Raw genomic sequence first — 123656 nt, forward strand, 5'->3', positions numbered from 1 at the left:
GTGTAAAATTTAAAAAGTTTTACATTGTGTAACATATCCTCTCTCTCTATATGCATGTATGTCAAGACACTAGATTATCTTTACACATTGCTCCTGTTTTTCACATTTGTTGATGGAGCGATGCTGTTTTATGTATTTAAAAAATAAAAATTATACTTTATCAGCTAATTATTCTTGAGCATTGATTTATTATTTTATAAAAAATAAAAATTATACTTTATCAGCTAATTATTCTTGAGCATTGATTGGGTGTGTAACGTAAGATAAAAACGTGGTTGATAGAGTGTTTCTTTATCTTACGTGACATGTTCAATTAACGAAAGGATGACAATTTAATAAGTAATTCATTAATTAAAAGGTTTACACCCTTTTTAGAATCGTTGGATGAGAAGAAATCAAAGGTTGAGATTAATTTATATTTTTTTTTCAGTTAATATATTATCATTTTTTATTGTTAATCTCAGTTTTTGATTTCTCATTATTCAACAATCTTAAAAAGTGAAAAACTTTTTAATTTTGCACGATATAATTAGATCCTAGTTCGCTAGCTCTCTCTATGTTACATATATATTGGTAAAACAAGCATTCATGTAGCGCTTCTTTCGTCCCCAATTCTAGTTAAAAAGGCCCTTAACATATGATATTATAGACAAAGTGCATTATCAAATCAAAAGTTAATTGTTGTCAAAATGAAAGTCTTTCTCATGTCAAATCATGGGTTGACCACTTCTTCCAAAATCAAGGACTCAGTGGGATTGTAGTGAATTCAACGAATATGCCTAAATTCCTACAAGGAAAATTATATAAAAACATGGAATTCCAGTTTGACTGTTCTTCTTCTTCAATAAAACCATTTAGTAATGAGGTAGTGAGGTCTGATGTAGATGATAAAGCACCTTATGTGACATTTAGACGATAAGGAGCAGACATCCACTTCGGTCCGGTTTTCCTATGAATTTTAAGAAGCACTAACTCCAAGTGCACAAAGACAAATTGACGGCAACTTAATATCTCTTCACTTTCCAGGACACAATCTCAATATTGGGGGGAAAAAAAGGTATTTTGTCCCCTTCTCCACCCAACCTCCTCTTATTTGCTATTTCCATCATGATTTTAATTTGAAATTATAATTTGAGCAGCTTAAATTGAATCCGATTTAATTTGCAAATTTTGATAATTTTTTTGGTTTCCCTTTAGTTTGTTTCGTCTTGATTAATCTGGATCGATTTGGGTCTCATACCTGGTTTTAATGGATGAGTCTCTCGGCAGGGTTTTTCTGCATACACAATGACTCGAACCTAAGACCTTGCGTAAACGATATCAAGCTACTTACCACTTGAACCAACCTGTTGGTAAAATTTTGACAAATTTTGATCGACAGATTCCATAATTATTTTTTATTAAGGTAATTATAAAGTAGTATCTATTCTAAATATTTTCAACCATTTGATAGTGAACGTTCAATTACCCTTGTTGTAGTTGTTGGTGCTTGAACCCGAGACTTCTAAAAATAACAATCATTCTTTTAATCATTGAGTTAGTTTCATTCATGTTCAATAATTAGTTTAAATATGATTTAAATATAGTTTAGTAATTTGAATGATCGTTTTAAGACAATAGAATAAATTTTAATGATATTTCGTAATAATTTTATAAACTTTTATGATTATTTTAGGCTTAATATAAAAATAAGTGCATAAACTATACTCAAAATTAATTGTCGCTAAAAATAGGTTCTTAAAGTTTTTTCCGTTACACTTTTAGGTGGCTACCGTTAAAAAATCGTTAAGTAACACATATCAGGTCTTGATTTTTTTTAAAATAAAATATTATTTAAAAATATTTTTTTGAAAAAAATCTGGACGTGACATGTGTCACTTGACAATTTTTTTAACGGTAAACACCTAAAAGTGTAACGAGAAAACTTTTATGCACCTATATTAACGAAAAAATCTTTAAGCACTAAAACATTTTTCGAGATAAAGTTTAAGTACTTATTTTTTTATTAAGAAATTATTTTATAAGTGAAATTATTAATGGGAAAAAATGATAGTAGGCAGAAGCAGCCCCAAGCACGCTCGCCTCCTTGCGTAGTCTCCACTCATGCATCACCAAGAAAATGCTATCACTAAGAGAACATCTCCACTCATGCATCACCAAGAAAATGCTATCACTAAGAGAACACTATATACATACATATATATATATATATATATATATATATATTAAACATAAGCTTACTCTAACACTATCCCTAAATTTTAAATAGGCCAAATAACATTCAAATAAGTATAGTTGTGAGTAGAGATGATAACGGATTAGATTAAATTAAATTTTAGATTGATCTAACTCGAGAAACATCCTAATCCATATCAAACTTCTCTTCCTAATCCATATCAAAAGTGTTTTTTTTTGGGTATGAAACAAAAATCGTTGTAGGAATATCAAGGAATGGTGATGTTGGATTATTAAACCATTGACTTGATGTTGGGATTACACGTATGTATGTACACATATGGAGAGAGGAAGGGTAGGTTTAACCTTTTGAAATAGTAGTAGCGATTGTGACTTGTAAGCCGCCCTTGCAGTAAACAATGAACAATGCCACAAGTCATTTTTTTTCTTTTTATTAATATTTTATAAATACAAGATAATATATGTTTAAAGATAACTTTCAACAATTTAATATTGAACGCTGATATCTATGATATTTATAATTCTCGAACCTGAGACTTTAGAGAATAACAACTCCTTTACATGGGATTGAAGTCATTTCTAAAAATATAAGATTTTGGTTAAACCCTTCTCTCCCTTCCCAATTCATTCCCAATTACAAGAAATTAGCATTTAGGCAATTTCCTTTGGTGCTCCAATATCCCTCCCATTTCACCAAATGTCCTCTTCAACTCCCTTTTATTAGTTGCCCATATGAAAGGATGAAAACCAACTATAGAGTATTTATATCCAACGAACTAACTTACCTCAATAGTTATAGGAATTGTTGTTATTCTTAGAGTGACTTCAAGCATCAGCGACTGCAACAGGGTGATTGAGCGTCCATTGTCCAATGATTGAGAGTATTTAGAACAGATACTATTTTGTAATCACCTTAGCTTAATAAAAAAATTAAGTGTTGTATATTTTATTGGTCTAATCCTTTGTAGGAACTATCATTATTATATTTATCTTATTTGTTATTTAAATAATTCAAAAATCATATAAGTATTTCTCTTCTATGTCTATAGATTTTTTAAAAATATATAGAGAAAGATAAAGGGATGAAATTTTTTTGAACAAATTTCACTATCCATTAATAAAAATCGAGAAAGATTTAATTAAAACTAATAAAAGTTTACTAATTAGTACCCACATGCTACTATAAAGATCATGTAAAAAATCAAATCCATCATCTCCATCAAGCATGCATGGAAGCTAGCTATGATGAGTAGCAAATGTTAATTGCACATAATGTGTTCCAAGTATGATCTCATTTTAAATCGACCTCTAAATTCTAAAATATTATATATTAATCCTTAAACTATTAGCACATTTTACTTAAATTAATCCCTAAACTACAAAATATTTTATATAAACCGATAAACTATCCATATCGTACTGTTTTGATCCTTCTATTAACGTGCCATTTACGCTACTGGTTAACAAATTAATTTATTTGTGAAGATCTTGAGAATTGGAAACGTGGCCTTCTAAATAATTTCAAGGACCTTTAAAGATGGATTAGTATTTTTAGAAGGTGATGGGTTCAATTCTCATGACCGTAAAAACAAATCAATATTTTTTGAGGTCACCCTGTCAAATTTCTAAGGCATTAAAAATCAGTAGAGTTTGAGGAAATGATCAATATTGAATGATAATGTTAGTTTGAGGAATATTATAGAATGTTTTAGAATTTAAGGACCAATTCAAAATGGGGTCATTAGTTGGGGACTAATATAAAATATTTTAAATTTTAGGGACCAAATTAAAATGTGAGTCATATTTTGAAGAAATCTTGTGCAATTATATCCCCGTATTATTATGAAGACCAATCGCAAAATCATATTCATCAACTCCAACAAGGCATGCATGGAAGCAAAATTACGCACAAGTGCTTGAAATAATTATGTGGGAACAGATCTAGAGATTTACCAAGAATCTTGTAATCAACCTTAACATAAAATATGAAGAGATCAAAATACTATTTTTTTCATTTATTTATTGGAATTTTCATACTTGTATAAGTTGCCACCTAGGGCTGTAAACAAGCCGAGTTGAGTTCGGGTATTACTGAGCTCGAATCAACTCAAAAACATTTAAAACAAAATTCGATTCAACTCGAAAACCAGTGAGCCTAAAATTTTTGAGTTCGAATCGAACTCAAAAAAGCCCGCAAAAGCTCAAAAAAAATCTTAAACTTAACTCGATTAAAGCTCAAACTCGAACTTGAACCTTAAGTACATGAAAACCTCCTACTACATTAAAAGAAAAAAAAAACACATAAATATTAATATTATTAATAATTTAATTTTTTAAAATAAAATTTTAACATATAATTTTTAAATTACTCGCGAACGTTTTGAGTTGAGTATCAAGTAGCTGGTCTCGACTCGTCAAGAACTCAAGCTCAAATCGAGTCTATTCGAATCGAATATTTATCAAACATTGATCAAATTAATCTCGAATACTTCACGATCTGTTTCGTCTCATTTACGAACTATCATGCCAACGTTTCCTTACGTTACAAGAAAATAATATCCATGAACATATCATATCACATAAGGGGAAAAAAATTGAGATGCATGTGGATGAAATCAATGGGTATATTTTGGTAGTCATAATTGATAATAAAAGCTAGCCACCAAGTAAAAGAGGGAATCACTAAAGCTTTGGATGAAGCTTTTTTTAGGTGGCATTCTGACACATATAAAAGAGATAAAAATTGAGTCGAGAGGGTCGTCGTCAGTTCTGTTATATCTGATTCGAATTAATCAATTAATATATTGAATATCGATGACTATATAAAAAAAATTAAAAATAACTTAAATTATACGAGAAATTTAAATTTTTAGAAAATAGGATCACATTTTTAATACATATAGATTAATAAATATTTTCAAACATGTAAGACTTAAGTTAAAGTTCAAAGCCAAAATTGATAGTTTAATTAATGAAAAGGTCTAATTAGAACATTTCAAAATTTAAGATCAATTAAAATTGGCTTATATATCACACAAGTCCCTCTGGTTGTACTAAAAAAATCGAGTTGGCTCCTACTTTTAATTATGAATTAAATGAACCCTTGTTTAAAAAACTATGATCAAATAAGTCCTTATATTGGGGGGAAAAACTAATAAAAATTATTATAATTTTTCAAACAATAACTCATTTGATCATGATTTTTCATATGACGATTCATTTTATCAAATAAGAGACTCACTTGATTTTTAAGCATAATAGAAGCTCTTTAGAATTTACCACAAAATTTAGGGACTTTATGTTGCAATTCACTCCAAAAAAGAATACCATTTGGTTTTTGTGGGTGGTGCCGGTAGGGATGATAACGGATCGGGTTAGGGTTGGGTTTCTAGCCAATCCGTCTCTACTCGAAAATATGTATTATCCATCCATACCTAACTCGATCCGAAAATTATATATCTTCTATCTAATCCGATCTAACCCGAAAAATATACATCCGTCACTCGATTATAATCCAATCGAAATTTTAGAGTACAAGTTCAACCCAACTCGGTATAAAATAAGGACTTAATTAAATTTTTTTAAAAGAAATTATATTATTATCTCTAAGTCGGGTCGGGTTAGAATTTTTTTACACTCTAACCGGAATCAATCCGATCGAACCTTACTCCTTAAAAAAACCGATCCAATCCGACTCAAACTTAATATTTGAAAAAAAACCAGACCTTATCAAATCGAATTAAGTCAGGATTCGTCGGATTTGGGTTACATCTCAACCCTAAGTGCTAGTGATATGGAAAAGGACAAAGGTTGGCTAAAGAGTGCATAAACTTTAATCCATAATTAAATATCTCACTTTACACTCTCCTAGTGGACCCTATCGCCCATCCTTCTCCCCTACCCCATTGCCACATGTACTTCACGACGTGTCGATCACAAGGCCCACCACGTGTATATTGTGGGATCCACATTAACCCACGCGGACATATATTCCCCTGTTTTTCTTCCTTTTAGCCACCAACTTATAGATAAACATCATATGCGCATGCTTCTTCCATAATTCTAGAATGACAGTCGATCTCTGGGAAATTTCACCCATATCCAACTTTAAGATGTCAACACATGGGTTTGGAAGCCCCAAAAATTGACGAAAAAATGGGTAAAAAAGTATTTAATTACCGTCAAAGACGATCGCAAGATTTTATGTCAGGTTTTTTAGTAGTGTGTTTTATAAAATTTTGAGATAAACAAATAGATTATCAATGGATACCATGTAATACCATATGAAAATATCCCATCAGCCTTTGTAGGTACATCCCTGATTACTGTCATGCCAGCTTAGAACATCACTGGGAAACAACTGATGGTGGGTGGTCACCATTTCCATGAACACCATGTAGTACCATATGAAAATGATAATTGGCGTGAAGAACCCTTTTTTGTGTGCACAGAAAATCCGGACTGTCTGTGAGAGCATCATTGCCCGTGTTAGACAAAACCCATGATGATTATCTAAAAATATTATTTATTTTTTCCCCTTAAAAATGTGCTATAAAAAGCACTACAACCGTGGTGATACCACCATCCGCACACACTTTGCCACCTTTTGCTCTCTTGTTCTGTTCCATCTTTGCTTTGTTTCAAGAAATTGTCTTTTTTGTTTTTTGCTTTTATAATGGGTGAGGCTGTTGAGATTTTTTATCCAAATGGTTTCTGCAATGGGACAACAAAGAATCCGACGGTTGATGAGACTCATCAGCAGTTTGATTCTTGGTATGAGGAGACCATTGATGAAGATCTCAAATGGTCCTTTGCTTTGAAAAGGTTTGAGCCTATTACTTTCTTATATTTATGTACGTATGTATGTATAGGTATATATGTACATGTACATGTCTTTAATTCTTTATGTATCTGTCTCAACAGCGTGCTGTATAAAGGTGCTAGTGAATATCAAGATATAGCACTTTTGGACACTAAACGTTTTGGCAAGGTACGTATAAGAAGCTTGTTTTCCTGTCTTCAATTTGTTTGAATAATTGCTTGTGTTAATATATGTATGTATGTATGTATGTATGTATGTTTGCATGTAGGTGTTGGTGATTGATGGGAAAATGCAAAGTGCTGAAGTTGATGAGTTTATCTACCATGAATGCTTGATTCATCCAGCTCTTTTTTTCCACTCCAAGTAAGTCCATTTTATCTACCATGAATGCCCTTTTTAAAGAGAGATTAGAGTCTGTCGAGATCGAGTTCAGGGTTCGAATCAAAACCTTTTTACGATGATGTTGTTGCAGGCCTAAAACTATGTTTATAATGGGAGGAGGAGAAGGTTCTGCTGCTAGGGAAGCACTCAGGCATAAGTCTATTGATGAAGTTGTAATGTGTGATATTGATGAGGTGACTTGCTTGGTTTCATTTTTCTACATATTGCCAGCAACTTTGATTTGAGCACCATCTGATGATGCATTCTTTGTTGTCAATGAAAATGGTCAATTTTCAGGAAGTGGTCAATTTTTGCCGTCGATATCTCACCGTGAATCGTGATGCCTTCTGCAACAAGAAGCTTAACCTTGTCATCAATGATGCCAAGTAAGTACATCGATCGAGCTTATTCGACAACCGATTCGTTACGAATTTGAAGCTAATTTACTTGGTGCTTGTGTATGAAACATGAAGGGCTGAGCTGGAGAAAAGGACCGAGAAATTTGATATCATAGTTGGAGATTTGGCAGATCCTGTTGAGGGAGGGCCTTGCTATCAACTTTACACTAAATCATTCTATGAGAAAATTCTTAAGCCTAAGCTCAATGAAGATGGCATTTTTGTCACTCAGGTTGGTCTTTGACTCTCATGTAGGGTCATGTTAATGCTATTATAATGAAATATAAAGATGGATGTGTATTCTATATAGGCTGGTCCAGCTGGAATTTTCACTCACAAGGAGGTATTTTCCTCTATATATAACACAATCAGGCAGGTTTTCAAGTGTAAGATCCTAAAACCAAACCTCAGATTTCTATACAATAGATTGAATTCTAAGATATGTGTGTTTATTGCAGATGTGTTGGCATACACAGCTCATGTGCCATCTTTTGCTGATACATGGGGATGGGTTATGGTATGGGACTTAATGTTCAAATTTGTATAGACAAGTGGACTAAAAGTACACATTTTTATATAGCTTTCGACATATATTTGCTTTAATATAGGCCTCTGATCAACCATTCTCCATTGGTGCCGAAGAAATCGAAAAGCGGATTGCCGAAAGAGTCGATGGTGAATTACTCTACTTGAATGGCTCTTCATTCCTTTCGTCTGCAACCATGAACAAGACGGTTTATCTATCGTAAGCCCCCCTATGGCACCATTTTCTCCCATCTTCAAAACTCGAACTCAAGATCTTTGTTTAGCTAACCGAGATTGCTGCGTTGGTTGTTTCGCAGGCTGTTGAATGAAACTCATGTTTACACCGAGGAAAATGCAAGATTTATACCTGGACATGGATTGGGAAACCACTTTTGAGATTGACAGAGCCTTAATATGAAGAGAAGTTGTAAATAAAAGACAGCATCAAAAAGAACTTTGCTTCAAAGAAATCAGTCATCAATTGTTAAGAAAATGTTGGTTTTTAATTTCAAGACAATTTATGTGTTTGGATTTGTGTTGTTTTCACAGATTTAGTTGCAATAAAACTAAATGCATGAAAGCTTCTTTTTATCTGCAAAATCTAACAGATTCCACAAGTCCATACATGTATAATACAAGCTTACATATCAAACATGAATCAACTATGCATATAGGTTTTCATTGCCACTCCTGGTCAAGCTCATAAAACTGTGAACAACACAAGATAAGGATCAGGCGGTCGCGTATGTCGCGTTCGGCCTGTCTTGGTTGACTTGGTTGAGATTCACATGTTGGGGGAGGAGATTGTATCTTATGCCCAGCTCCTCGAAAATTCTCTTCAGTTCGATGATCAAATCGGTTTTACGCTGGTTCTTCTCCCTAAAGTCCTGAAAGTTCATCGTATGATTGCAGTATAAAGCCATATTTAACTTATTAACGTTCTTGATCTCCTTCACCACCACAAGGTGGTTCGGATGCCATACGGTACCATTGGCCTCCAAATGCCTGCAGGTTCGCCATGTCAGAATGAATGCGTGAACCACTAGGTTCCATGAACATAATCTTGTGTGAACTAAAGAAGGGATGAAGCTATAGTCAACTTACTTCCTTATTTCTTCTTTCAGCCTGCCGATCGTCTTTGCCGGTGTCATAAAATCAATAGCGAACTCTATGGTATCACCCATATCAGGGCTTCTGTAATAGTTGCTGATGGGCTTTGTGGCCAAAACCGAGTTCGGGTAGTACACCTTTTCGTTATCGAGCTTCAAGAAGACGGTCGTTAAGATGTTCATCTCCTCTACCAACAACTGTGAGTTACCAAGTGATCAAGAGCATGGTTAGTAATATTCCTTTTTGCAGAAATGCAATAGGAGCATACGCTCTTTCAATAGTTTACCTGAACACCATCAACCACACATAGATCTCCGACATCAAACGGATGCATCACGAATACGAAAATGATGGCTTCAAATATAGTCTTGCAGGTGTTTCCAAACATAAAAGCTGCAACCACAAGCTGTGATGAAAGTAGCAAAAGCACTTTTTTGGTTGCGATTTCTGTCAGCAGAAGCCATATGACAACGGTAACGACGATCAGGATCGCTGTTACCAGTTTATTCAATTGCTTTACAGCCGTTTTGGTGTCACTCAAAGCACGTGCTAGTGTTTTCCGATCCTTGTAAACCTTTAACTGTATGGAATAACACAAAGCAAGCATGTTAAACAAGTGATCATATGCTTTGGAGTTTCATATAGAGCTCTTACCACCCAGTTTGTGAAACTTTTTCTGTCAATTTTTCCGGTGTTCGATCCATTGAACAACGGAAACACAAGCTCCACCTCTTCTTTAATCATGAATTTTAAAAGGTCATCTTCATCAATGTAACTGATCATAAAGAACATATAGTTAGTGTAAGGCAAAACAAAGGGAAAACGGAATCAAAAGAAGCATCATGAACAGCTAATTTTCGAACCTGCAATTGTTATTGCTATCGTGTCGAGCAACGTTGTAGAAGATCTGATGAGCAGAAAACTGTGCCTCCTCCTCATTAGTGATTTCTTTATCCGTTTGTTCACCGCCTTCCTCGTAAGTATTTTCGTCCAAGGAGTAGGAGATTGTGGAAAGACCTGAATTGGTGATAGCATCAACCAACACCTTCATGTGCCAAGATGAACCTTTTTCTTTCTTCAATTTATGTACCTTTCCCATGTCAATCAACTTCTTGGTTTTAGCTCCTTTACCCTTTTTGGCATTGCTAACAGTCAAATGGGTCATCATTTTTTCATTGGTCTCCAGTAGCGGTCGTCCCGAAAGGGTCTTAAGTATGTAGTGATGGAAGACAGAGTCTTGTATCCTGTCAAAGAATATGTTCATATGGAAGGTGGAGGCCAATATCTTTAGCAACAATGTCTTCAACAACCACAAGAAAGCTCCGATGAGAACACTTACAAGAGTATACGTTACGTAATCGAGAATCTTCTTGGCGGTCTTCGACCTCTCGACATCAAGAAACAGAAGAACCCAAGTAACAAGAACTAAGCTCAACCATATAAACACTTGCACACTGGTCTTCAAACCGTGAACGAAATACAGCACTTTCTTCCTTAGAAGAAAGTTGGTCTCGATCAAGAAGACGACGAGACGCATAAACCAACGGCTAACCAACATACCACAAAATATAACCATCACAAGCACACACCATTTCCAAGTTTCCAAGCCCCAAAAATGGTGACTCTTCTGTTTATCTACCGTTAAGCTAGCAATTAAGCATGCCAAGAGTAACAAAAATATGAACCACTCAATCACAACCTTAGGTTTCACTCCCTTAAGCTTCTCATTATGCAGCTTAACTTTCTTAATTATCTCTTCGTATTCGGTACTTTCTCCGTTCGCGCCTGTAGAGGCCATCGATAACGTTTTCGACACGCCGGAATCAGTAGGTGTAGTCCTCCCCAACTTGTTATTAGGGGAGGCCTTATGTTCTTGATTAGCGAAACCATTCTCCTCCATTTTATCAGTTTCAACAAGATAAGATTGTTCCCCGCATCTCGATTTCGGTTTCGGAAATGATCTTCTTCGAGTAAAAGGGGTCTCATTACCTGCAACTAGGACCTTTGGTGGCTTGTTTGCAGCTGGACCAAATGCTCCTGCTTTTTGCTTGGGCTCCAATGTCTCTGGTTCCTTTGGCCCTTCATCGGGAATATTAATCACCACTTCTCCTTCTTCACTGCTCGTCTTCTCCGCCATGAGCTTTCAATCGAAACCCTAAACAAGAAGCAAACCAAAACATTGATGATCAATCTCCATGGAGAACATACGATCAGACTTGACATTTAGCAATAAAAAAAATGAAACTTTACGTGGAAAAATGCAACCTTCCTTTTAAGATGATATTAAAGAAGCTTTGAAACTCCCATTAAATGATACACTTTATAGAAAACGAACAATCATCCAGTTTCGCCATTAAAATTGTGCAGCTATTAGTAACCCTAAGCTCTTTAGTTTAGTACAAAGGTATATAGAAAAGCAGGAGAAACAAACAAAAGGAAAAGGACGACGATAGATGTTTAGTTGAGAGGCAATGGTGGACAAACAACCACTTAGACCTGTCTCTCTCACGTTACAGGCCAAGAAAATAGGTTATGGAGTTTGAGTCATGAATGTGAAGAACCATGCCTGTTATTTTCACCATTGCAATTTGCTAATTGAACCATGTTACTTGTAGGATACGTTACTCTTACACAATATAAATTATTTTATACAAATTTAAAATACTTAAATTAACTTAAAATAAATTACTGAAATAGACTCTTTACGTGAATATATTCTCATATCTTATTGTCAATCTGAGTCATACTTTTTAATATATCCTAAATTTATAGAAAACTAAAAGAGTGAGTTTTACCTTGTATAACAGGTATATATATATATATTTCTAATTTTTTAGGATCATTGGATTGAGTAAAATCAAAGGTTGAGATTAACTCATTGTTTTCTTTAATATCTTCTCATTTTATCTCAACTTTTAATTTTCCTCGTCCAATGAAAAATGTATAAAATTAAAAGAGTTTTACACAGTATTTAAATCATGACCCATATATATATATATATATATATAAGATTCACTTACATATGGTATAAAAATTTTAGTTTTACACCATTTTTAACATCATTTGATGAGAGAAATTTTCTCTATTTGATATGACCTCCATTAAATTATTTGTACTACATTGGCCTACATAATAATTCATCTATCTCTTTCCTTTATTTTCCTTTTTTTCACAACACAACTTTAGAATTAATGGACCAAAATAATTAACTTTATCATCATACATTTTTCTTTTATTTAATGAATTATTATTCCGTGTAGAGCAAGTATTTTACAAGCGATGTTATAATATCATCACGTATCCTACTTGAGATTTAAATTTATGATTATATAATTTAAGGATTAGATTTAATCGACTATATATACACACTTTACATACATAATTATTCGAATTTAAAATTATTAAAAAATAACATTTTTGTTTACTATTAAAATAATTTAATAGATATGCGATGATTGTGGTAATTAGTACTAGAAAGTAACCTTTCTTGGTTCTCAACATGTGCATGCATGCACTCTAATTACTTGCGACGTCGCTTCTCTCAAATAAACAAGGTTTAATATAAAATTAAGTAGTTAAATTATATTTAAAATTAATTTTTAGTGTTTAAATATTTTTTTTGTTAAAATATATATCTAATATTTTATTTTTACACTGTTAGGTGTCTATTGTTAAAATAATCATTAAGTGAAACGTATCACGTTTATATATTTTGATTTTTTTAAAAAATAAAATATTATTTGAAAATATTTTTAAAAAACTGAACGTGACACGTGTCATTTAACGGAATTTTTAACGGTAAGTACCTAAAAATGTAACAAAAAAAATTATACATATGTTTTTAAAGAAGAATTCTCTAAATACCAAAAATTAATTTTGAGTATAATTCAATTATTTTTATTTTTATATTAAGTCAATAAACAAACGCTTGTATCGACAATCATTTGGTTTTGTGAGATGAGACACTATACCCCTTAAGTAAGTTTAGGAGTTATGAACCTGACATTTACGAATGAAGTAAATATGGGGTGTAGAGAGTTACTCTCGCATCTACAATACCTGATCTGAATTAACCTATGAATGAGTTATATACAAATGATTAATAAAAAAAATGCTTGTGGCTCGAAATTGTGTACTGTTACGTGCCTTGCTTTGTTTCTTTTGCATGGGTGCATTACCCATTTTGGCTTGAAAATAAAGGTTGATGTATATCCAAGGATGGTCCAAAGGAATCTTTTCAAAAACATTATATATTTAATTTGAATTAATTAATAAAATAAATATTAATAATTATACCAAAATTATATATAATCTACTAGCAATTATCCAATTTCTGTGTCAATTAAACATTAAATAGTATCAAAGTGTTTTTTATTAAAAATAAGATTTAATTAAAAAATAAGTGGTCAAATTATACTATTCTTTTAAATAGGTGTTTAAACTTTTTCGATTCATCCAAGTGTATAATGTTACAAACGCTATCCCTTTAAGTATTTCGACTATAACGACATTTAAAATATTTTGTTAAATGACATGAGTCATGTTCTTGTAATTTTAAAATTATTTAAAATAAAAAATAAAAATTATATGTTTTCTAAAATCTCTAAATTCACTTACTGTCCTCGGCTATTGACACATCACCATAATCAGTCAGTAGCCGTCACCACCATCACAGGTCATATACACTCATGCATCATTATAATCGTTGAACATAGGTGAAGGGCAGTGGCGGATGAATATGGAGCTCAGGGTGGGCACGTGCCCACCCTGAAATCCGAATTTCTTTATGTTAGTTGTTTATTTTACTGAAGATGCTCACTCTGAAATTTTATTTGTACTCATTCTGTACGATTTTTTATTAGTAATACACATGTGCCTAACCTAAATAATATTTATGAATCTGTCATTGATAGAGTGTTGAAGAAAATTGGCTCAGGAAGATAAACGAACAACAACCATGCTTGCAGAGAGAGCTTGAAGTGGGGGAAAGGTCATCATCAACATTTCTCATCGAAAGAAATCATGATTATAGCTTTAGTGATGGATCTCCTGTATATTTGAATGACAAATCATCTTTTTATCTTTCATAGTTGAAAATAAACACTGATGGAATCAAAAGACAAAGCATTGGGGAAGCTACGTGTGGCGTTGTTGCAAGAGATTGTAATGGTGAATGGCGCTGGGGTTTCGAGAAAAAAAATAGGAATATGTTCTATTTTGAAAGCAGAGCTATGGGGTATCCATGAAGGTTTAAGAATCGCTTGGTTAAGGGGAGAAAGAAACGTGATTCTAGAGTCGGATAATAGAGAAGCTATCAACCTAATTAAGAACAACTCGACCGAGCACAGAAAACTTACGATTCTGCAACATATCGAAAAATTATTGAGGAGAAATTAGGTAGTTGATCTGGTTACATACCTAGGGAGGCCAATCGTGTCGCTGATTTCATCGCCAAACAGATGGAGAAGCACCATGAAAATACCAATTTGTTCAAAGATTACCCTAAGGAAGCTGAGGAGCTGCTGATTGTAGACTAAACGGATAGATAGGCGAATTATTGTATCTTTCTCAACAAAAAAAAAGTGTATAATTCAAAATTTAGGAATAAACAATGAATTATTTAGCCGTGACTACAATTGCTATTAGACAAAATTTTGGAAGTAGAGGCCCCACTGAATTGTTCCATCTATGGATGCATTTGGCTACCCTAGAGGAGTTTTTAATCATGAAGAAGGTGTTTTTCAAGGACAAGGATAGTCTATTAACTTTTTGTTTTATTCCGTTTTGGTCATTCAATTTTTTAAAATTTTAACTTTTAAGGTTTAAGGTTCATTTTTATCCCTACAGTAGACGTAATTTATTATTTTTGCCCTATGATATTTTCTCATCAATTTAGCCCTCGAAGTTGTTCAATTGCATTAATATTAAAATATTCACCATTGTTTAGGGCTTTAAGTTAGGGTTTATGGTCTTAAGTTAGGGTATATAGTATAAGATGATGCAATTAAACAAATTTGAGGGCTTAATTAATGCGAAAATACCATAGGGGCGAAAATGATAAATTAGATCTACTACAAGAGTAAAAGTGACCCTTATGTCAATTTTTAACCACTTGCTATAATATTATTAAAATGTTATTTTGATATAACTGTTAGTATCTGATTTATCAACATACTAATATGGATCGGATACTGTGGAGGTCTAATGTTAGAGCGATCCTCCTAATTCAGTACATTCCATTCGCAAATACCATAATTTAATCATCTACCTTATTTAAAAGATCTAATATCTCATCTCACTAAACATTATTTAAATTAAAGAAACAAGTTTCATACATGGAATTGAAATTATTCGATTGACACTTGCAGATGTAATTTTACTAAAACAATAATTATAAATTATTGAATATATATACATTAAAATAAACATATAAATATAAAATATAATTTTAGTTTTTTATGTTTCTTTTTTAATATAAAGAGTCAAAAGTCATCTTCACCATCGCCTACTAAAACAATTGAAAGCGAAGAAAAATAGAGAAAACAATTATGAGTGTATTTATTTGTTGGATGTGATTTGTTCCTTCTTAGACCCTACAAAATTCATTCCACGTCATACTATAAATAGGAAACATGTGCTCATCGGATTAGGGTATAATACTTGTTCCTTCTTATATAAAAAGGGTAAACTTGTATTTAATACTTAAACTATCAGTTTTAGTTCATTCTAGTACCTGAACATTCATTTTTTTTTTCAAAATCATATCTAACATTTAGTTTTTGATTCATGTTAGTATCCTGTCGTAAAAAATTTAACACATTTAGTATCTAAACTATCAGTTTTGGATCGTTTTAGTACCTAAACTTTCAATTTTTTTTCTAAAACTTTCATTTCACATTTCCCCATTTGATAATACTCTCGTATATAATGTTGAAGAAAATCACATTGAAATTTTATTTTTAGGACCTTTCTCTATAGCCAAATCTCTTTTAGGGCCCTTAGTTACTAAAAGATCAATCATATCAGCCTTAAGATCATCCCAAATTCTAGGATCAAATATATCAGACAAATTTTTAGTATCAATATTATTTTCAACATTTAAAGCATCATTGTCGATATCCTAACTAGTGCAATTATCACTAATATGATTAGATTTGTCATTTTGAATTAACACATCACCATCACTTAAAGGTTTATCTTTGTCAACATGCATATTTTCATTCAAATCAACACAATTATTATCATTGTCATTCAAATTAATAGAATCGCCATTCAAAAATAATTTTATCATCAACATCAACAACATTATTAATTTCAGCAGAAGTATGTGATTTCTTCACAACGAACTTATCAAGAGTTCTTATTTGAGATTGAATTAATTGTTCTCATTTCTTCTTCTTTTTTATGTTTTTCACATCCGAAATCATGTTTTCTAATTACAGGACCCATGATCAAATTCTCAAAGAATGAGATCAAGTGATAAACTAAAAACCAAAAGGATAGAAAGAACCTGGAAATTTAGAAGAATAAAACTTTGAGACAATAGGATTGCAAGTCTTCAACGGGTCTATCAAATTGGAGACGAAACAACCTTCAAATTTTCAAAATCTTCAAATTCCTCAATTAAAAATTCAACCTTCAAAAGACTAATTAAAAGTAGTAGTAGGAATTTTCTTTTTCAGGTTTTAGATGATAAAGAAGATTAAAGAAGATTGAAATTAAGATAAATTATAAAAAGATTTTTTTTCTGTTTTTAGTGTAGTTTTTTTTATAAAAAAATGATTACAATTCATTTATTGAGATAATAAAGGAGAAAACTAAAAGATTTTTTATTTAAAATCTTATCATGAGAATTAATAAAGGAGTTATGGGGTGTTATCTGGGATTAAACAGGTAGATGGGTTATGGATTTTGCCAAACCGATCAATATTTGTTATGTGCTCGATGCGGAGTTATGGGGTATTCTTGAAGGTTTGAGATTGGCTTGGGATCTCAATGTTTCAGTTATCATTGTGGAGTCAGATAGTCGCGAGGTTCTCTCGGTGATTAACGTGGATGATCGTTCTTGGGGAAGTTCTTAAGTGATGTGGCACATTCAATCTTATTATGCGGCAGTGGAGGCTTACTTTTGCTCATGTTCCCCGAAAATACTATAATACCCCGAATCCCGAAAATACTATAATACCCCGAATCCAGGGTCAGTAGTTTGGGTCAACCTGAAACCCGTAAGTTGAGCCCATTAGATTTCTTAGACCAATTTATAAGAGTATTGGGCCTAAGTTTGTCCCAAGAGTTAGGGGAAGTGGTGGTTTTATGTTGGGATAAAAGGAGAGGGACCAAAAGTGTAGATTACCGATTTCTTAAAATTAAAGATAAAATCTCCTTATTTTAGGAAGATTTCACGTGAACCAATACTCAAAATACTCATACATTTTCCTCTTTTTTTTCTATCTTCCTTTTTTTCTTCCCAAGAGTAAGCTTAAAGGAAAAAGTTTTTCAAATTCCAAGCTTGGTTAGAAGAAACCAAGGTAAGAATCCAATTACTCACCCTCCAAGCTTTCATTTAAGCCCTTAATCTTGAGTTTTGAGTGTGAGTTTCAAAAATGGGTTTTTAAGAGATTAAAGGAAATTAAGAGATTTAAGTTTGTTCTAGTAAGTTTGAGTTATTTAGAGTGTCCTTAACCTTGTTTTAAGCCTTAGATAAGTTAGTAATTCATTTACTTATCTTTGATAAGCTAAGGAGGTGGGAGAAAATTCAAAGACTAGAGGTAAAGAGAAAATGAATCTTAGTTAATTTGAGAGGAGTTCTAACAGTCAAGAAAGTCAGGTAACACACTCACAGTTTCCTTATACCTGTTGTGGATCATTAGAAATGAGTTTTAGCTAGAAAGTTAAGATTTAAGCATGTTGAGTAGAATTTCATGGTAGATTCTTTAATAAAGTGTTTTAGTATGTTGTAAAAGTCTTATTTATGCCTCTTAATATCACATAAGACATTAATCACAATTGGAAACCACAAGGAAGTCAAAATGGGGAGTTTGAGTGGGAATTTCAAGCCCAAATAGGGTATTTTTGAGCAGGGGTATCAGTACCAATATTGTTCTTCAGCAGAAAAATAATATGTTTAAGTGTCAAGAGCAGTATCGATACTCATGTAGATAGTACCAATACTATAGGGTTGGCATCGATACCGGGATCATATTTTAGATTCTAGTACACCATTTTCGTACTGGTACTTAAGAGAGTATCGATACCCAAGGTAGAGTATCGGTACTCCCCATAAGAGTACTGATACTACTCTCATTTTTTTCCTTATTTTCAAGTTAGCAGTAGAGTACCGATACCCTAGTGGGAGTATCGATACTCAAAGGGCAATATCGATACCGAAGGCTTGGTATCGATACTAAAGGTTGTGTTTGGGCAAGAAATTCAGAAGACTTTAAATGGAGTTGAGGTTTCCAAAAGCTTATAATTACTTCCAAATAAGACTACAAGTGAGAACGATAAGAATGATTAATTAGACGAAGAAATGATATAAAGTAGGATCAAATAAGACTAGCCTTGTTTGAATGCTCCGGAAATGATCAGGACACCCGAGTTCCTTTAGAAAAAGTTAACAGTGTCGAAAGTATAGTTTCAATATGGATATATCCTTAGGGAGTGCGCGAGGCACATTAAGCTGACTAGCTTGGGCACAAAGTCCGACATTCAAGGAGTGAGCTAGTTGAGGGGGTTAACCGATGCAGAGATTTTGGGTAACTAGCCTCGATAGACTAGAGGGGTGTGTGAGCTCTGAGATGCAGAACCCTCAGCAGCACCATGATGTCTACCATAGAGAAGAGAGTGAGTATACTTGTACACTCACTAAAGCAGAGCAATAGACTTGATAGCTTGAGCCTTTCTGAGATGTACAATTAGTATGATTTAGTTGTTAGTGTAACACTGAGCTAGTTAACTCAGTGTTTGAAATTTGTTTCCTTACGTAGATTAGGTGGAGCAGTTGAGGAAAACTAAAGAGACCGAGGTCCAGACCAGAGCAGATCAGAGTACGTCTCAAGTTTTTAAAGAACATGTATGTTTATAAACCCTGATATAAATTTGAGTCGTCAATTTATTAAGAGTTGGTCGGTATCATTTTTTAATGTAAATATTTATTTTGGAAACTCCCTAGGGTAAAGGTTATTTTATATTTTATGTATGAATTTCTGTTTTATGGTTGGTTTTATTAAAATAGCTGAATTAAAGTCAGAGAAAGTAAGAAAAAAAAGAAATAAATTGGTCAATCACTTCGGTGGTTCCATATAGCATTCTAAACTGGTCAACTATGTGTCGTACTGGTTTAGAATGTTACAAATATAATGGGGTTGTAGATGGGATGGAAAAATTAGCTTGGTCGAATTCCTATGGAGTAAAGCTTTACCACAACCCACCGGTGGAGATTGTTAGCATCTACAATCGGGACGCTGCACTGCTTCTGCAGAGTGAAGAATAGCATGCTAGCTACTGTTTAATCTCTTTTCATTTATCCTTTAAAATTTTGGGGTCTTATAACATATCACATTCTATATATGTAAAATGATGAGCATGTCTTGCATATGCGGTGCTCAATTTCAAAACTTTAAGAGATAACAAATCTTCTAACCACTGAAATAACTTGGTTCACTTAAATTTACATAAATTATGTTTATTTACTACAAAACGTTAAAAAATAAGTCTTAAAACTCTAATTTATAGAGTCTAAATATAAATCATAAACCTTAAAAACATACGCTATACATTAGACAAATGACATTAAAAATTAAAAACAAATGTTAAAATCTGTTCACCACATATTAAAATCTAAAACTCTAAATTTTAATATCTAATATTTAAACACTAAATCTACACCATAAATCTTAAATTATACATTAAACAAATGTCATTAAAATAAACATAATTGTGTAAAATCAAACAATTCTTTTTTTTTTGATAAGTAAATTATATTCCGTCCAAAGAAAATGCAACAAAACTGCTACAAGAGAACTATCTCAATCTATATCGATTCCCAGTTTGTGTACAAGTCTCTATTACCATCAACTATAATGTGTAAACTAAGGCTATACAATTTAATTTTCACTGCTTCCTTAATTCTATTTACAGTATCCTCACTTGATCGAGAAAGGCCCCTGAATAACCTGAAATTACGTTCTTCCCACACGTAATACAGAAAACCAGTCCATGCCAACTTTAAAATACGTGTTCGAAGTGATTTACCCTTCAGGCTTACAACCAACCAATTGAGGCACTGATCCCAACTATCAGCAATGCTACGAATCCCACATAGCCCTAGGACATCATTCCAAACATTCCTAGCATATGAGCAATCTACAAATAAATGGTCACGCGATTTCATACCAGAACCACAAACAATGCAAGCATCATCATTAACCACACCAAAACAAATAAGCATGTCTCTAATTGGCAGCCTATCGAGAATGGTCATCCACGAAATTAAAGAAAATTTAAGAATGTGGGAAAGGAACCAAATGATCTTGTGCCAACTCACCTTCTCCCTGCTAATTCTGATGTTGTCCTAAATCCATTTGCTTTTTATCATGCTCAAATTAGCACCAAGGGAAAACAGTCTACTCGCATCATCCCGCAGCCTCAGTAATTTGTTTAAAATCCAGCTATAGTGAGGCTTACAACCAACCTCCCAATAACTTTCAGATTTAAAGTTTATAGTTTTAGAAAATTTAATACCCACAAAAAATATTTTAAAATGAATTAGTGACATATAATGCGAATTATCCCTAACTAATTTGCATGATTGACGAGAAAAGGAAGATACTTTTATAAAAGATTTAAAAAAACCGTCTCATTTTCCATAGAGCTGGCAGTTCACATAACTACAAGAATTGCCATGGTGAAAATATAAAGTCTCAGTTCTTCTTCCTGACAGCATTCTCCATTATTCTTTCGGTACTTAAGCATGGTGGTAATTTGAATGGTATTGCTGTGGTTTTTTAGTAGAAAAAAGGTTGACGATTGTTCGTTAATGGGAGTTTCAAAGCTACTTTAATATCTCGTAAAAGAAAGGTTGCATTTTGTAAGCTCAAAGTTTCCTCATTTTTTCCCTTAAAGGTGAATCTGATCATGTATTTTCCATGGGTTTATCATCCATGATTTACTGTACTTGTTTTCTAATCTAGGTTTTGGTTGAAGCTAAAGAGACATGGCAGAGAAGAGAAGCAGTGGAGGAGGAGAAGTGGTGATCAATGCTCAAAGTGAAGAAAATCCCAAACCGCTAAATGGGTCAGCTCCAATAGAAACAAAGGCATTGGACCCTCAGCAAAGTGTTAGTGTTTTACCCACCAAATCTAGTCCAATTCTAAATGAAATCTCAATTGAGAAAGGTAAATGGCGTAATAAGAAGCTTAAGGGAGTTGTGATTTAGTGGTTCATGTTTTTGTTACTCTTGGGATGCTTGATAGCTTGCTTAACCGTAGATAAACTGAAGAACGCCCATTTTTGGGGATTGAAAACTTGGAAATGGTGTGTATTTGTGATGGTTATGTTCCCTGGTATGTTGATCACTCGTTGGTTTGTGTGTCTTGTTGTTTTCTTGATTGAGATCAACTTCCTTCTGGGGAAGAAAGTGTTGTATTTTGCTTATGGTTTGCAGAAGAGTGTTCGAGTGTTCATATGGCTTGTTCAATTCTTGTTACTTGGGTTCTTTTGTTTCTCGATGTCAAGAGGTCAAAAACCGCTGCGAAAATCGTCGATAATGTAACATGGGTACTTGTAAGTGTTGTCATTGGAGCATTCTTGTGGTTGTTGAAGACTGTTGTTTATGATGTTGGCTTCCAATTTCTATAAGAACAAGTTCTTTGACAGAATACAAGAATCACTCTTCTATCAGTACATAATCCAGACCCTTTCGGGACCTCCGTTGATTGAGTCAGCTGAAGAAACAGCTGAAGAAACAACGGCTCATTTGACCGTTCACAATGCGAAAAAGGGTATAGGTCATAAAACCAAAAGGTTCATTGACATGGGAAAGATCCATAGATTGAAGCGAGAAAAAAGTTTCATCTTGGCGCATGAAGTTGTTGGTTGATGCTATCACCAATTCAGAGCTTTCCACATTCTCCTACTCCTTGTACGAAAATATTTATGAGGAAGACAGTGAACTAGCAGATAAAGAAGTAACTGACGAGGAGGAGGCGATTTATGTTGCTTTAGAAACTGGGTGGTAAGAGCACTATATGAAACTCAAGTTATTTATAAGGTTTAAGCTCAAAAAAAGCTTGTTTAACATGCTTGTTTCCTGTTATTCCATACAGGTAAAGGTTTACAGGGAGAGGAAAACAATAACAAACACTTTAAGTGACACCAACATAGTTGTAGATCAATTGAATAAACTTGTGAAAGCGATCTTGACTGTTGTCACTTTCATCATATGGCTTCTCTTGGTGGGAAGTGGGAACTGCAACCAAAAGAGTGCTTCTTGTAATCGCTGCCTTTCTGTTTGCAGAAACCTCCGAGACGATATTTCAAGTCGTCATATTCATATTTGTGATGCATCCGTTTGATCGTTGTGTGGTTGATGATGTTCAGGTAAAACTACTGAAATGGCATCATATGCATTTCTGTGACTCGGTGACTCACAGCTGGTGGTCAAGGAGATAAATATTTTTACGACCACCTTCCTGAAGCTCAATAATGAAAAAGTGTACTACCCGAACTCGGTTTTGTTTTCGAAGCCTATCAGCAACTACTACAGAAGCCCTGATATGGGTGAGGCTATAGAGTTCTGCATTGATTTCAGGACACGAGTAGAAACAATAGGCAGGCTGAAGATGAAATATGGAAGTAAGTCGAATGTAGATCAATCCTTGCTTTAGATCATATAGGATCATGTTTATGCAACTTATTGGTCTATGCATTTGTTCTGACATGTCCAACCAGGCACCTGGAAAATTCTGTCATATGTCATCCTAACCACCTCGTGGCCGTGACGGAGATCGAGAACGACAAGAAGTTAAAGATTGTTCTCCATTGTAATCATACAATGAACTTCCAGGACTTCAGGGAGAGGAACAGGCGTCGAACCGATTTGATCATCGAATTGAAGAGGATAACGGAAGATTTGGGCATAAGGTACGATCTCCTTCCCGAACAGGGGAATCCGAACCAAGACGCTCTAGACAATCCAGACGCAACAGCGTATGCAACACCTGATCTTTGATTATTGCCTGATCCTCCTTAATGCTCCCACGTTTGATATTTGCATTTAACAGAGGATTTTCTGAAATTATGTCCGATTCAAAGCCACGTAAAACTAGGGGTATTCATTTTATTAATTTGGTCTCCAATCGAATTGAATAAACATTAATCAAATTAATCAAAAAAAATTTAACTGTTAATTGAATTGAACATTTTAAAAATATTTTAACAGAACCGAATTAAGTTCGATTAATTTCGTTGGTTAACCAAATTAATCGAAATTTATAAATGATATAAGTTAATTTGGTTAATTCAATTAAAATCGAAGCTAAATAATATATATAATATATTAAATATTTAATAATTTCGGTTAGTTCGATTAATTTGGTTAATTAAATGATTTCGAACCTTGTTAACTGATAATTGAAGTTTAAAAGAATCATTAACTGTTAATCGAACGAATCCAAATTAACCGACCGATTAACCAAAATAATTCGGTTTAATCGGACAATTCAATTTTAATCGAATTATGAACACCCTACGTAAAACCACACAGCCATGCAAAGCTTGCACGTAATCAAACACTTGTACTCCAGAGAGCACGCTCAAGAAAGTAATCGGATTATGCTTAACCCCACTGCATCGCATTTTATTGGGAGACGACGACAGTGACGACTGCGTAAACGGAGAGCGACGATGTTGAGGAATGGATGTTGGGGACGATAGGGGTTTGGGAGAGAGATTTTGAGTTTTCATGTTATACCAATTTGATAGTATTTAAAAAAAATATTTAATTATTTTGAATTAGGATCAATTTGATAAATTAGGTAAGTTTTAAGGAATATAACTATTATCAAATCATATCACATCATATCACCATTTCTATTAAGTAATTAAGAGTCGAGCCACGAGTCAATTACCCGATTTAGGAGATTTGAAAATTTTGAGTTTGAATTTATTTAATTTACATTTCATTATGTTATTTTCAAAATTCAAAAAAAAGATTTTCTTTCTAGTTAATGCTTTCACTTGATTGAACATAAGTATGACTGTTGCATTACATACCAAAACTCTATACTCGAGCCTTGTCCCGTTTTTATGAAGTTGGGGAAACGTCACACCGCCGAGGAACATTGGTCTTCCTCGTGCATGTTTGATAAAGTACTTCTAGAAAGCATCCTAAGTGTTTGTCCAGATATCAATTTCGATGCACGCATTTAGTGGTTTGATCCCCAAGACTGAGTTCGATTTGCAAGTCTGTAATGGGTCATAATCGAAGTCTTTATTAACCTTAGCATATTGTAAAAATAGTTTGGAAACCTTATTAGAATCGAACCGTCATGTAGAGAATCTAGTAAACCTACCCCGCTAGAGTCATGAGAATAACCTAAGAGAATTAAAGCACATGTGGTTAAGGTTTAGGATCTTTGGCTGCTTTGTTTATTGTATTTACAATTTATTGAAATTTTGTTTTCTTGTAATTTTTTTTAGCTTTACTAACTTGGTTTTTTTCTTCTTCTTTACTTTGCATGTTTCATTTCCATTACATAAATCATGGCATTACATTAGAAGACATTGATCCCCGAATCATTCGATTGACTAGAAGGTTATGTCTTCCGATGGGTCCGACAGAGTTCCAGAAGTTCATACATGGTTCGAGTATAGAAAAGCCCATTTGGGGATAGCCTTGTCGCTGGTGGAGAGTCCAAGTTGTCCGATAAAGTATTACTAACTGTTAACCAAGCTCATTGGTTAGAACTTTTACTGATCTAGGAAGGCTTTGATGAAACCGAAAAGAGTCTATTCAGGGCATCATATGGGGATATAGTGGAGCTGTTGAAGATCCCGATTGACACTGCCATTGTTCGAGCTCTGTCAGAATGCTGGAATATTGCCTATCGATGTTTCACTTTTGGTAGAGTGGATATGACCCTACTATCGAAGAGTACACTGATCTGTTGAATGTACATAATGTTACTCGATTTATACTAAGACGACTCGATCCAAAGGCTTCATCACCAAGACCACATTACTCACTGAAAAACCAAAAGATTGGGTAGCTGAGCATATTAAGAACGATGAGATTTCTTGGGCGCATCTAAAAAGTATAATTCGTGAGCAAGCACTATCCAAAAGAAAGAGAGATTTGTTCACTTTGGCAATTTATGGGTTGGTGATATTTCCCAAAGAGCAAGAGCATATTGACATTGCAATAATAGATTTCTTCGAGGTTCTAAGGAGAAAGATAAATCCAGCTCCAACCATTTTGGTAGATACATTCAGGTCTTTAAATGAGTGTAGATGATCCGTTAGAGGGCGATTTAGTAGGTGCTTGTCGCTGTTGTTAGTCTGGTGGTAGAGTCACCCTTGGGTTGTGGGAAAAGGATGATCATGAAGTTGCATAAAGGGTTTCTCTCCTTTAGAAGATTTCCTCAAACATTGTGAGATTGCTGAACACCGCACTAGGAAATATTGGATTGATGCTTTAAGAAAGTTGAAAGATGGTGAAGTTGTTTGGAAAGCTTATTAACTATCTAAAGAAGACGGCATATATAAGTGTGGTAATGATGATTTCATCATGCTGCATGGTTTGTGGGGCGAAATTGGCTACACTCCTCTATTGGTCCTCATACAGTTCAGTACTCGACAGTTCATCTCGGCCACCCATGGATTGAACGACTCTGAAGTTGCATTTACCACTCCAAACTATAGGGAGCAGATTTCTAAAATATACCGTGTTTGTAAAAGTTGATGATCAAATTGTAAATATGGAAAAGTTGGGAACTTAAGTGAAAATTTTATGTGAAGTTTGGATAAATTTAGATAAAAAGGAACTTGATTGGTCAACTTGAAGTGTTAAGGTCAACATTTATGTTGTGATATGAAATTAGTATCGAATGAACATCGAAAGAATTTTTAAAAATTTATTTTCTATTGTGTGTCTATGATAGATTCTAACATGTGGTTTGAAATGTATATGTCTTATAATGATGTTCATTTAAATTATAATTGTAAACGAGATAAAAAAATATTAAAGCTAAGAAGAAACTTAAAGATGAAATGTGAATTTCTAAGGAAGGTTGCAAGCTAAGGGCACCAGGTGAGTACATATTTAATTTGTATTTATATTATCGAGCAAACATTGGCTTGCGATGAGCCAATGACATAGTTACTATGGTAAGAAGTGACTCCTAATGTTGTGTGACTTTGTGATTCATGCATATATGTGCATTTGGTGAGCTAATAAAATTAGTGAATAAGATGAAAATGTAAATTATTGAAATCTATCTAGATTTGTGATCTAATCAGTAAGTTTAGAAAATCGCCATAAATTATAAAAAAAAATTAATAGAGGATGATTTTTATACCGTTGGATTCGTATATCAGTATAGTTTTGTTTAAAACAAATGGCTACTCATTTTGAGGAGCATGTAAAAAGATATAAATTTTTAATCAATGGTCATAAAACAGGGCAACAGATTCTGCTCAAAACAACTTTTGTAAGTCAAGTTTGAAAATTCATTATAAATTGTAAAAGTTGAACTAGTGTAAGTGTCTTATGTGGTTAGATTTTTATTCGAGTACAGTTTTAATTGGTATAAACAGAATAATTTTTAAGTGTGTATATTAATACAGAATAATATTTCTTTGAAGGTAGTGCAAACTGTCAGAATATGAAATTGTGATAAATTTGGGATCGAACCAAATCAAAAGCAAAGGATCAAGTTAAAGCTTAGTGAGGCTTATATTTTGACTTGTATATAAAGTGTCAATATGAGTGCAATGCATGCATGAAAGTATACATGGATGTTTTATACATCATTAGGAAGACTTGCGAAGAGTCTATCTTGATTATATTGGCATGATATTTATGTCATTCATCATATATTTGACATGTTTTAAATACTTCAAAAGTTGAATGTAAAAGGCATTGATCACTAAGTGTATATATATGATGTAATGTCATGGATGGAATGAAAATAGACTATATGTCCAAGTAAGTCATTAAGGGACCGGGTATAGATGGCATGCCATAGAATCCAACAACAGACTGTATATCTGGTTTAGCACTAGTGTATAGCCAAGACACTTAGTGCAGTACTAGAGTGTATACCCAAGACACTTGGTGCAGGTAGTGGGCATAACCTTATGTGTCATATTCGGTTTAGCATTAAAGTGTATACCCAAGACACTTAGTGTATATGGTGGGCACGACCTTATGTGTATTCGCTGCATATATTTGACTAGTATACACATGGTCCTCATAGGTTTATATTGGGCTATGGTTTATTGGTTAATAATTTATATACTGGTGAATAAGCTTATGAGCTTATGGAATAAATGACAAGTATATTGGTAAGAAGTTTTATATGTGGTTCATATCATGTTAATAATAGTAGCATGATTGAAACTACAGGTAAAGTGATCATAATGCGTTGAATATTGTTACTCATCTACAAATTATGTGTCGTTTTGCCTTGAATATTTCTATGATTGTCTCACTAAATGTATACCTAACATGTGCTGATTTTCATGTGTAGGTAAAAGAAAATGAGAGGGGTAAGGAGCTGAGCTTGACATCAATCACCAATGATTGTTTACAGGTAACAATAATGGCATCCTATTATGTTCTAAATTTTCTAGCTGGCATTTATACGAGTAAGAAATGTCTGCAAATTATTAATATAGTTAGTATTAAATATAATTAATAGTATGAATAAAAATTATGATATTAAACTATATTTTAAATATTAATTAATTGGATTTTAAACCAGACAGTTTTATTTATTATATAAAACAGAGCATAACTGCATGTTACTGCTTGAAACCATATTTGAAATAGAAGTCGAAATATTATATTTTGATTTTCTCTGATTAATTATTTAATAATAAATGTTAAAATTTGGAAATTTGTGAAAGTAACAAATTTTTACCCGTTTTGGGTTAAGAGATGTTTTTAATAGTTAATGTGATATCTTTGACTTGTAATAGTACATGTATACGGGTTAAGGGTGTTACATGGATTCAAGACTTGAATGGTAGAGCTCAAGCTCGACCCATATTTTAAATAGACTTGATTTTTATTTAAATTTATTTTTTAGATTTAATATTAAAGTCCAATTTCTTTCAAATTTTAAATAGGTACTTTTGGACTTAAATAAATTACTCGACCCTTAAAAAAGTCAACATTTGGCCTATGTTCTACGAATAAATAGTTGTACTAGATATTACAAGGGTGATAAATTTTCATTATTAAATTACTGATAATCTTTAAAACATATATTATCTCATAATCACTTTATATTAATAAAAGAATAATATTTTTGGAGGGAATGAGTTGGGATTTCTATAAGAGTAAAGTGAGGGAAATTTTGACGTTTATGGCAATGCAAGATGTTGATGGTGAGGCAGGCTCACCTGAAAATAAAGCTCATTGGTATTGGAGAGTGGTGGATCCAATTTTGGACCACAATTATAATACATGCTCCACTCTCCAAATTTACCCAAATTATGATATACATTTAACTTATAACTCGATTTTATAAGCTTTTTTTGAAATTTCGAGTTTAGATTAAGTCCGATTGATTTTTCGAGAAATGAAATCAAGTCAGATCTGATTTATGATGAAAAATATTCGATTTGATACGAGATAATAGTATATTCATCCTTTATATATATAGAAATTGTTGTAATATTACCTAATAAAAATGAAAATTATATATATGTTTCAGGTCAAATTTTGAGAAAAAAAATCTCCCTAAATTTGGATAGGTCTAGTTACGAATAAAGAGGTGTAATACTCAAGTCAGATTCAATTAGACTATAAATCCGATTTGATTCATGTTGCGGAAGACGGCTATTGGATAGAGCAAAATCGCAACTGATAATTTGAGAAAATAAAAATAAAGATAAAGAAGACACAAAATTTACGTGGAAAACCCTTAAATAATATAGGGTAAAAACCACGGGCAACGGTAGAAGAATTTCACTATGAGAAAATAGGAATTACAACCTCTCTCGATCTACCAAGGAGAAAACAATGATAATTCTCTCTTGATAAAAAGGAGAAAATAACTCTCAATAAACTCTTTAGTGTTGGGAGAAAGCTAGAATGATTTGGGATGATTTTGAAGCTAAATGAGCTAGGGTATTTATAGTTGAAGCTTAAGGACTAATCTTATAAATACCCTAAAGTTTAGTGACTAAAGTTTATAATTTGACCATTTAATTTTCAACCATTGTTGCACCTAATTTTTGACTTTGTATATTCGATGCCTAACCCCTTTTTTTGACAAAATTAATGCACTTTCGGTGCATTTAAAAAATTCAACCTATGACCGTCTCTAACTAAAACTTTTAGTTTAAGGTATCCTTAAGTATAATAACTTTTTTTTATTAACATGTGATAGGTACGATGCAATATCTGTTTAAAGATAACTTTCAACCATTTGTCATTGAACATTCACACATTTTATATTTTTAGTACTCGAACTCGAGATTCAAAGAATAACGACATTCTATTTACCACCGAAATCGCTTGATTCGTGCTTAAGTTTAATATGTAATGCTTCACATTATATATATGTATATGGAATATATGATCACAAATTTTAAAACTGTTGTATATTTAGCTGAAGGTCAAAATATTTTAACGGAGAAAAAATAATTGATTAATGACATTACAAAATCAAAAAGATTATAAACTACTAAAATTATACTTTGAATTGATAAAAATGAATTCGTTAATATTATATATCGTAATTCATCATCTTTCACCTTCTCTTTAAATTTGTAATTTTCTTTTGGGTAAATTACGCATTTAGTACCTAAAATTCTAGTTTTGGCCCATTTTAATACCTAAAATTTTGATTTTTTTAAAACCATACTTAAAATTTAGTTTTTGTTTCATTTTAGTATCCCGTTCAAAATTTAACGTTAAATTTCGAAAAAAATTTGAAAGCTTAAGTTCTAAAATGGACAAAAATTGATATTTTAGGTACTAAACACCTTAAGTTTTTAACAGCGGGTACTAAAATGAAACAAAAACTAAACGTTAGATATGATTTTGAAAAAAATGAAATTTAAGTACTAAAATTGACCAAAACTAATAGTTTATGTACTAAATGTGTAGTTTACCCTTTCCTTTTGGAAATTATAGTTCCAAGAAAATGAAACAAAGGACAGCTAAACATGTCGTTGTTTATCTTTTAACATTTCCCCCACTTTCATGGTAAGATTGGATGTCTTTTGTGGATCAAACCTGGAAAGCACTCGGTACTCGGTACTCGGTACTCGGTACTCGGTCTTGAGTCACGGTATCTTTCGAGTCTCGAGTCACGGTATCTTCAACACTTTAGCTTTTGTAACTTAGAAGAGATGGGTAAAGCATGCAGGGATCTTGCGTGAACACACATATTGGATCGCCGATCACAAAGCTGTCATTTCTGGAGGACCATTTCGACATAACAATGGTGGATAGATAAATTAATAAATAATATCAAAAAAATATTGAAATTCGAGCCTTAGATATACAAAATATCACTTTTTAGCGAATATTTGTTGGATTGAGGCTTGGGTTTTTGTGTCTTGTTTTGCAGAATGGATTTGTTTTTATGAATGGCAACATTGTCTGGTCTGCATTTCATTTGAATTCTTTATCGGAATTGGCAAGTGACAAGAGATTTCTTGATGTTAAGTAAAGATGCAATAAATTAAAGCATCCATAACCCTCCAACCTTTAAATTAAACGAATTCGAACTTAAGTTTCATGTAGTGTTATAATATAATACCTTTTTTTGGGTTTATGGGGTTACTTTTTGCCTCAATAGTTTGACCCAATTTATTATTTTTGTCCATTGTTTTGGGCATCATCCTAGTAGCCCTCGAAGTCCGTTGATTGTTTTGACTAACAAAACCGTGAGTCTTCTGCCTCTTTGGATTAAGAGATTAGGTTAAAATATTAACTAAACACAACGATTAGAAAAAATATTCCAAAGTTTTATTATTTATTTCAGTGAAATTAAGAGATTATGTCAAATTTTTGGAGATTTTTTTTCTAATCATTTTATTTAGTAAATATTTTATTATTTATTTTTAATAAATATCACGTCATCGTCAAACCATGTCAGCAATATTGGTTGACGTGGAAATTGATGGCATCGATAACCATAGAAGATTAACGGTTTTTTTAGTGAAAATGGATTTCGAGGGATAGGATGATGCCCCTAAACAACTTCGATGGTTAAATTGGTACGAAAAACCATAGCTGTAACACCCTAATCCAGTTAGACCTGAAGTCCATGGATTACAATGTTACACAGGACTACCAAAATAGTGACCCATAATTTTCTTTTAAAACTGCTTGTAAATCTCTGAACTTTAAACATTCATAATGTAATATAAAAATATAATAATAAACTGGGTTTATAAATAATGGGGAGCTCCCAAAATATATCCGCAAAAGAATACAAAATACTGAGTTTCAAAAGAGTTACGACTGAATACATTACAAGGTCCATAATAGTATATGCCCTATAAAGATGACTCAAGGTGTACTATGAGAGGTCTCTGGAAATCTGCTCTGTTGCACTGGAATATCCGATTACAATAGCTCCCTACAATATGCCCCTAAGAACCTGCTCACAGAAACACATTCCAAACGCTAAGCTTATAAGCTCAGTGCCTCACTAAAAACTGTACTGTATTATATGCATTCATTACATGAAATGGCAAGTGGCACAAGTCTGAGTATACAACTAATGGACTGCTAATATGTGGCTGGCATCATGGTGAGGTTGAGGGATTATGCATCTCGGAGCTCACATACCCCTCTAGCACTGCTGAAGCACCATCGGGTACTCCTGGATGAGATCCGAAATTCTGTATCGGAACGTACACTCACCGACTTACTCCATTAAGACTTAGGGCATCTGTGCCCAGTCGGCTGATATAATGTCGTGGTACTGACTTGGATCCACTGACTGTCGTATTTCTACTAAAAGGAACTCGGGTGTCCTGATTGTTTCTCGAGCGTCAACCAAGGCTAGTTTAATGTAAACCTAGCTATTTCTGATTCTACTGTTATGATATTAGTTACTATTCTCGCTTGAAATCTTATTTGAGGATATACTAAGGGGGTGTTTGGATGGGGGAATGTGGGATTCCCATGGGAATGAAATTCACATTCCCCCGTTTGGTTAGCACGGGAATCACATTCCCGGTAATGTAAGATTACCAATAGTGGATTTTTAGGGTATATTACCGAGAATGTCATTACCTCCCTTTCCTTAGGTATTGTTGGATTACCGACGTTTTGGACTAAAATGACCTTAAATTTTTTTTCCCTCAAAAATATCATTCTTCTGTCATTGAATAATAAAAATCTACGAAGGTTAAATTACAAATTTATCCTTAAACTATTTTATATTTACAAAAAAAGTCTATAATTAAAATTTTATATGAAGTTCAGGGGTTAAAATAAAATTTTTACCCTTTCATTAAACCTTTTTACATTTTGTAAAAAAAGTATATAAATTTTATGAATTTAAATTTTTTAAAGAAAATATATAAATATTTTCCAACTTGTTAAAAAACAAATATATAATAAGGACAATTTGGTTAAACATACATTCCAATAATCTTTTATTCCTTTAACCAAACACGGTAATCTTACATTCCTGCTAAGCCAACCAAACACAAAATACAACATTCCCAGTAATCCTATTCCCTAGTAATCTTACATTCCCACTGGTAATCTTACATTCCGTGAACCAAACACACACCCTAAAGTGTTGGGGTACCTCGAGTCTAATTCCCTTAAAAAACTGGCATTTTTGTCCAAAACATACTGAAATGTCGATACTCTTCCAAGAGTATTAGTACTCCAGAAAAAGTTTCGATACTTTATATAAGTACAGATACTTTTAAACATTATGTTCTGCCTAGTTTCGAAATTTTCTGGGAGTTTCGAAACTATGACCCAAAGTATCGATACTCTTGAAAGAGTATCGATACTCTTGCCCAGAAGCTCACGAGTTTGCCCGAGAAAAAGAACAAGTTTTGATACTATCCCTATAGTATTGAAACTCAACCTACAGAGAGCATAAAATAGGTGCAAAAACTCTTATTTTACTATCCCAAAGACCTTAATAAGGTCCCCAAACATTAATAATGTTTTATGAAGATACAAATGAGCATAAATAAGGCTTTAACATGTTTATAACTCTAAAACATGAAATTTACAATGGGAATGCTTCAAGCTTATGCAACCTACTACATTTCATCTAAATGACTTACATATGGTATAGTTGAGTCAAGAGTGAGTTACTTCTGATGTTATACTGCTAGAAACGTCAAAGGCTCAACCTAAAGTAAGTTTTTCCTTCCCCTTAGCTTTGGAGCCTTCTCCAACCTCTTGCACTAAACAAAACCAAATGCAAGGGTTATTAACTTTTGCTAAGGATTAAATAGGGTTTTAAAACACTTCCTAAGGCTAGAAATATATGAGAAATAGGTTGGAACCATCTAGTTTCTTAAACCCTTCAAAAACCCTTTTTTACAACCATGGCCAAAACTTGATCTTAAGGTCTCAAATGAAAGCTCAAGAGGTGTTGATTTTGATTCTTACCTTGGTTTGATGAAATAGACTGAAACTAAACCAAAGCTTCCATATTTGCTCAAGAGAATGATGAAAAAGAGGAAGAAAACTTGGGAGAAGAAGACAAGGGAATTAAAGAAAAAGAAAAGCTGAAAATCAGACGTGAGATCACCAATCTTAATTGGTTTTCAGCCTTTACTTTGAATAATGGTATATTTGCTTTCTTGGTCCTTCTGATTTTAGTTGTAAACTAAAAATACTCTTTTTATCCACAATTAGGCTGAATCCAAGCCCAATTCTACTTATTCTTGGGTCAAGGCTTCATACAAGCTAGAGATTAAATCCAAGACCCATATCGGGTTAGCCCAAAACTTCTAACCCGGGATCCGGGACATTACAACTCTCCCCTCCTAAATAAAATTTCATCCTCGAAATTTACCTTGGTAGAAGAGATGAGGATACTGAATAAACTTTTAGGATGCTTACATTTTAATCACTAAACTTTTAAAATCTATATTAGAGTCATTGAACTTTTAATTCATTTTTAATCGGACCCCTCTATTAATAGATGTCATAATTTTGCATCTAGCGGCAATGACCAAATGAAACTGAATTAAAAGTTCAAAAATTCCAATGCGAGTTTTAAAAATCCGATGATCAAAATGTAAACGCCACAAAGTTTAGGGATTACTATTATAGTTCACTCTATTTTAAAAAATAAACAATTAAAAAGAAACTACAAGTAATTAAAATAAACTGTTATCCGCCTACTGTTCTTGAAAAGAAGTTAGGGATTCCACTAGTGAGGGTTTATTAGTTTGTAATCATATAATCAAGTTGGAATTTGACTTGCAGAGATTCTGCCTCCACTCAGTGGGGAATTTAGGGGTCCCATGTATTCCCTTTGGACATTACAAACCCTAATTGCATGCTTGTGGACAAATTGCTAATTAGGTCTGTTAAACTTAATTATTCTTGGGTAAATTACGAGTTTAGTATCTAAACTATCAATTTTGACTCGTTTTAATACTTAAACTTTTAATTTTTTTCAAAATCATACCTAATATTTAGTTTTTGTTTCATTTTAGTACCATCATTAAAAACTTAACATTAATTTTGATTTTTTTTTGAAAGTTTAAGTATCAAAACTGATAGTTTAGGTACTAAACGTGTTAAGTTTTAACAACGGATACTAATATGAAATAAAAACTAAACATTAGATATGATTTTGAAAAAAATCGAAAGTACAAGTATTAAAACATATCAAAACTGATAATGTACGTACTAAACACGTAGTTTACCCATTATTCTATTTAGATGGACACATGTGCTTGGTTAAAACATCATTATCTATGTTCTTTTATTACTGAGTTTTTTTTCTTTTAGGTTGTCTATAACCAAAATTGATACCTTTTGCCGTACTTTAGATCCATGTCTCCCTCTCTATTGTTTTTATGTTATGGTTGTCAAAATATGGTTTAGGGTTATTGAACAAGGATGAATGGATAAATTACACGTTTAATACCTAAATTATCAATTTTGGTCCATTTTAGTACCTTAACTTTCAATTTTTCAAAATTATACCTGAAGTTTAGTTTTTGTTTCATTTTGGAATCTCTCGTTAAAAAAACTAGTTTTTATTTCACTTTAGTACCCCGTTCAAAATTTAACGTTAAGTTTTGAAAAAATTGAAAACTTAGGTACTAAAATGGACCAAAATTGATAGTTTAGGTACTGAACGCGTTAAGTTTTTAACGGTAGTGTACTAAAATAAAACTAAAAATTAGGTACAATTTTAAAAAAATCAAAGCTTAGATACTAAAACGGGCCAAAACTAAATGTTTGTATACTAAATATGTAGTTTACCCTATTTTGTAGTCATAAATCTCTTAGAATGTTAGTATTATATTGAATTTCTCGATTCTATTCGTTTTTTCCTCTAATAAGATGTTTCATACAAATATATGTATTTTATTTTTATTGTGTGATTGTTTATTTATCGTTGTGCTTCGAAGTAACTCGTAATATGATAAATTATTATTAATCGTTAAATAGATCGAAATAAAAAGAAATCAATCGTTTAATAGATTGAATTCTAGCAGAAAATCACATGTAACACAAGTTCTGCAAGTAGAATGGTCCAATGGGACATAATTGAGCAAGCAGTCTAATCATAATAGACAAGCTTTAGAGAGCCATTCTTTCTCCAATCTTTTGGACAAAACCACCAGTTTTGTTTGTAGAAAGTCCAAACTAATTTATGAGCACACTTGTTGGTCCCTTCACAGGGATCCTCAGACTCACAAAACCCTACAAACCCTGTCTCTTTGTAGAACAACACTACTCCCATTGTATTAAGTTGATCGCACGAACCAAACGATTTCGGTAGTAAATGAATTGTGTGTTTCCTTGAGGTCCCCGTTTCGAGCACCAGGAATATCAGGGGAATGAGCGTTCAATGTCGAATGGTTGAGAATGTTCTTTAAACATATATTATCTTGTACTTACCCCATATTAATAAAAAAAATTAAAAATATTACGTGCACCATCGTCTTCTTCCTTGTCTAGGTCAAACAAACAACAGTGACAAACATAAATGCTGTAATAAACTTGAGTGGGAAATGGTGTATATAAACCCTACACTTTTTCATGTTCATAATAACAGTAATAATTACTGCAGTCTTAGTTGTTAGAAAAAAAAAAGGCGTCTCCGTTAACTATTTCCAGTGGTGTTTTTGGTCTACCCGTTGAAGCTTTCTTTGAAGTTGCATTACTTTATATGAGCCTGAATTGTTGATTTTAATCTTTTCATTGTGTTAAAATTTGGGTTTAGTCATTTTATTTTAATTAGACATAACGTTATTAGTTGATCCAATTTATTAACTCTTCTCATTAAAATGTAAATTATTTTTGGGTAAAGTACACTAATGGCCCCCGATTATAGAATATTACTTTATTAAGTCCATCGACTATTAAAAGTTATAAATAGTCTTTTGACTATGAAGTGTTTCTTTGTTCACCCGACTATTTTTATTATGTTCCAAAATCGTCTTTTTCCATTAAAAATAGGCGTTATTCTGATCTAAATGTTAATCTATTGACTGTGATATGATAAAATATGATCTTATAATCTTAAACGACTATCATATCTCAACCATTATGTTAACATTCAATTTAAACAACTGCCAATTTTTTAAAATAAAAGGATGAGTTACCATTTTGTAACTTTTAATAGTCGAAGGATTTAGTAATATTCTATAGTTAGAGGACCATTTTGTAACTTTTAATAGTCGAGGGATTTAATAAAATAGTGCCCTATAGTTGAGAGACCATTTGTGTACTTTACCCATTATTTTTTTCTAGATGATTTACAAGCTTAAGGATGCTTTCAATAAAATTCCATAACCAGTTACTCAAATTAATAAAAGAGTTTGCATGATATTTGAATGTTCAAGGGTAATTTCTGAAAAATCACATCATCCCTCTAAGGAGGGTAATATAACATGGTTAACAATTTAATAACTACAAAAGTAGGAGGACCGAATCGTTCTGAAATAAAACATAAAGACCAAATAATAATATTTAGTATAGTAAAAGGACTAAAACAATAATTTGACCTTTTTGTGAACCTAAAGAGTCCTGTATTGGATAGGAAGGATTTGTAACCCCCAAAGAGTGCCCTTTTCTCTCGGCAATAGGAAAGGTGGGGGAATGGGGATGCAAAATGCAATGTCTAGCGGTTCAAGTCATAAGACTCAACTTTTGAAAAACATTAACCAATATGAACACCGTATTATTTTTTTCTTTCAACGTGGTTCTTCAATTCAGTAAACAAACCTAATGTGTCACTATGACCAACGTTTCTTGTCGTTGACCGTTACGGTACTGATATGTCGATTCCATGATGTTGAAGTTGCAGTTTACCCATCATGTTTGAGTTACTGGTTTAGCTCATCTGTCATATCTTCTACCATATTATCAACCACTATGGACCGTCATGTCAGCACTAACACCGTGGACTGTCACATCAATACCGTGAACTGTCACGTCAGCATCGACACGGTCAATGACAGAAAACATTGGTGAAAGGACCACATTGAGTTTGTTTTCTTAGTTGGAGGGTCACATTAAAAGAAAAAAAGAATGCGAGGACGACATTGGTTTTCTTTTCAAAAGTATAGGGACTCATATGTCTTTTTTGTCTAATTTTAAAATTACCATTCTATGAGCTGGTGGGTGGGTTGGATCCAAAATACAAACGAAAACGGTAGGGAGAAAGGGAAAGAAAGCAAGAGGTTGCAGTCTCATACGACTTTCTCTATTCCCATGGGGGAGAAGATCTGCCTTTGCCTTTGCCTTTGCCTTTACCCTCACCTCATCTCTCATTTTGCTTCTGATTACGATCTCGAATCTTTTGCTTTTTCCTCTTTCCCTTTCTTCAATCCATCGGAAGCTGTCAGTTGATCAAAGAATTAACGCATCCCCACTTGTTTACTTTTCAGAAAATACCATGCTTACTTTTCCCCTCTTTTATTTCCCCCCCCCCCCCCTTCTATCTTCGTCTCCACATGCTAACTAGGCCCAAGCATTAGTATTTCATCTCACTTTAAACTTGGTTATTTACACGACTATAATACACTGTTTTGTTGAGTACATCGAACATCAAAAGTTACAAATTGTCCCCGACTATATGATATTGTTCTGTTGAGTCTCTCGACTATTACAAGTTACAAAATTGTTATCCGACTATTCATATGTTCCAAACTTGTATTTTTCCATTGAAAATTTGACGATCGTCTGAGTTGGACGTTAACATGCTAACTAAGATACGATAAAATCATAGTTTAATGATGTCTACTGACACCACTGTTGCTTTCAAGCACTGGCTCGACGGTGTAATGTTTTAAGCATTGCTCGGCGAATCGATCCATAAAATACAATTTAAACGGTTTTTAGATCGGATTTTATCATATCTCAGTCGATGGGTTAAAAGGTTATCACCAATTTTTTAATAGAAAGGATGAGTTTGGAAATTGTAATAATCGGTGACCATTTTGTAACTTTTAATAGTCGATGACCAACAAAGTAGTGTTCTATAGTCGGAGATCATTTTATAAACTTTTAATAGTCGGAGATTTAACAAAGCAGTGCTCTATAGTCGAAGGATCATTTGTATTCTTTATCCTTGATTTATAATATTATTAATAGGTTCAAACGGATAACATGTCAATTGTAGTTAATACAATAATTATGTGGATTTATCGATAGGGGTTGATTCAAGTGGTAAGTAACTTGGTATCGCTTAAAACAAGTTATGGAGTTCGAGTCATTGTGTATACAGAAAATCTCTGCTGGGAGAGTCATCTACCAATGCCAGGTGTGCGACGCGAGTCTGTCCAGATTAGTTAAGACAAAATCGTAGAACCGGGAGGGCAACAAAAAAATCCAATAATAAATTTACGTATAGTTAAATTATTAAGGTTGTTTGAGAAAAAAAGACCAAAATTGATCAAATAATTGAATTAATTCAATTTCTAAATTTAATGTATTAATTATCATTAATCAAAATCCAGCATGCCAAAGGGACCAAAATCAAAATTGAACAAATAAAAGAAGAAAAACTAAACTATCAAGCCATTAGCAATGGCTCGATTTGTTTTAACATGGGTAGTTTCATACACCGGCAGTTCTTCCTGGTACCTTTGATTATTACCTAAAAGAACATGGTGATCTAACTCGAATAGATCCGAACTCGAACAGCTACTCACTTCATCTTCGTCTTCATGGTTCAGTGCATAATTTCTGCGAGTATCCCTTGAAATAAATTCGTTTTTCTGTTGATTTAGTTTATACTCTTTCAGAAACTTTCTTGCCATCTCTTCAACTCGCCTTGCTCTCTCTCCATTGTCTGAAACTTTATCTCTTGGCCGTGCTTTCTCGACGGTGGTTTCCCTGTTTCTCTTTGTCCGCACGGCCTGCTGTCTTCGTCGACGATTACATTGACGGGACAGAACCGAACTGTTCTTTTAGCACCGTCGCGCAGCTTTTCACGCGCCGATGGCGAGTTCTTGCTCAGACACGACCTCGAAAACGATGAAGCCGAAGAACACGACGAGACATGATGCTTTTGGTCATGGCTTACTACGGACGCGGTCGAAGATAATGCCGGCGTTGACGATGAACTTCTGGATTTCTTCGTATTGCCTGTCGTGAACAAAGAATTAATGAAACTCGAGAGCCGACCACCTGGCGAAACGGGCGGTTGTCGTTGTTTCGCCTTCTTTGAATAGCAGTAGATTTTCTCGGCCGCCCTTTTTTCCGTCTTCAATATCTTGTCGGGCTGAGCCGCCGTTGCCGACACTCTGGTCTTGACTAGTTTCGGCCATGGTCGAACAAAACATGACGGAGCTTTGGTTTTCGTGCAATACATAGATTCGGTGTCCGATGATGAAAACGAAACCTCCCCGGAACTTGAATCAGAAGAGATCGAAGTAGAGCTAAAGAAAACACCATCATGATCATGTTCATGTTCGTGTTCGTGATGTGTTTTTCTTACAAGCTCAGAATCAGAGAAACCATGTTTCTTATCTACATTTGCCTTTTCACTAACCTTCCAGGTCTTCAGTTTTGGTTTCGCCGTCGTCGATTGAACGGTAGATTTTTTCGAGCAGAGTTGAAGAGAAAGATGGGTTGTCCCTCATCGACGCTTTCATGGCTTCTCGTTTAGGACAGAGAGAAACAGAGATATTATCAAAGAACAAAACAAGGGCTCAAAAGCTGCAAAATAAAGAGGAAAAAGAACAGGAATTTCTGAAACTGGGAAACGAATCACTGTTTGTGTTTTGCGTTTCGAATGTTGTAATTTGGAAACGAAAGAATGGAACACGAACAGGGAGATTTGATGCTTTGTCTGAAGAGAAAGAGAAGTTCCAGAGAAGAGAGTAAAGAAATTTTAATAATAATAAAAAAAACTGTGGAAGATGAAGGAAGAAACAGAAGCTTGTCACTATATAATAAAAAGGTGGGACAATTTATCCTACCAGTCCTTATACTATTCTCAATTTGAAATATAGTCTTACTATTGCCTAGGACGGTAAATAAGACGAGACAGATAATGAGCTATTCGAGATTTATTCAGCCACTAATAGATAAATAATTGAATCGAATTATTAATGAGCAGAAACAAACTACTTGATATTCAACTTGAAAAGTTCACAAGCAACTTGAAAAAATTATATATTAAAATTTTATTTTTTTAAAATAAATTATTAATAGTATTAACATTTATGTGTTTATTTAAAAAAAATGTGGTAGAATGTTTTCATGTATTTAAGGTTTAGATTCGAGTTTGAGTTTGAGCTTCAATAAAGTTAAGTTGAAGATTTTTTATTTTCGAGGTTTAGTAAGATTTTTTAACTTCAATTCATAATTTCGAGTTCGAGTCAAACTTGAAATTTTAGGCTCTCGAGTTTTCGAGCTGAGCCGTTACAACCCTACTATTCTCGATGTGATGCTAGAACTTTTAATTTTTACAAATTACTAATTGTTATCTGAAATTAAAATAAATTGCTGAAAATATATACATGAATGAGCGCAATTGAATTTGAATTGAAGTTTTATGTACACAATTTAATTAAAAACCAAACTTCACTATATATATAATTGTACTAAATTAAAGCTCGTACATCACATTATATATTGAACTCGTTCATCTGTAGATTTGAAATTATCCCATTTTGGTATCCATAATCTCAACTCCTTGCCGTACCCTTGATTTAAAAAATAGATTGAATTTTTATAGTACAAGGACTAAATTTATAATTCGACCTTTTGTAGCCGATGCCATATTGTTATTTGTCTACGTGGCACTCATTTTCTAGCTTTTTTTCAATCCCGAGAATTCCCTGCCCTTTGAATTTGGCCCTTTTATCTACTTTGAGAATTGAACTTATGGCCGTTTGATCATTGTGGGAAGAGAAGGGTCTGTCAGTCCTGGTGGGGCCAAATGTTTCTTTCATGTTTTTAAATGTGGCGATGAATAATATTTTTAGTAATTTATATTTTAGAAAATAATAATTTAAAATTTTGGAAATAAAAAATGTATATATTTTGATATGGGAGAAATTTTGGATATCAACACAATGAATTTAATCAACAATTTTGTAGGAATATCGTGATGCGAAATAATTTAATTAATAGAAAGAAAATATTATTTCCCTCTAAAAATAAAAGAAATATATAAATATTTAGTGTGTGAATTGAAAAAAAAATATTATTTTGAAACGATACATTTTCTAAAACCAAGTATCAAATATATATTTATTTTATAAGGTATAAAAAATATTATTTTAATAAACAATCTGAAATACAAAATATTTTGATAATTATTTTTTAAAATTATATGTGAATAGTTTAATCATAAAATACAAAGTAAAAAATCCAGATAGATTTAATATTTAGATTATTACCAAATAAATTTATAATCAAAGAACCAATCTATTTGTTGCAAATTATAATCTTTTTTTTAATTATTTAAAATTTAAAAGTCCCAATAATCTGCCACGTGGAGATTAATCAATAATCTAAAATCATTACATAATATGACCCCTACTTCACATTAGCTTGACATGATTTGATACTTAAGCCATTTCTGTCCGATTATGTACTAAGCCACATTATTGTTTTGATTAAGACATCATTGTGTTTTGGACCACTCTTTTTTCAAAGTTAGGAACAACAAATTAAAACACAGGATTAGACCTTCAAGTTATTTTAGTATTAGTAGAGGGATTAAAAACATAATTTAACCAACAATTGTATATGTATATAATGAGGTGATATGGGAGTGTAAGTGGATCATGACCCTATATTATACATAACATATTTAATATTTTCAATTGCTTTGATTAATTTAGTAAATTAAACGGTATCAAATTAAATTATCTGATAACTAGATTTCGAATTTGTTGATCAGGCTAACGTCTAATTACCAAATCGATTAACCACATTGAATTATGACCCGATCAATTAATTTCGTAAAATCCGAACAATAAACAACCCTAACTAAAAATGAACATCCATAGTGCTTTGAATATGATATAGTATATATTGAATAGCGACTTGAATATGCCCCCATAGTGCCTTTTAATTACTTGGTGAGAGTACATCTCAATGCTTCATAATACAACAACAACAAAACCCTATTCCCATATGCAATGAGGTAAGGGAATGTAGTGTAGTAGGCTGCCCCTAACGCCATGTAGAGAGCAGCTTCTGTGGAAGACCTCCGGTAATCAGAAAATTAAAAATAAAGATAAAATATAATGCATGTATAAATAAATAAATACATATGTGAACAGACTTCATATGTCGTCTTCATATGCGCATCTGTAATGGAAAGTAATCCATGCAAAATAAATCCCTGCGTAAACATCTCAATGCTTCCTAATCATAATGTTAATTACTAGCCTTTTAAAGTTACTTATAAAGGTGGTAGTACATCTCTATGCTTTGGCTTATGTACAAAATGGCATCTAATCTCATTCTTTGCTATTGAGATCCACACTTTATTTAGCTTTTATAGAAATAAATATATAAATTTTAGGGTAAATTACACAAAATGTCTCCCGATTATAGGATATTATTTTATTAAGTCCTCTGACTATTAAAATTTCCAAAATGATCCTTTAACTATAGGGAGTTGCTTTGTTGAGTCTCTTGACTATTAAAAGTTACAAAATAGTCACCCGACTATTCATTATGCTCCAAACTCGTCATTTTTTGGTTAAAATTTTGACGGCAGTATGTGCTATATTTTAACTTGCTAACTTATATTTGATAAAATCTGATCCCATAATTTCAAACAAATATCATATCACAGTTAACATGTTGAAGTCCAGCTCAGACGATCGTTAAGTTTTTAACGGAAAAAGACAAGATTGGAAAATGATGAATAGTCGAGTGACCATTTTGTAACTTTTAATAGTCGAGGGACTCGACAAAGAAACTTTCTATAATCGATGATCATTTTGTAACTTTTAATAGTCAATGGACTTAATAAAGTAGTATAATATTTACAAAAAAAAAATATGTATGAATGATTGGATGAACATAGATCAAACTTGGTGTTAGCAACTAGCAAAATAATAATTTAAACGGAACTCAAAAGAACTATAAACGTACAAAATTGATGATTTTAGATCATTTCTATCTATTTTTATTTCTTTCTTTTTGGTCACTAGGGGACTAGAAGAAGAATAATAATAATAAAAAATAATAAGAAACAAAATTTGAAGAAATAAAAAGCGTAATGAATAATATTTTCTTACTCTGATATTTTTAAAATATTTAAAAATATAATTTAAATATTTATTTTCAATTAAACCTTAATTTAAATAAAAACAAGACACATGCATGCATCGTCGGCTGATTAATTTCTTTCATTCTTAAAAATGGACAAAAACAATTAAGACCGTAATCTTTGCACGGACGCCAATAATATGGATGCCATCAAGCTTTGCTCCGCCGGTGGGACCCCAAATACGGTCATCTGTGGTGGCCGGAGTGGGGAGTGGGATCAGTCCATTTCGGTAGGCACGTGAACCGTTTCCTCATTGTTTTCGTTTAACCATATTTCAATCTTATAAATTTTAATTCAACAATTAGACTTTTACTCATTTATTACTATTTACATTTACCTTCTAAGGGTTTTGAATTAATCATCAGTATCCGATCTATTGATCTATTAATCCATATCGAGTTTTGCATATGCCCATTATGAGGGCAATTTCCCCAACCCAATTTGCTCCATACGTCAGGATTTGAACCCCCAACCATATTTAAAGAATCTAATATCTCGTCTCACTAGACCAACTGATTATCATTATATTTACCTAATTTACCAGTTTACTTAATGAGAACTCTAGGGGATTGGAGGAGAGTATTAGTCATGGGTCTATAACCCATGACTAAGAAAATATAAAGAAAATAAAGATGACCAATTTGATCAACCGATCAAATATGTTTTCTCATAATTTATATTCTTATTTATTCTCGAAATTATTCTTTTTATACATTATTTAAACTATCAATAATCTCTAAATTTTTAAAATAAAAAAAACTAATATATATTTAAGTTCATTGAAATTTACAATATCAAACACGTCATAACAATCCCACAACAACTGAGATTTCATATGCGAAGAGAACTTGGGTGATTGTGCGTAATGGATCGGGCCAGGTCCATATCAAATTTGAAAAAAATGAGATTGCAAGTGTACAAAATCTCAGTCCATTACCGTGGTCCATCTAGGGATAACAATTTAACCCGAAATCGATGAGTTTCATTCCAATCTAATTCGATAGGGTCAAACTTTTTAAAAAAAAATTCAAGTTTGGGTTGAATCGAGTCAGAATGGTCGGGTTCGAGCGAAAGGTGAAAAAACTATGACCCGACCGGACTTGGGGATAATAATGTAATTTCATTAGAAAATTTATTATTTTTTAATTAAGTCTTTATTTTATACCGGGTTGGATAGAAACTTATACTCTAAAAATTCAGGTCAGATCAAAGTCGAATGGAGAATATATATTTTTCAGGTCGAGTTGGATGAAGGAAATATTATTTTCAGGTCATCAATTCGGGTGAACAATACATATTTTTGGATTGGGTATGGTTTACCAAAAATCGACTCTAACCCAACCCGTTTCCATCTATAGATATATCACTTGGCAAATTATACTGTTATTTCGGGTAGGATCTTAGATTTTTTACTCTAACCTTAATTTCCTCAACAATGCATACTTTAATATTGAATAAAATAACTCAATTTAATTATGTTGGATGAGACAACTTTTAATATTGAAATTTGGTTCGTAAATCTTTTCTACGTTGATTTTAAACTTAAATTTCTATTAACCGAATTAACTGAATTTTTTCATTCAACTATTAATAAATTCGATTTTTTAAAAGACTAACTTAATGGGTTTTGGTGTTATTCAAGAACAATTAGGTTTTAATTCTTAACGAGTTTGAGCTTAAAATATATATTTAGTATATATAATATATTAAATATTTAATAATTTTGATTAATTCGGTTAATTAAACAATTCAAATCAATCTAACTGTTAATCAAATATAAAAAAGAATTAACCATTAACCGACCGGACTAATTCGATGACCGATCAGATTAACTAAACTATTTTGATTCAGTCGATTAATTTGATTAAAACCGATAAGTGAACGACCCTAGACTGCAAAATGTAGTACGATATTAAAATTCCACATCATTAATGAAAAAAAAATCTGAATTTGAGAATTATATTGAAAGAAACTGTTAAGTTAAAGGACAAAAACATAATTTATCCTATTGTTCTATAGTCATAGTCTCATAGACGCATGGGCAAGCTGAGATGAGAATCACGGACTCCTCGCCCCTTTATCAAATCCGCTTAATTAAGAAAAGCTCCAAATTTCTTTCAAATTTCCGTTCATACGCCCACATCTCTGTGTCTCTTTCCTTCCTTTGTTTTTTTTTTCCCTCCCTCCAGAGAGAAACTGGTCGGTCAAATGCTCTCTTGAACACTAAAAGAGAAGCTCCCATTTCCCCAAATCTTTCCTTCCTTTTCCTCTCAAAGAAAGAAAAAGAAAAGTTTGGGTTATGGACGGCGGTGCTTCCTACAACCCACGTACTGTTGAAGAAGTCTTTCGAGATTTAATGGGTCGTCGAGCTGCCATGATTAAAGCTCTCACTACCGGTATTGTTCAGCACCCTTCTTTTCATTTTTTTTTTTGAAATTTCCACTCTTTTGTCTTACTCCTTTGTCATCTTCTTAACAACCCTTTTTTGTTTTTCATCTCATAAAGTTTGTTTATCTACTTTTCTGGGTTTGCTGTTGCTTGCAGATGTGGAGGAGTTTTACAAGCAGTGCGATCCAGGTACTGGGTTTTTCTTTTTTGTGGAGAATTTCTTGTTCCCAGCTTCGTTTTGTTGAAATGATTTATCTGGAGAATTGAAGTATGATTTTTTTTTCAATGTATTTTCTTTGTTTTAAATTCAACTGAAGAATCCAGACTTTAATATAAAATGAAGTGAAATCTGTAGTGCATGCAATGATGTTAACGATTCTAGCTTTTATTGTCGTTTAATTCTTATGCCATGAAGACAAAATTATTAGTTTTTGAACAGTCATTTATGCTTAGTTTGAACTTTCCTTTCTGAATATAAGATTGGATTGCTTTGGACTGAGAGGGATCTATTTTACTACATTTCTTTTTCAGATGAGCTGGATTTGATTATTTCATCAGTTGTTATTTCTCAGGAGTTCTTTTCACAAATGTGGATTCCTTTTATAAACTACTATTCGATTTTCAAAAGTCGAAGCTGAAAAAAATTCTTTATAGAGTGTTTTCATTATTTGTGCTCATTATTAGTTGCTTATTGGCTTGTTTTGGATTAAAATGTATGTTCATCATATGATTGCTTAACTGGTGTTTAACCTCGTTCGGTTCCAGATGCACGAAACGGAAACGAGTTAATTAACATTTTGGATTTTGGTTACAGAGAAGGAGAATCTTTGCCTTTATGGATATCCCAGTGAGCAGTGGGAGGTGAATTTACCAACTGAAGAGGTGCCTCCGGAGCTTCCGGAGCCTGCGCTGGGTATTAACTTTGCTAGAGACGGGATGCAAGGAAAGGACTGGTTGTCTTTGGTTGCCGTACACAGTGACGCATGGTTACTTGCTGTGGCTTTCTATTTTGGTGCTAGGCTCGGATTCGATAAAGCTGATAGGTAGTTTCTCCCCGCCCCTAGTGCCGTATCCTGTTTTGGATTTAAATACCGTTATAGATGTAAACAATCTAAGTTACTCATAGGCATGCAACGGTCCATCCAAATTGATTCGAGTATCTTGAGGTTTTGGTGTTTTGTTAATCATTAGTATTTTATTATCTCTCTCTCTCTCTCTCTTTCTCTGTAAACGGATCTTCATTTTAAGGTAACTTTTAGTACATTATCTAAACCTGTTTAACTTGGCTAGAATTCGCTATTTGGTTCGGAAAGCCCCATTAACTAATTTTGTTAAGCACCTATACATAAGGCTTCCTTGAAAATTTATTGCAGTTGGTAGTTTAAAATCTTTGCAAAAATGCTAAAGCTAGGTGTTCTAGATCCAATGTACGACCGGCATGATCGTTAAATATAGGCCTCAGCATGAAGTGCTTCTAGTGTCCGTGTACACGGTATGTAGTTATGTACTAGGCACTGTGTGCATGTTCATCTGGGACACTGTGTATAGGATTTGCATTTGGTTGTAACAAGTATGTCATACTTTGTGCTACACTTTTTCTGCAATAATACCAGTCGATTTGATGCAGGAAGCACCTTTTCAATATGATAAATGATCTTCCGACGATATTCGAAGTTGTGAAAGGAGTAGCTAAGAAACAGAAAAAGGAAAAATCGGCGGTTTCAAATCACAGCAGCAACAAATCTAAATCAAACTCTAAGGTATGGAAAGAAAATTTCTTGCTTAGCTTTTCAGTTAACTGTTAATCTGTAAAAAATTTAGGGTTAAGGTTGTCGAGGTCTGAGCGAAAACATATCGAGTAAATTTTATCATTAGTGGCTGGCTTTTTCATCCCTATCAAAATCCCATTTAGGCACTAGAACTCAATTTAGTTATACCGACTCTAGTCACCTTGATGGATTTTCTTCAATAGTTTCGCAATGTTCATTCGCCACTTGCCGATAGCAGACCCGAAAGGGAGAAATAACCTTACGATATCAAGGGAAGTGGACCTTATAAATCAGATTTCTTTCCTCTCTTTTTTGTTTGATAATACGCAGCGAGGATCCGAATCTCAACCCAAGTATTCGAAGGCGGTGGCGGCAAAGGATGAGGTTGAAGACGGTATCGAAGAGGAAGACGACGAGGAGCACGGAGAGACATTATGTGGGGCCTGTGGAGAGAGTTACGCAGCTGATGAATTCTGGATTTGCTGCGACATCTGCGAGAAATGGTTCCATGGGAAGTGCGTTAAGATTACGCCGGCAAGGGCAGAGCATATTAAGCAGTACAAATGCCCATCGTGCAGCAACAAGAGAGCACGACCTTGACGACGGTCGTGCTCGGTGGTTCTTTTTATGTGAATTTGGGTTGAGAATTCGGATGTCGTGGACTTTCTAACTGTCTAGTAGGTGATGTAGTAGTCAGTTGTCAATGTGTCGCGTTTAATGTAGGAGACCTGGGTTTACTTGGAATGTATGGAGGTCGTGAACTTGCTGTTTAATTTGATTATAAAATTGGCTATTTACAACCCTTTCTTTCTTCAATATGATTGTATCTTGGGTAAAGTACACAAATGGTCCATAGACTATATGATATTACTTTATTAAGTCATTCGATTTTTAAAAGTTATAAAATTATCCACGGTCTATAGAGTGTTGTTTTGTTAAGTCCCTCAACTATTAAAAGTTACAAAATGGTCAACTGACTATTCATTATGTTCTAAACTCGTCCTTTTATGTTAAAAAATTGATGGTACTTTGAGCTAAAAGTTAATTTGTTGATTGCGATATGATAAAATCTAATAACAGAATCTCAAACGACTATCATATTTCAGTCATCATGTTAATATCCAGCATAGACAACAGTCAATTTTTTATCGAAAAAGTACGAGTTTGAAACATAATGAATAACCATGTGATCATTTTGTAACTTTTAATAATAGAGAGATTTAATAAAATAATATCTTATAGTCGGAGACCATTTATGTATTTTACCTTTGAATCTTTTACTATGCCAAACTTTGACATTTAACCCCTATACCGTAGAAAGTACCAAATTCTTAATAACTCCCATTTTGTTCATTTTATTTTTCAAGTGCAATGTTCGTTTATTTAACCCATTAGTTGTAACTAATTAAGTTCTAAATTTATTATTAATTTAATAAGATTAATTAGATTGTCACGTGATCTTTACTCATGTGATTGATTATACCACTGTCTTAAAATCAACAACTAAATTTGTTAAATTAAAGTAATGAGGATTAAAACCAAAATTATACCAAATAATAATATATATGTTTTTCTCGAATGTGACGCCTCATCCATCATGAAAGTCATCCTATCAAATGATTACGAGTTATCTTTAAACATATATTATATTATATTTATCCCGGATTAATAAAATAATTTTTTTAAATTCTTTTATATTTTATTTTTTATATACTTTTTATCAATAATCTGTTTTTGCTTGTTTTGAATATTTTTTATTAAATTAAGGTGATTATAAAGTAGTATCTGTTTTAATTTGTCTCAATTATTTGACATCAAACGTTCAATCATCCTATTGCAGTCACTGGTGCTCGAACTCATGACCTCTGAAACGATTCCTTTAACCAGTGAGATAAATTAATTCGTGCGATTGTTTTGAAATTTAAAAAAGTTAATTTCCCTCTCAAATTTTATAAATTCACTTATTCTAATATAAAATTTTACCTACATTCTCTAGGTGTGTGTTTGTTGTTCATGCTTATATGGTCCATTCATGGTGTTAATATGGTGGCAGATTTTGGGTGGCCCATAGAAAATCCAACGTTATCAGCCCCTGGTTTTCAATCCCTATGATTAATATATGTTGGTTTCAAGTTAATCCAACGACTGATAATAGTAGATCACGATCCGGGTCGTACATTTAATTTTGGTGGTGAATCTCCGACGAGTATTTTACGCATATACAATATCTCGAACCTAAGAGATTGCTTAAGCGGTATCAAGTTGGTTACTACTTGAACCAGCTCGTTAATTTTATGAACTATATTTAGATTGAGAACGTGAAAGATACATTATTACATAGTGATCCAGACGAAAAAAAGAAAGAACAAACTGCTAGATATACTTTTTACATTAACATGCAGGTCATCATTAACAAGCCAAAGGAAGAAAAAAATTTACAGTTAGTAATCCCTTACATAGCAAACTGGTTAAAACCCTCGGCCTCTGTTTTTCATGTTGTCATGGGCTCTCGGGTCTTAGTGATAGCCGCTTCAAGAACTCGTACGTCGTGATCATCGTCGTGGCGGACATAGCCATCGATGCCCATCGTGGTCCCAATCCCCTGTAACAAGCAACCAACCCTCCTTCTTGCACGAGATTCCGCACCGTTTGCGGCACGCTCGACGGTTTTCTTACCCCATTCTCTTCACTGTCCAGCACCTGTAACCTGGTCTTGATGGTGTCGAGTGGCATGGTGATCAAGGCCGAAATGCCACTAGCCATGGCAGCACTTAGTCCTTGGACAGCCACCAAGGCCTTCGAATCAGGCCTAAAACCACTCTCGCCTTTCTTATACACCGAGCAACCGATACCACTCCAAATGAGCTTGTGTGCAACGGAGTAAGACGCCCACCAAACGGCGTTCGACGGGGCGTACGTCAAGATCGAGATCCCGAATCCCCTGTATAGTCCTTTAGGACCATCTGCATACACAATTTTCCTAAACGCATCAAGACCATTCCTGTATCTACAAAAACTCACATTGGGGTTCACGTTTTTGACATCATTGTACCCTTGAACCATAAGCCTCTGGCTCACAACGTCGATCGGGGTCCAAACCAGTTGAGCAGCCATGGCTGAACTCAAACCAGCAGCTGCATTAGCTATAGCAGTCGCTGAAGTATCTGAAAACCCTAAACTAACAGTTGCAGTGCCAACACTGCTCTTGGTAACCTCGAGGGCTCCCATGTAGAGTGCTCTAGCTGGGATTGTGCCCATCAAAGAGGTACCAAAACCCCTATAGAACCCCCTAAATCCTTCATATTTCATGATGGAGAAACACATTTTAAAGCAAGAAACTTGTGCAGATGAGACTTGTAGCCTAGTTTTCAACACCACTACAGGGTAAAGAGCAGCTGATACACCTGAAAACAAAGCGGCACCAAGGAAAAAGAACTTGGATTTATTAAGCATATGCCACTCTATATCTCCCGGTATGTGAATCTCTGACCCCGAATCATCCTCAGCTGCACTTAAGCTCATTTTCAGCACCTTTTTGTAATCTGTTTAGCTCAAGTAAGTAAAATCTGATTCCTTTTTTTATTACCCTTTCACCAAAATTAATCGCAAATCAACTCAGCTCAACTACTTCTAGCATTTGGACAAAAAAGTTTGGAACATTAAGCAGATAGTAAAAGGAAAAAACAATGACTTTCTAGCTTCTTTTAGCTGTAAAACCAGAAAACCAAAAAGGGTTTCCGTTGGTTCTTCTTCCTTTTCCTTTTGCGCAGCCAAATTTGAGATCGAAAATGGATCAGGAGAAATAAGTCAAGCATTTAACCCTATACAAAAACCCCAGATTTTATATTTGATTCTTACCAGAAAAAGACCATGTCTTTGCAACATCTTCAAGGCTTCATCTTTATTATCAATAGGGCAACTGGGAAATAACCAGAACAGGCCTTCACCTCAAAGAAACTAAGAGAAGGTAAGATACAAAAGGGAAATGGATAGCGTTAATAAGAAGGATATGCAAAAGAGAGAGGTGGGAGAGAGTGAAAGAGGAAAGCTTTAACGGTAGCAGAGGAGAGAAAAACAACAAGGGTTATGGAATTTAGCAAGGGTTTCTGCGGATCGAGGAACGTGGACACGTGTCGGTGTTCATCTGGGGAGGGAGAGCTTTATTAGCCTACTTTTAGGCTCACTTGGTTCAAGCAGCTCGGCTCAACTCACCGAATTCCATAAACAGAATCACACCTTAATCTAGTCGGTGATTGGTTTGTTGTTCATTACCATCTCGGTTACATACGATTCTTCCTAGTACGATTAAAGGCTCTTAACGGCGATTTGCTATGTAATATAGCTTGATTTTCTGCCCAACAATATGATACACAAGGTTGATTCAAGTCGAATTTTTGATCCACCTAAATTTGATTTGAAAATTTACCTTTTAATCCGACTTGGATCTAAGAAGATTTTATTCTATCAAACTCGAAATTAATATGAGTTTTTAGGTTAAAATTCGTATCCGATTCGACTTAATATAAATAATTTATTTTTATTAAATTCAGAACCCTGTGCCTCTGGAGAAACAAGACAGAAGTGATGTCAAAAAGGATGTCTTTCAATTATCTTCACACCATTTTCATCAAGCTTTGATTTAGACATTTCATGTTTTTTTGGGTACAATCGATAAAATTTGTCCACTTGTTCTTTAAAATATATATAAAAAAAGTAGTGTCACAATGACCTAATATTTAACCTTGTGAGCGTGGAAATTGCCAACTGGTGTAATATCATAGATAATCTCGCATGTTTAATGGTCAACTTAAGCTTCTTCTATATACGGGTAAATTACGTGATTAGTATTTAAATTATTAATTTTGATTCGTTTTAGACTTTCGGTAGGAATGTTTAGTATTCAGTTAAAATCGAGTTAATCGACCGAACCAAAAATTTCAGTCGGTTAATTTTGGGTTAACGATTAATGGTTTTTCTTTCAAATTTTGAATTCAATTAATTTGATTTGAAATCGGTTAATTAACCTAATTAATCGAATTAACCGAAATTATTAAATATTTAATACATTATATATATATATATATATATATATATATATTTAATACAATATATATATTATTTAGCTTTAGGGGTGTTTAAACTCGGTTTTAACCGAATTAACCGATCGAATTAATCAAATAAACAAAAAATATTAAATATTTAACATATAATATATTATTTATAAATTTCGGTTAATGTCGTTAACCGATCAATTAACCGAACTTAGTTTGGTCCGGCTAATTTTTTTTATAGAAAATTTCAGTTCGGTTAACAGTTAATGAAATTTGGGTAATTCGGTTTGGTCTGTTCATCGAATTACCCGTTTGAACACTCCTACCAGTTTCAGCATTTAAACTTTTAGTTTTTCAAAATCATACTTGAAGTTTAGTTTTCGTTTCATTTTAGTACCCTGCCATTAAAAGTTATAATTTTCGTTTCGTTTTGGTATATCCGTTCAAAATTTAATTCTAAGTTTTGAAAATTTGAAATTTTAGGAACTAAAATAGACCAAAACTGATAATTTATGTACTAAACACGTTAAGTTTTTAATGACAGTGTACAAAAATGAAATGAAAACTAAACATGAGGTATGATTTTGAAAAAATTACAAATTTAGGTACTAAAATAGACTAAAATTAATAATTTAGATATTAAATACCAATCTACCCTTTATATAATTATAAACCCATTCCACGGTTTTGTAGACATCACAATTCCCTTTAAAATTCTTATATATTTTAGATATTTTCATTAAACTTTTTTTTTGAAATTTTGTTTTCGTTATTTTAAAATTTTATAAATTCGTCAATTTAATATAAAATTATACGTTCGTCTCTAGAGACAGAGGACTTCGATAACGGCATATAGAAACCATAGCTATTATAATCGGTACCGACGATGATGAGCATGATGTTGTTGGTGATTACAGGTTGCCTTTTCCGGTCAATGTTGTTCATGTGGATTCTAATTATGATGGTTGCTAAGGGTAAAGATATTGAGATTTTTTAAGGATAAACTACACTGGTAGTCACTGAATTTTTAAGGTGCTTTTTATTTTGGTCATCTAACTTTTAAAAACTATATTACAATCATTAAACTTTTATTTCTCTTTCATAAAAAATGCTGGCTTTAGTCTTATTCCCAAAAAATATCATAAGATTCAAAATGTACAGAACAATCACAAGTCAATCCCAACAGATGAAATGGTTTGTTTGGTTAAAGTATTAACATAATTTGATTTCAAGTTGATCATACGGTTAATAGTGATGAACTAGAAACATTTAGCGTTTTAGTTTCAATCCTGACAATCTTAAATCGAATGAAAGAAAGAAAGAAGAAAAAAAGAGAAAAATTGGGTTATGTTTTCGATTGAAGGAAATACTGAATGGTAACATAAACAATAATGAAATGAGACAATAATATAATAGAAACTAAAATTTTAAACTTTCTTATACATAATCGTTACCGTAGTATCAACTTTAAACCAAAATATGTTAATCTTTTTACCAGATGAAGCCGTTGTATTCATCAAACAATTGGGCTGTCAATTTGGAAAGAAAAAAAAATTAGAGAAGGCTTTAGAAAATCAGAGGCTTTTTTAGAAGTTACATTAATATTTCTTAACGACAACCAACACAATAATCATAATGAAAGTGAATTAACACTTTAGTGGTTGTAATGTAATTTTTAAACATCCAAAGACCAAAGTGAAAAGTCCTTAAAAGTTTAATGAATATTGGTGCAATTTACCCTTTCTATAAACATATATATATTTATTTTATTGGTTGATTAATCTAAATTTGAACAAATATATGTTATTCAACTAGAATTTCATAAGCTTAATTCTATTTTTTAAAATGAAATTTAAATTATAAGATAATACTTATTAACTCGGTTAATTTAAATTTTTTATTGAATTTAATTCAACTCGATCTAATACTCATTTTAAATTAAACTTAACACATAGTTAAAAGTTTGAGAAAATCACCCAAATTAAGCAACTGTTAAAAGATTACCAATCCAATATAGGGTGCAAGTAGGGATGGTAATTTAACTCAAATTTGATTGGTTTCAACTCAACCTCATCTGATAGGATCATATTTAAAAAAATCGGATTCAAGTCAGATTAAATCGAGTCGAGTTCGGGTGGAGGGTAAAAACTTTAACTAAACTTGATTAGGGGATAATAATGTAATTAACTAGGGTGACCACATCTTAATAAAATAAAAACGAAAGTGACAATATCTTATATTTTTTTACAAGTGTTAGATTTTTGTGAATTTGATAAATATTTTGACAAAATTAAATTTGTAAACGATAAATATTTAGATAAATATGTTGAAGTGACCAGCTTTTTCGAGGAATTTTGGTGATGTTTATTGGAGCATAAGACACAAAAACTAATGCGGGTGTCGTTGGCGAAGTTTGGGAAGATGAAAAAGACAAGCAAAAGAACTAACACAAGACGACATCATATCTTTAGGGCGTCTTCCAAAAACGTCAAATATTACAGACGACATTCGATTGATACTGTAACATTCATCGTATTTAAAAATAATAATTTCTCTAACACTCAATATTATCAAATTCATTTTCCCATAAAATTTACCAGTATGCATTCAAATACATTTTATATTCAGATATTAAACTTAAAATATTTGGACCAGAAAAAATAATCAAACAAATACTGACATTAACGACCTATTTAGTGTTTTGGCCATCAATTAATGATCTATGGAATTTTCTTCTGGTATTCTTGTATGGCCAAGTTTATCTGATAATCTTCTTGGTGTAAATAGGAGAGAGAGCAAGCATCAAAACCCAGACCAAAGCAACACATAGCTTTCAATGGCAACTAAATTTTCTCATCAGCTTTTTCGAGCAATCCTTGTGTTCTTGGTGCTGCATCCTTTTGGAGCAAATTCTGAAAATAGGGTTCTTGAATCCCTTCAAAATGATCTTAAACATGCCCAGAAAGGAGATGTGGTGAATGGAGTTCATCAAGTGAAGAAATTCCTCAGAACTTTTGGGTATTATCCTGGTGAGATCAATCTGCTCGATGATCGGTTTGATGATGCTTTGGTGGCTGGTCTCAGTGTGTTTCGGGAGCTTTATCATCTGAATGTGACTGGTAGGGTTGATTCTAATACGATCGAAGCCATGAAAACTCCTCGTTGTGGTGTTCCTGATGTTAACATCAGCAAAACTTCTAATGGCGCCCATAATCATGGTGTGTTTCGCTTTGTTGCCGACTATTCCTTCTTCCTTGGGAGACCGAGATGGAGCAAGTATTCATTTTCGACTCGTGTTTATCCAGCTCAGTTGGTAGAGCACAAGGTTCTTAACCTTGAGGTCGTGGGATCGAGTCCTACGGAGGACATTTCATAATTCAGATGTCTTCTACAGAAGTTGTTCTCAACCTAGTGTTGGGGCAACATACTATCTTACCTCCCCTTACCCCATTACATATGAGAATAAGGGACATCCATTTTTTTTGTGTTTGTTTGTATATTTTTTAACGTGTTTGTGTTTCATTCATTTATCGTACGTGAATATGTTCGTTTAGCTTTTGCAAACATGTTTACTTATACGTTCGTAACATGATGGCTTTGCTTTTTCTCAAATATATTCGTTTATATTTTCAGAAAAATGATGAAATTATGCAACTGGTTTTAAAGTTCCTTAAGCTTCACAATTTGAACTCTAAAATCATTAGTCTCTACTTTCACTTATATTTAAAATGTAAAAAAATAAGGGTTAATTACTTGATTTATCATTTATGTTTGTGTTTTGTCCACTTTTCCTCACTGGTTTCAAAAAACATAATATATGGTCACTTTCGTTTTTATTTAATTAAGACATTGTCACCACGAGTTAACTGCCGTTAAATATTTTGGTATAATCACACACTTAGTCATTGTTATTTACGTATTCTCTCAATTTAGTCATACTTTTAATAAATTAAAATAAATTTAATCATCCAATTGAATAAAATATTTTTAATAATTTAAATATATATCTTACGTTAAAATATTTTGAAGTTAATATAAGAATAAAATATATTTAATAATTTAAAGTACTAATATAATATATTTAGTAAATTAAGATAAAATATATACTTTGAAATTTTAAAATAATAATAAAATATAATTTTGAGAATTTAAATTAAGTTAAAATATATTTTATTCGATTAGAGAATTAAATTTATTTCATAAGTATGATTAAATTGAGAGAATATGTAAATAATAGGAACTAAATATGTAATTATACCAAAATAACACGTCACCTAATCTGTTAACTGTTAATGTTAATTAACTCGCAGTGGTCACATCTTAATTAAATAAAATGAAAATAATCATATCTTAATTAAATAAAATGAAAGTGACCATAAATTATGTTTTTTGAAATCAATAAGGAAAAGTGGACAAAACACAAACATAAGCGATCAATCATGTAATTAACCCAAAAAATAAAAGGAAAGGGAGAATCAAATAAACGAGCTGAGTTCATTCGTGAACGTAAACGAACCGAAAACATCTTTGTTCATGTTCATTCATTTATTAAGTAAACATAAAAATTGTGTTCATACTCGTTTACTTAATTTAATGAATATACATAAACGAAAATTATACAAACGGATCGAAAGTTGTGTTCATTTACACCGTTAATGTTAACCTCCGTAAAACTTCTAATGGGGCAGGTACCAACTCACCTACGGTTTCCTGACTGATTCAGTCCCATCATTGCTCGAGCGTTCCAAAGATGGGCAAGTGTTTCTCCTTTCAGGTTTCGAGAGGTGGCGCAAGGAACTTGACCCAATATCTGGATTGGGTTTTACCGACGCAGTCACGGCGACGGCGCACCGTTCGATGGCTCCGGAGGTGTTCTGGCTCATGCTTTTGCGCCACAGGATGGGAGGTTTCAGTATGATGCAGAAGAGAATTGGAGCAGGAACCCTACAAGATCGCAGGTGGTCTTGGAATCAGTGGCCGTGCACGAAATAGGCCACGTCCTCGGCCTCGGTCACAGCCAGGACGGGAATGCGATCATGTTCCCGTCGTTTCAAGTCGGAAATACCAAAAAGAACCTCGGCCAAGACGACATTAATGGCTTGCATGCTTTGTATGGCTACTAGCAAGGCCTTGTTCATATACTACTTTTCATGACTTGAGAAGCTTGTGTATATAATATTAAATAAGTGATTAACACAGTTGAATAAGAAGTTACGTTAAGCCTTTATTTCCCATGCACTATATTGTTACAGAACCATATATATATATATATATATATTTATATAATTACTTAGAAGTGGTACTACCAGGCAGGGATGGACCGGGTGGGACGTGTAAGGGCGGTCGCCCCTGAAAATTTCAACGTCATGTATATATACACCGTACTTCATCAATAAACAAACAGATGACATGAAAAGAGAAAGGATTACCCGAAATCGAATCGGATTATGAGATGGAATGATTTGATACAAGAAAGTTTGATGATGAAGTTAATGTTGAATCAGTTGGTTTAAAACTTGGAAAGTTGAATAAGTTTTACAGTGACAATGGAAGTTTCATGTGAAGTTCTGGGGGCAGGGATGGTCAAGGTCAATGTGTCTTTTATTAGGTAAAATTAGTGGTGGACTAAGACAGCTACAGTGTGTCCCCTTATTATGAAGGTGGACTTGTCTTCATTTAAACTTCATTAGCTGCTTTAATATAGTCATGAAGAAGCATGTTACAGTCCTCCCAGAGACGGAACTTATCGGCGAACACGTTTCGAAACTCGTAAAGACGTTCCTAAACGACATATAGTCATGCTTGAGAGCATGTAGCACACTATCAATATGTATGTATGTATATATAACCATCTTTAAAGAATGTTTTGGTCAGCTTATTGTTCATAGTTGGGGGTCTTAATCACTTTTGACTTGTCTTCATTGTTGTGAAAGGGTTGGTCTAAGCACGAGACTGAACAAATCAAAAAGCTAACTTCACACCAAAGCAAGCAAAATTACAAGAAGTCATCGTTTTCCTTTTAGCTTCTTAATAGTGAGCAGCTAGATGGGACCCAAAGATCAAATCACTTAGGCATGTTATTTCAACATCAACCATTGAAGCTTCCTGTAAATGTAATAGGAAGGTCATGGCGAAACCACATTGCAGATACTCGAGCAGAATATACTATATGTATCGCTCTATACTGCTACCATCAGACATCAGTCTTTTAACTTTACCTAAATGTCTAACAACGACGATTTTAAGCAGCTGGACTCGCCGGAAAGCACCGATCAGTCCAATTTCGAGTTCCCTGACGAGTGGACTTTCGACGGTTGGCTGGAGGATTTTCCTGAAGCCATCATCTCAGGGCCAATTCAGTTTCCTTTTAATGACTCTGCTGGCACTAGCAGCCTCCTTCGAGTACCTGGCAATGAAGTTCATGAAACTGTGAGCGAGAGGAAGGAAGTCAAAGAAAGATATGCATTCAAGACCAAGTCCGAGGTTGAGATACTGGATGATGGATACCGGTGGAGGAAATACGGGAAGAAAATGGTGAAGAACAGCCCGAATCCGAGGTATTTTAGCCAATTCTTGAATGGTTTGAATCATCCTTTAAACTCTCGGTTGTATCCATTTCTTATTGTTTGATTGATAGGAACTACTATAGATGCTCTGTCGAAGGATGCCCCGTGAAGAAAAGGGTCGAAAGAGATAAAGACGATCCGAGTTACGTAATCACAACTTACGACGGGATTCATAATCACCGAAGTGCTTCTTGAATCAGTCGACAAGTCACCGTTACAATCTCAGAGCCATCTCCTGCAGAAGGTCAACATCAATCTGCAACTATCGCATCGTCTGCATAGACTATTGAAAAGTCTTCGTGCATTTCTATCCTTGTAAATATCTGTAAGAAAATCTAAGGACCAGACTACAAGAACCCTGAGTTCCAATTATAACTTGATCCTATTTAGTGTTAGCGACACTAAGTTGAGAGAATCGTCTCGGATCTGTTCTTTGAACACTTGATGTAATATCTATTAATAATCCGAAATCGTCAATAAATTTATAGACTTCTTGGTGAGCCAAGTGATTGCAGCATTAAGAAACCATTGCAAGAGAATAAAAAGGAACACAGGAAGGCAGAGAACTTTAGCTATGTCCTTCATTTATCAAATGGAGATGAAATGATTAAATTTTGAATGAATATTCAACTGTATATTGATTCTTATTGGACTATACAATCTTTGACAACTTTAGCTGCAGAAAAGTAGGCTGATACATGCATACATAGTAAACGGTCAAAATCCGCAATCTACACCCAAATTCGACAACTTAATTTAGGAAGATGACATTAGGGTTTCGATAATGTTGACCCGAATCTGCCAATCCTTTCGAACATGCACTTATTCCATCGACGTTCGAGGTTAGACTCCACAGCACGCTCCCGGCATGCGATTTTCTCATCACAGATGGGTAGAATTTTACAATTGCCTTTGACTTTGAAAATGTTTTCTTTTTGGAGTTAGCTGTGCCACTAGCAAGCATCCAGCGTGTCCCGGACTGTTGCTGTGCTTTGCTACCCCAAAGATGCTGCTTATCAGGCTCAGTATTTAACCCTGCAAGATGAACTTCGGTGATATCGAAAAATGGAGTACCTTCTTTTTTCCCTGCAGCTTCGGATTCAGGGTTCTCTTCTCGATCTCTTTGTGGCTCTAGAGCGACATGAGCTCGCTGTACTTGAATTAAAGCCATCATTGAAGTGCCAACCGGTTCATAGTTTCGAAAGGGATCTCTAAGCAACACCTTGACGGCTAGTGTCAAGTTATTCCCCAACAACCCGTGCTTTCTCCCAGATTCTTTACCCAAGTCGACATGTTTTATCGAATTTCCACTAACTGAATCAAGGCACTTGGCTTGATAAGCCTCAAGGATCTGGATCGTATGGTCACTAATATGGTCTCCGTCATCTATAACTCCACCGTCCAGCCGTAACCACTCATCCAATGTTATAACAAGGCTCATTAATCTATTGACAACATCTCTGAAATCAAGTGACTGTGAACTAGCAGCTCCCTTGAAACTGAGCAAATTACTCGATTTTGAATCCTTACCAACAGTAAACAGCACGTCGCTGGGGGACGAAGGACCGACACTTGAGGGTGCATCCTCGTCAGACATGCCACATTGAATTCTCAAACCCTCTAATGCGAGGGCTTCAATCCTATTCATGACTGATGGAACAAGGTTTTCCATAGATACACAACCTATAAGGCCTGAGCACGTTCTGTCACGATGAGTCCAGCAAAATTGAAACCCTTCGACTTCGTTTCCCTGATCGAGTGAATCCTGTTCACATAATAATTCTTGTTTCAACTTGCCCCACCTGTCAAATAAAGATTTTGAGTTGATCAAACAGGATAAAAAGAACAGTGAAAAAAAGAAAGAAATCGAGAAACTGAAAACAAGATTAACGCATACCGCTCTAGAACTACAGTTGTAGGTGCAGCTTCCAGTGCAACTTTTTGCAATGTTTTCCCAGTAATATCATCCAAAGGCATTAAATTGTTTACCTTCATGGATAGATTCTCAATTCCGAGTGAAGCCAAGTTTCGTAATATCTCCATAACATCGATGCCCAATCTTGCGGGAAATACAGCAGCTCTAGATACTTGCATGACCAGGTACCCAACATTTTTACAGTTTATGAAATGAGAAGGATTCATAGACCGCAGGACACCTCCATCCTTTGTCAGAATGAAATGTCCCAAGCCTTCTCCTAATGGAGGTAATTCGAGTCGTTCTGGTGAAAGTTCTATCGGGCTTCCAAATCCATCGCTTTGAACACATGGAGACCTTTGAAATGCATTCTCATCTAAGCCCCACTCACGCATCAAAGCTTCAGTCTCCAAGTACTCGAGCATTTTGACCGATCTTCTGTTTGCCAGCGACGGACTTTCCTTCTCCTCCTTCCTGGGTGGACTAACTGAAGAGAAAGCAAAATCATCATAACTAACCCCATGAAAAGGTCCAGGAGTTCCATCTTCTTCATCTTCTCCCCCAGCACCAAAATCTAAGATGAAATCACCAGAAGCTAGGGCTTCGGTCTCAAATTCTCTCAACAGACGCTCCCTAGGAGATTCAAGAGTATCGTCAGAATTCAAGCTAAATGGACCATGTTCAATTTCCAGCATCTTTAAGAAATCACTAGCCACAGTGTCAGCAATTTCATCCAAACTTCGTGATTTCTTTGTCGATTTGCTAGCCTTATCCATAAACTTTTCATTATCGATAAACTCGTCAAAAGCAGATGAAGATTCCGATACTGATGATTCTCTAATCAACAGGTCATGAAAATCTGACTCCAGCTCCATCAAACTCATTGGTTTAGAACATACACTCTTTTCTTGCATGCATCCATCGACACCAACCTCCTTCGTGCAAACTTCAGTGCAGTAGACATTTAAAACATGTTCTGCCTCCTCATCAATGTCAGTGTCACAATCTCTTAGGATCTCCTCCACATTGATAGTTTCAATGGCCGGACCATCAATACTCTGGATCTGATTAGCAGTTTGTTCAAGCTTAGACTGATCATTCTGACACATTTCTACACCCTTTTCAATTACAGAAAACTCGATGTTTTCATACTCATCTATAAATTCATCAAACTCGGAATCGGATATCGGTGGCTCCACATGCTCGGACAATTTATCCAAGCCTGAAACCCTGTGTAAGTTCCCTTCATTAAGTTTCTGATACAAAAAACTTATTGATTTGGAAAGTTCCAGTCCTAAATTCGGCAACAATTCAGAACCGAACTTTATATCAACAGATAGAGGCGACATGTAAGACACACGGTTCACATTAATTGGGAGAGTCCCCAAATTTTGAAGCATCCCATTCCCCTCTCTTGCTCTGTGTCCCATTGCACTTGAACCCTTCTCTGTTAGATTCATAAAACTCGATGTTTTTCCGCTCGATTCAACTAAATCATCCGCGGTTACCAAGAAACTGAAACTGACATTTAGAGTAGCACCTCTAGCCTTGCCAGAAAGTTCAAAGCTAGTAGTCCATTTACCTGCACGTTTCTCCCCAACTAAATCCTCAAAAGTAAGCGGTAACAGTCTCGTGAGATCAATCCAATCCTCTCCCATATTGTGCCCTGAAGCGCCAGCGACCGATGCATAGATTACGAAAAGCTCAACCTCGTACTTTGCTGAATTACGAGGACCACTTCTACTGCCAAGCACACAGCATCGAACCATTAACGTCTCTTCGAATTCAGCAATTCCATCGACAACACTCACTGCACGAGTGGACAATACTTCATCCTTCCCCTTCCAATGCACACACAAGCTCGAGTCGTTGAAATAGGCAGGCAAGCCTTCAATAGAGTGCACATGGAGAAAGAAACAAATATCGAACCGATGTCGCCTAATATGAGCTAATGTCTTAAAGGGATTCTTCCAATTCCACAACGAGGACGATGAAGATGAATTCTGCTTTGATTTTGATTCTGAAAGATGGGTTTTTCCAGCAGACTGAGATCTAACATTGGATGTGATGATCAAAGCATTCGATGAAGGTTTCTGCAAGTAAAGTGCTTTACTTATTTCCTCGATTTCGCGCAATAACCGAGTATTATTACAATCAGAAACCCCATCGTTCATCATTTTCTCCATTTTCAGATACACTTTCACAATCTCAATTTTCTACGGATATCTTCAACAACCCCACTTGAATCATTAAAACCCCGAATTAACCAAAAGAAAATTGTTTAAAAAAAGTTACTTACTTGAAATCTGATTCCCTTGTTCTCTGTCAGATCAAACAGTAAAACCAAAGCCTAGAACGATATCAGTAGCTCAGCTTTTTGACAAAAAACAAAGTAAAAAATTAATAAGACTTTTCTTTGAGGGCGATTGGAACTTGATAAAGGAAGCTGCTAGTTTTGCTGGGATTTTCTAGGGATCGTCAAAATTTTCTTTTATACAAATATTTTTCTCTGCATTTTCTAGGAAAAATAGAGGGGACAAACAAAAAAGAAGTCGATGCTTTTTGTCTTTGTTACAAACAGGTCATACTGTAGTTGGTGGTGGAGTTAAGATGTTCGGTTTAAACCTAAAAAGCCGGCTAAATCGACCGGTTCGGTTTAATTAGTTAAAACCGATTAAATTGACCTATTCGGTTTAATCAGTTTTAGTTTGTACGGTTTCAAAAGAAAAATCGACTTGTAGAAAATGTTTGACAATCCTGCATGGTTTCTGTTAAAGTTGAAACTATGGTGACCCTTGAATCGGCACACCAATGTTCCGGTAATCATACGACCAAGAACGCTCGTCGGATTATCGCCTGAATTCGCTAACTTTATATAAGCACCATGGACTGAAAGTCTGAAAAATGATACAGAACAAATGCCTCTCGGGGTGAATTTTTATTTTCTTTTTTGACCAGGAGGCACAATGAATACAATGTTCCATAATATCGAACTCGAAAAGCATGGCCTATTTCCTACGACACGGCCAATGAATTACGATACCCAGAACTCGAAACAACGGAGCTGTACCGGAAATACAATGGTGCGTGTTGCATGTTCTATAATGTACATACAAATGGGGAAAAGCTGGAGAAACTTAATCATGGCTTACTCTTGAATTTCCTTTGAGCTTTCAGGTCCAACACGAGTACCGTGATGTTGTCCTTGCTTCCTTTCTGGAGGGCTCGGTTCGAAAGGTATTCGGCTGCTGCTTGAGCCGCAGGGTCGATGGTTTCGCCCCTTTCTGAAGTCAGGGTTGCACCGTTCTTCTTGTGCCATTGAAGTATTCGTCTACGAGCCAGGTCACATGCTTCTTCGTTTGTCATAACATCCCATAGACCGTCACTGGCCAGAATGAGACATTCGTCTTCTTTCACTCTAGGGACAAACGTTACTTCTGGTTCTGGAATGATCCATGGCTTCAAATATCTATCACCTGTAACACCGAGAACGGTGATTCTCGTTTTTTTAATTATTCGAATCGTTTAATATGCATAAACACAGTGCACTTATGCCCCTAGAACACGTGCAACATTATCACCTTTTTCCCGACCCGACAAAAGGAGCTTATATTACCGAGCAAATAACCTTAATGCATGAAAAGAACGACACAGAGCACATGCATGGATGTTTATAATCTATTGCTCCCTTTAACATTCACCGATCGTCATTCGTTCATTCGAGGGATATAGAATAGCTGCATATTTTGAACAACTTATGCATATAGAAGTAATGAAAAAAGTTCGATTCAAATCAGGCTTAAAAAGTTCAGAAGACATACCAATGGACCTTGACATTGCAAGAACTCCAAAAACCCGATGTCCATTCCATTGAATAACCTTGCCTCCAGCTGCTTCGATCCTTTCATATTCGTCTTCTCGATTTGGCTACGAAATACGAACAGAATAAAAACAGAAGGGTATAAGTTCCCAACAGTTGATGAACAAATACAACAAGATACGAGGGTGAAATTCAAAATCTCTTACTTTATGATCGACGGACAAAGCCATGGGCTCTTTCCCACGACATAGAACTGCCCTCGAATCTCCACAGTTTGCTACAACGATATGAGAAGAACAAATGAGGGAAACAACAGCGGTAGAGCCAACTGTTTCTGGGGCAACAGGTTCATGACCATCTCGTCCTTCCACTTCGGCATCGACTTTAACAAAACAATTAGTGAATGCCTTTTTCCATAGCTCTTGGCAACTATCTGTTACATTTCCATTACTCCAACATTCTTTAGCAAACTCCATTTGCTCGGACAAAGCAGAGTGAAGACGATCTCGACAGTAGTTTGCTACCTGTATAACAGTAAACAACAATAAAGACATTCACTTCTAAACATCCCATACACTATTTTAATGGAAAGAAAACTTAACAGGAAAGGTATTAAAGGAAATCGTATAACAGACCTGTGAACCTCCATGACCGTCATAGACGCCAAAGAAATGAGCAGTCTGATGAGCAAAGCCCTTGCTCATGCCATTGAGTACCCTATCACCAATTAGCATTTCAATTGGAACCTTTACGAACCGAGGCACAGCAGCCACTGCATCTTCCATCTCGGGTCTCCTTCCACATATAGAAGTAAATCCCCAAAGAGGTACATATTCCACCTCAAACACGCTGCGTGGAACCGGAACTGCCATTTTAGTTTCTTCCTTTTGTAGAGTCAACTGAATAACACCTTCAGATAGTTTCTCTTCAGACTCATCTCCAGTCTGTTCCTTGAGGCTTACCGCCACAGCAATGGGATCACTTGCAACATCTGTAACAACACTCGACTCCACAAACTTAGTGGCTTTTGCAATAATGTCCAAACTGCAAATATTTTTCTCGATGCCTACACCAGAAGCGGCATCGAAACACAGAAAATCCTCTCTGCAAAAGCTACTAGTCTCACCTGCCACAGAATATGAACACGAGCTATCAAGGTGGCAAGTGCGATCGCCTTCCAATGACAAAGAATCTTCTTCCTCACTTTCTTGGGCTATATTATCATTACTAGCAATGTAACTATCTTTACAACTAGACACCATTACCACTTCTGATAGTGGCAACTCCATGCTACTTACTTTAGTCTCCATATCATCGCAATAGCAACCGACATCTTCATCGGTTAAAACGCCATTGGGATTTTCCATAAAAGCTTAAGTCTTGTGAATTGAGATGTCCATAGAATTATCAAAGCTTGAGTTTCCACAGAGTAAATTACCTAATCTAGATGGAAACTCCTCCATCAAAATTCCCTTCAACCCCCTTCACATATCACACTACTAATCAGTATTTAGCTAAACTGATGACAATGTCTTAATCAACTCAAAAGTGTCCAAAGAGGATTCAAGTTCAAGTTTAGTGAAAAGAAATGGGTTTTAGTCAGATCTGGTCAACTACAACTGGATCCAAACGTCCATTTGTGGAAATTACTACCCAAAAAAGTCTCTTTTCACCTTTGATTATGCTGGACGCCTGGACTCTTCTTTATTTGCATCCATGAACTAAAGTACATACATCAAGAAACAGAAAAAAAAACATAAACACACCCACACTACCAAGGATAGATCAAATTCAAAGCCAACCTTTTATCCCAAAACGCAAAAAGGAAAAGACTTGGAGAGAAAAAAGGGGTTCATGAGAAAGAACTCAAAGAAAAGTGATGTCCCAAGAATCACAAGAAAACCCTAAAAAGGAGAGTACCCTTCTTCACAAAGAGTTCCCAGGATCTGAGGCAACCCTTCTCAGCCTCTTGTAAATTTGTTTTCAGCTCGAATAATCGGGTAAAAATCATAATCAATAAGTGAAAACAAAAAGGAAGGAAAATGTAGAAACTTTAATAACAAAGGAATGACTACTACCTAGCTTTGCCAACTGTAGTAGAGTTCCTCTTTGCCAATCACTTTATGGTTGTTTTCAAGCAAGAAAGAAGCCTTTTTTAACATCCTTGATGAGACATGAAAAGATAGGGATCAAAGGTGTGGACTTCGCTTTGCTTAAGAAAAGGGCTCAAAATGATCAAACAATGAAGGGTTAAAAAGATTTTTTGTCCTCTTATTTATCAAAATAAGATCTTGATTTGTTCACATTCTTTTATACTTTATCTGCAATTCAATAATAGATAATATATGGATATTTTGAGACCAGAAAAATTTAAGGAAAAAAGAAAATTCATAGGAAAAGACAGACAGGGAGTGTGTCTGATGTGTGTAAAGAAAGGGTAAAAGAGGACAGTCTTGACATATGTCAAATCTTCTCCACCTTTCTCTTTACTTTAATGATGTTGATGATCATATTCGAAAATCGCATAAAATTTAATTATATAAATAATTATTTTATCACTCCATTGAAAGGCATGGATATTTTTATTTTATTTTATTTTATAATATTTTTTACCATCCCATGTCTAATGTTAAAAAGAGTCTCTGTCTAAATTATATAGTGTTTGCTTTCATGTGAAGAATGGAAGACATTTCAACTCTTTCCCTCACATGCAGAATAGATTTTTGAAGAAAAATATCGAAATTTAATTTATTAATTAATTAATTTAAATTAAATATTATAAAATTTAGCATTTAATTTTAATTTTATTTTATCTATCCCATCCAAACTCAAATTTCAACAAAAAAATATACATCTTATAAAATTAAGTCATGTCTAAACTTGTTAAATTTGGGTAATTTAATCATCTCTCACAACAACAACAATAAAATTCTATTCTCATATGTAATGAGGTAAAGGGAGGTAGGGTAGTAGGCTGCCCCAACTCCAGGTTGAGAGCAGCTTCCGTGGAAGACCTTCGACAATTAGAAAATTAAAAATAAAGATAAAATACAATACATGTATAAATAAATAAATACATAGTTGAACAGTCTTCTTATGCAGTCTTCTTATGTGAGAGTGTAATGGGAAGTATTCCTTGCAAATAAATCCATGCGGAAAAAAAAATCTCTGCATATAGACAAAAAACGTAAGACTCGACTAAATTTAAAAAGAGGAAACATGAAGAGAATGATACACAAAAGTCATCGATAGCAAACTACGAGAATGAATAAAAATCAAATTCATTTTAACCTAAATTAAGACAACACTAAATCGTTACCTTAGTTCTAAACCTTCATAGATTCCAAAGACAGAAACGTATAAATAAAAATCATAGAAATTACTAGAAAGACATTAGAAAGAAGACAGAGATGTTACATCATATGGTTGTGACCCACAATACTCGACTATTCTGGTCTTAAGTCTCCATAATTTCCTATCAGAGGTCATGTCATCGGTAAGGGCTAAATCCTTCAAATCAGATTTCAAGCAGTCTACCCACTTCTTCCTCGGTCGTCCTCTCCTTCTGACACCGTCAGCTATAATCGACTCTACCCTTCTGACTACATCCGACGGTTGTCGCCTAAGGACATGCCCAAATCACCGAAGTCTTCCCTCCCTCAATTTATCGGATACAAACACCAACCCCAAGGACATCCTAATTGCAGAGTTTGGTATCATATCCCACAGAGTCCGACCACATGTCCATCGAAGAGAACTGTGCTACCAATTAAAAATTTAGACCAGAAACTGCCACTAGTGAAGGCAAATTTTAACACAAGCCAACCTGGGCAGCCGGTGCATCCACAAACTCTCATCTAAACTTCTAAAACAACCTTTTTGGCTGAAAAAGGAGTTTCCCTTGTCCTGCCACTCGACCCGGAAACTGGTTTTCGAGACCTTTCTTAGATATTAATGTACATTTCGTTAAGTGGTTCCGGTAATCGGATGCCAGCCACTCCACAAGAACCGCAGGTCATGGAAGGTTACTTTATGGCAACATGGGATCACCTGCAGCATGCATCTGCATATCCGTTTCCTCGGCTGACCGCTTAGTAGGATAACCTACCTCTGAATCAATGGCAGGTCGTCCATTACTGTATATAGAATCGACGGATGGCTGCTCTGTTGATGGATTGTTGAAGTCTGCACATAGTTTAGAAATGTGGTGTCAAATTTTCTCTTTTCAAGTGGAGCAGAAAGTACCTTGACAACTATGAGACAAATTGCGTACCAACGAAATGGCGTATCCCTTTGACGGCATCGAAGTTCTTGTATGTATAGCCAACAAAACCTAAATCTTTGGGAGTTGAAAACATCTGCATAAAGGAATAAAGTTCCATGAGTGAACATTCGTAGCGTTTTCTGAGCAGAAAATAGAACACAAACTTCCTATTTTTTATGTTGCCGGAGTTTGACCCTTGGTCGCTAGAACAAAGAGTCTAGTCTCTTTACCAACAGACCGTATGTCTGTTGACGAATATAACACAAGCTCATCGCATACTAAAGAAATGTGCAAACAAAATAAGTTCACAGATAGCATCATTTGTTACAGACCTTCCGTGAGGATCCCGAGCTAGTTCTTGCTGATGGTGGAGGATCCAACTGCTGATAGTTCAACAAATAGTCAGATTATAGAAGTTAAAAGTACTATGAAGAAAGCGATTAGTATTCGGAATAAGAAAATATAAAGGTAATACAAGAAGGGGAGTTTTGAGTTATATATACTTCATCAAACTTTATAAAATTCTGAGTATCTAACTCCCCATTCACTTCAGGTTTAAATGAAGCCTCCATCTCATAGAGCTTATCCCACTCGATGTCTTTGAACCAAGGATGAGCCTGATAAAATTACATGTCAAACACCACAAGGAAGCAGAAATAGTCGGTAAGAAATAAGGTTTCAATGTATCGTAAACTTACTTTAATTTGATTTTCCCCTGCAGTAGCCAACCTGTGCTCAACATCGCAAAGCAATCGACATATAAGGTCCTTTGCGTCGTGACTTATCTTCGAATCTTCAGGAAATCTTAGGTGATTCCTCCAATGCACAATCTGACAGTAATTGGTGACCAAAATATCAGGAAAATGAACAACATCTCCATGATTACTGGAGGGAAATGTTCCTCTAAAACTTATGGAAGGAGAAGGGAGCAAGGAACAACAATAGTGCTAGTAGGACACCAAAGAACTTAATTACACTATACAAGCAAGCATTTGGCACAAATGGAGTAACAATAACATTGGTGCATATCAACGTGATATCGTATACGAAAAAGGTACATTACACATCTGGGACTTTTTCTGCATCGGAGCTAATTAGAAATAACAGTATAAATCACTAAAACGAAAGATTTTGTTTTATAACAGCCCAAACTAGAAAGCAGAAGTTAAAGATCAACTGGAGCAGAGAAAAATAAAGCAGGCAGAAGCATGTACCTTCCTGCATGTTGTAAGAGGATCATCAGAATAGAATGGTGGGTATCCAATTAGCATTTCGTACATTATTGCTCCTAGTGACCACCTAAAACAAGTCAACAGAAAAGGCTGCATTATTCATGTTATGGTAAGATAACTTCACAGAGAAACTGCAGTTAGTTTTCGGAATTAGTTAGCTCTCACTTTTGTTGTAGCAAGAAAATGATATGTTGTGAAGCTAGAAAAGTAGAACAGGTATGCATCATGCATGAAGGTGAAGCAAAAAAAAAAGGAGAATAAGTAGTAGATCTAATTGCAACCACGAGAGAGAGAGATGTCTGCAAATAAATTTAACTAACCAGTCGCATTCCATGCCATATCCTTTCTTCAGTAACACTTCGGGAGCTATGTAGTCAGGTGTTCCCACAGTTGAAAACGCCTTCAAAGTAAAACAAGAAAGATGGCAAAAATTGCTGGAAAACTTTGCAACTGAACCATGTCTTTCATGCCTTCATCTGATTTCATTACTACTTATGCAACTACTCAATTGTAAACATACCGGAAACTTTTCTAATCGAATAACAGTGTGGGTGTTTGTAAATCCTTTGCAAGGGAAAGAAACTTTAAAAATGCTTACAGTAATGATTTGTGACATTAGTTGCAGTTCACAAAGTCCAATATGTAATATTGAGGCATCAATTAAGAGCCAAAACTGAAACTTGGCACTGGAAACTTGAGAAAGGTTAATATAATATCTTAAAGGAACATCTCTAGGAGTTATGTCATTTAATTAATTAATACACTGGAATGTACTTTAAGAATGTTGCGTTAAAACAGTACAACTGTGAAGTAAATTGCATACATACCAACTTTCTTCTGTTCATTTGCCAATGCTGAAGCTGCTCACGAGGGCTTCTCCAATTGCTTTTATTGTCAGCATCGGGAATACATCCATCAACATCCATAGGTTCTGTTATATTTTCATCATCCATCTGCTTATTCTCATGGATTGCTGGTAAATTTGTGCAATCAATAGGCTTACAAAGGCCAAAATCTGATAACTTCACGTGTCCATTTTTATCCAGAAGAAGATTGTCAGGATTTATGTCTCTGAAAAGAAAATGAAAGTAAAGAAATAAGATGGGCGGTAAACCATAACTTGAACAACTATGAACAGAAATTGCCACATCTCCTTGCTTCAAAATGAATTAAGTAGACAACATAGTAGGGCAAGCTTAAATGTTAACCTGTGAATGTAATTATGTTTGTGAATAGACTCGATGGCCAAGATACTTTGAGCAATGTAAAATTTAGCCACATTTTCAGTTAAGGTATCCTTCCTCATCAGCAGAGTCATCATATCGCCACCGGGAAGATATTCCATGATCAAATACAAGTATTCAGCATCCTGAAATGAATAATAAAGTTTTACTATGCAGTGGCTTGCAACTTCTGCCAGCAAGTTCCTCTCCGCTCTAACATGTTCCACCTAAGGAGCCAAAGACACTAAATTAGATTAGCAGCACAACAAATATTTCCAATTTCAATAGAAAATTAAATGCTAGAAGCAAGGAACTAAATAACAGCTTCAAGTGTCCTTAATTACCTGCCCTTTCATAAGCATGTCCGATTTCTTTAACTTCTTCATTGCATAAATATTTCCAGATTTCTTCTCCCGGTACAGTCGAACCTGCAGAAAAAAGTGATCAATTAAAAAAAACCTCCAAACAGAAAATACATAAAAGGCAATATAAATCAGAAGCAGAAAACAACAATTTCAAATAAAAGAAACTATGAAGGCACTTGTATTGTTTGACTTTATAACAAGCATTTGCATTCTAAGTTCTAACCTCTCCATAGGCTCCCCTTCCAATAATAGTCAACGGATCAAAATCATCGACACAAATCTTGTGCCTTTTAAGTCTCATAAACTCTGTCTCTTTTCTCTCTAAATCCTTTATCAGATTGATATGTTCCTCCTCGGGCACACCTGAAGCAGCTAACTTTCTCTCCAAGACCCATCGTCTGCAACGATGAACTTAATTTATGTTATTAACTTGAAATCTGACCTATCAATTCCAAGCACAGAAATGCTGACAACATTTTGGATACATCAAGTTGAAGAAAAACAAAGTCGTTAGTAGGTTTTGATGTTGATATGCTAAAGATAACAATTCAATTACGAAAGCATATATTTTAACCTGCATGCTGCACAAAAAATGCATATCCTAAAACATTAATGAAGCATGAAATACACATACATCTATATTAGTCTCAGATTTTCCAAGATTCTAACTTTAATCGTTATGTTTTCTTCTATCCGAAGCACATGAGTAATACAAATGCCTTCGTTGTCGATGTGGGAGAGTGGTGGGGGTTGTTGAGAGTTGGGGCTTCCACAGAGAAAAGTAACAAGAGATAAAGAAAGCCATGCACTTACTAGTGTGTCAACTTTGCAAAGATAATTAAATCATGCACCAGATCATATATAATTAACCCTATAGTTTGTGAAAAAAATCAATAAAAATACACAAAAAATCTTTCTGTAGATACTTTGAAATCCCAATTTCCTAAAAATCCACCCCTGATTTGGGGAAAGCAGTTTCAATTACTCCAATTAAATGCTTCACTTCCTTGCAAAGAAACATGATTTAACACTTACACTCCCTACTAAGATACATACAAGACAAGAACCAAGCTCATCAGCTCAAAATTTAAATAGATAAATAAAGATTTTTTTTGAAGAAGTTATTGAAGTTAGGTTCAGCACTTCAGTTGACTAGAAATTTCATTGATTTCCACCAAAAAACAATTAACTAATCTATCATTCAAAGCTCCTATCTTTATTTTTTAGACTTTCTGAGCAACCAAACAAAGATCACAGATACTGCAAAAAAATTAAATAACTATCTAGAGGAGGAGCAAAAACGTTACCTTTCTTTGCGTTCTTGAATATTCTTCATATGAGCTCTATAATGATTCTCGATGAACTGTTTCGCCGCCGCCACCTTCTCCAGCGTCAAGCTTGATCCTAACACCTCCTCTCCACTACTCCCTTCTTCATCTATGCCCTCCATTTCCTCCCTATCTCTCTCTATATATATATATATATCCTATTCTAAGAGCTCTCACTTGAAAGGAAAAATTGAATTTTTTTTCATTTACTGTGCAGCCAACAAAGAGAGACGACTGAATAGAAAAACAGAGCTCCCTTTCAGTGATCTTCCTCTTTATCCTCCTCTACTTCCAATATCACGTAACTTCCAATACTTATGCCCAATCAAATTCATCCACGTGGCTGTCTTTTTGATGCTTCATTGAAGGTGTGTTCAGGGTGGTAATACTGAGACTGGGAGCAGCGAGAGTTTGGGTTTTCTAGTATTATATATATATAGGGTTAAATATGATAAAAATCCCTGTACTCTTTGTACATTTAAAATTTAATCATTTTACTTTTTTAAATTTAAAATTTTAAGTCTTCTTATTAATACTATTAAATTTGTTGATGTAACATTTTGAAATTTTTACCTCTCATTTTTTATCAGTTTTTTTAAATCAAATTCATTTTTTTTATTTTTGTGACATGTTTATATTCGAAATTGTTGAACGTTATGTAATAATACATGTACATTAGAACCTAAAGTTTCATTTCAAGAAGGACCAAAACCACAATTTTATACATCACATCAAATAAAATTTATAATAAACCCTTCTGTAGTATGATAAAGTATAAAAATAAAGTATATTAGAAGTTATTAGGTTGTGTTCAAATTAAACTCTCAAAAATGACACAATAACCATTACATGTATTAAATTTTTATAATTTTTATAATATTTATATGATTATTGTATTATAATTGGATAAATTATGCGTTTAATGCTTAAACTATCAACTTTAGTCCGTTTTAGTACCTAAACTTTCAATTTTTTAAAATCATACCTAAAGTTTACTTTTTGTTTCATTTTAATACTCCACCGTTAAAAACTTTAGTTTTTATTTCATTTTAATACCCTGTTCAATTAACGTTAAGTTTTGAAAAGATTGAAATTTAGGTACTAAAACGGGCAAAAACTGATAGTTTAGGTACTAAATGAGTTAAGTTTTAACAATTGAGTACTAAAATGAAAACTAAAAATTAGGTATGATTTTAAATAAATAAAAATTTAGATACTAAAACGAAACAAAACGATAATCTGAACGTTTTTGACATTAACCTAATACTTACCTTTATAATAAACATTAATCTAATACTAATAGCATGCATGGTGTAAAAGATTATGAGCAATGGCATCTCTAGCTTCCATGGAACTCACCGATCTCATATCATTTTCACCCGCCATTTCTTCTTCTTATTCTTCTTCATCTTCTTCATCTTCTTCATCATCCTCATCAACTAGCTCAAATCCCCATTGATCAGGCTCAAACCCATCACCTCTCATTTCACAAATATTATGCAGAACACAACAAGCTCCAACAACAACACTCAAATCCTGCAACTCGAAATCGCTATTATTTTCCTGCAAACAACGCCATCTCCCTTTCAATTTCATGAACGCTTCTTTAGCAACTCTCTGGATCTCACCGATCAGGGATTTAAATAGCATTCGGGACTGCGTTTTCGGTCGCGTCGCGTTTATCGCGGTTGCGGACATAACGGATGTCATCGTGGTCATTGTGGGTGTCGCGGTCGTAAATTTTTTTAAAATTCGCACAACTTATCCTAAAATATAATAATTATAATTATAATTTTAAAGAGTCGTCATTATTTAAAGAAATAAGACTAATAGCATAGAAAAAAACTCTAAAAAATGGTTGTTGAGTCTTTTATGCTATTCATTCAAAGTAGATTTTAAATGAAATCAACTTAATATTTTTTTAATTTTGGATAAAGCATACTAAAGAGTCTCTAAATTAGCACGAACCAACTTACCTACCTGATTAAAGGAATTTAGAGGTCATAGGTTCAAGCACCAACGGTATCACGAACCAACTTACCCCAATGGTTAAAGGAATCATTGTTGTTCCTAGAAGTCACGGGTTTAAACACCAACGATTGTGGCAGGATGATTGAGTATTTATTGTCAAATATTTGAGAGTATTTAAAATATATACTACTTTATAATCACATTAACTTTATTAAAAGATTCTCTAAATTATTCTCCGATAATTTTTTATCATTAACTTCTTAAAACTATAAAATAATTTTTTAATCTATCAAACTCTGAAAAAATAATCACTATTATACTAATATTACAAAATAATTATTAATTTTTAAAAGTTTATAAAATGATAATTAAATTTATCACATTTTATAATCATGGAAACACAACAAACACTTTATAATAATTTGATAATTTAATGAACGTTTTGTATCTTTTGAAAGTTTTATGACCAAAAAGATCATCTGCATATAGTTTAGGGACCCCTGGTGTATTTTACCCTTAAATTTGTCATAATGTTTCATAGCCTAATTAAAATAAATAAACACAAATGCATGAAAGTTTATACAACATATTATTACAATCTATGAGACACTGAAATGAGCAAAATTGTATCGACATATTAGCACAAATTGGGGTCTAGATCAGTGTTTTGAAAATCAGACCGAAACGGTCGGTTCAACCGGGAACCGCTACCTAATCCGATTCAATCTACACTGGTTGAATCGCTATTAGTGAATCGGCCAGAACCGTTGAACCGTTCGAATAGGACCGGCTGAAAACCGAAAAAACAACCAATTTTGTTTTTTTTTTAAATTAAATCAAACGACGTCGTTTGTTAAACGAGCCAAGTCGAACTCGAGTATTACTGAGCTCGACTAGAACTTGAAAACTTTAAAAGTAAGCTCAACTCAACTTAAATTCACGAGCTAAAAACTATCAAGTTCAACTCGAACTCGAAATATAATATTGAAACTTGAACTCTAAAAGGCTTGAACTCAAAAAAAAATTAGAAGCTCGATTGAAGTCTAAAATTCGAACTTGATTGAAGTGAAAGAATAGTTCACTCAATACTCACCAAAAGGCTCCATGATTTTGAATGTCAAATTACCTCTATTATTTATATAAGTTAGTTGGGATGCTCTTATATGTTTCTTAGTCATATGAGATTGTTTTGTTCTTATATTTTCACTCTTTAGACTTTTGGGATGCTCTTCTATGTTTCTTAACCATGTAAGATTGTTTTTTAAAAAAAAATCAAACCAAACAATATCATTTTGTTATGATTTTTCTAGCCTCAAATTTAATTTTTAATTATATTTATATAATTATATTTATTATTTAATATGTTTTACCTTAAATATTATGTTGTAGTTAATTTAAATAATTTTGTTTCACTTGATTTTATGGTTTTTAACTTATATATGTTATGATTTGCTTTGAATATGACTTGTAATATAAAAAATTATTTTTTATTAAATATTTTTGGTATTTTTATTTAATTTTCTAAATAATTATGACGTCGTCCGGTTCTTTCGACCGATCGAATCGATTCGACCGGTTAAATAGTGAACCGATAACATGACCGATTCGCTAACCGGTCCGATTCTGAAAACCATGGTCTAGATCAATACCAAATTCCTCCGAAGAAAATCAGAGGCGGGCAGAGTCTGATTTTGGGGACTTTGGCTGCATAGTGGTATAAATCCATATCCCCGCAGCAGCCGAGCCGTCGAAGCGAAAAAACGATGGCGGTCATGTGAACCAACAAATCATTTTTATCAGCCATGGGACGGATGAGGTAAGAGATTTGCCAGCCCATTCGCGTTCCCTTCGCTTCTGCTTGGCTTGCATCCGGTTGAATTTTTCCTTCCCCTTCTCCAAAAGAGGGTCGACCACCACGTAGTCATTTGGATCATCCTTGCGAGACATACCATCCTGCATCATGATTCAAACACAACTCTTGATCAACACCATAAAGCCTAAGACAAAAAAAGGAGGGGATTTTGCAAAGTTTCTACAGAGTTTCTCTTCTTTTCGCTTTTGGCATGACTAATTTGGTGCTGCCCAGAATATACGAGTACAAGAAATCAAATGGCTTACATGCAAATGAAAGAAAACCAACCTTGGTGTCAGGAGCAAACTGCAACCGAACTGCTTTCCAGTCGGACAAATCCTCATTATCATCACCTCCAGGCTCACCGCTAGAAGCAATGGGTTTTGTAAGAACAGATTGCTTAAACTTCTCAAGTTTTGCTAAAACCTAGGTTACAAACAACAGCGGTAGAGTTGGTTCCAACATGTGTGGAGAATATGATTTCAAATTTTAAAAGGAAGAAACAAATTTCAGCCTAGATCTATCACCATTCTTTACCTCTAATATCAATAAATGGGTTTCATAAGCACATAGAAGGTGCATAATGACTTTTTCCATGCTAAAAATCAAGTTGAATGGGAGATTCTAATATGTGAGAGTTTGCATTGCAAAGACCGAAAGAAGAAAATTAAGGCAGTAAGGGAAAAAAACAACATTGAACCAGAAATATCATAACATACTTCATCTTCGAGTCCTTGAATTCTACGCTTCTTCTGTTTTTGCAATAATCTTCCTCGTTCAGCCTCGCTGAACAACTGTAAATCTCCATCAGCTTTAGCCATGCGTTCAGCTCTGGCTTCTGATCCCACACCCTTTTTCTTCAAGGACAGCTTTTCAACCCTTGGTTGGTCATCATCACTACTTTCATCATTGGGTCTGGTGTAGATTTACAGTATCAAAAAAGCCGTATATAAGCAAAAAGGAAAAGGAAACAATAGACTGTCTTGAATAATCAGGGGACGGGTCAGAAAGAGGTGGTGATAATGTTTGAAAGAAACAAAAACAAAACTAGGATAGAAATATTGATCAAGTCAAGTCATTGCCATAGTAAAATCAACACAACAAAGTAAAAACCACTCAAACAACAAAGGAAGCATAGCTATTCAGTTGACGAACTTCAGTAATTTTGAAACTTTCTGACAGGCACATAAATGCTAAATATATGTATGGTAGTTACTACACATGTGGATTCTACAAGAAACCTTTTGAGAGATTGATTAAGGTTCTATTTGGTTTTTGCTTTTGCTTTCAATAGAAAATGAAAAGAAAAAAAAACAAAACAAAAACCTCAGATGTTTACCTTCGGGCAGAGATTTATTGTCATTTGCTTTAGAGCTCCCTGCACATATGTTCCAAAAGTCAAGACCAATTGTAAGGAAATCACCAACTAATAAATAAACCAGAGAGAATGAAGGATGTGTACTAGAAAAAAAAATACCTTCTCTGATAACAGGCCAATTTCCATATATTTAATATTGACAACTTGATGAAAACCTTTGGGTAAATTCTAACTTCTAAACCTTAAACCATGTGCACTATATCACTAAATAAACACCAATTGAAATTTCAAGGTCTAGACTAATAATTCTCTTTCCTTACTAGATGATACATATAGCTCTAATTGCTATGGAACTGTAGTGAATAAGTGATTCACTTTAATGATCTAAGCGAGATCTAAATATTACTAAGCCAAAAGCTCTTGTTATTGTAGGAATATCCTTTTCCAGACATTACTTCTCCAACAACATCAATACCAAATTAACCAAATGCAAAAACCTAGAAATTTTACTTTGCATTCACATCTTGTTTCATGCAAAACCAAAATACTTGCCTCTTTCACATTTTCCATGATGGTGACAAGTTTAAATACTTCTCCACTTGTCTCTTAATAATATCTAAAATTGTTTCAACATTTCATTAAACTCAGAAGATACCATGCCTAATCACATGTGCTCATGCACAAGTGACAAATATGCGTGGAATAAACTACATATATAACAGTCTACCTTACCGTCAAGATTTCCAATGACCATTACAAAACTGGAAATGCAGTGCAAGGAATAGTCATAAATGGCTGTCCCTTTTTCCCATATGTATGGGGTAAGGGGGAGGTAAGATAGTAGGCTACCCCCAACACCAGGTTGAGAGCAGCTTCCGTTAGAGACCTCCGAATTATGAAATGCCCTCCGTGGGACTCGATCCCATATTTATGTTTTTCTCTTTAGGAGAGATTTTAAGACTGAGCCATAGCCTAGTTTAATGAGAATAAGAACTGTAATTAATAGTTTTCGGGACTTCAAACTTCTGTTTAAATCCAAAAGAAAAAAGAGCCCCAAAATAAAGAGTTACCATTTTGCATCTTTTGCTTAGATGAGAGATCTCCAATCTCCTTCCATCTGCTTCGTATTTGACGACGCATTCGAGCGTCAAAACTGGCCTTATCGTCGTCGCTATGATCAAGGGAATCAGACAATTCAGCTTCTGCATCTTTTTTATCTCCTTCTCTTTTTGATCTTAGAGCTTCCCTCACAGACAATTGCAACTCCTTAGCAGCTTTGGCAGCAGCTAAATCCTGCATCAAATAATTATAGACACAAGATTCATTGACTGCTCATTATACGGCAAAAAAACTCTGCAACTCAGAATAAATACATCACTGACTATGTTTACCAGCAAGTGATTGGGACACCAATTTTGAAGTTCTTCAACGGATAACCATAGATGGGTTTTTTTTGGGCTGGGGTAGGATGAAGTTAATAGGGTTATAAGTCATAATGAATGATGACGTATTAAGACCCCTTGTATTGATGTGTTTCCATCAAACTGAGGAAAATGGTGGTAAAGAGAATGATTGGAAGAAGAATTTTGTAAACAAGAAAACCGTGCTTCAATTTAATTGGCTTTATCGTGGTTTCACAATCTATTCAAATATTAGAATAAGGTGAGGGAAAACGCACATCGAGATAGATATGGATCTTGCCTGTTCTTTATCAGGAACTTCTTGCTTTAGGAGACGGGGATCGTCTAATACATCATGACTACTTTTGATCTTTAACTTCACCGCTGCCAATTCTTTCTCTTCTTCTTCTGCTTCTTCCCCCAAACGATAGCAAGTTCAGCTTTCTGCATTCTCCAAGTAAAACATACAACTTAAGCGATAAGAATGCATTCAGCATGCTCAAAAGAGAGTGGTCAGTTATGGAATAAGGAGGCTTACTTAACAGATTTCTTCTTTGAATCTTTGTTCTCAGCTTCAGCTGTAGGAAGGGTCAAAGTTACTCTCGGAACAATATCTTCAAACGGATTCCACAGCACCTAAAAGCAGCAGCTCAAAGTATAAAAAAAACTGCCTGACATAATCCTCTTCAAATATAATAAAAACGAAGGACAATAAGCTGTTTACATCACACCATAGCAATCTTGTTAATAACTTACTAAAACGAAAGCATAACAAGGAAAATTTACCTCAACAGATTTTATTTTAGGGGGAGGATCCAAAGGCAGATCATTCTGATCAGTGTCAACTTCGCTCGCCTATAGGATGATCATTCTGGAGTTTAACTTTGGGTAAAGTATACAAAATGGTACATTGGCTATAGGATGATGCTTAGTTGAGTCTCCTTACTATTAAAAGTTATAAAATAATCCTTCAACTATATAGTGTTGCTTTGTTGAGTCCGTTGACTATTAAAACTTACAAAATTATCATCTAACTATTCATATATTCCAAACTCATCATTTTTGTTAAAAAATTGACAACAATCTGGGTTGTGTGTGGTTGTTGATTGTGATATGATAAAATGTGATCCCGGAATCTCAAACGACTATCATATCTCAATCATCATGTTAACGTCTAACTCAAGCGATTGTTATTTTTTTAACGAAAAAAAGGACGAGTTCGAAACATAATGAATAATTGGGTGACCATTTTGTAACATTTAATAATTGAAGGACTCAACAAAACAACACTTTATAGTAGGTGAATTATTTATAATTTTTAATTGTCAAAGGATTTAATAAAATAGTATCCTAAAGTCGGAGGACCATTTGTGTACTTTGCCCTTTAACTTAATTCTATATGTAAATTTGAACAATGATAACTCAATTATTAATAAGTTCACATTTTGATATTTAATTATAAAATGTAGAAGCTTTCCACTTAATTAATTTTGTACATTCTATCTTTTTTCATAAAAATTGTACATTTTCAATTTTAAAATAGATATATAAGGCATATGGATGGGCATGGGTCGAGTTCTTGTCAATTCAATTTGATCTAAAAATATATAATCTCCACTCGAAATCCGATTTGACTTGAGTTTAGAAGTGATTTTATCCGACTCTAACTCGACCTGATTTTTTGAATAAAACTCGAACCCTTCCGACCTGATTTTTTGATATAAAACTCGAACTCGACCCGACTTGAAATAAATAAATACTTTTATTTTTATTCAATAAAAATAGATATTTAATTAAAAAAATAATATATATAGGATTATTATTGTAATTATCCTCAAATATATAAGGTAAATTTAAATTATTTTTTGGGTCTGATCGAGTATTTTTCAACCTAAATACGAACCCAACATGACTCGAACCCGAATTTTTTTTAAAATTCAACCCGATCGGGTTAGAACCCATTGGCTTCGAGTCTTGTTCTCATCCTTAGATTCACCCTTAACTAAAGGTGGATATTTGAATAGTCATATATATATATTTTTTTGTATAACCACATGTATTCGATCTATTGATCGACTAATTCGGATAAAGTACTGCAGACACAAGAGCGATCTTATGAATTCGAACCTCTAACCTTACTTAAGGGATCTAGTGCTTCATCTCAATAATAAATGAAAAATATTATTTTTAAAAATGAATTATGTTGAAGCAATAATATCTATAAAATATTTAGGTTCACGTGATAACGTCAGCTCTTTCGTAAAAAAACTAACTACATATAAATTTAATTAAATCATTTAGATTTCTATATTTTTATCTTACAAATTAGAGACTTTACAAGCATGGACCTGGTCAAATTGTCTAAAACAAGCCATGGCGGAAATGGAGGATCCATTGTAGTTTCACGCAAATTAGCAGGTGAACAAGCCTAAAACTAGGCCTATATTTTCTTTCCTTCCTCGATCATTCCCGTTTAATTTTTGTTAACAAACGCCATCGCAGGTGGTGGGGGTGGCATTGCTCCCTGGTGGTTGCAACGTCGGTGCTTGTGGTGGTGGTGGTGGTTGCAGAAACTTGATTCGGTCATCAACCGGGAAAGATTCTGCAGCAAACACCACCGTCGCAGTGAGCGCCTCTACCGGAGACAACGTCGTTTTTTTATATATATGGCTCCTCGCTTCTCACCGGAAGACAGTGTACCATCCAACACCACTGCGGTGGCCATCGACAAAGACAAGAACAGTTCCCACGCCGTTCGTTGGGCTATCGATCATCTCGCCATCTCCAATCCGCTCATCGTATTGATCCACGTTAGGAATAGAAACCGTAGGTACCCTTTCTCTCGTTTTCTCATATTATATCATCTCCCTTGCCCCTCAAGTGTTCAAAGAAAAGTGTAAATGACAATGAAAAGTAAAAAAAAAAAAAAAATCGCCCCATGCATTCCCTTTTTGTGTGGATAAACTACGTATTTAATACCTAAACTATCAATTTTGATTCATTTTAATACCTAAACTTTTGATTTTTTAAAACCATAGCCGAAGTTTAGATTGTTTCATTTTAATATCCGTTCAACATTTAATGTTAGGTTTTGATTTTTTGAAAGTTTAGGTATTAATACAGACCAAAATTGATATTTTAGATATTAAATACGTTAAATTTTTAACGGCATGATACTAAAATGAAACAAAAACTAAATATTAGGTGTAGTTTTAAAAAATTGAAAGTTTAGGCACTAAACTGATAAAAAGTGATAATTTAGGTACTAAAAGCATATTTTACCCTTTTTTGTTTCTATTTTTTCTGTCATTTCCATGAAGAAGGTGAATGCGATTCTGATAGCGACGTAAACCAGCTTTTCGTCCCTTTTCGAGGCTACTGCGCTCGCAGAGGGGTAAGCAAGCATTTCTCAAGAACAAATAACAATGGTCTAAGAATTAGTCTAATGCTATAGGAAGTCCCTCTACTATATGCTTTTTAATTTAGTCCCTCTAAATGCATACATCTTGTACGGTTGTTCAAACTTCTAGCATAACAAAAAAGCCAAAAAAAATATATATATATACTTTCTTTGTCCCAGTAATTGTTTCTTTTGATTTTTAAATTTGTTTCATTTAAAGTGTCTCGTTAGGAAAATCAACAAACAACAACACTTATATTTTTTTATCCTTATATCTCACTATTTTATACCTATCAAAACAAATCTGTCAAATCTATTAATCATCTTTTAGGGATAATTTTATTATTTCTCTTTATCAAATATATCTCCTAAAATTACGTGCATAGTCAATATCAGACACAAATAATGAGACGGAGGGAGTATAATATTTGTTCATGTATATAAAAAATGGAGTATCCAAGTTGTTTTAAGGATTGAAATGCATACATATATTGGAGATAATTTCACCATAAAGCGCATAGTACGGGGACCCTGACCTTAAGAACTTTTGTTCACCAAATTGAAGCTAATTATCATCTAATTTCTCTGTGAAATTCAGATTCAAATAAAGGAGGTTGTCCTTGAGGATGCTGATACCTCTAAAGCACTTTTGGATTACATAAGTAGAAACTTGATCAACACCATAGTCCTTGGTGCAGCAACCAGGAGTGCAATATCAAGGTTAATATATCTTAGGTTTTAGAATTTCTGGGTTTTCTATATATATGATGTTCTAACTATCAAAGTTCAGTTCAGGGTGTTTCTTTATATTATGTTCTAACACATCAAAGTTCAGTTACTTGTCTTATAGGAAATCCAAATGTGACATCCCGACTGCAATGATCAAAGCTGCACCGGAGTTTTGTTCCGTGTATGTGATCTCCAAAGGTAAGATATCTAACGTGAGAACAGCACAACGACCTGTGTCGAATACCGTTGCCCCACCAAAGGTACCTCTAGAAATGCCACCACAGATTCCATTGGATCAAAGTGAAGATGATGGATACAGGTAGGGAGAAAGTCGGTTACATTGTTGGTGTTTGATTAAAAGTTAAAATGGTGACATTGTATGTTTTACTTGTAACAGAGGATATAATATGAAGGGAGTACCTGGAAGTGTAGGATCCGAGAGACAATCCCTTGATAATTCTTCAAGAGTACTTATACGAGACAGACCCAGAAGCTCTCCAGGAAATATTTCATTGGACATCGATGCAGCCCGAGGATCGTCAGCATCTAGACAAGATTCTTTGTATAATGACATTAAATTTCCGGGAAAACTTCCCCTCGGACCTGTTCATATATCTGACCAAGATCTAGAATTCGATACGGGTTCAAGCATCCATTCTGATCCATTTCAACAAAGTTCGGTAAGCATGTTCCTTCAGTATTTAGCCTCTGTAATGTGTTTGTACAATAAAGGACTACTGGCTGAATGACAGAACTGCTAACCATAATATGATATGACCATGAATTGCAGCAAGACAGAGAAGATGAAATGAGAAGGTTAAAGCTTGAACTTAAACAAACCATGGATATGTACAGCTCGGCTTGCAAAGAAGCTCTTACAGCCAAGAGAACGGTGATCGACTACTGTCATATTCTCTATTTTTCGGTTTCTATGAATTAAATCAACAATTATCTCCCAAGAAAATTATGAAATCCCAAGTCTTAAATATAACAAATCTTTGACTTTGTTCATGAGTCTAAAAGTTGAAATTTCTATACATATTGGTATGCATAAGATGGTTTTGATGAATAAATGATAAACAAAGTAAAAATTAGCGGATGATAAAGTCATTGAAGATAAAAGGTACATAATGGTTCTTCTTCTTGTATCAAGTGGTGCAATAACGGAAGAATCTGAAAACGGAGCTTAAGGTTACCAATTTTTCTCTAATGTCTAAAAGGTGTCAAGAACATCATTTTTGAGAACATAATCAACCTTTTTTCTGAGTGCAGGCTAATGAGCTTCATCAATGGAAGATGCAGGAGGCTCGCAGGTTTGAGGAAGCCAGGCAAGCTGAAGAAGCAGCTCTTGCCATGGCAGAGAAGGAGAAGGCTAAATGCAGAGCTGCCCTTGAAGAAGCTGAGGCAGCACAGAAACTAGCAGAAATGGAAGCATATAGAAGAAAACAAGCAGTATAAAGCTAAGCAAGAGGCGGATGAGAAAAATCGGGCGTTGCATGCGTTGGCGACTAATGATGTCCGGTACAGAAAATATATCATAGAAGAAATTGAAGAAGCTACCGAAAATTTCGCAGCAGAAAACAAGATTGGAGAAGGAGGTTATGGACCTGTGTATAAAGGCAAACTTGATCACACTCCAGTTGCCATCAAAATTCTGAGACCAGATGCTGCTCAAGGGAAGAGACAATTCCAGCAAGAGGTTGAGGTTCTTTGCACCATTAGACACCCTCACATGGTCCTCCTACTTGGTGCCTGCCCTGAGTATGGATGCTTGGTATATGAATACATGCACAATGGCAGCTTAGAGGATAGACTATTTAGAAAAGGAAATACTCGTCCACTTTCATGGAGGAGACGATTTAAAATAGCGGCTGAAATTGCAACAGCACTTCTGTTCCTTCACCAATCAAAGCCAGAACCACTAGTGCACCGAGACCTTAAGCCTGCAAACATTCTCCTTGACCGCAATTTTGTGAGCAAAATTAGTGATGTTGGCCTAGCACGGCTAGTTCCCCCTTCTGTAGCTGACAGTGTAACGCAATATCACATGACTTCAGCAGCAGGGACCTTCTGCTACATAGATCCTGAATATCAGCAAACAGGCATGCTAACGACTAAATCAGACATATATTCTCTAGGAATAATGTTGCTCCAGATTATTACAGCCAAGCCCGCGATGGGTATTGCTCATCATGTTGGAAGGGCCATTGAGAAAGGAACTTTAGCCGATTTACTTGATCCGGCTGTGCCAAATTGGCCACTTGAAGAGGCTTTATCATATGCTCGGTTGGCAATGCAATGTGTAGAGCTGAGGAAGAGGGACAGACCAGATCTTGCAACCGTTATAGTGCCAGAACTTAACCGATTAAGGGACATTGGATACAGCAATAGTGGTTCTAACGGTTATGGTTATTACCAAGGACAGGGCAGCAGTGATCATAGCCAAGGATTCTACACATGTGGCGGTGGCCATGCACTCAGTAGTACTGATGCTTTTTGCACTGCATTCTCAAGTTCGAGGTTGTCACCACCGAGTCAGGTTTGAGACTTATCTATCAACGATATTAATTAGACCTGTAGCCACATAATAAGAGGAAACAGTAAGAGTTACTTGCTACACAATCTCCAAATGGATGCAAAAAGTACATATGATTCTCGAAAGCTGGTTTTCTAACATAGTACTATTTCTTATTGAATGACCAGGAATTAGCAACCAAGTCTGCAAACTCGGAATAAGATGGCGCTGCAACGAAGTTCCGGATGAGATTGGACCAACATTGCTTGTGAACAATGGAACGGAAACGATTCTGGATTATGCAAATTCGACACCGGGAACACTTACATGGCACTTGCGAGAAGAGCTGCTTTCGGAAAGCAAGCCATAAGTTGCTCGACCTTTTGGTCTTGCAGAGGTGATCACAGCAAAGAAAGATCCAATGAAGGGGCATGAAGGGCTTAACTAATCAAATTTAATTTTAAAAATTCTCGAACTCTGTTTGGCACGATACTTCAACAAACAATCGTGTCGTAACATATGTCACTTAATGATATCGACATTGTGGCAGCGTCAACAACACGACCGGTTGTTGAAGTGACGCGTCAGCGCTGTTGGTGACCTTGCTAAGGTTGATCTTTGCACATATTTTTTATCTACTAGTGGCCAGCTTTCTTGAGGAGCCACGTGTTGGTCGGAAGTTTTGTATTGCTGCAAAATTAAGTGCAAATTTAGATGTGTAATCCCAAGGCCTAACCAAATAACCGTAACGAACATGCCTCGTACGGTTGGTTCATGTAATAGCACAAGGAAACATGATTTACATATTCAAGTACCCCTATGTGTTTCTCGGAAAGTTCATACCTCCTTCTCCATAAGTTCTTTGGCTTTTGGAGCAGAGACAATTATATGCCTAGCACCTGGCTTGATGAAACCTTCTTTAACACCGTTGTCGAATAATGTGAGCAAATTATTGTAGTAACTGTCGACGTTTAACAAACCAACATGCATTGAGATTAATTTACACGTTGATGTACTAATAAATATCAACTTAGCGAGCTTAATTCTTCAATGTTGAAGAATGGTTCCTTACAGTTTTCTTATGTATTCCAAGTTGGGACCATGTTATCATCTCCAGCAATTCTTCCATTGTTCCATATCCACCTAAAACTCCAAACTTTAATGTCAGAACTAATTACATTAAACAAGACTCTTTCACAAAGGTCGAGGAACTTTTTACCAGGAAGAGCAACAAAGGCATCGGCTTCTCGGGCCATTGCCGCTTTGCGTTCGTGCATGTCCGAAACCGTTCTCACTTCTCCAAATGTTTCTCCTGATATCTGTCTATATTTTCTATGCATTAACAGTCAATCTATCTCAGCCTAGAGATAAATGCTTAATATCAAGGAAAACAACAATTGACATCAAAGATATTCCAGCAAATTCTTGCACCAATTAGCAACTCCAAACATTAAACATGAACAGATACCTCTAGAGGCATGAGAGATTTCGGAATTATCCTGCATGTGAAGAACAGATTATTTTACATATCGCAATTCTTCCATTGTTCCATATCCACCTAAAACACCAAACTTTAATGTCAGAACAATGGAAGAACAGATACCTCGTGTGAAAGGAGGTAGCTGTCTGCAACTTGTAACAGGTTTTGCATAGAGAAAAAAAAGCATTAAACATAGGCTTATCTAATGCAAGTTTCTTACGTACCCAAGAACATGACAGCCTCCATCATTTACTGTCTTGGATATCAAACCCATCAAGCCAACACTTCCTCCACCATATACCAAGTCTATCTTCCTCTTCACCTATGATCAAAACAATACCTATAAGCAAAGTCCACATAAAGTTGAAAAAAGAGGTAAACAATTGCAGCACATAAGGACGAACACATGATTTTATTATAAGGGTGCCGAATACAAAGTAGGCTAGGTTGAGGAAAGTAGCATAGACGTCTAGGTAGAGAAACTAGAAAAATATCACATTTTTACAAGCAACTCTCTTGCATCAAAAGAACAATCTTTGATGGTTAACTCAGCAAAGAGCGCAACCCCAACTCAGTACATGAAACACCAAATGTACAAACTCCATCGTTATAGGATCAAAACAATCCAGTAAGAATCTCATCTTTCTCACTAGAAACTAACACCCAATGCTCTCAAACATAAAAGACGTATGCTAAAACTTTGAAAAGTTCCATCTTTTGAAATCAAAAACACAAACTTTGTTTCTGAAATTGAAACTAATGTGTAATAGATAGAATGTTGAAGTAGAAAAAGCAAAGCAGTTCATTTCCCAATTCAAGAGAAGTCTCGCTGAAGATTTTCCTATGTCCAGAGTTGCTTCCACAGAGAACACACACCCTTCTGAACTTGCTTCTTCCTTTCTCTTCTTCCATTAACAAACATGTATCAGTTTTTGGTTTTATTACAATCTTAAATCATTGAATTTTGCTAAAGAAAACAAAAGGCAATAGCCTTTTCCTTTGAAGAGATAGCAAATGTCCTCCAGACAATGAAAACTTTATGAGAAGAAAGCTATTAGAGAGATCAAACTCATAAAATACAATTTAACCTTGTTAACTTAAAGAAAATTTAGATTTTTTATGGAAATAAAGCATGTGATAATATTTTAATGGTCAAATTATAGCTTTAGTCCTTTCATTACACTAATCTTTTAGATTTAATCCTCCTGTTTTAATTAGCATGATTTGATCTTCTACTTTTTATAATGTTATTAGAATTATAATACATATTTAAAAAAAAATTAACCAATTGTTAATGTAAATATATCCTAACACACAAATCCGTTTCTGAGAATTTGGTGGCCCTCAGACGAATCAAAAAATTAGGCCCCCTAATCAGGGATTTAAACTATTGTTTGCATTTGTGTCTTCACTCATGTTGTGTTTATCGCTATTGATGACATAACTGATGATATTGTGGTCACTGCAAGTATCATGAATGTGAAATTTTAATAACATATGTTATTGTGAACATAACGGTTGTGGATATCGTGGTTTCAGAAAATGTCGCTATCACTACATAACGATAGTTGTTTTGGTTACATATTGTTATTTAAGTGATTGTTCCTAATAACAAGTGTTGAAAAAATAAATTTTAAAAGTAGCTCTATTATAACAAGTATTGGAAAAAAATGAGTCCCCAATAACAAATATTAAAAGAAAAATCAAATTTTAAGAGTATCCTCATAATAACAAATATTAAAAAATTATACTTTTAAAAAGTACTAAAAAATTGGATTCAAAATAACAAATAAATATTAAAAAAGAAATTGAATTTCAAAAGTACGACGCTAATAATAATTATTGAAAAATTATGCCACATATAATAAGTATTGGAAAAATTAGGCCCTTAATAACAAATGTTAAAAAAAATATAAGCAAAAACTTGACTCTTATACATATATTAGAAAAAATAAATTATAAGAGTAAGCCCCTAAAATAAATATTAAAAAAATAGAGCCTATAATAATAATAAATATTTGAGAAAAAAAAACATTTAATAACAAATATTAAAAATAATTGGATCTTATAACTAATATAAAACTATTTTTTAACAAGTATAATGTATTATAAAATTTCTAGACCCTGGGCTGGTGCCCTCATGCCTAGGTCCAGATACATCTCTGCTAACACAATTGTTTAATCTAATTAATTCTATTTTTTTCCAAATATATATTACCTTATAAACGCTCTATATTATCATAAAAAAATTATCACTCGAATTGAAAATTAAATCCAACATTTAAAAGGACATTCAATTCAACTTATCCCATGATTGAGACATCTTCGTCCAAGCAAATCACGACAGCCATAATATACGGCTAAGTAAAGGTGTTATCAAAAATATTATTATTTTTTAACATTTTCGGTAAAGTTCTATCTAAAATATTATTTTTTCTACAAAAAATGTTAATATAAGGCGCTACCTAAAATGTTTAACATTTTCGGTAAAACGTTATATAACACATTATTTTTCTACCGAAAATATTAATATTAGATTCTATCGGTAATTAATTAGTAAAAATAACATTTTTAATAAAAATAATATTTTAAGTAACATTTTATAAAAAATATTAAAAAAATAATAATATTTCCGACAAAAAAAAATTTAACTACATATTAAAACTATCGTACATCAACAAATCATTTAGTTGATCAGTTTCATGTATCCCTAATTCCTAATATATTGAGCCGTAAATTAAGCCAGCTTACCCTACAACAGTGTTTATCCACCGCGGTTTAGGACTTCACGTTCGAAGGTCCGCCGACCTTAAACTTGCACTGCAATATTTATAGTCAAACACAAGTACTTCCCCCTTTTAAATTCAAAGAAAAGTCCCTTTGAAGCTTAAAACCCCAACGAAAATTCGAGATTTTGAAGGTAAAAGGGGAAGAACAGAAAAAATCCAATAAGAAATCTCTATATTTTAGGATTCTTGATTTTACCCAGTACTTACGTGTTCCTCCTTCTCTGGTTTATTACCTCAGATTGCTTTTCCGGTACGTTTTCTAATCCCCTTGGATGAATCTCAAATTGGGTTTGTTTAAGCTTTGAAATTGGTGGGTTTGGATACTTTAAAGGATACTTCTTTTATATATCTATATTGAATTTGAAGGTAATCGAAGTTCTTTTATCACATCGATCCCATGGAGCAGTTTTATAACTGAAAAAAACTGTTCTTTTTATTGGATGTATCTTGGGTTTATCGAAGAAAAAGATCGGCTTGTGAATCTGTCTGGCTTTCACCTGGATGTTCTCAGGCCATTGAAATTACCCTTTGAAAAGAAATCGTTTTGCTTTTGTATTCCAAGAGATAGATGGGATAGAGAATTCTTCAAGCTTCAAGGTGGGTGATTATAATTTGACGGATTCATTGATTTCGGTAATATAATCGGTTTGGGTTTGGGTGTTTTTGAGATGGGTTCTCCTCAAGGCTCCACATTGAGGACGAATATGGCTGACTTTGTCGACGGTTCCACCGCTCACGGTGATGTTTCCTTCATTGATTGTTTGCCTGCTTATGTCAAAGAGCTAATAGCTGGTGGTGCTGCTGGTGCCATTGCTAAAACTACCATTGCACCTTTAGAACGGATCAAAATACTCTTGCAGGTGGGTGTATATGTACATGTACATGTACATGTATATGTACATGTACATGTACATGTATGTATATGTATATGTATATGTATATGTATATGTACATGTACATGTACATGTATATGTATATGTATATGTATATGTATATGTATATGTATATGTATATGTATATGTATATGTATATGTATATGTATATGTATATGTATATGTATATGTATATGTATATGTATATGTATATGTATAAGTATATGTACATGTACATGTACATGTACATGTACATGTACATGACATGTACATGTACATGTACATACATGTACATGTATATGTATATGTATATGTATATGTATATGTATATGTATATGTATATGTATATGTATATGTATATGTATATGTATATGTATATGTATATGTATATGTATATGTATATGTATATGTATATGTATATGTATATGTATATGTATATGTATATGTGGTGCTTGCTTCTTGTTTGTCAAGTTATGTATTTGTTGTTGCTTACAATCGAGTGATGATGATTCTTTATTGTACAGACAAGGACTGATGGTTTCCAATCTCTTGGGGTGTATCAATCCTTGAGGAAGGTACTAAAGCATGAAGGTGTTATGGGGTTTTATAAGTAAGTTTACAGATTATTTCACCATTTCCCCTCTCTCTCTCTGCCTTGCCTTAGACTTATTGCCTACTCGAACCTGCAGAGGAAACGGAGCCAGTGTTATTCGGATCATTCCTTATGCAGCCATACATTTCATGACTTACGAGCAGTATCGAGGTTGGATGTTAGATAACTGTACTTTCTTCGGATCAGGACCTGTTGTAGACCTTTTAGCAGGTTCTGCTTCTGGTGGAACAGCGGTGTTGTGCACTTATCCGTTGGACTTGGCTCGCACTAAACTTGCCTATCAGGTTATAGTTTTTCCATGAGAATACCATAGTTATTATTTCATGTAATTGCTGATTCTGGTTGTGGATTTGAATTACTAAATCATCCGTGCCTTTAGTCCCTTACAGAATTTTTTCTTTCTCATTTAACTTTTACCGTGTAACAGGTTGTTGACAATAGGACAAAACTCGGTTCTGGTATGAGAAGTTTATACCCTCGACCTGCATATAGCGGTATAAGAGATGTACTGACAAGTGTTTACAGGGAAGGGGGAATACGTGGACTATATCGAGGTGTAGGTATGTAGTTCAGCTTCAGCATGTAATCTTGAAATTCTTTTTCATGTAACTGCTTTGATTTACCCTTACTTTCATTTCGTAATATGCTTGGACATGATACTTTTTGCTGGTGTAGGTCCAACACTGGCAAGGATCCTCCCTTATGCCGGTTTAAAGTTCTACATTTACGAGGTAATAAAGGCACGTCTTCCCGAAGAACAACAAAAGTCCATCGTGACGAATCTTTCTTGTGGAGCAATGGCTGGATTACTTGGGCAGAGCTTACATTAACTGTTTTTGAATCAGTCTGATTCACCCTGCTATATTTGCTCCTGATAATGTCAACACGATCGAAACATTCGGGAAGTAATTTTCGAAATGATACCCTACAGGTTGGAAGTCTTCAATCTTCAACAACTCAAGGTGACGCAAGATTTAGAAACACATACGATGGACTTGCTACTATTGTCCGTAATCAAGGATGGAGACAATTGTTTGCAGGGTTGAGCATTAATTATATCAAGGTATTTTATTTACTCGGCAATAATATCAAACATATCTTCTAGTTTTCATTCTAACAGTGCGTTCCCATTTGGTTGTCAGATCGTTCCTTCGGTGGCGGTCGGATTTGCGGCATACGACATGATGAAGGTTTGGCTTCGGATTCCACCCCGACAGAAATCGCAGGCAGCATCGTCTGGATAAACAGAGATGGATTCATAATGGGCTGCAACTGAAATTCCAAAAAGAAAAAAAAACTTAGGCAACAAGAAAACTAGTTCCTCAATTCATTATGGTTATATACTTTTGATTTTGGAATGCCATATAGAATACTCACTTTTTCCACAAATTAAATACATGCATGTTTTTTCAATGATTAATATGATTGGCCATAGTATTGTTCTTGCATCACAATCACAGTTATACACGTGTTTACGAGGCATTGAGAGTCAAAAAACACTGTTTAAGGCCCCCCGGTTAGATGTGAAGGGACCATTGTCTTGAATTGAAGATGTGTTGTGGTTATGGCGGCTTGGAATCTCTGCACTGAATATTTTGAAATCAATGAGAACTGGACCCACAAACCATCAGGCATTCCGCTCCCGGAGATGGTCTAAACCCCCCTGCGTCCACTTTCAAGATCAATGTTGATGGGGCATTCTGCACCTCCAGACACGTTGCAGCCATTGGAGTTGTGGCAATGGATTCTTATGACTTGGTAGTGGGAGGGATGTGTAAACAAATCTCATTCCCGTTCACTGCTGAGTCAGCGGAAGTTGAGGCGTTTACATTCGCCCTCAAAAACGGCTGGAACAATGCAATTATCGAAGGTGATGCGGTGTCCATTATCAATAGGCTCACCAATCATAGCGAAGATGTTTCAACTATTGGATTGCTCGTCAACAAAGCTTGAGGTCTCCTAGCCTCAAACAATGGAATCAAAGTTCTCTATGTCAACGAGAGGCATCAGGGTGGGGCGCATAACCTTGCCCAATGGGCTTTGTCTAATCCCAATCCGCATTTATTATGATGAGCTGGACTGTATAAGAACAGATGTAATCTCTTATGTGTGTGTGAGAGAGTGAGAGGGGGGGTTCTTTCCCTTTCCTTGGTGTTATTGGTCATATTCTGAAAGAGAGGGGGGTCTTTCCCTTTCATTGCTGTTATTGATCGTACGGCGACGCCGTAGAAAATGTTATTTTATGGTCCATAAGGCTTGGAAGAGATGACCGAAAGCAGAGAGGTTGAAGAAAGGGAATAGCATTGTGATACCAATAAAACCCACCATAAAGCTCCCTGAAGTTGAACCGGTGGTTATGTTTTGTCCCAGGCCAATAACTGAGCTTCAAAAAGGTTATAGGACGAGGAGAAGAACCTGGCAGGTTGTGTCCATGAATGTGGTTTACTATGAAACTTCGCCTGGACCCTGAAGGGTGGAACCCTGAATTTGCACTGGTTGGGGAAGGGGTTATCTTATGCTATTAAATTATCACATCGGCAGCAGCATTGATATATGTCTGTTACACACGAGAGCCACAGATGATGACTTCAACGAGCCGCACCATCTGACTTGTCATCATCAGGTGCGTCACCTTTCAATCAATTAAACAACTCTTCTATTTCATTAAGAACAAAAATTACATATATAGTGTATAATAATTATATCGTTTGAATATTCTCTCGGGTAGCGTTTGGTTGGATGAAATTCTTTGGAATTGGTGGGAATTGAAATTAATTTACCACTTTCTCATGTTTGGTTCAAGTTTTTCAAGGGAATTGGAATCCCTGATGGAATTCAATTCCATCACATGAGGGAAAGTGAATTCCATCCAAAAATGGATAGAATTTAATTCCCTTGTTGGAGGAAATTGAAATTTGACCATACTACCCTCATCAATCATTTGGTAACTTATTCATATATTGAATAAAAATATTTTATTATTATTTTGGGTCGGGTCGGGTCGGGTGAAACTTTATTTTGGTCGGGTCGGATTCGGGTTTAGGGTGAAATTTAGGTCGGGTCGGATTAAGTCACTGTTTTTATTAAATAAAAATAATTTTTTATTATTTCGGGTCGGGTCGGTTGGATTTCTAATTCATATATTCGGGTCAGGTCGGATGAAACTTTATTTTGTTCGAGTTTTTTAAGTGTGATATTCGGGTCAATTCGGGTTGGGTTTTTTTAAGTGTGATATTCGGGTCGGGTCGGGTTCGGGTTTAGGGTAAAAAAACCGGACCGATCCGAAAATATATATAATTCGGGTCGGATTAAGTCACTGTTTTTATTAAATAAAAATAATTTTTTATCATTTCGGGTCGGGTCGGGTCGGATGAAACTTTATTTTGTTCGGGCCGGGTCGGGATTTTTAATTGTGATATTCGGGTCGAGTCAAGTCGGGTCAGGTTTTTTTAATGTGATATTCGGGTCGGATCGGTTTGGGTTTAGGGTGAAAAAAACAGGACCGACCCGAAAATATATATAATTCGGTTGGGTCGGATTAAGTCACTGTTTTTATTAAATAAAAATAATTTTTTATTATTTCGGGTTGGATTTCTAATTCATATATTCGAGTTGGGTCGAATGAAACTTTATTTTGTTCGGGTTGGGTTTTTTAAGTGTGATATTCGGGTCATGTTTTTAAGTGTGATATTCGGGTCATATCGGGTCGGGTTCGGGGTTAGGGTGAAAAAAATCATACCGACCCGAAAAAAATATATAATTTTACCTTATATATTTAGGAATAATTACAATAATACCACTCTATATATAATTTTTTTCAATTAAGTCAATGTTTTTATTAAATAATTTTTTTTTTTATTTTGAGTCGTGTCAGTCGAGTTTATAATTCATATATTAAATAAAAATAGTTTTTGGTATATTTTTTTGTAACTAATTAACATACTCTGATTGGAATGTATCGAAATATTACTCTATCTTTTGGTAACTTTTTAACATATTTTGATTGCGATATTTTAACTTATAATGTTTATTAACATGATTTTTATAATTTATTGAAATAAATAATAATCAATAAAATAAAATTTTAATATTTTTTAATTTTTTATAATATATTACTACATGTAAGTTGTAAAATAAACTAAAATAAAGCAAAAAAATAAGAGGGCAATTCTGTCATTTTATATTACTGAAATCAAATTATCTAATATGTCTGCGAACCAAATAGAATATGAAATTGGATTCAATTTCATTTCCTGCCAACCAAACAGAATATGAAATTGGATTTCAATTCCTACAGATTACAATTCCTTCACAGATTTCAATTATCTCGTAAACATTCTAACAAACCAAACGCCACATCTTGTTCTTGCTAGCTTAGACTAGCTAGCCAGGGTATTGCTAAACTTTTGGTTCCTATAGCAAGGAAGTGGCAGCCTTTAAGGATTTCCCGTCCACTTCTAAGTTTCATATACACAAATTCATTAATTAATCTTATAAATTATGGTAAATTACATATTTAGTATTTAAACTATTAATTTAAGTTCATTCGAGTATCTAATCTTTTAATTTTTTTAAAATCATATCTAACTTTTAGTTTTCGTTTCATTTTAATATCATTCGTTAAAAACTTAACACGTTTGGTATTTAAACTATAAACTTTGGTCTATTTTATATTTAAACTTTTAATTTTTTTAAACTTTATATTAAATTTTGAACGAGTACTAAAATGAAACAAAACTAGAGTTTTTAAATATGGGTATTAAACAGTATGACGTTCATCTTTACCAGTAATTTGAATCAACTATGACTCTAATTGTAATTTGGCATTTACCGGTAAGACGTTCATCTTTACCGACCACCATCAATGGTGCATCTCTTTTAACGGGGACTACCAACTTCCACGTTGGGTAATAGGCGGGAGCGGGACCCGATTAAACAGCTGAAATCCACGTGGGTTACTTCGATGGGCTCCACGTAAGAAGCCAAAACGGTTGGTGGCCCCACATTTTGTCCACCCCAAAGTAAGGCCCGCCACAATCTCCATGCCCGTAGGAAGGAGAAACGGAGCCTCCACGTGGCGATAAAGGCATCTGTTCTCCACGTCAGAAGGAGAAACTGGGCCCCCACCTTCGACTCCCATTAGCGATCCTCCACGTCAGCTTTAAAGACAAATATAACTAGTCAAGCTTCTTTGATTATTAAAATCAGACCATAAATGAACCGAACGACATAAGTATGTTCATATTCGTTCGTTAAACTTTAACCGAACAAATGAATGAACGTGAATATAAATGAACAAAAAATTTATTGTTCGTGTTCATTCGTTAAGGAATGTAGCTTGTTCATGTTCGTTCATTTAAATGATAAACGAACACAAATAAACGAATATAAAAAATATAAATGAACAGATGTAAACGAACATAAACAAACACAAACGAACGTAAACAAACACAAACGAACACAATAAACGAATGTAAACAAACATATTATCGAACATACTATTGAAAGTTCACGAGCGTAAATGAACAAACGAGCTCTCTTCATTTAATTAAACGAATACAAAATCTTGCTCATGTTCATTCGTTTATTAAATAAACGAGCTTCCTACCGAACGATTCAGGAAATGTTCGTTGAACGTTCGGTTCGTTTACAAGACTAATTAAAATGAGAGTGAAATTATAGATGAATGAGAAAACAATATAAATCAAATCTAAATTATAAGAGATTATATATATATAGACAATTTGATTCTAATCGAATAAAACTATATTATATTAATTGAGTATTAGTTTTCATTTCTGATCTTATTTTATTTATTTATCAAATAAGTCAAAAATAGGTCAAGTTATGATTTTCATCCCTATTCCCCATCTTGGATCTAGTTACGTTGGTGCAGCTTTGAGCCACCATGAGTAGCCCCACCACCGGCGGTGGCAGCCTTTCGATAGATGAGGAGGAGACGGCGGAGACACGGATCAGGAGGCTGATATCCGAGCGCCCACTAATAATCTTCATCCGATCATCTTGTTGCATGTCATGTCATGAAGAAACTCTTGGCCACGGTGTTCACCCTACTGTCATCGAACTCGATGACCACGAGTTCACTTCCTCCCTCGACCGTCTTCTCACGGCAGCTTCTCCTCTCGGAATCTCGCCCCCGCCGTCTTCATTGGCGGAACCTGTGTCGGCGGTCTCGAATCCCTCGTTGCTCTCCACCTTAGTGGCCGACTCGTCCCGAAGTTCATCGAAGTTGGTGTTCTCTGTGTATGATATATACACACGTATATATAATCATAATCAGCATAAAAAATTATATAAATCAATATTCTGCCATTTTACTGCTTTTTGGTTTTCAATCTGTTTCTTTCCCTATTAGCTTTAATGGTCAAAGTTGTGGTAATCAAGTGTGTCGCCGATGATTCGGGATGAAATGCGGTAAAAGAGTCGTCATCTCATCTAGTACATGGCATGGATCTCATTCTACTCTAATCGTTTCTGTTCAACAAGAAGACTGTCAAAAGTATTGCTTCCAATTCTACAATCCACCCCAATCCATGAACCTCTTCACCTCATCATGCAGAACCGAGATGGCTGCAGCACCAGTGCTCCTAAAAATGTTAGAAAGTGTCCCGCGGTAAAAAGACACCACCCCTTCTGTTCTATAAATCGTCCTCCAGCAATCCAAAGTGCTACGCAGCTACGGTACATCGGTTGTTCTAAACCGGATTGCATCATATCCGCCTCCAAACTGTATCCAGTGGATACGACAACAATCCAGCAGACGTTGTCACAGCCAGCGCAGCCGCCCAACGTTTCCATAATGCCAATTTGGTTTTGGATTGTTCCAAAAAGGTTTCCTTTATTGTATCGAATCCTCCAAAATACAGACCCTGATGAACAATCATCCCATGTAGGGAAGCAGGAAGACCCCTGTAAATCCCTCGGAATCCGTCTTTTTCACGTGTGATGCTCAGGAAATGGTAGATGCCTCTGAATTGACGAACATCGGTTCTTCCGATATCTGCAGCAAGACGGGTGTGAGAAATGTCAAGAGGGTAGATCAAGACAAATGTTGTGCAACCAGCTGCAGCTCCGGCGATGAAGTTGGCAGATGCTCCAGAGAAAACATGACCATCTCCATTATTTCTTAATATGTTTTTATACAGGTCCTGCATCAATGCATGGAGATGTCGAAAGTTTACTCGGATTCCGACAACTTCAATCGGTAAAAAACCGCATTAATCACTCGGATTCATGGACAAGAAGATCAGCATGACCGGCATTAATTACCATTCAAACATCACAGGAATGAAAAGAACACCGCATGATCTCAAAGAAACATTTTATCATTCGATTCATGTCCATGTATAATATTTGTGCTCTAACGATATTTAAGTTTAGAAGGAAAATAAATTTTCCGTTTGATTCTCGATAAAATGGCATAGAAAGTTGTAAAGGAAGATTTTGACAATATCTTTAATATTTATTATAAAATATTTTAGGTATCTTATTTTTTAAAATAATATAGGGATCCCCACATTATTTAGGACGACACAACTATATCCCACTATGACAAGGGGAGATTCACAAGAAGCACTAGAATGGCTGGAAATCAATTTCCAATGTGGATTTGAAACAAGCATTGAAAAAAGGCAGGAAAAACCAATTCATATTCACCATAAAAGCTCATATATGTCTTATACACCAAAGAACAGTATCCATCAAGTGCTATGATATTTCTCTATCTACTCTTTTCTTTCTGTAATACCAATCATTCACACGAAAATTATCCAACAATGGATGGATGGATGGTTAGATAGATGGTGATGTCGAGTTGAAGGGGAACTGGCTCGTTGATGTGCTTTTCGAAATCCCAGTCCCGAGTTTCGGCTCCAAGCTCTCTAGCATCAAGCAGCTGGGACCTTTTTTCCGTCCTCGATGAAGAAGATTGCAGTTTCAGGCACCTGAAAGGGAATATCACATATACAAGATTAAGTTCAGAGAGGGAGGAGCAAACGTAAAAACATATGGGTGAATATCCAAAGAACGGTAATGGCGTCTTCTCTAGCAAGGAGGCATGCGATAAACGTTATCTGAACAAATGGTTGACAACATGAAACACAACAAATATAATCAAATTTCATCAAAGCTTTCAGCACTAGCAATGAACAACATAACTCGGAATTTGGATATTTTCAGTTGAAATTTATTTCCAAGAGAAAAATAGGAGGACAAGTCATTTTTAATTACTACAAACAAAGAAAATAAACAAGTCATTTTTCATAGCTTGAAATGAAGATAAGATGATCAAAGACATTACAGCAGGCCAGGTCTCTGTAATATACTCCACAATATCATATGATATGTCCCCTTGAACATCAATCTGCTCCTTTTCGGTTGGGCCCTAGAGGAAACCAATCATTGAAAAGTTTGTAAGAAACCAATCATTGAAAAGTTTGTAAGAAGCAAAGGAACTAATAACGGAATGCTAAACTAAAAGTGAAGATGATGACTTTTATACACCTTAACAACCGACGCTCCGGTGGCAAATTTCTTCCCAAGCTTCTTGGAAGCATCACTAAGCTTAATTCCTGAAAAAACAGCTCATTGAAATTAACATGTTTTGAAAAGAAACTAATAAATAGATGGAAAGGATAAAATGTGAAAAATGAAACTCACCAAATAGATCCAGTCCTTTCACAATGGTGATACATTTGCGCCTGTTACGTACAACCTTTTCAATGACAACTTCTTGTTTCTCCTTTTATATGAACCCCGAAAAAAGGGAACAATTAGGATGGTTTATATATGTTATTCTCACATCCTAATAAACAATCTCATAGGTAAAGGTCCACAAGCAACGACTTCGAATAAGAATTACGAAAATATTTTTAACATGATTTAGAACATGAAAGCAACATCATAAAGAAAAGCATAGAACAGAAAAACTGGTTCCATGAAATATTGGAATATTCAATCCTGGTCCTTGCAGATTACTTAAGCTAATTCATAAAATGATTATTTAAACATTGGGATTGAGAATAAAAAACTTCAAAACACCCCTTAAATGTTTCATGCATATATCTATTGGCCATTGTAAGGAGAGGGGAGGGGTTGTCTAAGATTTAACCTCCCGGACCTAGTGTCAACCAAGACGTACCACTACCGTAATGACTTGGTTGACAATTTCATGTGCACATAACACCAAAGAAGAAGAGGGAAAAAAATAAAGGAGCCATACTTTCTTCTTTATTTTTCCACCGGGAAGACGTTTTACGTCTTCTTGCTTAGACGACGATGCACCCCCTGAAAATAAAAAACATTGGATAAGTGAATGAAAATGCTTCTTCAAGGAAAAAAGAAGAATGATTTTTTTTAAGATATTATCTGTGATAAAATATTCTCCATATGAATGAAGGTCATTTAAACCTGGTTGAGCTGAAGAGCCGCCCCATCGGCAGACGAGGAAATACCAGCTGATTGGAGCTGTTCAGAAACCTTCTCAGCCTCCTTTTCATTAGCTTCTGAAACACCAAAAACCACACCAAATAGAAATCATTAAATAACTATAAGAATTTCACCTTAGAAAACAAAACTAAGTAAAAGGGGTGTTAAAATCATAGTTAAACAATTGATTGTTAAGATAACATACACACACACACACACATATGTAAAATAGAAAAAAATCAAAGAAATTTCAGAACATTTCATCAATTCATATCAGAAAACTATCTGTCTATCTCAAAAAAAATTCAAAACCCAGAAATAAAACCAAAAATCCCACGCAAAAAGATCGTCTTCTTCATATCTTTTTTCATCGGTAAACAAACAGAGTTGCATGGAATTTTAAAAAAAAACATGAACACTAATTAATAATTTCATATAGAAAAAAGGGTTAAAAAACCTTTAAGGAGATGTGGGTAAAGCTCGGGAGCGTTCTTGATCAACCAAGGCTTACACTTTTCGAAATCGGGACCGAATTCACAGTACTCTGCTGGAAGAGAGCATATGGGACAATATAATACTTTCACCGGTTGAGGTTTCTCGGCCATATTTAATAGATGTCAATGATCAAAACCCAGATTTCATAAATCAAAAATGCATAAAAACGTTTCGTATTTGCCGGTTAAGGTGCGATGCAACCGCGATTATGCAATGATGCAAGTAAAACTGAATTGTGAAGAAGAATCCGATTCTCTTTCTTGTTAGGAAACAGGCCTAATTAATTGGGCTAACTCGGGCTAGGAAATGAATTATTCTGGATCGAGTTATGGCTTGATTATTCGACCCGGTTTAGGCCGTTTTCCGACCATAATTCTCGTTTGGCAAACAGGCCTAATTAATTGGGCTAACATCGCAGTCCATGGTACTGACGTGATAGTCCACGATGATTGATAACGTATATCGGATGACATGACATATTAATTAAATTAATAACTCAAAAATGGCAGATGAACTGTCATGTCAGCACCGTGGATCACCATGTCAACATCGTGAACTATCACATCAGCACCGTAACGTCAACGATGAAAAATGTTGGTCAGATGACCACATTGTGTTTTATTTTCTGAGTTGAAAGGGTCGCATTAAAAGAAAAATAATTCGAGTGTTGCATTGGGTTTTTAAAAAATACAAGGCCCTCTTATGCTTTTTTACCTTATCTTTTAAGTTTTTTAACATGACAAATGAGCTAAATTGGAAACTCAAAATGACAGATAGGTTGTCACGTCAGCGCCGTAGACCACCATGTTAGCACTGTAACGATCAACAATGAAAAACATTGTCAAATTGCCACATTGATTTGTTTCCTGAGTTGGAGGGTGCATTAAAAGAAAAAATAATACAAGTGTCAAATTGATTTTTTTTAAATACATGGACCTCGTATGTATTTTTGCCTTCTATTTTAAGCTTTTTAAAGGAATCACAAGTGGAATAATAGTAAAAGGAGCCCTCAATATTTAACTATTTTTCAATTATGCCGTTGATTGATTTGGCAATATAAACCATAGTGATTTTATTGACATCTAATAGTATTCATAATCGGAGATAAAATTAAGGTCAAACAGTATGAGGAAAAATATTCAACTTCAAAATAATAATATTATATAAGTATTTAATTTAAAAAACTTGAAGAGAAAATTTTATTTTAATCAATCTAAATTAATAAAAACTTAAAATACTATTAATACACCTTTGCCCTTCTTCAGCTCCGGCCTCGAGTCATTCACTGATTTGTATCACTGCCTCCGCATACAAATCCATCGACGCCGCCACGGCAACCCCTCTGAAAGTCAACTCGTCTTTGCTGTCACTGACAAACGCCGGCTATGTTCCCTATCAAAACATCATTGTTGCTTGTCACGCACGAAACAACAAAAGGGTCATAGGAGAAAGATAGATGGGAGTTTGGATTTTTGGAGGATAGGGTCAAGTTGAGAAGGGATGAAAGATGGGAGGAGCCGTCAGCGGCGGTCTTGAGTTTCAGTTGGTTGATACGGAGGGAATCGAGGGTGAACGAAGGGCGATGAGGGCGGTAAAAGATGTAAAGGACAGTGCCGGTGATGGCTACTAAAAGGGCGAGTACGAGGATTATGAGGATGATCCAAAAACAGCAGCAGCAACAATAGTTCTGACGTGGACGGTACTGGCGCCGCTTGTTATGAGGATGTTGACCGTACGGTAGGCGAGCCGTGGGGTTAATGAGGTCGGATTTGTTGGCTCCACCGTTGGCTGTGGTTGTTGTGGCAGCGGCTGCTCCACCAGTGCTGCCATTGGCTGTGAACTGGGAGGAAGGGAATACTTTGAACTTTGAAGTGAAACGACTGGTACGTTCCACCTTTGGATGCTACCACCTCACATATTTGAATACTTTTAATATTATTCTGTGTGTAAAACGTTGGTAAAATTTTCTCTTGGTCCCTCTACTATACTTAATTTAATCTTTATACTTTAATTTAAAATAATATAATATTTATTTTTATAATACCGTTTTTTAATATTGTTTACTACTATTAAAATATTGAGCTAGATTTTCCCCTTAAAAATTACTAATTATTCTGATTGTAAATATAGGGAACAGATACTAAAATTCAACTTTAGGGTAAATCACAAGGTTAATCACTAAACTTTAGGTTATGTATTAATTTTGTTATTAAATTTTAAAATGATTTAATTTAAGCATTGAATTTTAGATTGAGATTCAACTATGGCACTACATGGTTAAATCATTACCAATATAATGACATTATCGTTTCTTCCCAGTTTTTCTACAGAAAAAAAATCAACTCTTGTTGTCATTGTTAATCAATCGTATGTCGTCGATCACCATTAGGGTGCGTTTAGATGGGGGAATGTGAGATTCCCCCGGGAATGAAATCCACATTTTTCCGTTTGGTTGGCCGGGAATGTAATTCTCTAGAATGTTTTATTACCAATAGTGAATTTTTTGGGGTATATTATCGGAAATGTCATTACCTCCTTTCTCTTAGGTATTGTAACATTATCGGTGTTTTGGACTAAAATACCCTTAAATATTTATTTATTTTCAAAAAATATTCTTCTTCTGTCATTAAATAATAAAAATTCTACGAATGTTAAATTATAAATTTATCCTTAAACTATTTTAGATTTACAAAAAAAATCTATAATTAAAATTTTATATGAAGTTCAGGGGTTAAAATAAAATTTTACCCTTTCATTAAACTTTTTTTATATTTTTAATTTTGTAAAAAAATTATATAAATTTTATGAATTTAAATTTTTTAAAGAAAATATATAAATATTTTCCGACTTGTAATATTATACAAATATATAATAAGGACAATTTGGTCAAATGTACATTTCAATAATCTTTTATTTCTTTAACCAAACACGGTAATCTTACATTCCTGCTAAACCAACCAAACACAAAATACAACATTCATAGTAATCCTATTCTCTGGTAATCTTTTATTCCCACTGGTAATCTTACATTCCGTGAACCAAACACACCCTTAATGGTAAGACCATTACGAAAAGCACACATATTTTACTCATATTTTTTTCATTGGATTGATTTTCTACGAAACTCACTCAAAAATGATGAAAATATATCTAAATGTTTCGCGTTCTAATACTTTTATCTTCTCCGACAATCGCTCAATCGATGAGACTACTTTCGAGGTATATTATTTATCTTTTCAAAATAACATTTCTTTTTTAACAAACACCCCAAACCCTAATAAATACCCTCAAAATAATAATTACAAGAACCAAAATCTATTATAAAAAAATAAAAATGTAACTTAAATATCCCTAATAATAATTGATTTTTGGCAGTTGAAAAATAGGTAACCATGATTATCATGTCCAATAGCTACAATGTCATCCATCGTTCATTTTTGTGTGATTCGATATGAATAGGTGATTAAACGTGTAATTTATCTTATAATTTAAATATATATATATATATATATATATATATATATATATCTTCTAATTTTAACTTAATGTTGAGGACAACCTACTTTCATATTTTTTCTTATCCCATTGTATACGGGAATTGTGGCTCATGAAAGTACAAAAATGTTGCTTAAAATAAATAGCTTGTAGTTGGCATAAATAATTAGGGTTGAAAATAAAATTGTATGCTTTGGTAGATTTCACGTCATTTCATTGTTAGGGTGACATAAAATAATCAACAATCATAGCTATTTGATTAATGTGGGAATTATGGACCCACTTCCGTTTCAAAGTAAAACACATGATGATAGTGCTGTGAAGGAAGAGTGATCGATTCACTTTGTATTATTGAATCAATCCCACTCCCACCGACGGTAACAGAAGGGTAAACCACGTGTTTAGTGCATAAACTATCATTTTTTATCCATTTTAATATTTAAATTTTTAATTTTTTTCAAAAACATATCTATCGTTTTGTTTTGTTTAATTTTAGTAACCGTTAAATTTTTAAAAAAAAACTTGAAAATTTAGGTACTAAAACGAACAAAAAACATATCTATAGTATTATTGAAACTTTTGTTTTGTTTGAGCTCTTAAACTTTCATTTTTACAAAAAAAAATACCTAACGTTTACTTTTTATTTTATTTTGTGAAACAAAAAGTTAACAGATGATGTATTAAAATGAAACAAAAAAGTTAATTATGGGTACTAAAATGAAACAAAAAGTAAATGTCAGGCATGGTTTTAAAAAATTGAAAGTCTATATACTAAAATTAAACAAAAGTGATAGTTTAGGTATTAAATGTGCCTTTTACCCTAAAAAAATCCCATCATTTCACTAGTCAACTCTTTAAGAAGAGGGCGTTAAACTTGGGTGTCAATGCACAGAACCCAAACAATATCTCCCACGTGCATCACAGCCAAGAACCTGACAGTGCACAGATGGGGATCAGCGTTTTATGTGGAAAAAACTAATTTAAAAAACTCAAATAAAACTCCTTTGATTTTAATATTTTATTTTTGGGTAAACTACGTTTTTAGTACATAAACTATCAGTTTTAGTCCGTTTTAATATCTAAACTTTTCGTTTTTCCAAAATAATACCTAACGTTTAGTTTTTATTTCATTTTAATAACTCACCGTTAAAAACTTAACGAACGGGTTGACGTGGCATATCTCTGATGGACGGAAGACCAATCCGAACGACGGATCACGAGAGAATGACGAGTTAATCAACATAATCCAGTTTCAAGCCTTTCAAAAGGTGTATCATGGAGATCGGAGATGAAGAAATCGAAGAATCTATAGACGATTCGAGGAGATTGATTCATTATCTAGTGAAACAAAGGTCGAAATTACGTTATAGGGTCGAAAAAGTACATACTATAAAAATTTAACTTCATCGACGGACGGATACTATAGCCAACGGCTATAGATACAACGGTTGGCGGGTGACGAGCCTGTATGTTAAGTATAATTTTAAAAAATTAAACTTTAAGTATGATATTTATATTTTATAAAATAATAATATAGGGGAAGATAGATTCTTTTATTAATCTTCGTGCGTAAGTATAAGATTTAAAAATATCTCTCAAACATTTGATACAACATACGATTATAATAAATCTATAATAAATCATAACCTTAAAGAATAACAAATCTTTACTACCAAAAACTCTTGATTCCTACTAAAAGAGATGAATATTCCAAATAGGTATAAAATCGGGAAATATGAGAAAATAAAATAATTTATATAATTGTAAGATCACAGTTTAATGCTTACATTGAAATGCTTTAAAAGTTTTACTAAGATTGATACAAAACATAAAAGTTCAATGAGTGATAATGTAATTTAACCCAGAAAACAGCATAATTAGCAGAGAACAGCTGGGAAAAGCTTGATGCCATGAATGGCAATGGTGAACATCATATGAGAAGGGCATAGAGAATGACCGAACAACATTTACCCTCATCAAGTATCATAAATCCATAATTAGAAAGATTTTTAAATTCTAATCCATTTATAGATTTGATCTAACTCGACTCTAATGGAATGAAGGTGCCATGGTTTTTTCTGGTAACACGAAGTTCTGGAGAAACAATACCAGTACCGGATCTACACCCCTAAAAAGGACATTTGAGAATCAAAAGCCATTTTTTTTTATCATTTTTGGTTTTACTTTTTCATCTTCCGCTTGCTCTATTAATCGAGTCTTTGTACCTAATGATGGAATCGAGCTTTTGTAGCTTCAGCTGTTGCTTGAACCTGCTGATGAAATCATCCGCTCTGGCATCGACTTCGTCGTCTTCCGCAATGGCTTTATCTTTCCCTTCCCTCACGGTGGCAGGCCGTCGGGCTTCGATGATATCGTCTTCCTCGAAATGCCGGAAACCAGACTTCACGCTGGCGGATTTCTTCATCTTCGTCGGAAGCTTAGCCGGGACCTCCCCGGATGCCGGTTTGGTATCGGATTTAGTCCTCGAAACATGATGGTTTTCAAGCTTCAGCTGACTGTAGACTTCGTCGAGCGTCCGTCCTTCACCTTGCGCCGCCTCCGGTTCCTCCGCTTTTGCGTCGGACACCTCTTCCGGTGCATAATGGGAGGAACTCTCATGGGTTTTCTCCTGCGAGAAGTAACTCTTGAAGTTAATGGTCTTAACCCTTTGCAGCAGCGAAGGAGATCGATCTAGTGGCTGCTGTTGTCGCTGTTGAGAGATTTGGTGTTGAAAAGAGAACTGGAAATCACTTAAATCCGGCGATCTTTCGTATGAAACAACGGGCTCTTGAGATCTATAGGCATAAAAGTCGATGGATTTCAACCTCTGCAACAGCGACGGGGATCTAACGAGCTTCGGGTTCGTTTCATTGTCTTGTGGATCATGTCTTCCGCCCTCGCCGCCGTTGTTGTTGGAGCTCAAAGTGGAAGTGAAGTAAATGGTGCCGATCGTGAGGTTGAGGAAGACGAAGAACACGGTCGGGGTGAACCAGCTGAGCAGCGATGTCCAAATGGAAGATGGAACCGCGGGGGTTGGTTCTTCCAACATGGCTTTTAGTTTCTGGTTTTTTCAAAGATAAGGGAAGACGAATGGTGAAGTTGTGACGGGTTGAGTTTTTGAGTTTGATATTTTCTCAAGAGCTCAACTTAAAAGAAAATGTGTTTTTTTTTGGTAATGTTTATTTTGTGTGTGTGGGATTTGGAAAAGGGACACGTGCTGGGGGAGTTGAATGAATCAGTGGGATTCAGACAAAAGAGAAGGGAATATAATTATGTTACATAATATAAAATTAAAGTTTAAATTTAAAAAGTTAAATAAAGTAAAAAAAAATTGTTAAAATTAAAAGTAACATATATGAGGATATTCATTAAAAGAATAATAAGTCGATCTCAGTTATCTATTTTACTCATTCATTGGTAATAAATTTGTATAAAATTAAAAAAATTTATATTATATAAGTGAATTTTAACCATATATATATAATTTTAGGTCTAAAATCTGATTGCACAATGTAAAATTAAAAGGTTTATTTTTATATATTTTAAGGATCTTTGGATGTAAAAAAATCAAAGACTAAAATTAATATTAAGAAATGATAATATATCCTCTGGAAAAAAAAGAACTAATATAAACCTCTAATTTTCCCTCATACTAAAAAAAGGTGTAAAACTAAAATTTTTACATTAACCTTAATTGGATCATAACTCTAACTTTATTATTATTATCTATTTGTGATGTAATCGAGCTCTGTATAATTTAAATATTTGAGAGATTTAAAAAATGATAAATTATATTTATTTTTGATTCATTTTAGTATTTAAATTTTTAATTTTTTCAGAATCATACCTAACGTTTAGTTTCCATTTTATTTCAGTACCCTATTATTAAAAACTTAATGCGTTTAGTACGTAAACTATCATTTTTGGTATGTTTTATTACTTACACTTTCAATTTTTTCAAAACTTAACGTTAAATTTTGAACATAATACTAAGATTAAACAAAAACTAAAGATTTTAACGGTTGAATACTAAAATGAAATAAAAACTAAAACTTTAGGTATAGCTTTAAAAAAAATAAAAGTTTATATATTAAAATGAATCAAAACATATAATTTAGATACTAAATACATAATTTATCTTTAGAAAATTATGTCGTGAGATGAGACTTATTGACAATTGATGGACTTACATGCATTCTTGAGAAAAATATAAAAAGGAATAAGAGTGAAATAAGAAGTAAAGGTGAATTGTCGTATGAGGATAATCTAAAATAGTAGAGAATAAATGTAATCGAAAATGTTATAAAATATATAATATTTTTGGTTAAGCATAATCATAAATATTAATATTTTCTTAATATTTTTATTGTTATCAAAAGATATTACATTATTCGTGACAGTTTCGATTGACAATCGAAATTATTGTTGAAAAAAAATTGATAATTTTGGAGCTTTGAATGAGAAATTAATCCAAATGTTGTTGAGAAAAATGTGGAACCAATTATTGGTTCGTAAATGTGCAGACATGCACGATGTGAGTAACGTGAATGTCCGAACAGGTCTCACTCTTAGTGGGCTTGCAGATATTTTAACCCATTGTGAGGGATTTTCCTCAAATATATAATATATTTTCAAAATATGCTTTAGAATTAAAAGGATAAATTGTTAAAAAAATCCTTTAATCAAAACAGTAATTTTGAAAATTTCTTAATTGCTTGATTCTCATTAATACTTCATTATGTCAAAAGTTTCCATTTGTTCACAATGTGATATCCGTATAAATACTGTGTTAACCTAATAGGTTAAACACAATTGAAAAAACTCGAAAACTATTCAAAAAAGTTTTATTCTCTATTTTTTTATGATTGACGAAGTTAAGGAATAATATGTGATCTTGATAGTTGTGCAATTGTGCGTTGATCATCTCGTTGTTGTATAATGGGGGACAAACGACCAAAGATCTCAAGCACCGAAGAGTGACCGAAAATCTGTCTTAAGGAAACTGCGAAGTTGCAAGCCTCAACTCGGTTCCAATCGTTGATTTTATACTCGTTCTGATTATTAAATAGAATAAATTTTCTATGTTATTAATCATTTTGTTTTTCTTATTTCATGTACACGAATTTTGCGACAAGATTCTACCGAGGTGTTGCTCGTCTTTTGTCGCAATTTATTGTATCATCATGGAAAAAATGTACGAATATGTTTATTGGTTGTATTTGGTTTTTGTCGCTACATACCAATTATTTGGTATTGCATGCATTGAATGTGTAATGACACGATGATACAAATTAATGTACCTTATTCATTTTGTTTTCATTATTATTTCGTTGTATCATCTCATATTGTTATACATCTAACAAACTTAAGACAAATTCTATTTTCTACCTATATGGAAAAAAATCCGAGATGATTCGGAAAAATTGGAAAAATTGAGATGAGCAAATAAATTCATTTTCGGGATTTATCCTGTCGTTTTAACAAGTTTGCTTAATTTCAAATTGGACAAATCTATGTAATAGAAATTGTCATTAAAGTAACGTTAGTTACTATGTTTAAAATGTTGTTTCTGTTCGATAATAAAAATTAAAAATAAGCGAGATTGGTTTGAATCTGCACAATGGTACATGAGCTTTTTTGAAATCTATTTGGCAAGTTCACGTAGGAATCAACTTTTGTAAATACACAAATGCATGGTGATTAGTGCATGGTTACTATCACATAGTGATTTGCCTTTTTTACAAAAAAAAATAATAAATGTGATTATTTGGTTATGGAAAAAATTCAATACGTGATTATTTCTTATAAATGTAGAGCAATTAAAGAATTAATGTAATTCTTTCTATGTTATGATACTATTGGAGAATATCATTATGGTAAGATTTCGCCCATAAAAGTGCACGTGATCATTAATCATTATATTGTTCATGACATTATTGTTATGATATTATTAACATATAAACTTTGGCATATTAATATGAAATATTAAATATGACATGAATAAAGAATATCTTTAGTATTTATAATTATTATTAAATGTTATAATATTATTGTTTCTGTTTTTGGAAACATTAATTGTACTAAAAATTTCTTTTGAGAAATTTTGTAGATACAAACAGATTTAAAGTTTAATCCAAGATTTTTTATTAGTGGTTGTCAAAAGTAAAATCAAATTATTAGTTCATTTTAATTATTGTGTTGCAAAAAGTAAAATCAAAGGATTAGTTCTTTGTGATTAATAGGTTGGTAAAATTAAATGATCAATTCCTTTTGATTTATGTTTGTTAAACAGAATCAAGTCATTGTGATATATCTATTTCGACTTTTAGTGTTACAAATCTCGTCGGTTAACAGAATACAAATAAATAAATCACTAGATTTATTTTATCGTAGAATCTTACTTTGATTCTAACTTTGTAAGGGATATAAATTGTTAAATTTATTTCCTTGAGAATCTTAAATGATTCTTTGTAAGAAAAATAAATTGTTGAATTTCTTTCCTCGAGAATCTTGAATGATTCTAACTTTGTAAGGAAAATAAACCGTTGAATTTATTTCCTTTAGAATATTAAATGATTCTAACTTTGTAAGAGAAATATATTGTTGAATTTATTTTATTGGAAATTTTGAATGATTTTAACTTTGTAAGAAAAATAAATTATCGAATTTATTTTCTTGAGAGTCGTGGACGATTCTATCCTTTAAAAAGAAATAAATTGTTAAATTTATTTCCTTAAGAATCTTAAATGATTATATTTTGTTAAAGGAAATAAATTGTCAAATTTATTATCTCAAGAATCTTGAATAAAGAAATAAATTGTTAAAATTATTTTCTTATATGATTCTATTTTTTAATAGAAAATAAATCGTCATATTTATTTTCTTATTTTGGAAAATAAAAAAAGGGTTAAACTTAGTTTCCTGTTTTGTATAAAAAAATATCGTTTGATTTATTTTTCTGTTTTGTAAAAATAAATAAATCATATAATTTATTTTCCTGTTTTGAAAAAGTAAATAAATCGGTAAATTTATTTTTCTAAGAATCTTGTATGATTATAAAATGTAAAAGGAAATATACCGTATACTTTATTTTAATGTTTTAAAAAAGGAAATATATAGATAAATTTAATTTCTTAAGAATCTTGTATGATTCTGATATGTAAAAAGAAATAAATCATTGGATTTATTTTTCTATTTTGAAAAATAAAATAAATCATAGAATTTTGTTTCTTAGTTTATGAAAGGAAATAAATCGTTGAATTTGGTTTCTTATATTGTAAAAAGGAAATAAATCGTTGGATTTAGTTTCTTATTTTGTAAAAATAAGTAAATCGAAACAAATCAATTGATTTATTTTTATGGTTTGTAAAAGAAAATAAATTATTGAATTTATTTTACTATATTGTAAAAAGGAAATAAGTCATTGGATTTAGTTTTTTATTTTGTAAGGAAATAAATCGAAATAAATTGTTTGATTTATTTTCCTGTTTTGTAAAAAGAAATAAATCGTTGGATTTATTTTCCTATATTGTAAAAAGAAAATAAATCGTTGGATCTAGTTTCCTATTTTGTAAAAGAAAATAAATCGAAACAAATCGTTTGATTTTTTTTTTTGAGAATCTCGAATAATTATTGTTTATGAAAGAAAATAAATCGCTGAATTTATTTTCATGAATTAAAAAAAATCGGTGGATCGAATCTATTTTCTTGGGAATCAAATATGATTATATTTTGAAATAAATAAAGAAATCGTTAAATTTATTTCTTTAAAATCTCGATATGTTTGTAAGATGAGATCTTGAAAGTAAATTTATTTTGGAAATTGAATTCTTGTCATAATAATGGATTTACCTTATGTAATTTTAAAAATAAGAAGGAATATATATTTTATTACCTTCATTGGTGATAGAAAAAATATTTTTATATATTTGCAGAAGAGCAAAATTGAAGCTATAGAGAAATCTATTCTCTATAAATTCAAATTTGAAAACCAATTTAATAAAATCATTAAGATGGTAAGAAGTGATAATGGTGGTCAATAAATTGAACCATTAAATAGATAATATTGTGCACAACATGATATTATTCATAAAATAACACCATTATAAGGTAACAAAGCGGAGTAATTAATGAACGCAATGCTAAGAATTTATGAGTTATCACATAACATGTAGGGAAAGTTGTTTTTCAACTAATTACCTTTTAAATAAGGTTCTCTGAAAAAAAATTGAAAGACACCATATGATTTGTGAAAAATGCATAAAATCTTTTTACAATTACTTAAAAATGTGGGGGTGTCTTGTAAAGATAATGATCTCATTATCAAATGAAACAAAATCCCAAATCGGTAGATTATATTGACTATTATATTATAGCAAGACATATTAACATCTTGTGCATGAATCAAAGAATCCTGAGATTCACAAGAACACAATAACGAAATCAAAGAATCTTGAGATTCACAAGAACACAATAACGAAATCAAAGAACATCTCATTCTTTGAAAAATATAATCCCTTATATAACTAAGTAAGGTGATCGAAGATTATCAATAAAGATAAGTCTAGATGTTCAACGAAAGGTTGAAACAAATATATTGTCATTATGACAAACCTATGAAAAGCAATTATGAGAGAACTGGGATATCTTATATATACTCAAGAGTATGAATTGTATTATCCCAAGATATGCTTTCTTAGAAGGATACTGTTGAACTATGTTTTGATATAACAATTTAAGGAAAAATGTTTTTGGACTTGAATTGAATTTGCAAAATGTTTTTGGATTTGAATTGAATTTAATCAAAGTTTTCAAAAGGTTTCAAAAATAATTCAAAGTCCATTAAATTCGGATTTGAACAAAAATGCTAAAGGGTGTCAAAGTGCATCCATGCATCCCTGCAGTGCATCCATGCATCCCTGCAATGCATCCATGCATCTGCACTAATGCATCGATGCATCATGCAATGCATCCATGCATCCAAACATCGAATGCAATTAGTGCATCGATGCATCTTGCTATGCATCCATGCATCAAGGCTGCAACAGCTAGTAACAGCTAGTTTATTTGAATTTAATGAAGGGGTATTGATGCACCTTGATCATGCATCGATGCATCATGTTATGGGAAGCCTTTTGAGTAGAAAAATAATCCCCAAACGACTCCAAAACATCCCCAACGAATATATACAACATCAAACACATTCCAAGCTATAAATACAAGCTAAGGACACTTGAAGAAGCAAGAGAACAACTATCCAAGCAATCAATCATAAGAGAAGAAGTTTTTCATTCTTATTTTCATTCTCTCTTGTAAATATTGTTCTTGTGAGCTACATTCTTGTAAACACATACCTTTGAGAGGTTTATTTGTTTACTTATTTTATCCTTTTGTAAAGGGGAAACGTTCTAGCTTATCCCTTGTAAAAGCTAAGGAAAAGTTCTAGTTTAGCCCGGAAAAACTAGGGAGATTGTAAGGTTACTCTTTATCCTCAAAAGAAAGAACAAATTAGTGAATTTGTTGAAAAATCCTTGGTGAGGAGCTAAGGTAGTGGACGTAGACTTTGATTGAGAAAGTCGAACCACTATAAATCGCTGTGCAATTCTCTATCTTTCAATCTCCTTACTCCCTAAACATAAAACCGTTCCGGTTGTCGATTCGAGCTTCCGAAAATCCTAACAATTGGCATCAGAGCCTAACTCGTTAAGAAGGTTTAACCACCTTGAGACGATCCTCGAAGAAGCTCTACCAATTTCCGACGCAACCGACAAAGAAATGACTTTTTCCTCCAGTGCTTATTATCTTGAAGAATATCCTATTATGGATTCACAACCGGTCAACAAGCCACCTTTCTTCAATAGAGCAAATTATGCACATTGGAAGAATAAGATGATGTACTTTATTCAATCCTACAATCTAGGAGCTTGGAACTCAATCATGGACGGTTACTCCTCTCCACCCGACAAGTACAACGATTGGAGTAGAGAAGAGCAGAAAAATTTCCAGCTTAATTCTAAGGCTATACATATTATATTATGTGCTTTAGGGCCAAATGAATATGGAAGAATATCATCTTGTTCCAGTGCCAAAGAAATTTGGGATAAGCTCCAAGTCACTCATGAAGGAACCAACGAAGTGAGGGAATCAAAGAAAAGTCTTCTCAACCATAGCTACGAGAACTTCAAGATGAAACCCAATGAAGACATCAAAGCTATGACGGATAGATTTTCCGTGATTGTCAACGATCTCAAGGGATATGGAGAAGTAATCCCTAATGAGAAGCTTGTGAGGAAGGTGATCTACTCTCTTCCAAAGGAGTGGCAATCAAAGAAGACGGCTATTATCGAAGCTAAAAACCTAGAGTCTCTCACCCTCGAAGAGCTAATTGGTTTCCTTCTCACTCATGAGATGATGGTAAAGGAAGATGAAGAAAGAGAAGATAAGAAAGAGGTAGGCATTACCTTCAAATCCACCAATGAAAACTATCAAGAATCAAGTGATGAGGTGGATGAAGAAGATGATGAACAAGAAGAAGAGATGGTCAAGCTCTTGAAGGAACTCAAGAGATTCATGATTTCCAAGGAAGTGAAACATGAATCAACCAAGAAGAAGAGTCCTCCGGTGTGCTTCAATTGTCAAAGAAAAGGGCATGTCAAATATGAATGTCCTCTTCTAAAGAAAAAGGGGAAGAAGGCATTTGTTGAATCTTGGAGTGATGAAGATGATTCCAATGATGAAGATGAAGTAGTCAACCTATGCCTCATGGCCACTCATGAAGAAGTTGAGGTATCTTCTAACTCAAATGAATTTAATTCATTTACTTTTGATGAGTTACAAGATGCTTATAATAGGTTGTATTTGGGATTTGAGACCATGAATTCCAAATATAAAAAATTAATTTCAAAACTCAAAACTAAAGATAATTTGATTTTGAAAGCAAAAGTTGATTTTGAAAATCAAAATGAAATTTTGAAAAATGATTTAGAACTTTCAAAAATCAAAATAAATGATTTAGAAAAGAAAAATTTTGAGTTAGAAGTTAAGCTTGAAGGCTTAACAAAAGAAAAAGAATTAATTTCTAAAAACAACCTATTATGTTTAAATATGGCAAAATACTCACATTGCCATTTTCATGGTCATTTGGAACATACTTGTCCTTTGAGGAAATGAAAACGTTTTAAAATTAGACAAGTATGTGTTCCGAAAGGAACAAGGGGCATTGAAACTAACGTTCAAGGATCCAAAGCAATTTGGATACCAAAATCAAAATAAATGTCTCTTGTAGGTGTGTTGGAGCAATGGTGATAAAAATGATGATATTCAAGATGCTCTAGCCACACTTGAAAAAGGAATGGGTAACCTCTAAGCTTAATGCTTTTAATTTTGGTTATATGGTTGCTCATTTGATTTTAAGCATGCATGAGTTTTTATATTGAATGATTATGTTTTGTTTTAATCTCATGTATGTTAAAAAGGTTTTATGATGAACATTTTAAAGTTTTAATGATTTTTCATAATTTTTAGTTCATCATAATGAATTTTGGTCAAAATTGGTTTTAATGCAAATGATATCTCTCTAACAATTGATATCAAATTTTAAAGGCTTTGATTTTATAAATTTTAATTTTTGGCCTAAATTTGAATGTTTATGCATGTGGTCTAAATGAAAATGATATCTCTCTAGCAATTGATATCAAATTTTTCAAAATGCATAACATTTTTGGAAAACTTTATGCAAATGCACTTAATTTTAACAATTGGTATTAATATCAAATTTCAACAATTGGTATTGCATAAAGTATTTAAGACTTGGATATATTGAATTTCATGTGCCTCTAACATGTTTGTTATTCTTTGTAGAAATTCAATATTTTGTTTAAGTGTCAAGAACTTAAAAGCTTAATTTTGTTTGGAATGCTATTATTAAGGGGGAGCTTTAATTTTTCAAATGATTTTTAAATGTCAATTTTATCACTTATTCTCCAATGTTATTTTAGAACTTCAAAGATTGAATTATTTTTTATATAACAAAAAGGGGGAGAAGTTTAGTTTGAAAAATTCAATTTCTTAATGAAAAAGGGGGAGCTTAACATTTTCATATATTTTCGAACAATTAGTATCTTTTTCATTAAACATTTTATTAAGGGGGAGTTTTGCCAAAAACAATTTTTCAAATGTTTTGTTATATCAAAAAGGGGGAGATTGTTGAACTATGTTTTGATATAACAATTTAAGGCAAAATGTTTTTGGACTTGAATTGAATTTGCAAAATGTTTTTGGATTTGAATTGAATTTATTCAAAGTTTTCAAAAGGTTTCAAAAATAATTCAAAGTCAATTAAATTCGGATTTGAACAAAAATGCTAAAGGGTGTCAAAGTGCATCCATGCATCCATGCATCCCTGCAGTGCATCCATGCATCCCTGCAATGCATCCATGCATCTGCACTAATGCATCGATGCATCATGCAATGCATCCATGCATCCAAACATCGAATGCAATTAGTGCATCGATGCATCTTGCTATGCATCCATGCATCAAGGCTGCAACGGCTAGTAACAGCTAGTTTATTTGAATTTAATGAAGGGGTATCGATGCACCTTGATCATCCATCGATGCATCATGTTATGGGCAGCCTTTTGAGTAGAAAAATAATCCCCAAACGACTCCAAAACATCCCCAACGGATATATACAACATCAAACACATTCCAAGCTATAAATACAAGCTAAGGACACTTGAAGAAGCAAGAGAACAACTATCCAAGCAATCAATCATAAGAGAAGAAGTTTTTCATTCTTATTTTCATTCTCTCTTGTAAATATTGTTCTTGTGAGCTAAATTCTAGTAAACACCTACCTTTGAGAGGTTTATTTGTTTACTTCTTTTATCCTTTTGTAAAGGGGAAAGGTTCTAGCTTATCCCTTGTAAAAGCTAAGGAAAGGTTCTAGTTTAGCCCGGAAAAACTAGGGAGATTGTAAGGTTACTCTTTATCCTCAAAAGAAAGAACAAATTAGTGAATTTGTTGAAAAACCCTTGGTGAGGAGCTAAGGTAGTGGACGTAGACTTTGATTGAGAAAGTCGAACCACTATAAATCGCTGTGCAATTCTCTATCTTTCAATCTCCTTACTCCCTAAACATAAAACCGTTCCGGTTGTCGATTCGAGCTTCCGAAAATCCTAACAGATACTCTAACACCAATAGAATATATGATGTTTAAGATATCAAAGTTGTTTCACATTGGGAAGAGGAGTCATGTCATAAAATTCCTCGAGAAAATAGTTATAACTAAGTCCAAAATAGAAAAAGCATTTGTAGCTCTAGACAAGTCTAGAGAATAAGTTGAATGACTTTAGAATTTCTTGAGGATATTCTTGAATGGCCAAATTTTGTGCCCACAATATTCTTATATTGGTAAAGCACAAAACTTTATGTATAATAGTAGGTTGAGATATATACATCATCAGGACAGTACCATTAGACTACTGATCTCAAATGGAGTTATCACTGTTGACTTTGTAAAATAAAAGGACGGCATCGCATATTCACTGATAGAAGGGTTAAATTGAGTTCAAGTTGAGAAAACATCGAAAGGAATGACATCAAAGCCCATGAAATGAAAGACTTTATATGAAGGAAAACCCTACCTTGTTGACTGGAGATCCCAATATATAGGTTCAAATAGACAACCTAATTGTATAAACCGTATGCGTTCATTTTGGGGGTTTATTATCCCAAGTCCATTCCTATGATGTAAACATTTATCAAATTGGTATAGGCTAAACAAAGCTTTTAATGATCATTGTGTACATCGAAGAGTTGAGCAACATAAGTCACTTATGTGAGAGTGAAGTGGGGCCGCTTTAAGGAGACTGTTGGGTATAGTTTTTTCAAACTCCTATAAAACCAGACGATGTCCAGGGCTTTAAAGACATACCCATGAGAGCTAAAATTCTTGTCAGATGGGAAGTTGTGTGAAGTATATCATCATTTACAGAAACAGTAGAACAATTCAAGGACATCACGTCTACTGGTCAACTAGGAAAGTAAATATGATGTCGCAAGGGAAGGGTCAAAAGACATATCCTATACAACTATCGATCGTAGAGTCTATCATGACATCGAGGTAAAATGATTTTAATAAATGATCAATTTCATTCATGTGGGGGATTGTTGGGAAAAATTATAATTTTGGAGCTTTGAATGATAAATTGATCCAAACGTTGTTGAGGAAAATATGGAACCAATTGTTGGTTCGTAAATGTGCAGATGTATACGATGTAGGTAATGTGAATGTCCGAACCGGTCTAACTCTTTGTGGGCTTGTGGATATTTTAACCCAAATGTGAGATATTTTCCTCAAATAGAGAATATCTTTTCAAAATCTATTTTGAAATTAAAAAGATAAATTATTAAAAAGGTTCTTTTAATCAAAACAGTTATTTTGGAAATTGCTTAATTGTTTGATTCTCATGAATGCTTCATTAGGTCAAAAGTTCATAATTATTCACAATGTGAGCCTATAAATATCGTGTTAACCTACTAGGTTAAACACGATTGAAAACAACTCAAAAATTATTCAAAAAAGTTTTTTCCTCTATTTTTTTGTGATAGACGAAGACAAGGAATAGTTCGTGATCTCGTCAGTTGTGCTACTATGCGCTGATCATCTCGTAGTTGTATCCTTGGAGACAGAAGACCAAAGATCTCAAGCACCAATGAATGTCTGAAAATCTGTCTTAAAGAAACTGCGTAGTTTCAAGCCTCAACTCGGTTCCAATCATTGATTCTATACTCATTCTGATTATTAAATAGAATAATTTTTCTATGTTATTAATCGTTTTGTTTTATTCTTGTTTCATGTACACGAATTTTGCGACGATATCCTACCGAGGTGTTGTTCGTCTTTTGCCTCAATTTGTTGAATCACCATGGAAATAATTTACGAATATGTTTATTGGTTGTATTTGGTTTTGTCGTTACATACCAATTATTTGGTATTGCATACGTTGAAGGTGGCATGACACCATGATACAAATTAATGTACTTTATTCATATTGTTTTCATTATTATTTCGTTGTATCGCCTCATATTATTATACATCTAACAATTATTAGAAAAAAAATAATTTACGAAGTTTAAGAGGATTGAAGAAGAGAATAATTTGAAATCTTATTGTGAACGATAAAATATATTTTATTTATTAGGAATAAAAAAAATGAAAGATCAATTTATTAAGCGATTTAAATAATTTAAAAATATTTAAAAATATATATATTTAATATCTTTTTTGAGAGTCTGGATTAATTAAGAAGAACTCGTGAAATTGGGAGGGCAAAAAAACAATTATTTTTTTTAAAGATATTAAATTTAAACAATTACGTTTGTCTGATTTTGTGTTGCCAATAAATAATTTTTCTAAATATATACCATCATATAATTATTTATTTTATTATTTTACCACTAAAAATATAGACCTAAGTTTATAAGTATAGTAATATGCAGACAATACTTGTTTATTTTCCAAAAAGTATAGTTCTGATGGCAATTAATACGCATATGTGCGAGTATAAGTAATAATTTTATGTTCTTGGTGTTTCAAAAAAAAAATTATATTCTTGGAAACACCTATAACTAGCAAGACAAGGATAAATTTTGAGTTTAGTATCTAAATTTTTAATTTTGGTCCGTTTTAATATATAAACTTTTACTTTTTTCAAAATTCCACCAAAATTTTAATTTTAATTTCATTTTAGTACCCACTTTTAAAAATGTTAGTTTTTTTATTTCATTTTAGTATCCTACTAAAAATTCAATGTTAAATTCCGAAAAGATTTAAAGTTTAGGAACTAAAATGGATCGAAACTGATGGTTTAGGTGTTAAACGCGTTAAGTTTTTAATGATGGGTACTAAAATGAAATGAAAACTAAACATTATGTATGATTTTAAAAAATTAAAAATTTATATATTAAAATGAATCAAAATTAATAGTTTATGTACTAATTACATAGTGTACCCAATATAAATTCATGTTCTTCCCATTTGATGCAACAGGCCAATGGAGTCAAGAGGCCCAAATCGATGAAACTAAAATATGCTGATTGTGCCTTGGGATTTGGATCCCTTATTTCCATATTCAGTGCCCCAACTGCCACACCCAAAATTGGCAACATTTTCTCTAAAGAAATTATTATATAAATCTACTAGTTTCGTATTCATGCGATAAATTACACGTTTAATACTTAAATTATCAGTTTTGATTTATTTTAATATCTAAATTTTTATTTTTTACAAAATTTAACGTTCAATTTTGAATGATGTACTAAAATGAAACAAAACCTAAACTTTATGTATATTTAAAAAAAAGTTTATATATTAAAATGAGCAAAAACGGATAGTTTATGTACTAAACACTTGATATACCCAACATTCTAATTAGGAGTGTTAAAAAAATACCTGACCCGAACCGATAAAAAAATATGAGTATTTAAAAAAAAAGTTCGTGGTCGGGTATCCTGCCCGACATTTCCCAGGTGGGGATCGGGTCACAAAATTAAATTTTTTCGAGTGTCCAATTACCCGAGTACATGATTACATTTTTTTATATATAATAATATTACATATTTAATTATTAACAATTTTATATATTAAATTAAAATAAAAAAATTCCACCCACCAGAGCACCTGAGTATGTATTTCGAACATTTAAATTTGTGTATGTTTTTTTAAATGAATAATTTAAAAATGATAAAAAACTAGATAT

General features: G+C 33.8%; 10 protein-coding genes and 8 pseudogenes across 10 annotated transcripts; 7 read left to right on the forward strand and 11 right to left on the reverse strand.

The window, feature by feature from the left end:
* The first annotated feature begins 6792 nt into the window (after positions 1-6792).
* LOC120183596 (thermospermine synthase ACAULIS5-like) lies at positions 6793-8927 on the forward strand. Its single transcript, XM_039188273.1, has 10 exons — positions 6793-7020; positions 7120-7186; positions 7287-7381; positions 7491-7593; positions 7697-7785; positions 7873-8029; positions 8108-8183; positions 8256-8314; positions 8406-8542; positions 8640-8927. Exons 1-10 carry the CDS (start codon positions 6872-6874, stop codon positions 8716-8718), a joined length of 1011 nt encoding a protein of 336 aa, XP_039044204.1. The 5' UTR covers positions 6793-6871; the 3' UTR covers positions 8719-8927.
* LOC120183595 (mechanosensitive ion channel protein 10-like) lies at positions 8384-11810 on the reverse strand. The gene is made up of 6 exons (XM_039188272.1): positions 10296-11810; positions 10087-10207; positions 9719-10012; positions 9427-9629; positions 8967-9327; positions 8384-8689 (listed from the first exon to the last, which is right to left on the reverse strand). Exons 1-5 carry the CDS (start codon positions 11567-11569, stop codon positions 9054-9056), a joined length of 2166 nt encoding a protein of 721 aa, XP_039044203.1. The 5' UTR covers positions 11570-11810; the 3' UTR covers positions 8384-8689; positions 8967-9053.
* An 8654-nt stretch (positions 11811-20464) lies between these two features.
* On the reverse strand, positions 20465-20914 carry LOC120183571. The gene has a single exon (XM_039188250.1). It carries the CDS (start codon positions 20912-20914, stop codon positions 20465-20467), a length of 450 nt encoding a protein of 149 aa, XP_039044181.1.
* Positions 20915-21646: 732 nt separating this feature from the next.
* LOC120183572 lies at positions 21647-23754 on the forward strand (annotated as a pseudogene).
* Positions 23755-39820: 16066 nt separating this feature from the next.
* Positions 39821-41154, reverse strand: LOC120183617 (annotated as a pseudogene).
* A 5577-nt stretch (positions 41155-46731) lies between these two features.
* Positions 46732-49556, forward strand: LOC120183632 (PHD finger protein ALFIN-LIKE 4-like). Its single transcript, XM_039188304.1, has 5 exons — positions 46732-46993; positions 47142-47174; positions 47800-48028; positions 48613-48745; positions 49085-49556. Exons 1-5 carry the CDS (start codon positions 46897-46899, stop codon positions 49352-49354), a joined length of 762 nt encoding a protein of 253 aa, XP_039044235.1. The 5' UTR covers positions 46732-46896; the 3' UTR covers positions 49355-49556.
* Positions 49557-51106: 1550 nt separating this feature from the next.
* Positions 51107-52847, reverse strand: LOC120183606 (solute carrier family 25 member 44-like). The gene has a single exon (XM_039188282.1). It carries the CDS (start codon positions 52274-52276, stop codon positions 51254-51256), a length of 1023 nt encoding a protein of 340 aa, XP_039044213.1. The 5' UTR covers positions 52277-52847; the 3' UTR covers positions 51107-51253.
* Positions 52848-56641: 3794 nt separating this feature from the next.
* On the forward strand, positions 56642-58928 carry LOC120183642 (annotated as a pseudogene).
* Positions 58929-59865: 937 nt separating this feature from the next.
* On the forward strand, positions 59866-60899 carry LOC120183622 (probable WRKY transcription factor 50). The gene is made up of 2 exons (XM_039188296.1): positions 59866-60362; positions 60443-60899. The coding sequence occupies exons 1-2, from the start codon at positions 60028-60030 to the stop codon at positions 60564-60566; spliced, it is 459 nt and encodes a 152-aa protein (XP_039044227.1). The 5' UTR covers positions 59866-60027; the 3' UTR covers positions 60567-60899.
* A 105-nt stretch (positions 60900-61004) lies between these two features.
* Positions 61005-64810, reverse strand: LOC120183646 (protein PLASTID MOVEMENT IMPAIRED 1-RELATED 2-like). The gene is made up of 4 exons (XM_039188314.1): positions 64586-64810; positions 63758-64512; positions 62269-63694; positions 61005-62173 (listed from the first exon to the last, which is right to left on the reverse strand). Exons 2-4 carry the CDS (start codon positions 64470-64472, stop codon positions 61123-61125), a joined length of 3192 nt encoding a protein of 1063 aa, XP_039044245.1. The 5' UTR covers positions 64473-64512; positions 64586-64810; the 3' UTR covers positions 61005-61122.
* A 384-nt stretch (positions 64811-65194) lies between these two features.
* LOC120183675 (protein phosphatase 2C 53-like) lies at positions 65195-68272 on the reverse strand. Its single transcript, XM_039188338.1, has 5 exons — positions 67622-68272; positions 66742-67586; positions 66313-66630; positions 66108-66213; positions 65195-65762 (listed from the first exon to the last, which is right to left on the reverse strand). The coding sequence occupies exons 2-5, from the start codon at positions 67471-67473 to the stop codon at positions 65428-65430; spliced, it is 1491 nt and encodes a 496-aa protein (XP_039044269.1). The 5' UTR covers positions 67474-67586; positions 67622-68272; the 3' UTR covers positions 65195-65427.
* Positions 68273-69966: 1694 nt separating this feature from the next.
* Positions 69967-74860, reverse strand: LOC120183674 (serine/threonine-protein kinase tricornered-like). The gene is made up of 12 exons (XM_039188337.1): positions 74498-74860; positions 73414-73588; positions 73170-73253; positions 72811-73052; positions 72430-72673; positions 71923-72002; positions 71585-71669; positions 71069-71200; positions 70874-70987; positions 70703-70753; positions 70380-70464; positions 69967-70291 (listed from the first exon to the last, which is right to left on the reverse strand). Exons 1-12 carry the CDS (start codon positions 74638-74640, stop codon positions 70137-70139), a joined length of 1590 nt encoding a protein of 529 aa, XP_039044268.1. The 5' UTR covers positions 74641-74860; the 3' UTR covers positions 69967-70136.
* Positions 74861-78259: 3399 nt separating this feature from the next.
* On the reverse strand, positions 78260-83454 carry LOC120183573 (annotated as a pseudogene).
* A 116-nt stretch (positions 83455-83570) lies between these two features.
* On the forward strand, positions 83571-88338 carry LOC120183651 (annotated as a pseudogene).
* Positions 88256-90095, reverse strand: LOC120183574 (cytokinin riboside 5'-monophosphate phosphoribohydrolase LOG8-like). The gene is made up of 7 exons (XM_039188251.1): positions 89983-90095; positions 89408-89506; positions 89172-89202; positions 88923-89022; positions 88777-88846; positions 88547-88688; positions 88256-88393 (listed from the first exon to the last, which is right to left on the reverse strand). The coding sequence occupies exons 1-7, from the start codon at positions 90093-90095 to the stop codon at positions 88256-88258; spliced, it is 693 nt and encodes a 230-aa protein (XP_039044182.1).
* A 2223-nt stretch (positions 90096-92318) lies between these two features.
* On the forward strand, positions 92319-94816 carry LOC120183655 (annotated as a pseudogene).
* Positions 94817-99932: 5116 nt separating this feature from the next.
* LOC120183653 lies at positions 99933-100632 on the reverse strand (annotated as a pseudogene).
* Positions 100633-101099: 467 nt separating this feature from the next.
* On the reverse strand, positions 101100-103606 carry LOC120183654 (annotated as a pseudogene).
* Between the last annotated feature and the right edge of the window lie 20050 nt (positions 103607-123656).

The sequence above is a fragment of the Hibiscus syriacus genome, unplaced genomic scaffold (assembly GCF_006381635.1).
Source record: "Hibiscus syriacus cultivar Baekdansim isolate YM2019G1 unplaced genomic scaffold, ASM638163v2 tig00112800_pilon, whole genome shotgun sequence".
Taxonomy (NCBI): domain Eukaryota; kingdom Viridiplantae; phylum Streptophyta; class Magnoliopsida; order Malvales; family Malvaceae; genus Hibiscus; species Hibiscus syriacus.

What these genes read in the sequence shown, in the direction of transcription:
- LOC120183674 (XM_039188337.1), bottom strand. Translation starts at nt 74,640, where the DNA reads ATGGAGGGCATAGATGAAGAAGGGAGTAGTGGAGAGGAGGTGTTAGGA. An exon ending in AAACATAATTACATTCACAG is followed by an intron (nt 72,674 to 72,810) that starts GTTAACATTTAA and finishes TTTTCTTTTCAG; the next exon opens with AGACATAAATCCTGACAATC. An exon ending in GCTCGGGATCCTCACGGAAG is followed by an intron (nt 70,465 to 70,702) that starts GTCTGTAACAAA and finishes TCCTTTATGCAG; the next exon opens with ATGTTTTCAACTCCCAAAGA.
- LOC120183646 (XM_039188314.1), bottom strand. Translation starts at nt 64,472, where the DNA reads ATGGAGAAAATGATGAACGATGGGGTTTCTGATTGTAATAATACTCGG. An exon ending in AGTTGAATCGAGCGGAAAAA is followed by an intron (nt 63,695 to 63,757) that starts CATCGAGTTTTA and finishes GAGCAAGAGAGG; the next exon opens with GGAATGGGATGCTTCAAAAT. An exon ending in ACAACTGTAGTTCTAGAGCG is followed by an intron (nt 62,174 to 62,268) that starts GTATGCGTTAAT and finishes TTTATTTGACAG; the next exon opens with GTGGGGCAAGTTGAAACAAG.
- LOC120183596 (XM_039188273.1), top strand. Translation starts at nt 6,872, where the DNA reads ATGGGTGAGGCTGTTGAGATTTTTTATCCAAATGGTTTCTGCAATGGG. An exon ending in ACACTAAACGTTTTGGCAAG is followed by an intron (nt 7,187 to 7,286) that starts GTACGTATAAGA and finishes GTTTGCATGTAG; the next exon opens with GTGTTGGTGATTGATGGGAA. An exon ending in GCTCTTTTTTTCCACTCCAA is followed by an intron (nt 7,382 to 7,490) that starts GTAAGTCCATTT and finishes ATGTTGTTGCAG; the next exon opens with GCCTAAAACTATGTTTATAA.
- LOC120183675 (XM_039188338.1), bottom strand. Translation starts at nt 67,473, where the DNA reads ATGGAAAATCCCAATGGCGTTTTAACCGATGAAGATGTCGGTTGCTAT. An exon ending in ACGGTCATGGAGGTTCACAG is followed by an intron (nt 66,631 to 66,741) that starts GTCTGTTATACG and finishes ACTGTTATACAG; the next exon opens with GTAGCAAACTACTGTCGAGA. An exon ending in TGCAATGTCAAGGTCCATTG is followed by an intron (nt 65,763 to 66,107) that starts GTATGTCTTCTG and finishes TCGGTGTTACAG; the next exon opens with GTGATAGATATTTGAAGCCA.
- LOC120183606 (XM_039188282.1), bottom strand. Translation starts at nt 52,276, where the DNA reads ATGAGCTTAAGTGCAGCTGAGGATGATTCGGGGTCAGAGATTCACATA.
- LOC120183571 (XM_039188250.1), bottom strand. Translation starts at nt 20,914, where the DNA reads ATGACCATTCTCGATAGGCTGCCAATTAGAGACATGCTTATTTGTTTT.
- LOC120183632 (XM_039188304.1), top strand. Translation starts at nt 46,897, where the DNA reads ATGGACGGCGGTGCTTCCTACAACCCACGTACTGTTGAAGAAGTCTTT. An exon ending in TTACAAGCAGTGCGATCCAG is followed by an intron (nt 47,175 to 47,799) that starts GTACTGGGTTTT and finishes TTTTGGTTACAG; the next exon opens with AGAAGGAGAATCTTTGCCTT. An exon ending in GGATTCGATAAAGCTGATAG is followed by an intron (nt 48,029 to 48,612) that starts GTAGTTTCTCCC and finishes GATTTGATGCAG; the next exon opens with GAAGCACCTTTTCAATATGA.
- LOC120183574 (XM_039188251.1), bottom strand. Translation starts at nt 90,095, where the DNA reads ATGGAAGAAGAGAAAGGAAGAAGCAAGTTCAGAAGGGTGTGTGTTCTC. An exon ending in TGCCTTTGTTGCTCTTCCTG is followed by an intron (nt 88,847 to 88,922) that starts GTAAAAAGTTCC and finishes TTGGAGTTTTAG; the next exon opens with GTGGATATGGAACAATGGAA. An exon ending in CTTGGAATACATAAGAAAAC is followed by an intron (nt 88,689 to 88,776) that starts TGTAAGGAACCA and finishes AATCTCAATGCA; the next exon opens with TGTTGGTTTGTTAAACGTCG.
- LOC120183595 (XM_039188272.1), bottom strand. Translation starts at nt 11,569, where the DNA reads ATGGCGGAGAAGACGAGCAGTGAAGAAGGAGAAGTGGTGATTAATATT. An exon ending in GATAGCAATAACAATTGCAG is followed by an intron (nt 10,208 to 10,295) that starts GTTCGAAAATTA and finishes CTTTATGATCAG; the next exon opens with TTACATTGATGAAGATGACC. An exon ending in GTGTGGTTGATGGTGTTCAG is followed by an intron (nt 9,630 to 9,718) that starts GTAAACTATTGA and finishes GGTAACTCACAG; the next exon opens with TTGTTGGTAGAGGAGATGAA.
- LOC120183622 (XM_039188296.1), top strand. Translation starts at nt 60,028, where the DNA reads ATGTCTAACAACGACGATTTTAAGCAGCTGGACTCGCCGGAAAGCACC. An exon ending in AAGAACAGCCCGAATCCGAG is followed by an intron (nt 60,363 to 60,442) that starts GTATTTTAGCCA and finishes TTTGATTGATAG; the next exon opens with GAACTACTATAGATGCTCTG.